The sequence below is a fragment of the Onychostoma macrolepis genome, chromosome 04, assembly GCF_012432095.1.
Source record: "Onychostoma macrolepis isolate SWU-2019 chromosome 04, ASM1243209v1, whole genome shotgun sequence".
In the NCBI taxonomy this organism is placed as follows: domain Eukaryota; kingdom Metazoa; phylum Chordata; class Actinopteri; order Cypriniformes; family Cyprinidae; genus Onychostoma; species Onychostoma macrolepis.
The window spans coordinates 2,513,695-2,657,873 of record NC_081158.1 but is presented as its reverse complement, the minus strand read 5'-3'; the positions used below and the strand labels follow the sequence as shown (position 1 = coordinate 2,657,873).

At 37.6% G+C, this 144,179-nt stretch overlaps 4 protein-coding genes and 1 pseudogene across 4 annotated transcripts; 3 read left to right on the top strand and 2 right to left on the bottom strand.

The window, feature by feature from the left end:
• Positions 1-3,003: 3,003 nt before the first annotated feature.
• Positions 3,004-6,031, top strand: LOC131539213 (uncharacterized). The gene has a single exon (XM_058773611.1). It carries the CDS (start codon positions 5,264-5,266, stop codon positions 6,029-6,031), a length of 768 nt encoding a protein of 255 aa, XP_058629594.1. The 5' UTR covers positions 3,004-5,263.
• Positions 6,032-6,698: 667 nt separating this feature from the next.
• LOC131539212 (platelet glycoprotein Ib alpha chain-like) lies at positions 6,699-7,923 on the bottom strand. Its single transcript, XM_058773610.1, has 3 exons — positions 7,782-7,923; positions 7,103-7,213; positions 6,699-6,958 (listed from the first exon to the last, which is right to left on the bottom strand). Exons 1-3 carry the CDS (start codon positions 7,909-7,911, stop codon positions 6,699-6,701), a joined length of 501 nt encoding a protein of 166 aa, XP_058629593.1. The 5' UTR covers positions 7,912-7,923.
• Positions 7,924-64,384: 56,461 nt separating this feature from the next.
• Positions 64,385-104,500, top strand: LOC131539509 (uncharacterized; annotated as a pseudogene).
• Positions 104,501-108,917: 4,417 nt separating this feature from the next.
• Positions 108,918-111,255, top strand: LOC131539211 (uncharacterized). The gene is made up of 4 exons (XM_058773608.1): positions 108,918-108,925; positions 109,473-109,667; positions 109,905-109,984; positions 110,289-111,255. The coding sequence occupies exons 2-4, from the start codon at positions 109,665-109,667 to the stop codon at positions 111,253-111,255; spliced, it is 1,050 nt and encodes a 349-aa protein (XP_058629591.1). The 5' UTR covers positions 108,918-108,925; positions 109,473-109,664.
• A 463-nt stretch (positions 111,256-111,718) lies between these two features.
• LOC131539210 (uncharacterized) lies at positions 111,719-117,953 on the bottom strand. Its single transcript, XM_058773607.1, has 4 exons — positions 117,920-117,953; positions 112,924-113,050; positions 112,572-112,701; positions 111,719-112,429 (listed from the first exon to the last, which is right to left on the bottom strand). Exons 1-4 carry the CDS (start codon positions 117,951-117,953, stop codon positions 111,719-111,721), a joined length of 1,002 nt encoding a protein of 333 aa, XP_058629590.1.
• Between the last annotated feature and the right edge of the window lie 26,226 nt (positions 117,954-144,179).

Genomic DNA, 144,179 nt, shown 5'->3' with positions numbered 1-144,179 from the left:
AGCATTGAAGATGGGTCGAGGCTGGGTCTTCCAACATGACAATGACCCGAAGCACACAGCCAGGATAACCAAGGAGTGGCTCTGTAAGAAGCATATCAAGGTTCTGGCGTGGCCTAGCCAGTCTCCAGACCTAAACCCAATAGAGAATCTTTGGAGGGAGCTCAAACTCCGTGTTTCTCAGCGACAGGCCAGAAACCTGACTGATCTAGAGAAGAGTGGGCCAAAATCCCTCCTGCAGTGTGTGCAAACCTGGTGAAAAACTACAGGAAACGTTTGACCTCTGTAATTGCAAACAAAGGCTACTGTACCAAATATTAACATTGATTTTCTCAGGTGTTCAAATACTTATTTACAGCTGTATCATACAAATAAATAGTTAAAAATCATACATTGTGATTTCTGGATTTTTTTTTAGATTATGTCTCTCACAGTGGACATGCACCTACGATGACAATTTCAGACCCCTCCATGATTTCTAAGTGGGAGAACTTGCAAAATAGCAGGGTGTTCAAATACTTATTTTCCTCACTGTATATATATATATATATATAGCCTACATGGAAAAAAAAAAAACTGTTCATGTAATTAATTGGTTCTCTAAAAACTACAAAAAATGTATTATTAAAGCCAGTATTTTTTTAACAATGTTGTTTCCACAAATATTACACACACCATAGAATGACACCATATAAATGTAAAAACTATGAGAATTTATTATTGAAAATTTGACATCAACAAATGCATAAAAAACACTTTAGAACCTCTAAGAACTCCCAGGACCTCAGGTTTATCCTAAAAGAGGACAGAAAAAAGGAAAGAGAGATAAAGAGGGGACACATATAGACACAGTTAGTCAGATCTCAGTGAACTCAATGGTAAATGGTAAATTTGGAGCATATACCTTAAGAAGAATTTCTTTGTTTTAGGACTCTTCTTCCATGCCTTCTGTTTATAAACTTCTCAGTTTCTCCATCCAGCACACTGCAGTATTTGCAGAAAAATAAATAAATATATATTTATAAAAAATATACATCAGAATCAGAAAGAGCTTTTATTGCCAAGTATGCTTGCACATACAAACAATTTCTTTTAGTGTCAAAAGCATCCAGATCAGAGACAACAACGGCACACAGACAATAAAAATAAGATGAGAATAAAAAGGCATTTAACTGTTCTGTAGATTTATTTTTGGTACTTAAGTACTTTTAAAAGCAAGTACCTCTGTGCTTTTCCTAAAGTAAAATTCTGTCTTTACAACTTTCACTTGTAATGGAGTAATATTTGACCAGCAGTATCTGTACTTTCACTCAAGTAATGGAGTTGTGTACTTAGTCCGAAATTTCAGACTCTGTGTGCAAAGACCTTAACAGTTAATAATATTTTATTTCAATATTTATTTTAAAATTCCAGTTAAAGTTTTAGTAATTTTGTTGTGCTTATATATATATATATATATATATATATATATATATATATATATAAATATATATATATTTTTCATTAAGCTTAAGTTGTTATTATAGCACTTTAACAAACTTAATTTTGAGCTTAATTTTGTTAAATGTTTAGTTACAATTTGTTGTGCGTTTTAGTCATTTTATTATTTTTTTATATATCTATATAGTTTTAGTGTTTAGTATAAGTTAATGTTTTTTAAGTAATGAATTTGTTTATTTTACTTTATTGTATTTTTAAATGTATTTTATTTATTATTATTATGTTTTGTTTTTGATGTGAAGACAAACTCCTTCATTCTGGCACATTCATACATGACCCTGTCGATCATTCATTCACAATGACTTGGATTGGAGTGATTATAACTTGGCACTATTGAAAGAAAAATAAATATGTATTTAATCATATTTGAGTGATGCATATTAGCAGGTACAGGGTTTATGCAGATTTTATGAAGGTAAAGAAAAATGTAAGATTTAAGGGATAAACTGAATGCAGCATGTCAATATGGTCTCTAAATGCAAATTAATAACACTTAAAAGTTTGAAAATACAACTTTCAACAGATCTTCATTACTTTTTCATTCTTTTAACAAAGTGTGTAACTAAATAACATTTACTGAACCTTCTGATCACACTTCAATAAACCGATGCTCTTCCTCAGTATTTCTGTCTTGTTTTGCAGTGCACTTTATACAAAGTCTTGTTTTCTGAGAAACTGATCAAAATAAAGTGATTTCATGATCAAAACGAACAAATATCTGCCAATGGGCTCAGAAAAATCTCATTAATTCAAAGGGAAAAAACTTCATTTTGTTCAATTTCAAGGAAAACAGGACTTAATATGTGACCCTGGACCACAAAACCAGTCATAAGGGTATTTTTTTTTTTTAGATTATTTTACATTTCACTATTTGACAACAACTATTTGAAAATCTGGGGAAGAAACAGTTCTTGTGCCTGGCTGTCCTGGTATGTGTGTGTGTGTGTGTGTGTGTGTGTCAGTCTGGTATATGTGGCACAAGTTTGCCTATTTAAACATGAAGCTGGTTTTCCTAACTTAGCATAAAGACCAGGTAGGAAGAAAAAGTAATCACAAAAATATTAGAAGAAATGTAGCAGGAACATTACACTATTCACATAATATGTTGTGTAATTAAATAATTAAAATTCACTAACAAACTACAAAATACATAACTTTTAAAACAGATCAGATAATGCAAGCCTGTTAAATAAATAAATAAATAACTGCTGCATGACATATATTTAATGAACCTAAATAAAAAAAAATTGAGAAAATATTTGACAGTCAGCTTAAAAAATATATACTTACAAAGCCAAAGCCTGTGCTGTGCTGTGGAGGCTTTGGGGTGCAGCAGCTACTGACACACAAACAAAGAGGAGCAAAAGAAAAAGCCTCACTCAATATCAGATAATGTTTGTACAAACTGAACATGGCAAATCAAAGATGCAGGATGACTGCTTGACTGATCACTTACAACAATCGGATGCCAATCTGAAAAAAGAAAGAAAAAAAAGAATAAATATTTTCATTTCTGAAAATAATTACTACTTTACTTGAATATGACTTTTATTTCTTCCCTGGTGTATATACACATGCATACATGTTTTACTTTTATAGTAATTATTTGTTATTAAAAAGCAGAAATATTATTATTTTTACTATTATTATCTCATAAGGATAGGCTACATTGGCTTGTGTGAGTCTTCTGTCTCTCGCTCGCTCTACCACACACGCTGAGAGAGAGAGAGAGAGAGAGAGAGCGCGTTCAGTGTGCGTCAGTGTCGCGTGCTCTCACTCAGACAAATCTGTGGGACAACACTGCTCAAGTTAAATGTAAAAATATTAATTGTAAATGGCTACATTTTTTTTTAAACTAACGTTACCTTGACCGACATGAATGTGAAACGAAAGGAGGTTTTCTCAATTCTAGCAGATCTGCGCAAATGACGTCACACAGAACGGCATTAACGGTAATTAACGGTGCTGAAGAGCGGGCCGTACAAAATAAAGACGGAACGGCTCGTTTGAATAGTGAACAGTAGGCTTATGGTACATTTAAATGACAGGCCGTCGATTTTATACTTGTGTACACAAAAAATACTTTACCTCGTGAAAGCTCTCCCGTCAGGCGACGTCCACTCAGAGTCCGGCTGTGCGCGTCACGTGACGACTGCAGCTTATATAACCTCCGGTTCTTTCGCGGGCTTTGCACGTGAGGTGTCAAATAGTTAAAGTTACATTTATATGTATTGATTGATTTTTTTTTTTTTTTTTGCCAGGAAAAATATAACATGAGGTAATGATTGTAGCCTACATCTTAGATTATTTAAAAAAAAATAAAAAATAAAAAATGAAATAAATTACACACGTTTGTTTTTGTGAAAAGTGGGGACATCCCATAGGCGTAATGGTTTTTATACTGTACAAACTGTATGTGCTATTGTCCTACACCAACCCTACACCTAAACCTACCCCTTACAGGAAACTTTCTGCTATTTCAGATTTTCAATACACTCCACTCTGTGTGATTTATAAGCGTTTTGAAAAGTGGGGACATGTCCTGAAAAGTCACCTTCTCCTTGTAATACCTGTCATACCCTTGTCATTATACACATCTATGTCCTGATTTGTCACAAAAATGCAGTAGCCCTTCACTGCAGAACAAAGGCGCATTCTGTAACACGGAGTCAGAGGCAATCGGATCCATTTGCAGTGTTTATTTAAGATCAGTATAACTGTGCGTTCACACCAGACGCAACTTGCGCGAATAAATCGCGCTATTCGCGCGTAGTTGGACGCTTGAACATTTTGAGTTTACTCGCTTCATTCGCGCGTGAAATTCGCTTCATTCGCGCGTGAAATTCGCTTCACAACAGACGCGAATTCGCGTCATGGGAGGGGCTTCTGCCAGGCGGCTCCAGTCTCGTTGAAAAATGGCAGACATGGATTTTATTGAGAGGGTAGCTGCGCTTTATGTGTTATGGAAGGCTGAAAAACGGCGTAGACTCGTTCGGCGCCGTGTCTGGGTCCATCAGATCCTTCAGAGGCGCACCCAGCTTGGTGAGTTTCACCAACTCCTCCAGGAGCTGCGCCTGGATGACGGCCGCTTTCAGCGGTACTTCCGACTGAGCCGGTCCCAGTTTGATGACCTGTTGTCCCGTGTCGGTGGGAGGATTTCCTGCCAGGACACCAACTACAGGCACTCTATTCCACCTGCAGAGCGCCTGTCCATCTGTCTCCGGTCAGTAAACTCTTTAATATTCTGTGTGATTACAAGTAATTAATGAGTGAGAACCTCCACAGACATATAGTCTTCACTTTTCTGAACACACAGTTATCAATACAGCACTTTAATGAAATGGCAATTAACTTTAGTCTACTACAGTCAAAGTGGGTTTTGAATTGTGCAGGTAACTGCTATATTATAATATTGAATAATAGTCTGTTTTTGCAATGTAGCAAGCAAATCAGAGCAAATGCTAAATAAAGGTGAAGTATTAAGGGCATTTTATCAAGCTTGTTGTTGTTTAACTGTAAAAAACTAAAGAGAAATGAAGATGTCACAAACACCAGTATTATAAATTTCTATTTGCTAATATGGAATTGCAGTCTGCATTTATAACAATGTTTATTTTATTTTTTATTTTCTCTCTCTTTCAGATATCTTGCCACTGGAGACTCCTTCCGGACCATCGCCAGCAGCTTCCGTGTTGGTGTCTCCACAGTCTGCAAGGTTGTCCCAGACGTGGTGACCGCAATCTGGGACTGCTTAGTGGAGGAGTTCATGGCTGTGCCCTCCACAGATGAATGGAGGTCCATTGCAGAGGGTTTTGAGAAGAGGTGGAACTTCCCGCTCTGCTGTGGAGCACTGGACGGCAAGCACGTCCTGATAAAGGCACCCCCCAACACCGGATCCCAGTTCCACAACTACAAGGGAACTTTTTCCTTAGTTCTCCTTGCTGTTGTGGATGCAAGATATTGCTTCCGGGTGGTTGATGTCGGGGGATATGGGCGGACGAGCGATGGTGGGACTCTGGCCAATTCAGCCTTTGGCCAGGCACTCCGTGGTGGCACCCTCCATCTGCCACCTGACCGTCCTCTCCCAGGAGCTGACCACAGAGGACCCCAGCCCCATGTCTTTGTGGCAGATGAGGCCTTTCCCCTCAGGAAAAACCTCATGAGGCCATTCCCTGGGCGCATCCTTCCACGAGAGAGACGAGTCTTTAATTACCGTCTCTCCAGAGCCCGGCTGGTGGTGGAGAACGCCTTCGGGATCCTGTCCTCACAGTGGAGGATGTATCACTGCCTCATAGAGGTTCAGCCTGATGTTGTGGAGAGGTGTGTGAAGGCAACATGTGTCCTCCACAACTTCATGAGGAGATCTGCAGAGGCACCTGCTGTGAGGGGGGCGGTACAAGGTGCAGAGGACTCGCTGCAGAGTCTCGGTCGGGTTGCAGCCAATAATTCTGCCAGAGAGGCCATCCGGGTCAGGGACAGCTTCATGGCTCACTTTTCAGCCGAGGGAGCACTCACGTGGCAACCGACCGAATAGTTTTGTTTATTATATCTTGTGCTGTTTATGTCCTTTATGTTTTGCTCTTGTAAATATTCTCATCCTTTTGTCTTTTCTTTTGATTTACACCCTTTATATATTGTAAATAATCACATCTTTTCAACCTCTCTTGTAAATATTGCTATCTTTTTTTCATCCTTAGCTCTTGTACATTTTTCATTATTTTTTGTTCAAGTTTATATTTTTCTTGTTTTCAAATTATAAAATGGAGCCAGCCTCCAAAATGAATCCCTGTCTCGTTGCTGCATTCTCATTACACTATACAACACTGGTCCAATCACAAATAACTTTTTTTAACTATACTATTGTGAGTGTATTTGCAATAGAATATAATTAGAATGAAATTACAAATGTTTGCCATAAGTATTCTAGTCTTAATTTATTTGTTACATAAAAATATTTTTTCTATGTTATGATTTACTATGTTGTGCACAAAGTAACACACCAAAACCTTTGATCATTGTATAGAACATTTATTTATACAAAATAAAATATATAAAAACTATATACAAAGAACATTTACATGCAGGAATAAAAAGGATCTTGCTTGGAAGAGGGAAGAGTGAGGGCCAAAGTGAAGGAGTGGAGAAAGGAGAGAAAGTCTGGTTCATTCCCTGCAGAGATTGCTGCCTCTTTTTTAAAACTTTTATTGAGGCTCCAATTGTTCCAAATTAAGCAGAACTGTGCTGCTTTCGTAAATTAATTTGTGAATTTGAAATTTTACGAAATCTTTTGTCTGAGGCGGCAACTTCTGCAGGGAAGGGACCAGACTCAAGAGGAAGAGCTCATCCTCTGAGCGTGGAGGCGGTGCTGGAGCTTCAGGACGGGTCCGAGTACTTCCAGGAGCTGCCGCCCACCTCCGATGGCTGCTCCTAGGCCTTTTCTGAGCTCTTCTTCTTGGCGGCGCTGTATCAAATGATAACACATTTTGTACAATGAGAAGGCAGAAAAGGAGTAAACTCATTCACAAACCATCAGTGTTGTGTGAGGCCGAGTGCTTACTGTAAATATAATATGCATGTAAACATGGTCATTATTGCCTGTACACACCTGTGGGCACAGTAGCAGCAGATGTTGAAGGGCCGGCAGGGGAAGCAGAAGCAGCAGCAGGTTCTGGCAGAAGGGACCCAGGCTCACTACCATCAAAAGGACCAGTCGGCTCTGTAATGACAATATTAAATATTAATACAACATTACACACACTGCACATTACACCAGTCAGAAAGAAATTACTTTAGACTTTATCAAAAAACAACAACATATATGCCCTGTTGTGTTGCTTCTCTTGTCAACACACCTGTCTCTGACTGCCCTGCTGCTGCTTCTGTCTCGCCCTGGTCCTCGGGTGGTCGTACCCTGCAGCCTGATTCTCCTCATCCCCTCTCCATATTCCGCTTGTCTCCCGTGGGAGACGAAGGGTCGAGGAAAGACAGGACCGCAGAGTACTTCCACTTTTTCCCTGACCCTGCTGCTGACCCACTCCTCTTCTCCGTGTCCTTTCTCCTCTCCTTTAAATAGGTGTCCCTCAGACTCTTCCACTTCTTTCTGCACACTTCCTCTGAATAAACACATCAACTCTTCAGCGGGAAAGTAGTAAAATACGCGATAAGCTCAATTTCCGCCTTTAACTAACTTGTAGTCTCAGTATGTATATGCATGCATGTATATATGTATATATATATATATATATATAGCTCAAATTGAGTAAAGAGCGTTTTTTACAACTTACCAGATTGTCCGACCTCCTCACTCACTTTCCTCCAAGCAAGATCCTTTTTATTCCTGTTTCTGTAATGATACGAAGATGTATCATACAGCTCCGGGAGCCCACAAACAGCTATGATCACTTTGTCCTCCATTGTTGTTTCGGATTCCCGCCGCCGCTATGTCATAATCACGTCACTACTAGAGCAAGCTCCTGATTGGTTAACGCGCGAATTTTCGCCAAAGTTCAGATTTTTCAACTCGCGAATCACGCGTTAAGCGCCAAACGCCCAAAACGCCAATTCGCGCCGCCTCATTCGCGCGAATCGCGTGGTCGCGCCGCCTCATTCGCGCGAACCGCGCCGCAAGATGTCTATTCGCGTCTTTGCATTGACTTAACATGTAAATCACTCGCGCTTAACGCTTCATTCGCGTCTGGTGTGAACGCACCTTAACAAGCAGACAGAGGTCAATCAACAGCGTCTAGGATAACACAGTGAACCAGGATCATAAACGTTTACCAGGCTTGGGTCGGGCAGGCGGCAGGCAAGAATTAGGTCAGAGTCCGAGCAAACAATCAAAGGGCAGGCGGCAGAGAATTCCAAAGGTCAAGGCAGTACAGGATCAAACACGGAAGAACAGTCAAAGTAAAACGCTCAGAAATGTCAGACAGGCTAAACAAGACTTCGCGTTGGTGGAGAGTGTGAGTGTGCCTTATATAATGGGATTGATGGAGAACACCTGGCGGTGATTAGTCCTAGGTACGGGGTGTGTGGGAAATGGAGTCCATACGCGTGTTAGTACTCGGGTGAGGGTGCCCTCCGGTGGTGATCGGAGAGAGCCACAGAGGCCTGGCTTGTGACACATACACACACACACACAAACATATATATATATATATATATATATATATATTGTTACAGTTATTAATAATAAAGTTTCACTCACTGATTTCAGAAGATTTGCTGTGGTACTTTTATTTGGACATAATAAAATCACTATTATAACATCTGAAATCATATTTTGTAAAGTTTACCACTTCTTACTGAGGTATCAGTTTTTGCAATCACACACAGTCAGAAAGTGTCAATTTAGATTAAGGGAACATTTTTAAATTATAAGCAAAGTCCATTTGAGGTCAGCCTAAAAATTAATAGAAATATTAAAATAATAATAAAATTGAATAAATAACTTTGACAGGCAAAAGGTTTACAACTTTAAAGTATTTTGTTTAAAAATATATATTTTTGTAATTTTATAATACAGCCTAATTGATTGATTGTGTGTGTACAGTTTTATTTTTTTATTTTTTTTAATTGTGGGGACCAAATATTCAGATAAGGAGCAAATAAGGAGTAAAACCTGAATTTTTGACATTTTAGGACTGAGACTTCTGGCCCACAGTCGGGCTGAATGTGGCTAAATGTGCCGTTTCTCAACCAGAATCGGGCCAGATCCACAGATCCAAAACCTAGCCAAATCTGGCAACCATTACTGTGCCAGGCCGGACCTGGCTCAATTCTGGCAAGCCGCTGCCAAGTGAGCCGACACTCAGCCGCATTCGGCCTGATTCCGATGCTGAGATGCTGGTGACCAGCATCACCAGCAAGACCAGACTGGTAGACCAGCATCACCTGCAAGAACAGGCTGGTAGACCAGCATCACCAGCAAGACCAGTAGACCAGCATCACCAGCTAGACCATGCTGGGTGACCAGCATCACCAGCAAGACCAGACTGGTAGACCAGCATCACCTGCAAGAACAGGCTGGTAGACCAGCATCACCAGCAAGACCAGTAGACCAGCATCACCAGCAAGACCATGCTGGTAGACCAACATCACCAGCAAGACCAGGCTGGTAGACCAGCATCACCAGCAAGACCAGGCTGGTAGACCAGCAAGACCAGGCTGGTAGACCAGCATCACCAGCAAGACCATGCTGGTAGACCAGCATGGTCTTGCTGGTCCACCAGCTAAACCAGCACCAAACCAGCATATACCAGCATAGACCAGCATAAACCAGCATGGGAATTACGCTGGTCTATGCTGGTTTTTCCAGCAGGGAGGGAAGAGACTCAGGAGGACAAATAATCTGGTACAAATCAAAATTCCACAACCACATCAACACAGTAAAGCAAGGCAAATACTACGCCTGGCTTAAAATCCACAAGGAACTGCTCCCATCCAGAAAAGATATATTCCTATGTGCCATATACATCCCGCCATCAGAGTCCCCCTACTACAGTGAAGACATGTTCTCCACTTTAGAGGAAGAGACAAGCCACTTCCAGGCCCAGGGAAACGTGCTCATCTGCAGGGACCTGAACGCAAGAACAGGACTACAGCCCGACTTTACCGACGCACGAGGGAGCAAATATATCAACAACAAACTGACTGCTATTAATAACACATTCTCCCATATCCACAGAAATAACCATGATCATATAGTAAATAAGAATGGAAAAGTCCTCCTGCAGCTCTGTCGAAGCCTGGGTCTGAATATCATCAATGGTAGGTTACGAGGAGACACTTTAGGGAGATTCACATTTTGCTCACCTCTTGGGAATAGCACAGTTGATTATATGATAACAGACATAGATCCTTCATCTCTCAGATCATTCACTGTTAGAGAACTAACCCCTCTGTCTGATCACAGTCAAATCACTGTGCATCTCAAAAAGACAGAAAATATCATTAACACAAAGCCCAGTAAGCTGCACAACATCAGAAAACCATACAGATGGGCTGAAAACAGCGCTGAAGAATATCAGAAAGCACTTAGCAGCCAAAAAATACAAGCGCTGATAGATAACTTTCTAAATAACACCTATACTCACACTAATGAAGGGGTCAATCTCGCTGTCAGAGATATAAATTACATATTTGAAAAATCAGCAAAACAATCCAAATTGAAAACAAATAATGGAAAAAATCAAATACCCAAAAATGACAAAAATTGGTTTGATAAGGACTGCCAAACTAAGAATTAGCAATCCAAAATGGAGAAATATGGGAAAGTCATTTCCAAACATTGTTTAATAAAGTACAAACAGACGCAAACTGTAAGCAAATTCAAACAATCAACCAATTGGAAAAACTAGAATTAACAATCAAAGATAACCAAAACCCTGTATGCGGATGATCTGGTTCTGCTGTCTCCCACTCAACACGGTTTACAGCAGAACCTGGACCTGCTAGAGCAATACTGACAGACCTGGGCCCTGACAGTCAACCTGAAGAAAACCAAAATTATGATATTTCAAAAAAGATCCAGATCCCAGGGAACACAACACACATTTACATTAGGCACTAACCAGATAACACACACATTACACTACAACTACCTGGGCTTGAAAATCACATCCACTGGAAACTTTAACCATGCTGTGACAGAACTGAGAGATAAAGCACGCAGGGCCTTCTACGCCATAAAACGCCAATGTCCTATAGAAATCCCTATTAGAATCTGGCTGAAAATATTAGAATCAGTAATTGAGCCCATTGCCCTCTATGGCAGTGAGGTGTGGGGTCCACTGACCAATCCAAATCAAGATCTCACCAAATGGGAAAAACATCCAATCGAGACCCTGCATGCAGAACTCTGTAAAACTATATTACACGTGCACCGGCACACAACAAATAACACATGCAGGGCAGAATTAGGCAAATATCCTCTAATCATAAAGACACAAAAAAGGGCAATTAAATTCTGGAAACATCTGAAACTCAGTGACCCCCAATCATATCATTATAAAGCCCTGCAATACCAAGAGACGAGCAAAGAAAGCAACCCCTTCCCTCAGCTGATCCAGAGCTTCAGTCCTGATGCTTCACTAACATCTGCTGATGCTCTGAATCACATCAGAATCAATCAAATTACTGCACAAATCAAACAGAGTTACATCACTCACTGGCAAACACAAACACAACAGCAGAGTAAGATGCAATGCTATTCTGCCCTAAAGAGAGAGTACAGTATGGCAGAGTATCTGTACACAGTGTCAGATCAGAAACTCAGAAGCACGTTGACGAGATACAGACTCAGCGGACACAAGCTGATGATAGAGACAGGCAGACACAGAAAAACATGGCTGCCCCCGGAGCAGAGATTGTGTTCACACTGTGATCTGAATCAGATGGAAACAGAGCTGCACTTCCTCACAGAATGCTCCAAATACACCGACATACGGACAGTGTTCTCTGATAAAATACAGCAGATCCATCCGACATTTAAAACTCTTTCAGACCAGGAGAAACTGCCGTATCTGTTAGGAGAACACAAGAACTGCTGTGTGTTTGCTGCTCAATATGTGTCTGCCTGTCACCACAGAAGAGAAAACACTCAATCTGCCCTGATCTGAAGTTTCCAGCTCATCTAGATTATATTAAACCATATTACTCTGCTATATTACTTAGATGTACATTTTGCTTCTGTAAATTTGTCTAATCCCTGATCTTATTTATTTATTTATTTTTTCTAGTTTATATACTTGCATACATTAGAAATTAATTTTGCATTACATGCTTAATACTTTTTATATATTATTACTATTATTCCTTTTTTTTTTTTTCTCTCTCTTTGTTAATACATATATGCACTATTTGTAAGCAGCTCAGCTGCAATTGCTTTGGCAATACAAATGTATAGTTTTTGTCATGCCAATAAAGCACCCCTTGAATTGAATTGAATTGAGAGAGAGAGAGAAAGACAGACAGACAGACAGACAGAGATAATAAATACACATACCTCAACTGTGAATTGTGAAGTGTTGTGAAGTGAAGTAGTTACAGAATCCCCAGAGCAGTTCTCTATGGCCGTCATGTTGTCATCATCCTTGCATGGAGGCTATAATAAAGTTTTTAAATAAAAAGCAAATAGTTACAAGTCAACACTTATTAGACAAGGTCCCCACTATGCTAAACCTGTGAAGTGTGTGTGTGTATTTAGTACCAAAGGGTTTATATGGCTTTCCTAAAACTACAGGTCCCCACTACGTACATTACACTAGAAACAGTGTGTAAGACTTCTACAAGTCAAGACCAAATATAATAAATTAATAGATAGACAGAGACGCAGACAGACAGAGAGAGATTTTATATATGCGCTCAAATTATTTACATGTGTGTAGTTGACATGTCTCAGAATGGCTGTGTTCACAGTAAATGCTACTCCACACAAACAATTATCATTTATATGTGTGGAGCACATCTCAAACTCTCAACATTTCTGCATGTGAGTCTGAGTTTCATATATTTACCTGGGAAGAGATTAATCAGGGATGATCAGATTTATAAGTTAAATCATTTATAAACCTACACTAACACAGGGCAATGCATAATCTTTCCAAATATTTGGTTCACAGACAATTCATCACAATTACAAAAAAAAGTTAAAACCCTTATACTGAGTTTACATGTCCACATGTTCTTGTTCAAGAAGTAACAGTGGCTGTAGCAATTCTATTGTAAAGAAATGGCCAAATGTTAAAGATCAAGTGGACATTTTAATTAAATGTTTATCCAATATTAAATAAGGATTGGATAATACTTAGGCCGGTTTCACAGACAGGGCTTTCACTAAACCAGGATTAGTACATAGTTCAATTAGTCATTTAAATAATTTTTATGTACATGCTTAGGGAAAAACATTACTGCTGTGCATCTTGAGACAAAACAAAGGCACTGATATATTTTAAGATCAGTCAGTGCAAGTTTCTTTCAGTTGAAACAGCTCAGACTTACATTTTAGTCCAGGACTAGGCTTAAGCCATGCCTGTAAAACTGGGGGATAGTGTACTTAAGTTATGATTATATTGTTTTAAATTATATTATGTATTAACATTTTTGTTCAATAAAACCATATAACTTGCTTGACACTTTATTTGAACCAAATATTATAGCCTCATAGCTATTATATATGTAATTTAAGCCATTTTAAAGGCTTTTGTTCCTTTAGATCAATTTTTATTACCACAAAAATAAAAAGGATATTTGACGTTTCCATGCGGGTATGACATCGTTGACAGGTGATGCAATGACACCGATAGACTGGTTAATATTGCTGATTTCTTTGGTTTTAAACATTCTTGGAAGCATTTGGGATAATGTATGCAGTTCAACAAAATATATAACATTGTTCTAGTGGTTTTGCAATATTTTAATCTAAAAATGCACATATTGTGTCTTTAATTAAAAACTTTCCATTCCCTCTACTGTACAAATTATAAAAGTAGTCAAATTTTGCCAAACCTTTCTCCAAGGCCAGTCACTTCCTCCATAGTCATATGAGAGTTCCTCTCCAGGAATGATATTTCTTGTAGCAAACAGGCACAAACGGGGTTTTCCCTCAATGACAATCCTTTTCATTTTACAATTTGCATGTATGTGATCATCATTTACAAGGCGGCCAAGGGTGCCATCCTCTTGAGTTGCATCAATGCTTCAGGAAACAAAAATGAAAATTTAGCCTAACAAACCATAACAACACAAATTTGGACTTGAACAAAAAGAAAATTGCTCTTTATTTTTTTTAATTGCAATTTTAAAATGTATTGATAAAAAACAATTTTTTACCACCACTTCTTGTTCTGCCAGGTGAAATCAAACATAAAAAAAGTGTCTCGACTGACTTCTCGTCGTAGTTCAGCTTCAATTAAGGTGATAATTTCACCCCTATATTGGATTACAAAATCTCCCTTATTAAAAGGAGCTAAGGCAAACACTCCACGACCTGAAAGAGGGGTAAATACAATTGTTAATACAATCCCTTGTAGACATGTAACTAATACATTTATAGTTAGCCAACTATAAATAACTTTTATGCTTTGTAATAGTTTAACCAGTGTATTCCACACCCTTTGACAATATATCTTCATGTTAACTCTTTCATGACTACTGATTTTTTAAAAGAAATGTATTGATACTATCACAAAGAGCAATTTAAAACTGCTAAAAAATAAGCATTTATGAATGAGCAAATATAATATGACAACTAATCTGATATCTAGTAAATACAATACCCCTCATATTCCAATGGACCCAGATCCCTTACTTATGAAAATAATCATGGTTACTTACTACAGTATTTTTTTACACTTAAAGTTTTTTAAATCCCTTAATATCATATTTAAAAATGTGATAATTGTGAATTTGACACAAATACCAGTTAAAACACGAGCCCTGCTGGCAATACCTAGGTTAGGCCTTTACTATACGATACTGTTAGGCCCTATGCTACATCGTGGTAACAAAAACTAAGAAATCATTCGATGACTTGTTTATTCGTGGCCACAATTTCCTATTTTATTCCCTGGTGTTAATAATTTCATAATTCATTCATGGGAACGACTTCCCAATTCATGGCCATGATATATAACGTATAAGGTTATAGCACCGTAACGGTTAATCACGGATAATTAGCTTTCAGCAATCCAGTCACAACAACATCTATATGTTTTCTACAAACCTACCTTTATAATTGTCTATGTGTTTGGCCTCCAGTGCGTCGGTCTTGTCACTGCAACGGAGAACATAATCTTCCGCTTCTTTTAACGGTTTTATTCTTCTTATTCTTCTCCGTATCATTTTTACAGGTCTTCTCTCATCGCTCCTCCGGTTCCAGTGATCAGAGAGGTCACGCGGTCTCACAATTTCCCGCCACGCCGCAGTTTTAAAAAATTTAATTAGGACACTTTACCATACGCAGTAATAATACGCACAAGTAAACACTTTAAATTATATAATGACGTGCAATTTAAATTCAATAGTATATTCGCCACATTCAAAAATTATGATTCTGATAACAACATTCACGTTAATTAATCTCATTTGAAATCTCCATCACCTATAAAATTCTTAAAAATAATTCGAATTTGTGATGTCTATTTATTTAATTATCTAATATAATATTTACAAGTAGGCTAATTATCTGTAAACGGTGTCTGTTAACGGGATAGTACATTCTTAAAGTTGTTTTTTTGTCATTTGATTTAGTGATTTGCGTATGAGCAGTTGATAATATGTGTATCTTCATACATTACGTCATATGTGTGTGTACAGGTGCAGTTCCGCGGTCAGGCTACAGGGGCGCTGTAGAGCAGCGCTGCCACACACACTCACACACAGAAATCCGGTTTTTGTTCATGGAGGGGATCAAGAAAAAAACTGCACTAGGCATATCAGCAACGCCCCCTGAGCCTATTTCAAGCAAAACATTGTGGGGACCGGGGATTTGGTCCCCACTATGTTTTTGGTCCCCACTATGTGAGTGTGCTAACCTGTTGAGGACCCCACAATGTAATAAAAACAAACACACACACACACATTGTTAAAATCATACGATGGCAGATATAAAGGATCATACCGATTCCATCATACCGGAGTGTAAACGTTACACTAACATCAGGTTAAGTTAGCTAGCGTTAGCACGCTCAGGTAAAAGGATGGCTGTGAAATTATTCGACATAATTCGGAAAATTACACCCATTAAAATTAAGTAGCCTGTGTATAAGATGGTGTATTGACATAAAAACAACAATAGCATGCTAGCTGGTTACTTACCAGGATTTGGAAGTGAATAATTTTGTAATTGCAAATCTCTGGCAGTTGGGCTGTGTGGCAGTTAGGCAGTGAGACGACAGTGAGTGAGAGCGAGCGGTTATGCAGATCTGCTACTTTCTTGTAGTCTTTTTGTAGTCAATTTGTAGTCCATGATGATTATTTAAAAAATCAGCTTCAATATCAGATTAAATTTACCGTTTATAGTATATGCAATTATAGTGTCTGCTGTCATTTTAAACGTGAAATAAATGTAAACATGCTAGGATTTAAATAAATAAAAACACACATGCAAAATACATAGATCTAGGCCTACAACTTTCAAGATGTTGAAAATGAGTCGCATTGATTTACAATGAGTAATAAATATACTTTTTCAGACATTGTTTTGACATAAATTTGACGTCTTATTTCCTGACATCAAATCAACATCGATTTAATGTCAATGATATTGACCTGAGATATAGGGACCAGAAAAAACATGTCAGATTGATACCTTTGTTGGGCCTCTTTACAACCACAAGAAAATTATTACAAAATATAATGAAAATATGCATATTCATGCATGTCATACATGGTGGTCAAAATCTTGACTATTTGTTGATGTCAAATTGACGTCAAGGTGCCCGCTGGGTTCAGAAACGAAGCAAGTAACTGTCTTTATGAATGTGTAATCATGAATCACTGACTCACTAGATTCGTTCAAAAACACACTTCATTCATGAATGAAACACCGCTGTGTTTGCTTTTAGAGACGCGCAGCGGCTCAGCTGTTACTTTATTTAGAACTATTTTCGTTGATGATATAGAACAAAATCATGCAGTACTTGTTTATTTATCTGCTGTATTAAATCAATATCACATTTGCAAACTCCCTTAATAATTATTAAAAGCTGTCACTCTCCTTATCGCGATCTGTGCACAGAAAATGAGAGCGCGCGAGTGAGTTTTCAAGACTCATACATTCCGTCGGAACCTGCGGGGAATGAGTAGAATAATTATTACCGGTGTTACACCAAATTCTGTGACCATCGTATTCTGTGACCCTAGTAGGCGCTGTTGTCACTGTTTGGCTTGAACTGTATCACACAGACGGATTGGGCACGCAAACAGCGCACAGGTTTAAAGCGCCCGTGCACATTGTATGAGCGCGTCAACACAGTCTGGTCGCGTGCGCCGAATGAACTGTTCAAAACAGATTTCTTTACATCAACAAACATACATACATATGTATATATATATATATATATATATATATATATATCGCCTAAGGGAAATTCTTTCCCACAGAAAGACTTTGATGTTCTCCAAATGTTATTTTAAAAATAAGTAAATACACTAAAAACATTTGAAAGTTTTAATATGAACACTACAGCTTTTACAATATTAACTGGCATTTATTTTATTTATTCATTTTCTAAGACTTTTAGTTTTTACATTTGCACTTTAATTTCTATTTTAAAAATTATGGTGTTAAATTGTGGCTTTTGTGCATTGTCTCTCTTCTCTCTGTCCAATTGCTCTCTCTCTCCGTTACTCCAGGTTCCTGCTCATAATTGACTGGAGAAGTGGATTGGCTGCTTCTGCACGCTTGCATCATTTAAAAGTCGCAACCATACAAGACTGAGAGAGCACAGCTGTGTGTGTTGAGAGGATGCAGAGGTGTTAGTGTCCCGTTCCTTTTCAATTGTTGTTTCAAAGCTAGTCGAGATACACATAACACTTTGTTGTTGGCTTTTCTCTCTTTATCTTTTCTGTTGTTACTATTATTATTATTCTATCAGTATTAAAAGGTAAACTGTAAAGAGAGACAATGCTTGTAGTAGAATTCCTTTTTTCCTCTTTATTATTATTATTATTGTATCGATATTAAAAGGTAATGTGTTGATTGCATGCATAAGTACGCGATTGTTTTGTATGAGATGGGCGCCTATTTTTGTTTTGAAGAAATACATTTTTCTTCTGTTTTGGGACAGGGATGACACCTATATTTTAGTTAATTTTTGTTACGGCCCAGTGAAGGAGCAGAGAGGAGCAACACATGTAACAGATGAATAAAAATTCTCCCACAAATTTGTTTGTACAATTACTTATCTGTTTGGTGAAAAAATACAAGGTGACTGTGTGGAATGTTTCTATTGAAATGCTGATTACTCATCAGGCTTATTAAACTAAATAAAAATATCATGAGAATAAACAATGCAGTTGTTTGCAGAATAGCCGATTATGTGTCAACATGCAACAGCAATTATTCTTCATGAAGCTGACATCACACAAGAAGCAATTAAAGCCTTCCCCTTATAAGTTAGAGAATAAATAGAATAAATGCAAATCAAGTGTGTGCTCAGGTGCTCATCATCCACTGATAACTTTAAGGACTAACTTGACTGATGTGCATGGTATATAAGCAGGATTATTTGCAAGTCACAACAATGCATCATGGATTCTAACATGGTAACTTAAGAGGTATCTTCTCGTGGGGGAATATCCCAAAAATGCTGATAAACATCAGCGTTACATCATAAAGAGGAGAGCCTCAAATTTTTGCATGATTGGTAAGGGAATTAGCATAAACTATAAATAAAATAAAATAATTATGTGCAGTGTTTGCTGCCTGTAAATTGGACAATACTTAATAACATTAGATCAGAGTGCTATTAATGGTTTGCCAGTGTGAAACCATTGTAAAACCGTGGCAATAAAGCTACTTGAATCTTCATTTGCTAAGTAATTATACTTGAAACTTCTTTTTCAGTAAAACCAAAAAATAAATAATCCCTAAATAATAAATAAAAAATAAAATAAAGGTACATGGAAGGACAGATAAGTTACCTGAAATGGTTTGATTGTTGTATCAGGAATTTTCAAACCCATAACAATGGGGTCACATATTCTGATGCCCCCTTTAAATAGATTAGTAGCCTGTTTTTGTGACATCAGCTTCATGAACATTGTTAAACATTTGTTGCATACAAAATGCAAAAATAGGTTACTCTGCAAACAACTGGATTGTGTTTATGCTCATGAAATTTTAAATTGGTTTAATAAGCCTGCTGAATAACCAGCATTTCTAAACAAAAATTCCACACTGACACTTTAATTTTTATTTATTGAAGAAGCGGTTAAGAATTTGTACAAACATATTCAATAACATTCAAGAGTATCTACAGGAGCCTGTATAACACTTAAGGCTAAAACATAAGCAGAGGAAATTTTTTAATTAAAAATAAATAAGTAGATTTTTATCCATTTAAAGGTATTAGAAAATTAATGAATAAATACAAATTATTTAATGTAACAGCTGAACTGTTCATATTAGACCAAAAATCTTCCCTGGATGGATTATACAATAGAGGAGGTTTCACATCACCAGAATTAATTGACACGACCAGACTGTGTTGACGCTCATACAATGTGCACGGGCGCTTTAAACCTGTGCGCTGTTTGCGTGCCCAATCCGCCTGTGTGATACAGTTCAAGCCAAACAGTGACAACAGCGCCTACTAGGGTCACAGAATACGATGGTCACAGAATTTGGTGTAACACCCGTAATAGCCGCAATCCCGCCGAAATTCAAGTTCTGCTCTGTGTTCTCTGCTAATAACCCGACTGTGAATCATGTAATCGGCATTACTATGTTGTCAGTGAGAACCTGCAGCCGTGGCGGGGATGATTTTCGGTGTGCCGGCAGAACAACAACAACAATGCGCTACATGTTTATTTTCCCCTCATTTTTCCCCTCAGTTATCCCTAATAACTAATGGAGTGAAGCGGGAACAGAAAACACGGAGTGGACCAAGAGCGGAGTGAATACTGAGCGCTTCGAGAGGAGAGAGGAACGTGGTTTTACTCCACTCCAGGCTTTGATCACATCCCCTCAGCAGGCTGAATACACCTCGTCTTTCCTTAATTTAAGACCTATTCAAACTAAAATTAAGACATTTATTACACTATTTGAGAAATGTAAGCCTATTTACGGCCTTAAAATTATGAAAAGTGAATGTAAGGCATTAAGGACAGGCGGGAACCCTACAATTGACGGAAATCCGTCGTAGACTCTATGCAGTTAACGGAAATCCGTCACAGCGACGGAGAACTTTAATCCCTGAGGACCCCTTTAAGGAAGGTTTTTGTCAAACAAATGAACTGTATTGTAATACCAGCTGTAAAAAAAAAAAGCCACTGCTGAGCAGCAAACAGGTGTTTGAAGCTCCTGGAGTCTCAAGATCCTCTTCATGCAGACTGGCAGTCGTGTGTAGAGCTGCGTTTCAGTCACTGCTAACCAAACCTCACAAAGAGAAACATGCACGGTGGCTGTAGAAACACATTTTCAAACTGTTTAGCACCATGGTATTTATGCAGCATGGGATAGTGTGTTGTCCTGCATGAAAATCATTTTATTTCTGAGAGCACTATTCTTCATTTTATACCACAGCAGAATATGGTCAGTTATGAACCCACATATCTTGCAGAAGTCATTTTTACACCCTAAAATGACCTTACATCTCACTTTCCAATATTCCAACCCAAATCATAACCCACCGCCTCCTTGCTGATGTTGCAGTCTCATTGGAATAGGATGGCCATTCATCAACTATCAGAAATCCATTTATCTGGACCATTCATTGTACTGCAGCATTCGTAAGTGAATAAAACTATTTAAAAACAAGTCTTCATGTGTTTCTACAGCCACTGTGCAGATTTCTCTTTGTGAGGTTTGGTTAGCAGTGACTGAAACGCAGCTCTACACACGACTGCCAGTCTGCATGAAGAGGATCTTGAGACTCCAGGAGCTTCAAACACCTGTTTGCTGCTCAGCAGTGGCTTTTTTTTTACAGCTGGTATTACAATACAGTTCATTTGTTTTGTTTTTTTGTGGTTTAACACAAAGTGCTAAGAAAATGTTAGTACACGTTATCTTTGTCAGCGTGTTCTTATTGCTATCAGACTGAGGAACAAACTTTCACCCGAGCATGTGGATATTGTCACAAATCTGGTTCATGGACTTCCAATTGCCACCAGAGGTCGCCCCTCCATGATATTGACCCTCACACCACACAGACTGTTACACGTCACTCTGGACTGCATTCCCCATCATTCATTGCACTGATTCAGGGTGTCTACAGATATGAACAAGTTAAATTTAAGACTTTTTAAGACCTTTTTAATGCCACCTTATGTAAAATTTAAGACCAAACCTGTGAAGGAAATACACATTATATTACATGCGTAAATGTAATATTTAATGTGTTTTTAAATTTAAAAAGAAAACAAAATATCATCGCTGTCAAAAATGCTATTTATTTATTATGATATACAGAGAACTTTTCATATCTGCAGAAAATATCCCGTACAAAATATCCCCTCAAAAGCTCTGCATCAGCAATATTTTCATCAGTTTTCTATTCAGCTTTTACATATTTAAATCTGCATGTTTTTAATATTTACCCCAGGTTGTTATTTACCTCCATAAAGTCCAATATTTTTTAACCTTATTAAATGTATGCGTCATCTTTCATGTCAAATTCTTACAACTGATGAAGAAATTTAATATACACAACAGGGCTGTTAGCAATCAAATTAAATAATTTGCACTACAAATTTACAACCGCAATAAATAATGTTATGAGATTAATGTTTTAAATACATTTTTTTGAATATACAAATAAGAAATGTTGGTGGAAAAATGCATACTTTTAAACTAACTAAAGCACCAGTAGGTGGCGGTAAGTCACTTATTCATTCAACCGATTCATTCAAAACACTGAATCATTCAGGAACAAACATGTGAGCGCTGCTTGGAGAATGTGCAACACTCCTGATCTTTGTTTGGAACTATTTTCGTGGTGAAATAGAACAAAACAGTCAATATTCTGTCTAAAATATAAGTAACTACTTAACTACTTGTTTCTTGAGCCAAAATCAATGTAACATTTGCAATCATGAAAATATTTAGCAAAATAATCCCCTTGTCATGGTATGTTATCATCATCATCAGAAATACACTATCCATTATCAATCGCTGTTTACGCTGAATGTGATAAAATGTCACTTAAGTTTTAATCAGGCTAAAATCCTCGAGCCATTTTTCAGTAAACTTGCATTAACCCATTTAAAGCAGCTAGGAGGCTTGTCAGCGAGCTGGTGGTATTCGCAGTAACTACAGCGGTGGGGGGATCTTCCGTCTGTCCAATGATTGTAAACAGTCACTGGGTCCGTCAAACTGGTGAAACTTTTGTGGTAATGAGACCGAAGATATTTAAGACCCACTGAATCTGAATGTAAGACATTTTAAGGCCTTTTTTAAGCAAAACTTTATTTTTATACATTTTAAGACTTTTTAAGGACCTGCGGCCACCCTGATATTTAAAAACATGATATTAATCATATTATATAATAAAATACCATTTGTTGTTACTACTGTAAATATATATTTAATTATTATTGGATCTCCTTCAATACTTTCAGAACCTTTACTTATTAAAATGATTTTGTTTCTGTATTTAAATTATTTTTATATATTAACATATTTTAATGACAGTATATTTATTGAACAAAATTTTTTATTTTATTTTTCAAAATAAGCAGAAAATAGTACAAACTATGCTAAAGTGATTGTTTTGAACAAGTATTAACTTAGACATTATTTTAAAAAACAGTATTTTAGCTGAAGTATTTGTATCAATACCGTGTGCCCCGTGTGTGGGGTAAAAGGCCCCTCTTGCCACCTCATACATTTATAAGATTTTTAAACAAAATAAACAACTTGAATGATTTATTTTCACACAAAATATGTTGCTCCATTAATGTTCAATACAACATATATGGTTTTTTTTCTGCAATTCTACATTTTAGGCGCAGTTAATAGCACATTTTTTCTTTAAGGGGGGCCTTTAGCCCCATTGTACCCTATGCTAAAATTGTTGGATGTGGCGCCCCACCAAGAACATTTGCCACCAGCCACCACTGGAAGAATTGTATAAACTTATTAAGTCATCCAAACCAACAACATGTATGTTAGACCCTGTTCCATCTAAGCTGCTAAAAGAGGCGCTTCTAGAAGTCTTAGATCCTCTTCTGACTATTATTAATTCATCATTGTCATTAGGATATGTCCCAAAAACCTTCAAACTGGCTGTTATAATGCCTCTCATTAAAAAAACACACACAACTTGACCCCAAAGAATTAGTTAATTACAGACCGATCTCAAATCTCCCTTTTCTGTCAAAGATACTAGAAAAGGTAATATCCTCACAACTATGTTCCTTCTTAGAGAAAAAATGGTATCTGTGAGGAATTCCAGTCAGGATTTAGTTTAGTTTAGTTTATTTATTTATAAAGCACATTTAAAACAACAGGAGTTGCAACCAAAGTGCTGTACATCAAATATAAAACAAGGTAAAACATACCCAATCAAGACAAACAAAGGGACAAATAAAATTGTACACCCTCAAACAGAATTAAAACATACAGAATAAAAATGGGTTTTCAAAGCGGATTTAAACAAAGAAAGAGAAGGAGAAGATCTAGTGTGGAGGGGAAGACTGGTCGCCTTTCGTTTTAAAATGTGAACGAGGAACCGAAAGAAGAAATTGACTAGATGGCCGAAGAGATCTAGTGGTGGAATGCGGAGTGAGGAGATTACAGATATACTGAGGAGCATAACCATGTAAAGCCTTAAAAACAAAAAGCAAAATCTTAAAATCAACACGAAACTGAACCAGGAGCCAGTGTAGAGAGGCGAGAACCGGGGTAATGTGCTCACGTTTTCTGGTGCCAGTCAATAATCTGGCTGCCGCATTTTGGACCAATTGCAGTCAGTTCAAAGATGATTTAGGCAGACCCAGATAAAGTGAGTTACAGTAATCTAACCTTGACGTTATAAACGCATGAATTACAGTTTGCAGGTCCTTCATAGAAAGCATTTTCTTGATTCTAGCAATTGATCTTAACTGAAAGAAACTGCTTTTCACAACAGTACTAATCTGCTTATCAAAAGACAACACAGGATCAAAGACAACACCAAGGTTTCTAACATGATCACGTACATTTGATGACAGAGGGCCAAGCTGCTTGACAATGCCAGTGGACACAGCTGTTGGACCAAACACCATTATTTCAGTTTTATCATTATTTAACTGTAAACAATTTAAGTCCATCCAGTATTTAATGTCCTGAAGACATGCAAACAGAGTCGACATAGAACAGTAATTGTTTTTAATAGGAAAATAAAGTTGAGTATCATCCTTGTAATGCCAACAAATGATGATTTGATAATTTATGTTTCTGAAAAATATAACCAAGTGGAAGCATATATAAGGAGAAAAGAAGAGGACCCAGAATAGAGCCCTGTGGAACACCGTGGGACATTTTAGCCGAGATGAGAAATAGTTTCCCAGATTCACTGAAAAAGATCTGTCCTTAAGGTAGGAAGCAAACCAACTCAGTACAGATCCCTGAAAACCAACTATTTGATCAAGTCTTTGAAGAAGGATGTCATGATCTATTGTATCAAATGCTGCACTTAAATCAAGCATGATTAAGATACAGCAAGAACCAGAGTCAAGGGAAAGTAAAATATCATTAGTAACCTTCACCAGGGCAGATTCAGTACTATGAAATTCTCTAAACCCAGACTGAAATCTATAAAGTACTCAAGTAAGATGAAATTTGTGAATAAACAACTTTTTCCAAAACTTTTGAGATGAAAGATAATTTAGATATGGGTCTATAATTATTCAGATTATGCTGATCAAGATGATGCTTTTTTAACAGTGGTTGGACTATAGCATGTTTAAAAGAGGCTGGTACAATTCCATTTGTTAAGGAGTTGTTGATAATAGCAGTAACAACTGGACTTAAGGCTGGAAAAACCTCTTTGAAAATCTGCGAAGGCAGAACATCGGAGTGACAAAATGAGGGCTTCATACTAAGAACAATGTCATATAGCTGTGAAGGTGACACGGGTTGAAAATGAGATAGAGAGCTCCGATGAGAAACCATTTCTAGAGGCAAAGAATTTTGAAATGGTATGTTAGACCTGATACCCTCGACTTTATGGATAAAATGTTTTAAAAACTGTTCGCACAAATCAGTAGAGAATTCTAATGAAGCACTAGGAACAGGATTTAAAAAGGCATTAATTGTATTGAAGAGTATCTTCGGCCTATCTGCATTTTGTGCAATTATATCTGACATGTATTTCCCCTGAGCTTCCTTAGCGGCACTCTGATACCGTTTAAGACAATCTCTGAAAATTTCGTATGATATCTGAAGTTTATTTTTCTTCCAACTGCGCTCAGCACGCCTACACTCTTGTCTAATGGCACGAACGGGCCCCTGAAGCCATGGCTGTGCTTTTTTCATCATCTTGGATCTCTGTAACCTTAAGGGAGCAACAGAGTCCAAGGTGGAAGTGCAGGTACTATTAAGAAGTTCAACTAATTCATCAGGATGGACACTAGAGGATAGAACATTCACAGCAGTTGGAATTAGGGTAGATATATACACATCATTGAAGGACTTGGCAGTAGAGGAATTAAAACATCTAAAATAACGAGGAGGATGATAAGATTTAGGCAGAGTACATGACAATACAGAGTCAAAAATAACTGGACAGTGATCAGAGATAACAGCATCACATAAATCCAAATTATTCACAGGAAAACCACGTGAAAACACTAGGTCCAACGTGTGACCCTTCTGATGTGTAGGTCCAGTAACAGATTGTATAAAATTAAGGAGTCCATAAGACATGAAAACTCTTTGACCAGAGGTTTTGAGTGACAACAGACATGAATATTAAAATCACCCACAATTAAGACTATCAGAACGTGATACTAGAGAAGCCAAAAAGTCGGAAAATTCTTGGATGAAGTCCTTATTATATTTCGGAGGTCTGTAAACCAGGGCACAGAGCAAGGACGTGGGAAAATCAACCTTGAACAACTGCACCTCAAAACTATTGAAAATTTCATCAGGCAAGCGTTTGCACTTAAAACAGTTCCTGAAAATTGTTGCAATTCCACCTCCACGGCCAGCAGTTCTAGGAGAGTTAAAAAATGAATAGTCAGGAGGAGAGAGTTCCATCAGTGCTGTAGTATCACCAAGACTAAGCCATGTTTCTGTCATTAATAAAAAATCCAAGTCATGAGTAGCGCAAAAGTCATTTAAGATGAATGATTTAGACCATATCATAGTACTAAGACTGTTATCATTAGAGTTAGAGGGATTTCAGTAAACATTTGATTTTCCATGTTTTAACCTATTTGTGTTCAATCATTAAATTAACCTTAAATCATTAAAAACTCACATAATAAACAAAAATAAACAAATCAGTAAGTGTACATTTATTGTCTGTGTTTTTGTATGTATTGTATTTATTTTTAATAGCAACACTGTTTAAAACAATGTGTCTAGTGCCATTCCCTGAACATTATAAGGTGATGAATTCATTAAAGAATATCTTATTTATTTAATGACATAACATTAGGCCATGGCTGTTTTTCGTGATTTTTGCCTATGTAAAATTAGGTGTCGGCAACAGCTAACAATGTTGATAGAACATTTCAAGGTAATGTTATTGCTAAATTTGACTAATTTGGACAGTCATGCTAAAAGTGTGTTGTTTTAATAAGGGAATTTAAAAATAAAAACTAATTAAGTGTGTAAGAAAGACTGCAGTCTTGTTATTCCTGACAGTGTTTTGATGTAAAGTAAATGGAGTCGAGTGGGGGTCGAAAGTCTGAGTCGACCTGGAATTGAACACCTCTAATCTGACAAAAGCGTTTCTCATATACATACCTGACTTTAATAATAATAATAATAATAATAACAACATCAATCATAATTAATTTATATTGTCATTATACATGCCTCTGTGCTAGCTTTATGGTTTTATAGACAGTATTAATACAAAAAATATTACTGTAGTTTGTTAAACTTAATTTGTGTTTAACCTGCGCCTGGGCCATGCATTCACTACCTATGGCCCTGTAGAGTGGTGGGTCCCCTGGACCGGGATTGAAAAACATTGCTGTAGAGGAGACATCAAAAAATGTGTGCTGTGTGGGGGAACTCCAGTGCCAGAATCAGGAAACACTGATCTAACAGTGTTTTGGCAGTAAGCCAGTTCATATGAAGTCTCCCATTTACCAGAACAGGAAAGTGAAAGTGAAAAGCCTGCTGACAGTTCATCAGTTCTTATAAAGCTTTATATTTACTGAAAAAGAAAACTTAAAGTGAAACCTTCCAAGATAGTTAGTACCTGCTAGAGGAAGTACTTTCCATTTGAATAAGTCTCAGAGCTCACATATCATGCAAACTTTGTTTTTTTGTTTGTTTTTTTAACAGCCCTTCAAATATTGTCTATGACAGTGGGGGGCTTTGGAGTCAAAAAGGTCGAGGACTATGGATTATACAGTGTTTAAGGTTGGATAACTACTCTGCAGGACGGTGTGGACCTGTCTTTTTTTCCTGTTTTGCAAATGAAATAGTTCGAAACAAAGCCTGAGCAGAGCTGTTGTGCGTCTCAGAGCAACACTCATTTAACTTCTTGTCGGTTGAACTGCTGTATAAAATTAAATTTAACATTTGCGATCACACACGAGCTGATTCTTGTATGATATTACATCATAAAAACTTTAAAAAAATAAAAACTCACACAGGGATATTTTTCCTTTAATTTTTTTAATTATAGAGGTATTACTGCATTCTAATAGGCTTCATCATGCAATGAATGCTTTTGGACTCTCAAGACGAGTTTTTGTTTGTTTTTTGCAAAGTCACTGACATGATAATGTCAGCTAGCGTGAATCAGAACGGGTGAATATTTCGTTAATACTGCACTTTAATTGGCCAATCGTCGTTATTTAGTTTATAAATTATTATAAGTAGAGAATATTAATATTTAATTTGCACAGTAATGTTTACATAAAACACAGCATTATTAATCTAAAAGGGATGGTAAGGGGGGATGGTGGTTTTACAGAAGGGATGCTTTTTGTCAAGGTATTTTCTCCTCCACTTTAAGGGGAGGAGCAGCAGTTAGCAGTCAATATAAAATCCAATGCAGAGGCTTTTTGCAACTACAGATGAAGAGCAGATTCAAGAGGAAACCAAAATGACAGATAACAATAAGTCTTTTTTGCCTTCACTTCACCTTACATACTCAAAATATAAACTTTTCTTATATAAATTTAGGTCTTAAATTACATTCAGTATGGATGACGATCATCTTTGTTTTGGCTGCTATGCTTGCCAGTCCTTGTTGAATTAGAGATTTTAAGATCAAATGTAAAAAGTATTAGATTACTCTAACTGAAGAATAAACGCTGCATTTGCTAGTGTAACACAAATAGATTGTTCGGGCTGTAAATATGGGCCCTACATGGGTTTGTCCATGGGTTCCATGTGGGCCCCATCTGAATCTCATATGGGGCCTGACTGGGGCTAATGTGGGGCCCAAATGGGCAACACATACTGTACAAGACCCATATTGGTCCCACTTATGAAGCACATGTGGGATATACTAGGGCCCAGTATGGGTACTGGACTGGCCCCACATAGTGTACATGAGTGTTTTGATTAGGTTTTTTTGTATAAGCATGTATTTTAAGTGTGAAATAATTTTGCCCACATAGATCCCATAAAGGTCCCATATGGTCAAACCTATATGGGACCCACATTGTGAAACACACATGGGACCCACATAAATTGCCCATTTTCAGCCCATGCCCACATGGAACCCATGCTGCCTGGGTATAACCCATATGGGGCCCACATATCAATGTTGGCTGGGAAGTAGGGTATAACTTCATGAAATATTTTAATTGTGAAAGTAAGAAATTGATCAATGGAAAGAACTGTATAGTTACTCTTGCAAGTAGTTTGGCAAAGCCTTGATGTTAAAAGGTATATATTTTCTTAGAATTGTTTAACCTTCTGAGCCATCTAAGTTGATCTTTTCTCTTAAGAGAAAGTCTCTTACAGTTGCTGCAGATATAACCTTGGGCTTCAGTATTTTTTATTATTAAACTACCGCTTTCTCAGCAGTAGTATTTATCATTTGATATCCTTGTAATGTCAACAAATGAGTGCAAATTTCAATCATCTAGAACTCAGGTTGAAGAAAACGAGTCAGAGCTTGAGTAATGACAGCCCGGGACCCAGGACAGGAGGACAGAGACTGCCAGACACAGAGGGAGCTCGCCGTGGAGCAGACTCTGGCACAGGACTAAACCGCAAACAAGAAACAAAAGTCAGTAAAACGGTCTCCTCAAACATAGAGGTCACTAATTCTGCACTGATATCATTCATTAAGAAAAGTTAATGTAACTATTTTTCATTAGCAGCAGTAGCACAAAATACAATGTACATTTTTTAAAATCGTGATATTAACCAATATTCTAATTTAACATTCTTTTTCATTCATTATTTTTCAAGACAAATAGTCATCGGCTGGAATCACCGAAAAAAACAGGGCATTGTCAAGGTGAGTACATTATCAGAACTACTAGACAAGAATATGTTTAAATACAAAATATATTTGAAATATTTTTAAAGTGGAATTTTCTTTAAATGTGATGAATGTCATTAAAGCCAGAGCAATAAAAAAAAAACTTTTAAATGTACTTTTAATTTTTATATGACTTGTTCTCCAGTAAATATAACTAAAACTTGTTAAACATTCACAAAATAACTACTGTGTAGATATTAAGACTGTACAGATTACTAAAACAAATCTACTATATTTGGCAAAAATCATAATTGGGATTAATTATAGACCACATATTGTTTGTATGTTTAATTGAAATATACAATACTGTTCAAAATGTAATAATCACTGTGATTTTAAAGAAATTGAAATATGGCCCCCTGGTTGAGAAAAGTAAAGAAATGCTTAAATATTTTTATTTAAAAAAAAACAACAACAATGTTCTTCAAACTTTCTTAACCCTTTCAGTGGTGAGTTTAAAATATTCTAGCGGTCCCCCCAGAGTGAGTTTTATTAAGGCGACCGTTATTTTAGAATAAACCAATAAATGCCAATTGGTCAGATCGGTGTTGTTTTGAGCAAATGAATTGCATTCCCGCTGAAAAACAAGCGTTCTAAAATGAAAATGCTTGGGAACTAATGTGGTCGGAACCAAAGTTTACAGGACTGCGTTCTGACTGCTCAACTGCGTCATAACTCATTACCATAAAGTTGACCTGACTTCAGCTCTCCTCGACGCCCTCACCGTCCAAGACACGCCACTCTCGCCAGAGCTCACCGCCAGCTCACATTGAAAATGAATGACTTCCGGTCACTTTGACACTCTCGCCGGCGGCGGTGTGAACGCACGTGACACACCGCGGCCACAAAAACACTGTATGACAGATGGATTGCTTTTATTTCATTTTTCTTTTTTTATTTAATATATTCACAAACTTGCTTACCATGTCATGAACAATCTGATGTTCCGATTCACAAATATGTGTAAATGAGTGTGTTTTGATGTTTAAACACCTTTATAAATTATCTTGATCGTGATCTGTAATGTGAGATGGGTGCCACCATGTTTGTTCGCGCCGCAGTTCGGATAGTCCTGTCAGTTTGATTTATAGCATGTGAATTCATCAATTTCTCCTGAAATACATGCAAGTAAGTGGCCGGTGAACTGGGTGAAGAATAGAGTGAACTTTATAGTTACTTACACTATGTGTATCTGATATGAATAAAACACATCAGCAAATTAAATTTGAATGGATTGTTATTGTTGCTTCAATAGACATCTGTGTGTATTTTACAAGCTCTAAATGTATTGTTTAACTAGTACTTATGTGTATTTAAATGTCTGAAACCTAAAATATGCATTATGTGGTTAAGAACACTGCATAGTTGTGATAATATGACAGTCGCAGTACGTCTCTCTCCGGCTCAGCGCCAGTCAGCGCGCGAAACCACCGTTTGAATTTGGCAGTTATGCGACGTCACCGAACGTTCTAAATCCCATATGTGGGACCGTACCGCTCAAAAGGTTAATTTCTTAATTAATTATGTTCATTTTAGTCATATTGCACAGGGCTGTATTCACCTCATTTCTATACTGTATTTATAAATGGAAGTACAAACAACTATTTCTTTTTCCAGCAGAGGTGGAAAGAGGTCAGAAAAAGACAAGTAGACTCTGCCAGTCCACAGTTAAATATAAACAAAAAACATCAAGAGAAAACAAGAGCAGCAAAACCATGGAAGACCACAGCAATGAAAGGGGCTTAAGTGCTGCACAAATAATAAAGAACAATTGGAGCACAATAATAATAAAAGATGGAAAAAATGAAAATCTACCAATGTTTGAACTCCAGCTGGATGAAACATGGCAGAACAGTGATGGATTCTGCAGAAGAAGGACATCTGTCTGTCCCGGAAAGTGTGCTTGGAATGTGCACTTTAATCAGAAATACAGATGGGAGTATGTCAAAGAAATGAGAAAGGAAACTTATCAGGATTTAAAGAAGCGATATGAGGCTGCACATGGACAGGTCATGTCAAAAGAAAAGATCTTTAAAGAACTTGAAAAGGAGCTTCAGGTTGTCCAGGAAATTGTGACTGGACTAATTGAAAAATCTAAAAAGTCCTTGCAGTGGCTGCAAGAAATTGCTCTCAAGCCCAATCCTCTGTCCACCCCTGACTACATTGATCTGATGATTGAGTCTGAGAAACAAGAAGCCAAGCCTGGATTTCAAGATCGCATTCAGTCTTTAATGGAAGTCAGGAAGAAAGCAGAAACCATCAGTAAGGTTTCCACAGGAGAAGCACTTCCAGAGGATTTGAAAGATTACAAACCTGAAACAAGAAAAGATGATTCCTTTAGTGAATCGGCTCTGTTCAGAAAGGGGATGAATTATATGTTGAAGAAAAAGTAACTACGCTTAAAAATACTTTCAGACCTCAAAAATAATAAAAAAAAATGTCTTAATTCTGTGCATGATGTACAAGATACCTGTATTTCAACAGCTCGGTAAATGAAAAGAGAGAAAATTATATATCCAAACCTGATATGTTGTATTAAATGAATTAAACATATTATGTATGATGCAAGAGATCAGATTACATGAGAATGCTGTTTTGGGATTGTGTAATTTTACTTTCATTGATTCCAGTTATTCATTCTGAATGAACAACAAAATAATCATGCAAGTAGTGTTAAACATTCCATATATATATATATATATATTGGTGTATCCAAATTTCAAGTGTAAATGTCCTTCGCTCTCTTTCTGTACAATAAAAGTGTTATAACTTATAATGTTTTTATTAAATTCACATTAAATACAAAGTCAGTCATATTAAAAATATTTTATGGCATGAAACCCATATCTCATACTTAAGTAAAAATATTTTTTTTATGTAGTTAATAGATTACACTATTAGGCTACTTTGCCCATCGCCCATAATATATAAACATGCAAAATGCATTTATAGACTACAGATATTTCATGATATAGCTAACTCGTTTGGGAATATTGTGAATAAAAAGGAAAAAATAAACAAAACATAAGCATATCAGTTATCAGTGCTATCGTGGCTGCTGTGTGTCACATGACAAGCATGACGCCAATGGGCCCAACCAACCACCCCCCACACTCGTGCCCCCTCAAAAATAATGAGTGCATGCTGACAAGTACAGTAGGTAGCTACCAAAATGTCTATTAACCCAGCCACGAGGCCACAACGTTAAAACCCAGGAACATGTGAAACTTGTTCGCAAAATCACCACCAGGTGGCGGAAAGAGACGGTTGACACCATTGCTAAATAAAGCTGTAATTGTCACATTTTCATTTGTAAATTCCATCCGTGTCCCGCCACACAAGCATATTACTGTCAGGTGCACACAGCAGGGAGGAACGAGGAACACGAAGATGAGGATAAACTCAAAACAACAGTCTTTAATTCAAACAAGTCAGGGCAGGTCAGACACACAGGAACACCGGGAGTAACGAGTGGACCAGACCAAAACAAACTCAACAGGCAAGAACTAAATATACATGATAATTAGACACACACAGCTGAACGAAATCATAAATAATCACACTTAACAAGGACAGGAACAGGAAAAACCATATAAGGACACAAGAGGGTGGGAAACACACGACAGAGGACTGACAATTACAATGCAGAAATGGGCATGAATGTATTTTAAATAAAAATACAAAATACTGCGTGGAAAATGTATTTAAATACAGTATTTTGTATTTTGAAAATACACAAAATACATGTGAAATTGGCAATCCAGTGCAGGTATCCCTGAAATCTAAAATTTAAAAAACTGAAAAAAAAAAAAAACCACCAACAAAAAAGAGAAAACATTAGATGTATACAACTGCTTAGAAACTTTCATTTTCTGAACTTATATTTGCATAGATGGGTGAGCATAATCACCTGATTTTGTAAATGTACCAACTTTGGACTAAAATTTAAAAAGCTTACATGTACAAAAAACGAGCCAGCACCAGCATAAATAAATGTAGTACTCTCTTAATAATAAATGAGAGAGACAGAGACAAGAGTTAGTGGTTGCCCAAGCGGTCCTCTTTGTTGTCTTTAATATACATTGTATTTCATTAAGACACTTTGAATCACAGTAGTCATCAACACATATAAATACTTAAATCAAATCACAGTAAACAAATAAATAGATAATAATATATACAGAAATGTTGCAGATCTTCCACACATCTGGATTTACTCATAAATATCTCAGATCAACTACTCAGGTAAGTATTAAAGGTAGTATGCAAACGACTCATATAAACTTCTCTATGAAACGGGTATGAAAATTACACAATTACACAAATGATCAATTTAAACAAATTATTAACACATTAAATCATGTAAACTGTAGTTTGGCATTACATTTTAATAACTTTAACTAGCCTTAATAGTAAATGAGAGAGACAGAGACAAGAGTTAGTGGTTGCCCAAGCGGTCCTCTTTGTTGTCTGAGGATGCGCTGCAGTTGTCACGGTAACTCTACTCTCTCTCAACTGCCACCAGGAATTTGGAAAATGCAGCTGGACTGTCCAGCACAAACTCATTATAACACATTAAAGTAATTTTAATTTAACTTATATACACATGTAAATAGAAATAGACATACCTAAATACATAACAAAATATATACAAATAATTTAATATTGTTATGACACAAACTCCATGCAGCAGGGTGGTCACACTCTCCCCAACAAAATAAAATGTCGTCCCGACATCAAAACACTCAAACCTAAACCAGTCCATATTGTTTCACTTCACACTTGTAAAGGTATCAGGTCAAATAGTTTTCAATACTTATTCTCAATTTTCATTTTTTTTTTTTTTTACATTCAGTACATACATTCAATAATCACTCATCATGTTCCTGTTTTACAGACAGTCCTTGTTAGCTGATTATCAGCTTTTCTGAATTCAAGTTCAATGAGCTAGTGCCCCAAACAACAGTCCCAGAATCAAGGCACTAAGGAATGTTCATTAAGAATCAAGTCCATACAGGAAAAATTCAAGTTCAAGTGCAACAAATACTTCAAGCCGTTCTCCGAGCTTCTTCAATGAAAGTTTCAACTGTAGTTTGTCAGTACAGTTCTGCAGTGCCACCTGAGACCTGGTCAAGTGAAGGTTCATTGGTGTTCTTTAATTTGCTGGATAATAGATAAGTGAGGGCTGAGAATAATGAATCTGCATTGGTACCCAAGAATTCATATTTGGTGTCCATGTGTGTATGGGGTGTGGATTAAAGTCATTTATTGCATTTTGTACACTGTAGCATGTAGGAGTTCCAAAATTTTCATATGTGAACCTCTTTGGTGGTCGTCGTTGTCGGATTCTAGATGGTTCCTCTGCAGGATTCCTCTGTGCAGGTGAGTGATGTTCTGGTTGTTGTCGTTCTTTGACAGGTAAGTGAGGTGAGTGTTGTTCAGGTAAACAGTGTTCTCCAGCAGGTAAGTCAACATGTTCTATTACATCTTGTTCCTGTTCAGCTTGATGTGGCAACACTGTCAACTCGAGCATTTGTTCTGACTGAGCTGATGATTTCTCACTAGTATGTAACAGGTGTGATGTGGTTTCCTTTTCCATCTGATTATGACTATTTGGCTGTGTTCTGAACTGGTAGGGTTCAACTTGCACATAGTACTCTTCATCACTTTCACTGTCATTCTCTGGCTCATGTTCCTCCCTTCTCTCGGCAGGTAAAGCTGTGCTTTTCTGTTGGTGCTTTCTCAGTGTGGCATTTTGAGTCTGTGTGGTAACCTGAGGTAAGTGATCACAGGGGAGAAGATGATTACGATGCAACACTCTCGATCTGCCTTTACCCTGCTCTGGTTTCACTTCATAGATTGGAGTATCTTCAGCAGCCTGGCGAATGACAATGTGGACTTCATCCTCCCAGAAATTTCAAGTTTTCCTGGACCCCTTTTGAGCCAGATTTTTCACAAGAACTCTGCTGCCAGGACATAAACTAGTACATCTCACTTTTGGTCATAATTTCTTTTGTTTCTCTCAGTACACTTCTTTGCATGCTCACTGGCAATCTCATAAGCCTCTTGCATACCCTTTGTCCACCTCTCCACATATTCACTGTGGTCGATGGAACCTTTGTTTGGATTGAGGCCAAACAATGCATCAACTGGAAGCCTTGGAGAGCGACCGAACATGAGGTAGAAAGGTGAGAATCCAGTCACTTCACTTTTAGTACAATTGTAGGCAAACACTAGCTTATTCAGTTCCTCTTTCCAATTCAATTTCTGTTTTTCTGTGAGAGTTTTGAGCATCTGCAGAATGGTCCGATTGAATCTTTCTACTTGTCCATTTCCTTGCGGGTGGTACGGGGTCGTTCTAGAGGCAGTGATGTCGCTGTATTTTTGGAGCTGATCAAAGAGTTGATTTTCGAATTCCCTGCCTTGGTCATGGTGAATTTGCGAGGGAACCCAAACCTCAGGGCAAAATCATTGAACAAACGATCTGCTACAGTTTTTCCAGATTTGAAGTTGTAGCATATGCCTGCACGTATCGAGTGAAATGGTCGATGATCACCAGGATATACTCGTAACCCCTTGCACTTGTCTAAGTGAAGGAAGTCAATGGATACTAACTCAAATGGATGTGTCGTCTTGATGCTCTTGAGGGGTGCCCTAATCTCTCTGCATGGTTTTCTGCTTTATGCATGAACAGGTTCTCAGCACATAGTGTTCAATATCCTTTTTCATGTAAGGCCAGAAAAAGCGATCTCTGATGAGACTGGTTGTGCGGTCAAGACCTTGGTGACCCATCTCATCATGCAGTTCCCTCAAGACGGTACTCTTAAACTGGGCAGGCAACACTAGCTGCATTCGTTGTGATGTTTTGCGGTGCAGTATGCCATACTCGTCCAACACCAGCTTGTCCCACTCACGCATTAGACCTCTAACTGTAGGATTGGCTGACCGCCACTGCTTTGAAGAAGGTCTACTTCCCGACTGTAAGTAGTCTATGATTTCTTTGACATTCGTGTCATCTCTTTGTGCTTGCCGGATCTCCTCTTTTGATAATGATTTGTAGGGTTCATCACCAATCTCCATGCTTGCTGGCGCACACTGACAGACTAACGTAAGGGGTGGATCTGGGTCGTGCTGAACCTCCACAGCTTGTATTGTGGCTCCACACATTCTGATGAAAGCTCCTCTGTAAATTCTCTCATTGCTGTTTCTATATCAACTGGCATTCTGGATAGTGAATCAGCATCCACATTCTCTTTACCTGGGCGATAGTGAATGGTGAAATGGAAATCTGCAAGTTCAGCAACCCATCTGCATCCAGTGGCATTTAACTTTGCAGAGGACAACACATAAGTGAGGGGATTGTTATCACTGTACACGGTGAAGGTAGGTGCATAATATAGGTAGTCTCGAAACTTTTCTGTTATAGCCCATTTGAGGGCTAGAAACTCCAACTTTCCACTGTGCAGGTGGTAATTTCTCTCTGCATTGGTCAATGTTCTTGAACCATAGGCTATCACCCTTAACTTTCCGTTCTGGTTCTGATACAAGACCGCACCTAGACCTTGATTGGATGCATCTGTGTGAAGTACGAATGCTTTTGAAAAGTCTGAAATCCCAATATTGGAGGTTGAACGAGACAATCAATCAGCTTTGACACTGTTTCTTGATGGTACTCTGTCCATTCGATCAGCTTACTGGATGGCACCACGTGACTTTTTCTGTTGGTAACTACTTTGTAGTTTCTTTTCTTTGTGCTCTCATTTTTCTCGTTGCTCTTCAGAAGGTCGTAAAGGGGTTTAGCAATTCGTGAAAAGTCTTTGATGTACTGGCGATAGTAACTCAGTAGACCTAAAATTTTCCGTAGCTCTCCCACAGTGCTTGGTCTTTTCTCTTTAAGTGCTGTTACAGCAACAGTGTCTGCAGGGTCCATTCTACTGCCTTCTGTGGAAACAATTCGGCCTAAGTAGCGAACCTCATTCTTGAATATATCACACTTTCGTGGTTTCAGCTTTACTCCATGGGCTTGTAAACGTAGCAACACTTTTCTCATCGCTTCAAGATGTCCATCAAATGTCTTGCTGAAAACCAGGATGTCATCCAAGTAGGGCACACAAATTTCATCTCTAAGTCCTTCTAAGCACTCTTCCATGAAATGCTGCAGGTGCATTCATGAGGCCAAAGGGAATACGAACCCACTCATATAAGCCCCATGGTGTACTGAATGCTGTCAATGGTCTGCTTTCTGGAGACATAAAACCTTGATGGTAAGCTTTGCCCTGATCTAATACAGAAAACCAGGCATTACCTCCTAAACTGTCTAGAATGTCTTTTACTCTCGGGATAGGCTGGCGATCAGGTAGTGTCTTCCTATTGAGGTCTCTATAGTCAATGCACAACCTAAGGCTGCCATCTTTCTTACGAACACATACGATTGGTGAAGAGTAGGAGAATGGGTTTCTCTATCCAGCCCTGGGCAATCAAATCATGCAGGTAGTCCTTCATTTCCTGATACAGTGGCTTGGGGACTGAAGTGTACATGCGGACAACAGGCGTATTGTCAGTCAGAGAGATACTTAGTTGAAGATCTTTGATGCACCCAATATCGTCATCTGACCTTGAAAATGAATGGCACTCTTCTCGTAGTGGCTGTTTTACTTTATTTTGCCGGTGCAAAGGTAAGTGGCTTACATCAGCAGGTCCCACAATTCTTCACTGTTACTTACATTAGCATTGGTGGTTTTTTGAACCTCGCTGATCATGGCTGTTGTTGCACAATGTGATACTGCAGTTGGTAGTACAGATTTTATTGATTGCATTGTCCCAAGCTCAGTTTTCCCTGCAAGCCTGATATCATGGTCTGTGATGTTCTGTATGCTGATCTTGACCACTGGACGCCTTCCTTTCTGAAGAGTTACTAGGGTTTCCAGAGGTTCCAGACCATCTGTACACTGTGGGTTTACATGTGGTTCAAACAAGAAAACAGTGTCTTGCTTCATATATGGCATTTTAACTTGACACTGTATCTGCATAATTGTGCGTTTTGGTATGTTCACAGGGTCTTTCATTGTTTTCCCCAAATATTCACCCAGACTCTCAGTAGTCACAAGATTAATGAAGGTCTGTATCTTATTTTTCTTCATGCCAGGGAAGGCATACTTGACAATCTTGTGCAAACGTCCTTTACTCACTTCATTCTCTTCACTTGCTTCACTCTGTCTCATCACTTGTTCAATCACATTGTAGCCGATGATTGGTTTGGATAACCTTTGATCTTTTAAGACGAGGACAGGAATGCCTAACTCTTTTACGCTATCAACAGGGGAAGCCAATTTGAAAGTTATCTCTACCCATGCAACATAAGGCATATTGGTTCCATTAGCTGCCACAAGCTGCAAGCCATCTGGAGCTTCTGTTGCCTCAGAAATGTCCTTCAATTTCACTTCAGGTATGTACTTGTCTCTCCATTGTTCATCTACAATACATACTTGAGAACCTGTGTCCCATAACGCCTCAGTTTTGTGTCCTTGTAAGTAGCAGGTTACCAGACATTGTTTGCCGACGAGAGAAGTGACAGGTGAATATTTGTTAACTTGACATGAAGCAGTTAAAATGTGATCAAGTGGAGGCAACTCAGACAACTCTTGTGCTGCTTTCGACGTTGGTGGGACATTTTTGCAGTTCGGGTCACTCCCTGTCCCGTGGAGGCAACCCATTTCCGTTTAAAGGCGTTCTACTTTGAAATCTTGCACCTCTGGTTCTGCAGCCTGCTGAAAAGTGCTCACTGCTACCACAACAATAACAATGGGTGCATAGTTCCTCTGGTCCCCTTTGCTGGCAATAAAAGCACTGTCTTGTTCTTGGGGGACGTGGCTGTCGAAACTGCTGAGGATATTGTGGTATTGGCGATGTTGCTGTATACTGTTGGGGCGCTGAATTAAACTGTGGTGGGCGAGGCTGTGAGGTTGCATATCGTGATGGATGATTCGCATACTGTGTTGACGTTGGATGTAGCAGGGGCTGCTGTAATGGCATTGAACATGGTTGCAGACTGTGAGGCTGTGATGTCATATACTGTTGTTGTGAGTTCTGTTGTGATTTAGGGTGGTGGAGTTGCAGTGGATACTGATGTTGTTCATGCGTTGGGTGACTTATTCCCCATGTTTGGTTTGGCAGCTCTTTATTCCACTCTGCTACTGGCTGGTAACTTTGTGAGAAATCTTGTAGCGGCTGACGAGTCATCGCCATCGCTGGAGCCTTGTTACTGACCGCAAAACACTGAGAAGCAGGTGAGGGCTGTTGGATTGTTTCTTTAATTTGCATTATCTCATTACTTAAGCTTTGCAGTTGCGACATCAGGTCAACTTTTGTCTGTTTTGATTGATATTTTGATTCATTTAACTGTGTGACATGCACAGCAACACTGCGTTCGGACTTCCGTTTGTTTTGTCTTTCTGTCTCATGGGAACATGCAACATTTAATCTCTCCAACAACACTTCATCTGAAATTGTGGGGTCAGACAGGAATGGCTGGAGGTCACTCTGAACATGGTCATTCTGTAAGCCAGTCAACACGGTATGGAGGAACATGTTTTGAACTAAAGCCGGGTCATATTTTAAGCCAGACTCATCTTCTTGTGAAGAGAACAGAATTTTCTGTCTCAGATCAAGAACACGAATGAGAAAGCTTTGTTGCGTTTCTTTAGCACGCTGGGCCTCTGCAGTGAGCTGTTTGTATAGTTCTGTTGCATTTTTCTCTTGATAGTGAGAGCGGAGAATTCTTCTTAATGTTGGAAGTGTGAGGTCTGCTTTGCCTTCAAGATAACTACGCAACTGAAGTCCAGGTGTGATCGCTCGAATGACTGAATCAATAATATCTTGCTCAAGGTAGCTTTTATTTAACCCACTCTCTATTTGACGCGCAAGACTTGAAAATGACAATCTGTCCTTCTGACCTGGCTCACCAATGAGGCCTGAAATTTTAAAGTCTTTGCGCCACAGTGCTGGTGTGATTTGTCCCTGTAATGCAGATGTAGAATCATCACATGCATTGTCAGTCGTTATCTGTCTTCTTGTCATGCTCTGTGACACAGCAGGGCTTATATACATGGCAGACAATGATTCAGATGCATTGCCAAGTTGTCTCAATTGTCTTTGAGCTAAACTTTCTCCTCTTTCAGGTGGTCTTAACCCTGTTCTCAGCTCAGTTCCATTTATATCAGTCATCATCAAATCACTTAATTTCTCATTGATGCTGAGAAGCTCGGCCATGCCTCCATCCTCCAGCTCTTCTAATTCTTTTCTTAAGAGATGATTACTGAGGAGGTTTACTAAAGACAGGCGATTTGTGTTTTCAATGTCCTCTGCAGAGATTTTTAAGAATTGGCAGAGTTCAATGAGCTTTCCTCGTGTTAGTGCACATAGCCGTTCACCTATTTCTTCGTGAAGGCTCTGAAGTGAATCCATCTTTATCTGCAGTGGCTGACAGTATGATGAAAGTGGACGTTTACCTCACTGACTTGACTTTTGCTGCCTCTAGTAGTCACTGTACCTCAGGCGTATGCACAGCTCAATCAGTTTTGCAGTACCACTTCACTCAGCTGCTTCACACTGTTGCTTGTAGGTAAGTATGAATGTTACAGGGTGGGGCTCTGCTGATCAAGAAGATGAACCACCCTATAAATATCCCAGCGGTGCCTCCAAAATTTGTAGTACTCTCTTAATAATAAATGAGAGAGACAGAGACAAGAGTTAGTGGTTGCCCAAGCGGTCCTCTTTGTTGTCTGAGGATGCGCTGCAGTTGTCACGTTAACTCTACTCTCTCTCAACTGCCACCAGGAATTCGGAAAATGCAGCTGGACTGTCCAGTGCAAACTCATTATAACACATTAAAGTAATTTTAATTTAACTTATATACACATGTAAATAGAAATAGACATACCTAAATACATAACAAAATATATACAAATAATTTAATATTGTTATGACACAAACTCCATGCAGCAGGGTGGTCACATAAAGAATAAAGTAATGGTCTGTGTTTAATACAAATGTTAATTAAAATTAAACTAAAATGTTTAATGAATTAAAAAACAAACATATATAAGAGATTATTGTTACATTTTGTGTTATACATATGTTGTCATATTCATGTTTTGTTCTAATGTCACAAGTCATAATCTCAGGTTTACTAGGTTTTACATGATTCTTTGATTCTTTTGTGGGTTTAAGAAGTGTACTTATAAACATTTTCACACAAGTCCTCCAAAACGACCCACAACCTAATCAGTTTATATGTGAAGAAATGTGTTTATTCACAAACAATTTTTAGTGTTTGACAAACTACTCAGCAAATTACTTCCTGTCACCGCTGCTTTCTGATGGTTTCCCTTATGAAAATAACGAAATAAATAAAATTACATTAAAAAAAAAATACTTGGTACAATAGTTAAACCATGGTAACCACAAAGTAACCACGTTTTGCTACACTAACCATTATACAAAATCTGCGATTGTACAAATTGTTAATACACTTTTACTACAGTAAAACCAAGGTTAATTTTCATAAGGGCTGAAAAACAATTACTCTGTGTCGCTCACTTCACAGAATTTTACAATGGTGAGCGAGTCAAGTCACTTTAAGGCAAGTCATTTCACTCGTCAGCCATCTTTGAAAAGCCTCTCGGGCATGCAAGTGCAGCTCCTATCTCTTTTTTTTTCAGGCTAGACCAGCCATTGCTTATGCGTTTCTATAGCAACCAGGACTTCTAACGGCAGCTGCATTGACGTGATGATTTTACAGATTAGCGATTGCCTCTTTTATTTTAAAGCGGGGCTTCCTTCGGTACAGCGTCCATATTGAGCGTTGCATTTTTCCCCATTCAAAACTATACGAGTGACACGTCTTGGGAATTCTAGTCTTTGGTCAAGTATAAAAGCCTTGTCTGTTTAAAGGGGTCATATAATGCAATTCCAAGTTTTCCTTTCTCTTTGGAGTGTTACAAGCTGATTGTGCATAGATAAGATCCCTGAAGTTATAAAGACTAAAGTCTCAAAACCAAAGAGATATTCTTTATAAAAGTTAAGACTCTGCCACGCCCCCTAAAACGGCTCATTCAAACACGACCCCACATGTCTACGTCACGGTGTGGGGAGATTTGCAAAACACCACCCAAATGTATACGCAAAGAAAGGGGCTTGATTTTTATTCTCGCTGTAGTGCTGTTGCTGCCGCGCCATGTCGTGGAGACGCTGTGTTTCGTTGTGAAAGTGAAACTACTAGGTTTGGGCTTCCAAAAGAGGATACGACTAGAAATCAGTGGTTAAGTTGTATTTACAACACTGTTCCAGAACAGTACAACCGAAATATTAGAGTGTGTGTGGCACAATTTACGGAGGACTATTTCCTGAACCTGGCAGAGGCGTAAAAAGACAGTATAAGTCATAATCAGTAATTATGTCCCCACTTGATGCAACAAATGCCTCATTTGTAATGGGTTTTATTGTTTTAGAAAGACCATCACAATACGGTGAGGGGCGTAACATTTCCATCTCGCGCTTGAGGTATTCGGCCAATCACAACGCACCGGATAGCTGGCCAATCAGAGCACACCTCGCTTCTCAGACCGATGAGCTTTGTAAAAATCGACGCGTTTCAGAAAGGCGGGGCATAGAGGAGCAACAATAATGTACAGTATTTGGAAAATAATGTGTTTTTTGAACCACAAACCAAGTAAACACATTGCATTACATCAAATACACAAAATAATGTTCTTTTTAACAACGTAATATGACCCCTTTAAGGAGTAGTGCACGCAGTCAGCAGGTTTGTGGCGCAGAGACAGGAGAGAGTATAAACAAGGATTTAACTAGTCTCGGCCTCAGACGTCACACCCACGGATCATTGGCTGAACGTCTGATGCATAGATATGTATGTGATGTGATCTTGGAAAACCCATCGGATGTCACGCTGGGACGTTTTCAGGAAATTTGAAAAATAGGTTGAATGTCATTTTTTGGTCAAAATTAGGATTTCATTAAATTATTATTCTACAACATCTTGTCTATCATCTCTGAAAATTCACTTGTTTAGTGCAGAAAAATAGTGATTTGTTGCAGCAAGCAGAAATGACTCTTATGTTAAGAACATGCTAACCGAGCCGGACGATTTGGTCAGTCGGTGTCGTGTCACAGCTGGGGGCATGGCGCGGGGACGGAGTCGGCGTGGTGGAAAACAATCCTTTCCCCCTGACTGGAAAAGAATGGTGTTTTTACCGCTCAACAGAGCCAGGTATATCGAAAAACTGAGCTGTATTGGGACGGATTGTCCATACACTATATCACTAGCGTAGCCAGAAATGTTTAAGTGGGTGGACCTACATAAAACTGGGTGGGCCAGGTGTGTAGCTTATGAAAACTGCATGTCAAATTGCCAACAAAAAATACAGCACCAAGGTTCATTACACAGTACTTCTAAAGCATGCATTAACATTAGTAAGTTATGTTAATGTTCATTTCAAAATTTACTAATAGGACATGTACAAATTGGAATTTCTTAATAAAACATTTATTTATATTCAACAGTGTGGGCTCGAAGCATACAGTATATAATGGTGCCATAAGCAATACTAGGCTTTTTGTTTGAGCCAAAACCCATTTGGTTATATGTAAAACATACTTTACAGTGCTATCAAACTCAATTCTTGGAGGGCCACAGCTCTGCACAGTTTTGCTCCAACCCTAATCAAACACACCTGATCCAGCTAATCAAGGTCTTCAGGATTACTAGAAACTTCCAAGTAGGTGTGATTTTGAACTAAACTCTGCAGAGCTGTGGCCCCCCAGGAATAGAGTTTGAGACTACTAACAACTATGTAAAATTGATAACTTATTTAAATTCATGCCAATAGTATTAGGGATTTTAAGAAAAGTTCACTCGTAAAATGTGCAACGTTAAAGGATTAGTTCACTTACAGACAGTATTGGGCACTTTACTTTAAAAAAGTTATTAGTTATAGTTACTAGTTACTTCTCACAAATAGTAACTGAGTTACATCATTATAAAATTAACTAATTACCAGGGAAAGTAACTATTGTGTTACTTTAAAAAAAAAAATTCAAATGTCAAATAACTTTGGATGCCCCAAAGACACTTAGTATCAGTCAGTCAAGCATTATAATATAATATTATGATAATTTAATATTATATGATGATAGAACTTTAGTAATTAGAATAACCAAGTATGAATGCATATTTGTCATCAATATAAAACGCACTAAGGATTAATGAGCTGCTGGGTGAATATTATGCATGAATATTAATCACGTTGTCTGAATTGATTTGCTGAAATCAAAACAGGGAGGATAATAGATGAGCGCCAGCCAATGAGATTGTCGTTTGCGCATAAGTTCCGCCCACTACCAGAGAACCCGGCAGTTCTTAAAAGCTGAAGAATTCCAAAGGAACTCCGTTATTTTGACAGGAAAATACAACAAAGAATATCGTTTACATGTAGCGCGTCAATTCTGCATGTTATGAAAGACTCTCTTGCTCTGTATCTTTCTTTGCGTGCGTGTATGTGAGAGAAAGCGACTCCGAGTCGTGCGCCTTCACACTGTTTATGGCACAGCTACACTGTGCATCCATTCAGATGAACTGAAAAATTTAATTTATATTAATATAATATGGTAACGCCACATTTTATTGTCAGTAACGGTAACGGCGTTGTAACAGGGGAAACAGCAAATTGTTTGATTACTCGTTACTGAAAAAAATAACGCCGTTAGTAACGCCATTTATTTATAACGCCGTTATTCCCATCACTGCTTACAGAATGAAAATTCTGTCATCATTTACTCACCCTCCACTTGTTCCAAATCTGTATGAGTTTCTTTCTTCTGTTGAAGACAAAAGAAGATATTTCGCAAAATGTTGGGATCCGAACAGTTGATGAGCACCATTGACTTCCATAGTATTTTTTTCTACTATGGAAGTCATTGGTGCTCATAAACTGTTTGGATCCCAACATTTTGCGAAATATCTTCTTTGTCGTCTTTTGTTTGGAACAAGTGGAGGGTGAGTAAATGATGACAGAATTTTCATTCTGTAAGTGAACTAATCCTTTAACATATGTACATGTTGGTGGCAAGGAGGCAGAACACTGTACAGGTGGTAGTAATACAGGCAGCAGAGGTGGTACGTCAGGCAGAAGAGGCGGGGTGATAGGGTGTGCATCATCAGTAGAGCAGCACTGAAGTAAATCTGCAACATATGGACAGACAATCAACAGCTGGTACAGTCAGAATGCAACAATCAGTTCTTGTGTAAAAAAGTTGTATTTTGAAAATGCCAATGTATTTTGATCTAAGGATCCAATTAAACTATGGCACATTTATTAAGGTTACTGTTGTTATTCAAATTTAAAACATTTATTGCACCCTTACTTTAAGATTCAATCCCTGTTGTACATAATACTGCCAGACATGTTCATTAATGCCCCGCAAACATATACAATGCGGTCAATTATTGCCTCTGTTCTGTTGTCTCTTTCGTCCTTCATGCTATTCACCAGGCGCAGAGGAAGTGGGCCATCCAGAATGTGGTATCGGTTCTTCAAGGTACCTATCTCTCTCTCTCTGCAGAGAACATGTATATCTGTTACACCTCCATTATTACTTAATACCCAATAAAACTATAAACAAGCAACATAATACCTAATGTCTGATTTTTTAAGCCTGTATTAAATGGAGAACCGACTACTGACTTAATAATGAAAGTGAAAAGTGAAAATGAAGTGACATATGGCCAAGTATGGTGACCCATACTCGGAATTTGTGCTCTGCATTTAACCCATCCAACGTGCACACACACAGCAGTGAACACACACACACCGTGAACACACACCCGGAGCAGTGGGCAGCCATTTATGCTACGGCGCCCGGGGAGCAGTTGGGGGTTCGGTGCCTTGCTCAAGGGCACCTCAGTCGTGGTATTCACGCTGGACATTCACTCCCTCCACCTACAATCCCTGCCGGCCCGAGACTCGAACTCGCAACCTTTGGATTACAAGTCCAACTCTCTAGTCAAGTCAAGTCAAGTCACTTTTATTTATATAGCGCTTTTACAATACAGATTGTGTCAAAGCACTTAACAGTATCAAATTGGAGGATAGAGTGTCAGTAATGTATAATGATAAGATTAAACACTCAATTTTCAGTTAAAGGCATTTCATTATTGAATTCAGAGATGTCATTGTCTAGCTCAGTTTAGTTTAAATAGTATCTGTGCAATCAAATCGGCGATAATCGCTAGAAATTAAGTGTCCCCAACTGAGCAAGCCAGAGGCGACAGCGGCAAGGAACCAAAACTCCCTCTGTGACAGAATGGAGAAAAAAAAAACCTTGGGAGAAACCAGGCTCAGTCGGGGGGCCAGTTCTCCTCTGACCAGACGAAACCCGCAGTTCAAAAGTTTATATTTCTATTTTAATTTTGTTGCAATTTCTAACAATAGTAGTATTATGTAGTTAGGTATTTTATTATAACCATTAGGCCACGACTTCCCCTTTATAATATTTTCATAATGATTTTTTTTCTTCACAAACCTTGTCTGTGGTGTTAAACACCCCTGGCCAAATGCCCCCAGAGGGCATCACTTCCCACTTTGATAATTACTGTAGTTACCATGTTCTGAACATCACATCCTTGCTTTTTCCCTTTAATCTATCTAGGTGGTTGAATACACATATTTGGACTTTATATCTAAAAATGTCTTCATCTTAGCACCAGCAAGCTTGTTAGCTAGACAGTTAGCATCAGCTAACAATATTTACTTATTTTCAGTATGGTTATGATTATGAATAAACATTATATCTGTCTACTCGGCTAGTTGATCTAAACAATATAACAATTTATACTGTTGATAAACAATATAAAAACAGATGTCACATGGGGCTAAATGCATAGCATTTTAATAAAACTGCTAACGTTACAGCAGCGGGGAATATGAACGTGCATGAGTTATTTTATTTAATCTGTGTTATTTTAATGTTTCGTTTTTTGACCTAAAACATAGAGACACTGATGTTGATCTGTCTGCATTCAAGCATTTCAGTGGGATTAAATAGATCACCCTTACAGCAGATTTAGTTCACAAACAACTGACAGTTTTGACCTAAATATATTTTCAGTTACAATAATTAATCCTAAAATTCGACATTAGTAACTTACTTTTCAGAGCATCAGTCGCGCGCTCACGAGACCTCCGGGTTGTTGTGAGTTCAGTTCACTGGAGACTCGCTCTAAACGATTCATTTGAATCAGTGAGTTGTCGACTCGAGAACAGCTGCAATCGGATCATTCCAATAGGCAGATCTTTTGTGAAAGTCATTGTTTACGTTTGTCGCGTTGCATCATGGGAATCGTGTGGCAGGAAACACCGCTAGATACCTGTAATTTGATTGTTTTGCACGTTTGGATGAGGATTTAGAGAAGAGGATGGTTCACTCTTGCTGTGTGGTCGATTATGCGGCTCGTTGGGGCCTGATAAAAGTTTTTCAATTCCCTCCGAAAAGGATCGCGAAAAACGAAAGAAAAGGTTGCATGCAATTAGGCGATTGAACCTGGACGCTCCGAAGAAAGCCTGGATTCCTGCAGCTTCTGATCAAGTTTGTGAGGCTCATTTTGTTCATGGTATTTATGTATTTATAGAAGATTGAAAAAAATAAAAAATAAAACCGAGTCAAATCAACCGAGTCATATGTTTTCGTGTTCTGATTCAGGTGTCCCAAACCGCGATCCACAGCACCCAGACGATGTCTGTAAGATCGGCCCAACTTTACAAGAAACAAAATAATCATAGGCCTCCAGACTTTTGAAAGCCTTTAATCTTTCATGAGTGAAGGGTCCAGGGGTTTCTATTAAATAAGAATAACGTTAAATGTCTCCCCAGCAGATTGGTGGCCAAGACACCGGCGAGTCGGACCAACGTTTTTTGTCATCCCAGATCTCATATGGGCTTTGAATAACTTCAATTTTGTCACCAATACAAATTTTGAGCTTCTCTCCAAACCTCCTCCGGTCTTCAGATGTTAAAGTGCTTATATATTGTGGATTTCGCCCGCTAACTCTCTTGAAAGTGCTCGTCGCGTCTTTACAGCCCGCCATACTGTTTGTTTTGTTGCCACACAACCACTCGCGCATGCGTACAAAGATGTCAACAAAGATCCTCCTATTCGTGAATGAATCGTTTGTTGCGATTTGCGAACCGATTCAACAGGTTCATTGAAAAGAATCAGTTTGTTCATGAATCAGACGCCGCGTCTGCGTCTCGGAGCATGTGATGTATTATAAGGAGTAACGATATGTTTTATGAAATGTAGTGAAGTAAAAAGTACGATCTTATGCTTTGGAATGCAGTGAAGTAAAAGTAAAAGTTACTCAAAATAAAACTACTCCAGTAAAGTACAGATACTTTAAAAATTTACTTAAGTACAGTAACGAAGTAAAGGTACTTCGTTACTGACCACCACTGAAGGACACTACACAGACATATTCCTTTAAAACACATGGGAATAGAGCTAAATACAACATGGGGACCACATGACTATAAAAGTTTTCATTAAAAACAGGCAGTTAAACCTAACATTTATAGTAATTATCCTATGAAAAGATCTTAAAAGTGTACAGTACTTAACACAACATTTAGAGTTAAACTCTGACCTGATCTCCAGCTTGGTGGTACCTCGAGGACAGGAAATCAGAGTTTCTCACAATCTGAACATCTGATGCTCTCCCGCCCCAGCCTTTGGAGAGGTACGTAATTGCGCCAGATGGGTGACATGCAATGAAGTACTTTACTATAGTCCAGTTTTTGTATCTGGAGTAAGTGACTGCTCTGTGGGGAGAATTATTACTATTGACCAGTGGGGATTTCTTCAAGACTGCTCAGCTTCCCCTATAATGTCAGAAAATTAATGGTAAAATATGTACTATTGTGTTAACATTTTATTGACTAAAAATGCGTTAGAACACGTTCATCTCGAAGACGAGTTCGTTCAGAATCAGCTTCATACAGCAGGTCGACTCGATTTCCTTCTCATACATCCCTGTAGCTTCAGTGTATTTCTCTGTTCCCAGAACATTCACTAATGTTCTTTAAAAGTTGTGTTAATGTTAGTACAAAACGTTATTAACATAATGTTTTTGGAACGTTCTTATAACGTTGTTAACATTCTTGTAACGTTGATAGAAAACGTTCTTAGAACAACGTTCTTGGAACGCGTCTTTAGGACGTGATTTGTACTTAATGAACGTTCTCATAACGTTGATAGAAAACGTTCTTAAATCAACGTTCTTGGAACGTCTTTAGGACGTCATTTGTACTTCATGGACATTCTTATAATGTTGAGAGAAAACGTTCTTAGAACAATGTTCTTGTAACGTCTTTAGGACGTGATTTGTACTTAATGAACGTTCTCATAATGTTGAGAGAAAACGTTCTTAAATCAATGTTCTTGGAACGTCTTTAGGACGTGATTTGTACTTCATGGACGTTCTTATAATGCTGATAGAAAACGTTCTTAAATCAACGTTCTTGGAAACACTGATGTCTAAATCATTCCTAGGCTACATATTGGCCACATAGTGAAGAGTGAGGGAGTTAAGAACAAGATAATCATACTGATTAAAAAGATTGTTTTGCTGTGAAGTACAGAGTTTGCCTGGAGACGCAATAAAATAAACATTTTTCACAGCGGTCATCGCAAGCTGTCCATTATTGCTGTAGCAACAAGCAATATTATAAAACAGTATCCCAAATGCAGAAACAAACAAAAAAACATGTGAAAACATTCAGTATTAGGCAAATGGAACTGGGGTCCTGGAACTGATGCCCTAACAATTTTGTTTTGAACAATTCTTGCTAAAATCAAAGAGGGCTTTATAAAGCCTTAAACGCAAATTGATTTAACAGCGTATAAATGTATAGAAAAATCTGTCCTACCGACTCTGTTGTCTTTTCAAAGCAGCAATTCTGTTATTAATATAAAACTTAATAGCAGACCACTCTCTGTTTTTCAGTGCCTGAGGTTCGGCCAGCAGGCATGAGACACAGTCCATCTTCCCAGGCACTCGACAGCTGCGTATGAAATGCATCATATGCTTTTCAACCGCTCCAACCTCTTCTTCCGACCACTTCCTTTTGACACTGACTTTTGAGCCTAATAAAAAAAATAAAATAAATGTAATTCCTGAAATACAAGGCAAATCAGTCAAAGCCAGAGAAAAGAAAGACGCATTAAAATATTGTTACATAACGCTAATAATACTCAGTTTTTGAGAGCGCCATGTCTCAAAAGGGCTCAAGATACTGTATATATCTATAAATGTGATGCATCTACAGCAAGTTAGTTCAGCAACAACTTACTGAAGTCTAAATCATACCTACATATTAGGACCGTGGTGAATACGGAGTCTTGAGCTACACACACACACACACACACACACACACACACACACACTGATGTCTAAGTCATACCTACATATTAGGACCATGGTGAATACGGAGGAGTCTTGAGCTACACACACACACACACACTGATGTCTAAATCATACCTACATATTAGGACCATGGTGAATACAGAGTCTTGAGCCACACACACACACCCACACACACACACACACAGATGTCTAAATCATACCTACATATTAGGACCATGGTGAATACAGAGTCTTGAGCCACACACACACACACACACACACACACACACACACACTGATGTCTAAATCATACCTACATATTAGGACCATGGTGAATACAGAGTCTTGAGCCACACACACACACACACACACTGATGTCTAAATCATACCTACATATTAGGACCATGGTGAATACAGAGTCTTGAGCTACTTATTACAAAATATATATTTTTAGTGTGTTTACTAAAAAATAAATAAAAATAAAAAACCGCGGTCGCGTAACATCAGCCCGTCCAATCACAGCTGAGCTTCACTCAAGGAGTCACGAAAAGAAAAAGGTAAGCATTTCAAGCTTCTTTATTCCTATTTAAAGCACTTTTGAAAGTTTGATTTGTTGTATCTTATTTTTTTGAAGATTAACCAGCTCAGCAACACTAATGTATTAGCTAGCAAAGAGGAACTAACATGCCATTACATCAAATTTATCAACGGCAATTGTTAAATATGCAGTGTTTTACACCACAGTTCGTCAGTGGGGGGAAAAAAAAGAAAACGTTTTTTGTGCTTTTTCAGTCAGACACAGACAAACAAGCCCGGTGATTTTTGTCTTTTAAACCAGAAAGACGTCTGACAGATCTAACCGACACTCGCGCCACAGAAACTAAAGCAACAGGTAAGACAAACCCACCCATTCATTATATTACAATAGTTTTAAACTTTGTCGAAGCAGATCATAAATAACGATTAACACAATTAGAATTACATGGATATGCTAGATGAAACTAAGTTTATTAATGCAGCCAAAGCTAAGTTAAAGTGGCTCAAGGAGCGTTTATGATGGCTGTTTTGCAAACGTTATTTACCATTTCAGACTGATATTTGCTCCTCACGTTTTTTTTATTTGAAACTCATACTTGCATATGTTTTTGAAATTAATGTTTTCAGAGCAAAGGCAGCGTGGAGTGCTGGGATGTCAAAGTCAACAAGATGGCTGCAATACTACGGGCCTAAAGTGAAGCAAGTTGAATTAATTGATGGGTTTTAGTGTTATGCGAGATGTAAACCACCACTTTATGAAAGGTTATTTAAGTATATTTCTTCATTTTTGGATTAATTGCTATTTTTGCAAATCTAGCAGCACAAATGGGTCTTCTGAAGCAGTACAATATTTTAGACTGAAATTTAAATCATTGATCAGCTTATCCATACACAGCCCAGACAAATACTGGTTCTTTCACACTAGAGGGTGACACGGGAGTGCATTTTGAAACCTCTCCCGTCCCACTCCCACAAAAAAAATCCCGTCCCGTCCCAATCCCACGAAAAACTGGGGAAAATCCGTCCGCCCACTCCCGGAAGAATTACTCCCATTCCCTCCCACTCCGTTTTTTTTTTTTTATACATTTTTTTTTGGCCGAAATCTGTCAGTTACAGTAAAAATATAGTACAGATCACAGCGTGCCCACCTTAGTTGAATAAAAACCCAAAATGTATTTTTTTTTGTTATTATATTGAACTGAAAGCCAGTTTATGCACAGTGTAGGCTACATTGCACACATTAAATTTTATGTAAATCATCCATGCTAACACAAACGTTTTCTATTTGAATTTTGTTTTTTTTTCATTTGAAAGTAGACATTTCACTCTCTATAGATATATTTTTCAAAGACGGGTTTCGAAGTTTCTCGCTCAAAGACCTAAAGCGCACCCTGTTTGCTTTAAAGCGCAACGTTCGTTGTTATTCTGAGTGTACACAAATAAATGAGTCTTTACAGATTCGAAAGATGTATTAGGCTATTTTTATCTGTATGACCAAAAATTACGGAGATTTTAAGAGCAAGTGAGCGCACCGGCGCCTCCATCTGTCCTGCAGCGAGCGCGCTATTCAGCTCCACTCTCCACACAAACACTTCAACAGCGCACATTTCTCGAGGTTAACATCATATTGAGCAGCCATGTAAAGTTGCTACTACATATATCTTTCAGATGAAAAGCCATATTTGAGGTCGATGAACAGTGGCGGCTCCAGGATTTTTTTGTTGGGGGTGCTAAGGGGGGCTTAAAGGAACACTCCACTTTTTGGAAATAGGCTCATTCTCCAACTCCCCAGAGTTAATAAGTTGAGTTTTACCGCTTTTTGAATCCATTCAGCCGATCTCGGATCTGGCAATAGCACTTTAGCATAGCTTAGCATAGATCATTGAATCCTATTAGACCAGTAGCATCGCGTTCAAAAATGACCAAAGAGTTTCGATAGTTTTCCTATTTAAAACTTGACTCTTCTGTAGTTATATCGTGTACTAAGACCGCGGAAAATGAAAAGTTGCGATTTTCTAGTCCGATTTTGCTAGAACTATACTCTCATTCTGGCGTAATAATCAAGGAACTTTGCTGCGGCAGCAGGCGCAGTGATGCGCGGCGCCTGAAAGTAGTCCCCAGTCAGGTACCCAGTTATAATATAGCTGGGGACTACTTTCAGGCGCTGCGTATCACTGCGCCTGCTGCCGCAGCAAAGTTCCTTGATTATTACGCCGGACTGGGAGTATAGTAAGTATAGTTCTAAAATAATCGCTAGAAATTAAGTGTCCCCAACTGAGCAAGCCAGAGGTGACAGCGGCAAGAAACCAAAACTCCCTCTGTGACAGAATGGAGAAAAAAACCTTGGGAGAAACCAGGCTCAGTCGGGGGCCCAGTTCTCCTCTGACCAGACGAAACCCGCAGTTCAAAAGTTTATATTTCTATTTTAATTTTGTTGCAATTTCTAACAATAGTAGTATTATGTAGTTAGGTATTTTATTATATTTTAGTTATTTATTTATTTATTTTTTAGTTTTATTGTATTTAATCGAGGTTTTCACTGGGGATATGTCTCTGGGGATCATCTGGGTGTCCTGGTCTCCGCTGACGATCAGGGCTGTAGACATCATCTCTTGGTGCTGATCCACCATCTGACCGGATACGGACTGAGAAACAGACTAGGAAAGAAACAGACAAATATTAGCGTAGATGCCATTCAACTTACGATGTAACGAGTACATTGTGTGTTATGGGGAGTGTTCCCGGTTCCGGTTGATCTAATTAATGCAGCCTAACAATCCTTTAACGGATTTGAATAATAGAAGCGTATTAATGTGTTATGTGTAAGCCAGGCTAAAGAGATGGGTCTTTAATCTAGATTTAAACTGACAGAGTGTGTCTGCCTCCCGAACAGTGTTAGGTAGACTGTTCCAGAGTTTGGGTGCTAAATAGGAATAGGATCTTTTTTGTAAAGGAATAGGAGTTTTGAGAACGCAGCGGACGTGGAGGACTATAATGCGATAAGAGCTCGCTCAAGTACTGAGGAGCTAAACCATTCAGGGCTTTATAAGTAATTAACATGATTTTAAAATCTATCCGATGTTTGATAAGGAGCCAGTGCAGTGTTGACAGAACCGGGCTAATATGGTCATATTTCCTGGTTCTAGTAAGGACTCTAGCTGCTGCATTTTGGACTAACTGTAGTTTGTTGATCAAGCGTGCAGAACAACCACCCAATAAAGCATTACAATAGTCTAACCTTGAGGTCATAAACGCATGAATTAACATTTCTGCATTTGACGTTGAGAGCATTGGTCGCAATTTAGATATGCTTTTGAGATGAAAAAATGCAGTTTTACAGATGCTAGAAACATGGCTTTCAAATGACAGATTGCTATCGAACAGCACACCTAGGTTCCTGACTGATGAAGAAGAATTGACAGAGCAGCCGTCAAGTGTTAGATAATGTTCTAGGTTATTACATGCAGGGTTTAATTATGTAGGTGTAGGTGATACATGTAGGTGATAATTAACACCTCTGTTTTTTCAGAATTTAGCAGTAAAAAATTACTCGTCATCCAGTTTTTTATATCGACTATGCATTCCGTTAGTTTCTCAATTTGGTGTGTTTCACCGGGCCGCGAAGAAATATAGAGCTGAGTATCATCAGCATAACAGTGAAAGCTAACACCATGTCTCCTGATAATATCTCCCAAGGGTAACATATAAAGCGTGAAAAGTAACGGCCCTAGTACTGAGCCTTGAGGTACTCCATACTGCACTTGTGATCGATATGATACCTCTTCATTCACTGCTACGAACTGATGGCGGTCAGATAAGTACGATTTGAACCATGCTAAGGCACTTCCACTAATGCCAACAAAGTTTTGTAGTCTATTCAAAAGAATGTTGTGGTCGATAGTGTCGAGCATGGCGCTAAGATCCAGTAGAACTAATAAAGAGATACAACCACGATCAGATGATAGAAGCAGGTCATTTGTAACTCTAATGAGAGCAGTCTCAGTACTATGATACGATCTAAATCCTGACTGGAATTCCTCACAGATATCATTTTTCTCTAGGAAGGAATATAATTGTGAGGATACTACCTTTCTAGTATCTTTGACAGAAAAGGAGATTTGAGATCGGTCTGTAATTAACTAGATCTTTGGGGTCAAGTTGTGGTTTTTAATGAGAGGCTTAATAACAGCCAATTTGAAGGTTTTGGGGACATATCCTAATGACAATGATGAATTAATAATAGCCAAAAGAGGATCTATGACTTCTGGAAGCAGCTCTTTTAGTAGTTTAGATGGAATCGGGTCTAACATACATGTTGTTGTTTTAGATGATTTAACAAGTTTATACAATTCTTCCTCTCCCACAGTAGAGAATGAATGAAATTGTTCCTCAGGGGATCTATAGTGTGCTATCTGATGCGATACTGTAGCTGACGGTTGCAGGGATACAATTTTATCTCTGATAGTATCGATCTTGGAAGTGAAGTAGTTCATAAAGTCATTACTGCTATGCTCTTGGGAAATGCCAACACCTGTTGATGCTTGATTTTTCGTTAATTTAGTTACTGTATTGAATAAATACCGAGGGTTATGTTTGTGTTCTTCTAGAAGAGACGAAAAGTAATCAGATCTAGCAGTTTTTAATGCTTTTCTGTAGGATAGGGTACTTTCCCGCCAAGCTAAACAAAATACCTCTAATTTAGTTTTCCTCCAGCTGCGCTCCATTTTCCGGGCTGCTCTCTTTAGGGCACGAGTGTGCTCATTATACCACGGTGTTGGACTCTTATCCTTAACCTTCCTTAAGCGTAAAGGAGCAACCGCATCTAAAGTGCTAGAAAAGAGAGAGTCGATAGTTCCTGTTACATCATCAAGTTGTTCTGAGCTATTGGATATGCTGAGGAACTGAGATAAGTCAGGAAGATTATTTATAAAGCAGTCTTTTGTGGTAGAAGTGATGGTTCTACCATATTTGTAACAAGGAGTTGCCTTTACAGCTTTAGCTATATGGAATATACAGGAGACTAGATAATGATCTGAGATATCATCGCTCTGCTGCAAAATTTCAACGCCACTGACATCAATTCCATGTGACAGTATTAAATCTAGAGTATGATTTCGACAATGAGTAGGTCCTGACACGTGTTGTTTAACACCAATAGAGTTTAGAATGTCTATAAATGCTGATCCCAACGAATCTCTTTCATTATCAACATGGATATTAAAATCACCAACGATTAGGACTTTATCTGCAGTCAGCACTAACTCCGATAGAAGATCAGAAAATTCTTTAATAAAGTCTGTATGGTGCCCTGGTGGCCTGTATACAGTAGCCAGTACAAACATCACAGGGGATTTATCATTAACACTTGTTTCTTTGGATAACGTTATATGAAGCACCATTACTTCGAACGAATTATACTTGAAACCCGACCTCTGAGAGATACTGAAAATATTTCTATAAATTGTAGCAACACCTCCCCCTTTACCTTTTGGACGCGGTTCATGTTTGTAACAGTAATCTTGGGGTGTAGACTCGTTTAAAGTAATGTAATCATCTTGTTTTAGCCAGGTTTCTGTCAGACAAAGCACATCTAGTTTATGGTGAGTGAACATATCATTTACAAAAAGTGCTTTTGAAGAAAGGAATCTAATATTCAATAAGCCAAGCTTTATCATGGCTTTATCTGTATTATATCGGTTTCTTATTTGTTGAACATCAATTAAATTGTTACTATTACTTTGGTTTGGATGTTTTCTGTATTTTCTAGTTCGGGGAACAGACACGCAAGTAAAAGACCGAACATGCATTAAACCTTCGACCAGGCCGCTGGATTCCGTTGATTGGACTAACGGATGGATCCTTACATGCACAAAATTAAAAAATGAAAGCATATTTTTTTCAGAATAGCAAACAATGGTCACGGATTGAAAGATTCTAAGTGTAAATAAAAAAATTAATAACTCATTTGAAAAAAAAAGCATAAATCAAAACTTTAAACATTTAAAATTATATTGCACAAAACTGAAATATTAATGCAAAATTATCCAACTTTCACAAAATCATGTTTTCCTTGGATATATTTCTCTGTTTTTTGTGCTCTGACATTTTCTGCTCATTTTTATTTTTTGTATGCTTATGCTGTTTTTCCTTTTGATCGTTTCCACATTCTGCGCTTGCTTTCCCAAATGTTGCGGTTAGAGTTTCATGTAAATCAGTGCGGGCTCAAGCGTCATCATTGGTCCACTAGTTATTAGGGTTGGGTACCGAACTCGGTACTTTTAAGGGTACGGACCGAATTGCGTCGGTACTACCGAGTATCGATTCACATGAAATCATTCGGTACCAAATTTGGTACCTGAGAACGCATTTGGGCGCATACGAGAGAGACAGAGAGAGAGAGACCCTGTGACTTGTCACCCTGCAACTCTTTAAAACACAACACAGAGGGCAAACCGAAATGTTCTGAAGTGTGCTTACATTTCTAGGGTCATATGGTTTCCGCGAAAACGCGGACAGGATGGCGGAGTCCATTCATATAAACGGAATTTACTCTATAACGCGGAATGCCACGGAATTCGGCAAGTTTTGGATGAATAAAAGAATGTCTGTCACTTAATTCGAATCGCGATATGAACTAGTGTATGTGAATATTAAAACGCAAAAAGACGGTTTAAATATGAATCCTGCATGTTCCGTTAGCCTCGGTATGTATGAATGGCGGAGACGCGGTTTTGTTTAATAAACAAATACTGAAGCACACGTGAACTCGCGGTGATTTTCGTCCTCTGCACTACATGAACACATGAACTTACAGGCTGTGAGTCACTTCATGAGAATTTTACCGTTTCATTTGAGAAAACTAGCATCATATCATACTGTATACACACAGAAACTTCACGCAACCTGTCAAAATAAAAGTGCGGTTTAACATGTAACAGAAATATATTAAACTTGTATTACTTTTGTACAGTATAATGTACGTCTTTATATATTCCATTTACTGACAAATTTAAATAAAACAATTAAATTATAAAAATAATTATTACAACCACATTAACGACTTAATTGTAGAAAAAATACAATTATTATTATAACTTTTTTAAAGGTATATTCACATAATTTTTCTACCATGTATTCATTTTAACAGTAAACCTCTGTTTGTTTGCCAAAAAAATAAAAGGGTTTCATTTTGATTTGATTAGAAATAAATAAATGTTTCATGCCTTCATTTGATTATCAGAAAAAAAATAAAACACAAGAATTTCTGGAAGAAAAAAAAGAAAAACAATTGTTGGGTCCAATTGTTCAAAATGTTGAAATTGAGAGTTTTGGACTTATTTTTTCACTGAAATAAATGTTTTTGTTATTACACAGAGAGTAAAGTACCGAAAAAAGGTACCGTTGGGTACCGGTACCGAATTTCAGATACCGGTACCGGTACCGTACCGGTTCAAATGTGAACGGTACCCAACCCTACTAGTTATTGATTATAGTTCCTCCTCAGCCAATCAGTCGAAGAGGGGCGGTGACGTCACTCCAGTGCGCCTCATTAGCTGCCGATGCTCAGCGTTCACGTGTACAGGTGAAAATGGATAATTATCAGCTGGAGTAGCATCTTTCCATACAAGACACTGTTATATGTGTCTGTCTGTCACTGCTGTATGCCTACCTGGCGATCCGTTAATGTTAAATTTGTAAATTGATAAATTAATTATAAATGAATGTAGCATTTTTGCATTGACTAGGCTAGATTTGACTACTGATCAGTGAAAACGGCAGTGTTACAGAGGAGACGGCTACAGAGGCCAGGTGGATTTGATTCATTTGGATATTGTGTTTATTTACATATAATTGCATAACACGGTCATATTAATGTCATGAATGTATAAAGTTTGAATATAGCAACAATATTGTGACGGGTCGCTAGGCATACAGCAGTGACAGATGGACACACATAACAGTGTCCTGTATGGAAAGATGCTACTCCAGCTGATAATTATCCATTTTCACCTGTACACGTGAACGCTGAGCATCGGCAGCTAATGAGGCGCACTGGAGTGACGTCACCGCCCCTCTTCGACTGATTGGCTGAGGAGGAGCTGTCAATCAAGAACTAGTGGACCAATGATGAGGCTTAAACCCACCCTGATTTACATGAAACTCTAACCGCAACATTTGGGAAAGCAAGCACAGAATGTGGAAACAAGCAAAAGGAAAAACAGCATAAGCATACAAAAAATACAAATGAGCAGAAAATGTCTGAGAGCACAAAAAACAGAGAAATATAACCAAGGAAAACATGATTGTGTGCAAGTTGGATAATTTTGCATTAATATTTCAGTTTTGTGCAATATGATTTTAAATGTTGAACATTTTGATTTATGCTTATTTTTTTTAAACGTGTTATTAAATTTGAGTTGCGCTTATCTTTCGATCCATGACCATTGTTCGCTATTCTGAAAAAAAAAAAAGCGCTTTCATTTTTAAATTGTGCAATATATTTTTACTTGTGTTTTTAAATTTTGGTTTCATGTATTTATTTTTATTTTATTTTTTTATCCGTGACCACAATACTTTATTATGGGATCATTTTTCCATCTAGTGTTTTGTTTTTATACCATCATTTACTCACTCTTTGTTGTTTTTTAAGTTGTTTTAAACTTGAATGAGATTTTTTTTTTCTTCTGCTGAATATAAGTTATTTTGAAGAACGTGGGTAACCAAACATTTGCTGTCCTCAGTGACTTCCATAGTATTTTTTCCTACTATCAAAGTCAATGTGGACCAGCAACTGTTCAGTTACTCACATTCTTCAAAATATCTTACTTTGTGTTCAGCACAAGAAAGAAATTAATACAGGTTTGGGACAACATGAGTGAGTAAATAATGACAAATTCAATTTTAGGGTTGACCATCTCTTTAATGACATTCAGCAGTATGCTTCGTACTGTCCCTTTAAGAATGGCACACATCTATAGGGCTCAACGTTAAGGATTTTTTCTACTTGCCCTGCCAACATATTCACTGGCCCTGCCACAAAAAATAAAATAGTTGCTGTGTTATGTTATCTTGTATTCCAATAAATAAGCTTATGACTCCAATATTTTAGATACCAATTCAATTTTACAATTCTCGATTTCAATTTTGATACCACAGCAGGGCTTGCAAATTTTAAATCCCTGGTAGTCCTTCGGGCAGGTACTTTTTTTTTTTTTTAAATATAGAAAATCAGATAAGTCTAAATGTCAATCAGAAACATTTTCAACACAAATATCAATGAAATAATTTTATTTCACTATTTACAGGGTATCTGCAAAAAAAAAATTATCAATTTAAGGCACTTTATAAACCTTTTTAAGAGCTGCACAAGTAAATGAACACTGTATGAATGGCAATGATAATAATAACAATGACAATGTCTATGGAAACATTTTAAGCCATAAAATGACTTACAGTTTAGATTAAAGTTTTCACACAAAAAAATAATGGCATTTCAGCTTTTAAACCATTTTTATGAAAAGGAACAAGTCAAACATATTATTATATTAATTTAAAACAAATATTACTGTCTTAATTGTTTAGATTTTTAGAAGGCTCATTAACTTTTCACATTTACAACCATATTTGCTGCATAAAAACATGGGTCAATATTCGCATTGATCTGAACGTAAGAGACACACTGGAAATGCAAATTCACTCTCTGCCACGAGGTGGCGCTTTAGGAGCAAATATAGCGGCTTCACCGGTAATGGCTGTACACAAAGCAGCACCGCGCTCATAAATGCTGCTTTATCATTACTTTTATTTTCTTTGCAAACAAAGTATTCTCGTAGCTTCGTAAAATTACGGTTGAACCACTGCTGTCGCATGGATTATTTTACCGATGTCCTTGCTATGTTTCTTAGCCTTGATCTTGTAAGGATCCTCGCCGTCTATGGGAGGGTCAAGAGAGCACTCGGGTTTTGTGAGAAACATTATTATCTGGTCTGATGAACCTCAATTCAAAGCATCATGTTTGAAGGAAACCATAAATACTCTGCTCATCATCTGCAGAGTACCATCCCAAAAGTAAAGTGTGCTGGTAGCAGCCTCATGCTGTGGGGCTGTTCTTCAGCGGCAGGGACTGAGAGTAGAAGAAAAGTTCATATTGAGATGGCCTTAATGAAAACCCAGTCCAGAGTATTCAGAACCTCAGACTGGGCAGAAGGTTCACCTTCCAACAGGACAATGAACCTAAGCACACCACAAGAGTGGCTTATAGACAACTCTGTGAATGTCCTTGAGTGGCCCAGCCACAGCCTGGGATTGAACAAAATATTTTTGGAAAAACATGAAAACGTGCATCTGCCCCAATCCAGCCTGACAGAGCTTGAGCGGTGAAGAGATGAGGAGAAGAATGGCAGATAATTGCCAAAGCTTGTCACATCGAACAAATAAGACTTGAGGCTGTAAAGGTGCTTCAGCTAAATATTTGGCAATTATATATAACATGGATAATTATGCAATGTACTCATTTCAGTTTTTTTTTCTTTTTAATAAGTTTACAAAGTTGTGACAATTCTGTTTTTGCTTTCCCACATGGAAAGAACCTATATGAGGATATATGCGCATATATGAAACCTATATGCAGTATATATGCACATATATGATAATTTATATGCTGCATATATGCGTATATATGCCACATATAGGCAAAATTGAGGTGCATATATGTGCATATACAGGTCATATAGGTCTCCTGTATTGCTTCTTTATATCCACATATAAGCCCTATATGTACATACAAGATATGTCTCCTATATAGCTCATGGCAGGATCTGGTCATTTTGTAGCTCATATCTCACTTTGGCAACTGTCATACATGATGCCTAGCTCATATTTTCTATTATCAAGGCAATAACTATAAGAACTAACAAAAAAAAAAAAATGCAAAAAACTTATGTATATGCGAACACGTGAAATTGGTATCACATGTAATTGGCATGTTATGGAATTTAACTATGGCAAATAAGTGAGAGGAAATGGAAAGCTATGATGTCTACATGTTTTCCTGAAACATTTACAAGGTCAATTCTTTCTAGTATGAAGATAGTGGAAAAGAAGGAAATGTATAACAAAATGGTTTGTCGTTTTTTTATTTTGTCAATCAAGCCTTTTTTCCAATTTCAAGTCACTTCCAGATTCACATTACAGCTCATACACATCCACACATTCACCGTTACATCCACCAAATGCAATGCTGGTTTTCTGTATTGTCTTAATGCAGTTTCTAGATGAATATGGCTGAAAGGTCATTACAGTCTAAACGTAGCAAAAATAAATAAATAAAATAATCCATAGAACATACATTCACGTAATCATCATCATCATCATCATCATCATCATCCATATCTATTGCTTTTCTTTAATTGCGTCTTATTTCCTTAACGTTATTTATACTGGCAAGCATTTCTCCACTCCGATCGGCCGCTACACCGTCGCGTAGTTTGTGACGTCATCCACATGCGGCGTAGTTTGTGACGTCATCCGCATGCGGCATTCGCGCCGAAAGATAGCGGCCGGGAGTAAAAATGGCGATATCAGCATTGGATATCCGCTATGTCCTACTTGAATGGACTGAGGGTGAGGATAGAGGGGCCCATAGTATTTTGGCTCTCGACTGTGTCCGGAATTTTTCAGTTAAAGATTTTCTTGAAAGGACTGATAAAACCGAGAAGCTGGTGGAATGGCGAAAAGGCCGCAAACCCTGGCCGGTGACCTCCCCATTATTGCTCAAAAGGTAACTTCCTCTGATTTTCGTTGCTTTTTTAATTGTTTCTCAAGCAGAGCTGTAGAGGCATGTGATGTTGGGCTGATTGATAGTGTTAATTATTTGATGTATTTGCACTTTAATTTATTGAAGAGAATAACTATATTTTTCTTCTATGAACAAGACTGGAAGGACTCCTGTGGAGGATCTAGATTCCTCCTCGACTTTTGGAGAAATGCATCTGGTGAGTATTTTTCTCCCTTGCATTTTTATTTATTTATTTAGTTGTTACTCAAACAGAGCTATATGGATTTTTATGATGTTTGGCTGATTACTTTTGCATGTAACTTTAATTTATTGACATGTTTAATGTTTTCCAAGCCCCCCTGTAAATAAGAATCTATAGTGGCTTGCTTGGATGAATAAAAATTGTTGAAGAGTTTAACTATGTTTTTCTTCTCTAACAAGACTGCAGCAACAGCTGAGACCTCAGCGAAAACACAGGTGTGCTTAAACCGTGTGCTTTGTAGGAGCCAATTAGTGTTATAAGTGACAATCATCCTTTCCTCCTGCCCCCCTTCGCTCCTCTCCACCCACTGTCTTTTCTCCTTCCCTACTCTCCATCCAACCTCCTCCTTTCCCCCCACCCTGTCCTCCTCCTCCTCTCCTTTAATAACGTTTAGGGCAATGATTAATTTGTTTCATATCTTTATCATTAATCTGCATTTATACATAAAAATCTATTAACTATTGGGAAGATAAGCATAAGAATCAATATGAAACATGGAAAAAGTTTCTAAAAGTTGCCAATAAATTAATATTGTGATGTGAAATTATTTTTCAGATTGAAGTTATAAAGGGCTGTGGGGTGTTTTGCCAGGCAGAAGCGTGGAGAGCAGCCCGCCTTGCCACCTCTGCTACTGCCATGGTGCAGAATCTGCTGCTGGGCACCTTCGACTTGGAGACTTTGCTGAAAAGCAACCTGAATGGTACAAAACATGTTCCTAATCTCTTCTGTCCTTGAAAAAAAAACAAGTCAGTCATATTCTGTGGAATAAATTATGTTTGTGTGCGGTTTGATACCATCGCTTTTTTACTTGGCATTTTTGTATTTCCTTGCACCTCAAGAAAATGTGATGTGTATATAAAAAAACTATTGCTTTCTCCACCTTCATTTTACCCCCCTTTCATAATAATTTTGAAATATTACTTTAAGGTGGGAAGCCAACCAGAGGGGATGGGGAGCAGCTTGACCAAATTAAAAAGGCAGCCATTATTGGTGAGTAAATGCATAATGCGTTGAGAAGGGAAAACAAAACTGTACAAAGTGTACCAAAATGTACACAGCTGCAGACAAAAGCATGAAGTTGTCGTAGATTTGAGGCTGCAGAACACCGTTCAGCACAACTGGACCAGTGTATAACAAGAACTGACGTAGTTCTGTTGCTTTCCACTTACATCGATCTGCCAGTGCCTGAGGCCTTCGAGCAAACTCACTTGGAATGTAACTTCTTAGTGCAAGAAGTTTATCTGACACCATGGAAGCTTGAATGGATGATATGCGACAGTGCAAGGGACCAATGGTGCTGATCCACAAGTCTAAGAGACGCCGCATTACACCCAGACAAACCAGGTGCATGTAATCATGAGGGAAACAAGTCACAATGTCAATGCCAATGTCTGTAAGAGGTGAGTGCTGGATATGGTGTTCTTCATCAGTTGCTTGCCTAAAACTATCATCAGTTCTGCGCTTTGCATTCACCTCAGGAAATGTCATTCGATTTGATTTCCAGACACCTGTTTGGTGACACTTGTCACATCCATGATATGCAGTGTGTGACTTCACACCTCTGATGAAGGCTTGGGCAGGGGTATCGCACACAACAGAAACAACATTCAAAAAGAAAGTTTTCTGCTTGAACAGAAAACATCTGAACATCTCTCAACATTTTCAGCTCCTGAACCAGATCATGAAAATAATCAGCCAAAGAATTTGGCTTTGAAGTACCACAAGAGTCCAATTAACACTGGTGTCTTAGTGTGACCTTGCAGCAAACCAAGAATTGGCCAAAACTGTGTAGTAGTACTCTAGTCCATCAAAATTCAACTGTAGTTTGAAAACATGTTTGTCTTCCACAGTATGCCAAACTTTATCAAGGATTTTCCAAAAAGAATTTAGAATTCCACAATAATGGAACACACCACCAGCCATACTGCTAATGCTGTAGCTTGTTTTTGTTTTCAGCAACGTTCTTCCATCCTTAGGCAGAGAGGAATGATGGACTTTGAGGTTGGTAAGAAGTGCTGACAAAGCAATTAGTGAAATTCCAAATTCAATTGCCCAATCTACTAGTGAACTCTGCAAATCACTATCTCTCTGACTACAAGGTTCTTGAAGATCAGACAGGTCCTCAACAGAAGCTGCAGTCTCTTCATGTACTTCCTTATCCTCAACATCCTCCTCAATATTCTGGTGGTCACTTTCTTCATCACTAATTTCCATGTCTGATTCCCCCGAACCATCAACACAACCACTTAACTCCAAATTGTCCTCCACCTCCTCCTCCCTATGTTGCTCATTGTCAATCAATTCACTGACTAGTCTTAGTGCCCTTCTTCTGGAATTGCTCCTATCACTGTACTTCCAAACCTCATCCATACCGTGACTTTAATGAAGCCTTTTTTTCTTTCTCCTAAAAAACAAAACAAAAAAAAAACAGATGATTAAAATGTTTTAATAGACTATAATGAAAATGAAATACCAGAAAAAGAGAAGTTTTTTTCAGTCTGTTTGCATTATTAAAAACAAAACAAAAAAAGTCCATAACCATGAAACGATTAGCAGTTTGATGATTAATTAAAACCACTAACTATCATTAAAACCATTAATCAAATTTGAACTACTCAAAATAAATAATGCTAGATGTAATCCATAATGAAGTACCGTTTATACACGCAAGTATGGCTGAACAATTAATTGAAAAGTAATCAAAACTGAGATTCAGATGTATATTTCATCTTATCACTTTGAGCCAAACAAAGCTGCTCACTGTTGCTCTTTTACCAAAGACGGCCAAAACAAAACGGAGCACAGTCACATTGAAGTTACCGAATGAACTGTGAATGTTTTTAAAAGACAGAGAGAGAGAGAGAGAGAGAGAGACTGCCATGCGGCCAGTAGCATGTGCCTCCACAGAGCAGATGTGTCAATGACACAAGTGTTTACAAATGCTACACGACTTAAAAATGAAGATGGAATAAATTAACTAACACCTTGTTAATGTTTTGCGAAGGAATACAATTTATATATATATATTTTTTAAATAAAACATAACCAAAATAATTGTTCATTAATCATAACCGAGATAAAACATTTAATTATTCGAGATGCTGATTTTGGCCATAATCGTCCAGCCCTACATGAAACGCTGCTTTTTTCATGGAGGTTACCAGGAAACCTCTCTGTGTACAGTTATTGTCAGGCCAAAAATTGAATCTAACTTCATTGTAGTTATAAATTTTACATGGATGAAGAAAAACAATCTTATGTGAATTCTACACATTAAACAAAACTGATAATAATCATCTATGGAGCAAACAAAATATCTATAATTATTATTTTTTGAACACTATGCTAGATAAAATGTTAGTCATGTTGTTATTCAAATATCACTGCAAATCTGTATGACTGTTTCCGAAGTCTGTGGAAGACTGCAGCGTCCACCCACTTTTTCGACAGAGGTTCCTGTAGTTTTTTCATTCACCTCTCCTCATTGAAGATTTGTTGCTTAAAGCATTATAAGCCATGCATTTATCATAACAACCAGCTACAACATATACAATATTCGATCTGAAATAAAAAATATTTGAAAATTTGTCAAAAAGACAAAAGTACCAGACTATGTGTTACTACCAACTGGGTAAATAAAACTACAATCCCATGAAGCACTGCTAGTGACAATTGCGCCTTTTGGCCGACTTTGCTCTGATAGGCCAATTTCGCATTTCCGGTTTTTGAAATCTGCGCCCTGGGTAAAGTTTTTCACACAAAAAAAATAAATAAATAAAAAATAAATTATAATAATACATTTAATTTTCTACCTATGTGTATTAAAGTCTACACCCCAACCCTAAACCTACCCCTTACAGTAGTTATTGTTATAAAATGAGACAAAAATTACGCTGTATTGATGTGCGCATGCCCAGTAGTATTAGCTGTATCCCTTAGGCTTAACCAAGCTGTTCGGGACTCAAAGACATTGTAAGGATTAAATATCATTAAAATATTTAAACTGTCTTGGTGGTTTATTTGTGAGACTACAAAGTTTAAATTAATCGCTAAATTTAAGACCTAATTCGGCACTTAAATTGGCTATATCTGTTTGGTGTGGCTCTGCATTTTCACACTCCTTTAAAAACAGTGTTTTTAGCAATGGGAAACCATCAGCTGACACTGATCCACTGATTCATGAGGAAGCTGCTCACCAGTCAGCAGCCAATGTCGGCCCAGATCCGCCCACATCTGGCTCGCATGGATTTCACTCAGGGCCAGATGTGGGCCGGATCTGAGCCAACACTATGTTGCTGTCTGGGAATTTGTATGTGTTTCTGGAGATATCTATCATAAATGGCAACACGTTGTCATCTCTCAAAGATATTTAATCTCTTTCAATCAATTAGTAATCATCTTAATATATATTAACAAACCCATTAGTACTGTTGCTGTTGCACATTTCAGTTATTACGACTGTGATTAAATAATGTGTTATTGAAAATAAATTATGTCTTGTTTCATTTTATTCTGTCAGATTAGCTATATTGAATGCAGGATTTAATCATATCTGTCATAGAAATGACAGAGTGGAAAAAGGGAAAGTCCACTGGTGTACATTCATGGCATAAAAAACCTTATGATTTAGCAAAATTTGCAGGAAAATCAAATTACATTGATTTTCATAATTCAAATAATGAAATCTTCATTGGTGGCTGGATTGACTTGAAGGCATTAGACACAGGATGCAAACAGGAAGATGAAAATGTCTTTGTGTATTAAAACATTGGGATTTTACTCAAAAATATTTGAAATGGATTGTAAATGTGGGTCAAGATCGGCCATAATTATGTGGCCCACATATCTATATTTGACATCTGGGCCAAATACTACATTTGACATCTGGCCCATGTCTTGTGTGCCGTCTTAAACCCGGTACCATCTCTGCCGAACCCGGGCTATGTTTGGCCCACATGCTGTATGCCAGTGCCGGATGAATGCCAGATGCATGCCAAATCTGGGCCAAATTTGTTTGCTGACTGGGGTGTTGATTCTATGACGTCGTTTCAACCAACCGAAAATCAACGTCGATTCAATGTTAGGTAAGTCAACCAATTGCGTCGATTTGCCGTTAGATTTGAATGGAGCGCCTGACGTCGGATCAACACCCCGATGAGCAGAATGATGCCGGATCGACGTCGGAGATCAACGTCGTTTCGACGCCACGAGAAACATCGATTCTACGTTGATTCGATGTCAGTTTGCTATCTGGGTGAGTGTGAGCGGCACAGCAAAAATAGACTCGACGCCGAAACCATCGCTGCAGCGCTGCTCACGCGACGCTCCTGCTTGACGCTCACGTGCTGCTCCTGCTCCCGATGTGAATGCACTCATTTGTTAACATGGGCGCCGAAAAAAATACGCGCTGCTCACGCTTGCGGTGTGAAATAATAAAACGTTAAATATTTTAATCACTTACATGCAAACTTGGGTTAGCCATTTCAGAAGAATATCCATCCATCAAAAACACAGGTCAAACGAAATCCTTGTAAATAAAGATGACGAAAAAACACTTAAAATACAGTTACTGCTACATTAACCTATAATAACACATAGTAAATCATTGTTTTACACATTAATGAGGGACAAAAAAATACACTGATTATTTAGAATGAACCAATTAAGGAGATAGCACATTTAGATTTGTTAATGATCCTGTTAAAAGCTATATCTTTAATGGAAATTAGAAAGAAAACTTACCTCTTTACTGTCTGCCATCGTCCAATTTCAATTCTCCCGGCTTTCTGTCTCGTCAGCAGAAGGCTAACAACAGCCAATCAACAGCCAGGCAGACGACGAGCAGCCAATCAATACAGGATTTGGCTAGCAGCCAATAGCATTTGTCAACACAACAAGCATACGTTTAGGCCCCGCGCCCTGACTGTGAAAAATTCCTGGGCGAAGGGTTCAACTTGCGCGTGTAGAAATTACTCGCGCGTGTAGATTCTGCTCGCGGTTTTGTTATTTTGTGCGCGCAGTACTGTAATTCGCTTGCGGGCTGTGTTCATGCGCTTGCGCAGTTTTGTCCCACTTTTAACGCCATATTATGCTTGCGGTGTGAAACTGGCGTAATGTTCCGTACACAACGACGTTTTTGGCGCCGATCGCTAAATAAATACTTCCAGGTCGTACACAAACGATATATCTGTCTCGTCTTCATTGTTTCAGCGTTTAAATAAATACTATTTTGCTTGCTACCGAGGCAGATAACATACCTAGCTAACGTCAGCTATAGTTTCCTCCCTCACATTACTTAACAGAGCGGGGAATAGCAGACTATAGCTACGTTTCTGCGATTTAGTACAATACATTTAGCTGGTATCACGTATATAATTTTAAGCCTCTGGCCATTGTTTACATCTGTTAAAAAAAAATGGACTTTGGTGGTTTATATGCTACGCGCGTGTTTGGCATGCATATGATACGCAGTTTTCATGTGATACGCATCTACACCACAACCCTAATCCTACCCATCACGTAGCATAGACACGCCAAAGTCCATCTTTCGTTTTTATTCAGCGTACTATTTATACACACTTTCATGAGATCAGGTTGGAAAAATAACTCAATATGATACTCGCTAGGCGGCTTTGGATGTGACTGTGAACGCTCAGCCTTGAAACCGCCTCTGGAGCGCGCGAGTACAGATTGGTTTAAAAAGACGTGCAAATTATACATTTTTGTGACAATGCAACAATGACCCGATTAAGCAAGTAACAATTCTGTCAGCTGTCTCGAAATGCGAGCGAAAGTCTTGGATCAGCGACAGCATGCAGCAGCTCGTTGTATTGCAGACGAGATGCGCTAATGTGAAGCCGCTTTGAGAGAGTGAAAGAGAGAAGACGCGGTCCAGCTGAATCACTCACGCTGTTTTCAAATGACTGATTTAATCTGCTAGTTTGTGTGGATTTATTTACACATATAACCTACTTGCTATATAATAAATGTTATATGAAATGAATAAATGTTTGCAGGAATTCATTATAAACTTGAAAGCAGCGGGAATGAGTAAAACTATGTGATATACACACAATCCCCCACAAAATTCTGGACAGGATTAATTATAACTATTACAGAGATTTGTGAAATAAAATTCCATTATTTTTATTTTTTCCAGGCCTGGAAATTGCTGTTTCAAAATGTCATGGCTTTTTCGGGTTTTTCATGAACGAACCCTAATAGAAGCAACTGATGCACGCTGTTAATCACTTAAACTGGCCCACCAAAGCAATCGGCTGAATGCTCTGTTACTTCTCCCTCCTCTAATCACATGCCGGATCCGTCACCCCGCTTTGTTCCGGGACCTCGAAATTTACAAATTAAGCACTGCACACATAATATGTGATTAAAGCATGATAGTCTAATGTGTGGGTTACATACATAATATGGAGTTATGCATAGAAATGATTAATTGCTCATAAGTCCTTTTAAGGTGATTTTAGGTGCACATGGAAAAGAAAGTCTCTGTGAACAAAGGAATTTCAGTCTGGTCTGTCTCTTCTATGTGTGGGGGAAAAGTCAATCTAAGGAAGCTTGTGATTTCTATCATGGAACACATGTGATGGCCATCTCTTTGACCATCAGTCTTTATTACTTGCCCCAAATTTGACAGTCTTCTTCCTGAGTTGGACTTATCAATACGTGTTCCTTTTGTTTTAATGTTGCAAGCTGTTCTGGAAGAGGCTTGTTGGTTGGGCTTGCTCCAGACTCATGGCGCTAAGGATCTGATTTATGACGTCCTGTTGTGTTATCCAGGGCCTCTCTGTGGAATTTGGTTCTTTGGGTTGTTCAACACCAATCCGATCGAATCTTAATTTGTTCCTGTGGCTCAGTGGTAGAGCACTGTGTTAGCAGCACAAAAAAACCTGCTAAATGCATAAATGTAAATGTAATTTGTCTGATTCGCTCTGATATCCTACACATATATTCAGTATTGTTGAGTGTGGTCATAGAATGAGTAAACATATTGATGGTCACAATAGTGAACCATGGGATAACAGTGAACTTAGGTATACAATATACAATATACAATATAAATCTAATTGCAGTTGATAGTGAAAATTACACTAAAATGTTGCAATGACAAAATATTGCACTAAATTAAAAGATCAAATGTTACAAAAAATTTTAAATATTGATGTGGTATTACTGGTAGCACTAATACAAAAATTTGATGTTATATTTTACAAAAAAGTAACGATTTTGAAATACGTTGATGGTTGTATTTTTTTTTTTGTCTTTTATCTCAGTGTTCCTATCAATGTTGTATAAGGTTTTTTTTTTAATGCATAATAATAACCGTAGAATGTGATCAAACTGTTTAAAATAGCTGAGCTGAGATATATAACAATTTTTATGACTGCAGAAATATGTGATTTCAGTACTCTCCATATCCCACGCAATTGTGACCGACCATAAAACACAATTTTTCCACACACTTTTCCAAAAATAATTGAAAAAATAATTATTGATTATTTCAAAGGGTTACTAATGACACATCATTTGGATATTTTCTTGTCTGGGAAAAATGTGGGATTAAACCGATTAACCTCAGTTGCCTCTGTAATAATCCTGTGAGATATGTCTGTTAGCGAAAGGACAATCGCGCTTGGGCTTTAGTACAAGGCAACTGTGAGTAGTGTGAGTATGCCCTTAGAATATACAGTATATATTTTAAATTTATATCTTTATTATTAGCATTATAATTATCTTTGTCTTGGGATACACACACACAGAACGCTGCTTATCGCTCATTTATCCATGTTTCTTTATCGCTCTGACGTGTCAATAGCTCCTGCCCACTAAAAGCTCCACAGATGTATTTGCATACCACGATGATATATAAACGTTATAGAAAAAGTTAAATCGATTTACACTTTATATAATCGCCGACATTTATATTGTCATATCGCCATAGCAAAATGATTAAAGTTTAATGAACACATTTAGCTAGTTGATAAAACCAAAATCTGACCCCAAAAAAACCTATAACAAGACTGACTACTGCTAATGCTATGTTCCCCTTGCTAGTGCTCTTTTTTACCTGCTGGGACAGGAATGCTTTTTTCCCACAAAAGCAAGATGACCTTGTTTTAATGTTAAAGTCATGCACATAGTAGTGCAATAACCATTTCAAACATTTTGTATGGTTTATACACAGCAAAACAGCATGTATTTGACTGAAAATCCAGAATTATCAACAAGCTAACTCACTGTGAATGATGATATAGTTGTCAACAAATGGGATGCTACATTTGATTAAAAATTAAATATCTTAAATATCTACGATTTTGGCTTCAATAAGATTTTCCCAGGAAACCTGGCGTCCCCCACAATTCCTATTCTTTCCAACAGCAAAGCACAAAATGTGACAAGCTTGTAATCAGGACTTCTGAAATTGGAAGTAGGAAATTTTGATAGCGCACGAAGGCAGTATTATTCCTTGTTTTCTTACAGGAATCCAGAAAATTTCATTACCCAATTCTAGATGGAGTCATACAGCTGCAGCTCACATGAATGAAAGTGGCACGTCTGAACTAGTTGATACAGGAAACCAGCAGTCTAATAAAGAGGTTGATTGGCAAAAAGTATTTTATGTATTTTGAAAATACAAAAATACTCAGATTAAATGTATTTAAAGGTATTTAAATACATTTCAAAGGTATTTAAATACAGAATACAAAATAGTATTTTGTATTTCAAATACGTATTTGAATGCATGTATATGAAATACTGCCCATCCCTGCCTGTATCCCACATCAATAGTAGCAAAAGTGTTTTGCAATACAATGTGAACACAATAAGTAAATTGTACTTATTTTTTTGATGTAAGTACATAAAGATTAAGGCCACTTAATATAAAGTGGGGGACCACGACGTCTGTTCTACATCAATCAGATTTCTTGCAGCCGTATGAACATCTGATTAACCTCTTTTAATGAGCGGATCACAGCTGTTCTAAATTATTTACGTCTTAAATACATAGGCTAGGTGCTGTTCTAACAGTTGGCAGGGATGCCTCTGCGATGTATTGCAGATGAGCAAACGCCCTAAAATATACATCTGCCAGACGAAAAAGATGGCATTGCACAGACGTCTCTGCGACATGTGTGTGCTATCTGGGTTACTGTTGTTTGCAGTTTTGTGGGATATCACAGCTGGTCTTGACTACTGCATTCCTGGATGTGTGAAGCTTGGTAAAAGGTCCTTGCTGCTTTTGTAGCTTAGCTAGCAAAGCCTCAGATGTCCGTGCCCAGTCTGCATCCATCAAATTCTTGTATTTCACTGCATGTTTAGTCTCGTAATGGCAATTCAAATTGTAATCCTTAAACACAGCTCTCCACAAGCTAAGCACATAGCTCTGGGGATTGCCATTGGGACTACTTTTCATCTTTTAATTCATTATTGTTACTAAAATGTTCATTACCCTGCACATTTTGGTTTTATAGTTCTATAATCTTTTTCCATTTGCCACCAAATGTTTATGTTTTGGTTTGGGGGTAGGTTAAGGGGTCTAAAACTCTAAATTGTTTATTGATAAAAAGATAATGATATAATATCTTTATGATGTAAAAGATTTATAAATAATTTACCTTTTTTTAGCTGTAAATACAATATTATATTTTAAACGTCATAATACGTCCAAATTGTGCATTTCACCATCAATCAAAACAAACAAAAATGTATGTTTTGTGCCTGTAAATGTTATGTAGTAATACCTACAGTACGTATAAACGGAGACCACTTCTAACACAACTTCAATGTTCAGCAGCATTCCTGACAATGAACCTTTCATTTTAACTGACTGAATAACAAAGCAGATGAGAGTTCAGATGACTGTCATTCTTCTCATTCTCACATCTCTTCCTGGTAGAAGTGAAAGAAATTTCAGAGATGCTGTTCAACACAACACTTCAGAGGAAGAAAAAGACAGACGTAAAAACACTGAGGTGAGTGTTTCATCTTTCTTTAGTTGTTTTCATGTATGACTGTCATCTTAAGATGTGTCATTGGTAACATTAATTGGTTAATGCTGTGCTGATTTCACTTTAATGATTTTATTTAAAGCTCTTTGTGTTGTGATCAAACAGATAATCAAGTGCGTCTAAATCACAGAAAGCTGTTCATTCTGATACAGTTGTCACATGGTGTGAAATCACTGTTTCTCATTTTACTGTTTATTAGTGAGTCTGTGATTCTCAAACAGTATTTCCTATCATGTAATCATTTTTATCAGACAGTGCTGACTTAATACTGTGTCTATATGGTAAACTCTGTAACAGACTCATACAATGAAACGGCAGCTTTTCAACTTTTTAACATGCTTAAGTTCACTGTAAGTGTTGAACACAACATAGGTATGTAAATTTAAAAACTCTAGGGCTGAATAGCTTTCTGTCATAATTATGATAATAAAATTATTTATAATGAATTCACACATAATATGTGCTTTCATGCATGTACTGAAAACCTCTGAAGTAAAGTAACCCTGAAACATGATTCTGGAAACCCCTCCAGCTGAAAACAGTTTTAGTCAAACCGGTTTCATTTGTTTTCCTGAAATGGTCCTGGTTTAACTGGTTCTGAAGATGAACCTCTGCAGTGGTTTCAAAGTCACCAATTATGAATTATTACAGCAAATAATTTATCGCCCCCCACAAATAAAGTAAATAGAAGTATCAGAAGCAGTAAGAGTATCATGGCTCATTTCTACTCATTAAGATATTTCACTATGTTGAGCTGCTGTACTTCACAATGAAAAACAGTACCCATAAAGATATGTAATATGACGTATATGTCCCTATATCACGAGTGCTGTGTCATATATGTTGTCTTATAAGACAATATAATATTATTACATACATATACAGTACATCCTCAGGATATGAAATTATAAGTTCATACCATATATTAAATACCCACATTAAAATTATTTGAAATAATATTCATATGATGACTTTTTATATTGTAATCCATGTTAAGACTATATATGTGTAATTTACATATTCAAGTTTATTTAAATAACAAGTATGCTAATATTTGGTGTTAGTGCTGCTTGAAAGTTTGTGAACCAGTTCTATATTTCTGCATAACATCATCAAATTTTCACGCAAGTCCTGAAAGTTGACTAAGAGACTCCAATCAAACAAATGAGATGAAAATATATACTTTGTCATTTACTTTATTTACATTATAAGAAATCATCTAAAACCGCAGATAAACAAAACCCATGACATACCACAACATGTCATTCTGAAGTTCTGATTCTGATGATTATAAATCAAGCAGAATTATTATTATTATTTTAGAAAATATAAAAATGGCAGTAGTTTTGTTTGAGGTGTAGGGTTCGGATAAGTTAATCACATGTGGTCAGATCATTATTTTGGCAAATCATTACTTTTGAATTAATCGCTAAAATAAGAAAAACTGCCCTGTTCTACCTCACAAACTAGCTCATATTTACGTAGGACAGTGGATTTCACAACTTCATAATCAAAGAGACTGTTGTACTGGCAAAGCAGAACAAACTTCCTGCCTTTCCTGTTAGACTACACTGTGAAAGCAACACCCACATGCCCTTAGGGCATTTCAGTTTTGCAATCACACACTCAAACATTTGGTCATATGATTTTGACGATAGGGAAAACACAGATGGAATCGTGGAAACTATAAAAATAGGAATTTACTGGATAAATAAACGTAGGGCTGTACACTTAATCAAACAGCAATATGGATTAGTGTCTGTTGACATTAAAGCACAAAAAGACTGCTAAAATATCAAGTCTGCGTGTTCTACACATACTCAAGCACGTGATGCTCATCTCCTGTCTTACTGTATAAGACAATGACATGTGAACTTCATCTCCAGAGCTGCTCTGAGACTCACTTCACCAGCATTTTGCTATTTTATTTGATAAAACTATCTGGAGATACACACAGAAACTCAAAGCAGGGTGTCCGCGGGTCCTTAAAAAGTCTTAAATGGGTCATCGGATGCAAAATTCACTTTTCAAGTTGTTTGAACATAAACGTGTGTTGGAAGTGTGTGTACACATCCATCCTATAATGATAAAAATCCACCCAGTGTTTTTTTAAAAATCCCTATTTTAAAATCCCCTTTCTCAAATCAAGCTGTTCTGAGATTCCTGTCAGAATGACGTAGTTCTGTACAAAAAGAACAGCAGTATGTTAGCCTAGTTTTTTTGCTTGCATAGTTCGTATGTAGCATTGCTTGTAAAGGGTGTAATTTGTATAATAGAATAAAATGTGGTTCGCGCAATCATGTAGCCATAATGTCCATAATAGCCTATACATCGGACATTGTCATAAGTTTATAAGTACGGTGACCATATTTTAGTTTTCCAAAAAGAGGACAGTAGGGGGCGGGGTTCGTGGGCAGGGCTTCACCTAACAGTATATGTAGCAAGGGTTTTTTTTTGTTTGTTTGATTATTTTGATTTTGTAATAAATAAAAAGAAAACAAGTTGATAGAATAGAAAAAGAATAGGGAATGCTAGTGTTAGAGGGTCATTTTTAAATAAAAATAAAAATAAAACAAGTCAATAGAACAGAAAAATAATAGATAATGCTAGTGTTAGAAGGTCATTATTTATAATAAATAAAAAGAAAATAAGAAAGAATAGAGAATGCTAGTGTTAGAGGCTCTTTTTTCTTTATAAATAAAACAAGTAGTTAGAATAGAAATAGAATAGAGAGTGCTAGAGTTAGAGGGTCAAATTAAGATGAAAGAGATGTGTTTTCAGGCGTTTCTTGAAAATATTAAGGACTCAGCTGCTTGGATTGAGTTGGGCAGGTCTTTCCACCAGGAGGGAACAGTTCATGTAAATGTCAATGAAAGTTTTATCATAGGTAGAATGCAAAATGTTTCAATACAAGCGTTTCAGTCAAATGTAATGTATGCAATATTTCAAACCTTTAACCCACTTGGGAAAATCAACCCATGGCAACAGTTTAAAAGTAGCCCAAATCTGTGGAAAAAGCGCAGAGTCAGGAGTCAGATTTGACTGATCACAGGTTGAGAATAAGGAGAGATGACTGACAAGACCATGCTGGAGTATTTGCTGCTCAACAGATCCTGAGCTCATTGACAAATATCTGATCTTGTAAGATGTGCTCCCTTTACACAGAGTGCGTGTGATCGCGGAATCGAAAGTGAACACCGCATACAGATAGCGGCTCCCTGATGCGCCAAAATTATATACAATATTAGAATGTTTAAAGGAGTGGACACGAAAATCGCGGGAGCAGGCGGCAATGGTCAGAAATTCAGCAAGAGTGGGATTAAGAAAACAACCGAATCCCGGACATTTAGGGCGATTAAGAAATCCTGGCCGGACACATTTTTGTAGGTCCAAAAAGAGGACATGTCCCGGATGATGTCCAGGGAAAAGAGGACGTACGGTCACCCTGTTATAAGGCTGTGAAGTAACAGAGCCTCTTTATTTGAACAACCATTCAGATGTGAACTAGACTGGGGAATTAGTTTTTGGATCTTGGGTGTCGAAACAGACATGGTACACATGGTTACAGCCAGTGTTCGAAAACTATTCACTATTTTGGGAGCGCTTTAGGTTACAGACATTACTTTTCATGAAGCATGTTTTAATTTTAACTGTAAACAGCTATTGTGCAGTACTTTGTTTGCCAAAAAGTTAATTTATACAATTATGAAATGTATAAATTTTGATTCAATTACATTTTAAAAACAATAAAATTAAATTGCTAATGTTTTATGCTTTATTTTGATTACCACTGTTTTTGATAAGAAATTTGTATTAAATCTGCAGTCCGTAACTCTTTTTGTTCAAAATTCAGAATTTATGTACTAAGCAAGTATCCATTGAATCCATTTTCTGAACTGTTTTTGGCTTATCCTGAATCACTACAGTACACCTATAAGTTTTTATGTTCTGATTATTTTAGACTGGTTCTGGTAGGAACCGCCATGGAGTAGCCCAGTACCTGCATGACTCGTCATAAACATAAATAGAGAGAAGTGGCTCCGGCTACAATGTTCTTCCACAAGACGCATGCAGTTCTGTTTATTAACTGCTAGAGCAGTAAAAGTTACAGACCACAGCTTTAAATAATAAATCCAGAAAAAAATAAAATATTACACAGGCAGGGCAAGGCAAGTTTATTTATATTGCACAATTCATACACAATGGTAATTCAAAGTGCTTTACATAAAATAAATTTAAAAATAATAACAATAAAAGCAAGGAATTAAAATTAAGATGATTTAAAAATGATTTAAAATTAAGTAAAATTGTTAAGAATAAAAGATGATAATACATAATGCAATCAGTTCAGTTCAACATAGCATAGTGCTCATTCAGTAAATGCACAGCTGATTAAAGTGTCATGAAACCCCCGTTTCAGCACTGGTCTTTCACACCTTAGAACTAAAAAACACTCCAGAAATGGGCGTGTAAAACTGAGGAAAAGTGGGAGTGTAGAGGGTGGGAAGAGGGAGAAAACAACCAATAAACACAAAACTACAACACACTCATTATACAGACAGATGAATATTAAAATATATTAAAAACAGAAAGAATAAAGGAATATTCCTATTTGAATTTTCGGTCTATGTCATTGTTTGCTGTGTATCACAATAATCCGTTATGTCATCGCGTTCATGATCAGATGTACCGCTGTATCAGCGCCCTTATTAGCGCATATTTCATTTGAAGAATGCGTGCTCCACATGTTGTTACATATTAAATATTGTTACAGTCATGTTGACAGACACCACTCCAAATTAATGCATACGTCACTTTCGTGACATAGGTTTAACTTTGCTCCAAAAATGAAAAAATAACCACTTTTCCCTTAATAATAGACATAGTGGATGTAAGGCAAACAGTGATAATTTAGCTTAGAGGTAATCATTTATGATTTTTTAGGGAATTTGGACAGAATCACTGTTTTATGGCTGATCACCGAGTCAGCTAGCGATTCATTGAACAAGCCGTATAACATCAAATCTGCACGGGATATTAAAATCCAAAATATAGTGAAAACACTATTAAATAGCACAGTAACAAGATCGGCAGATTAAGACATTAACTTGTAAGCACAAAACACAAGATACTTCTCTTTTCAATATAAATAAGACTTATTGGATAAATCTAAGACATATGAACTAATCTATCACATGAACACATGCATTCACACAAGTCATACACATTGCAGAAAGAGAGAAAGTGAGGAAAGGATGAGTTTAAGAATGAAAATGTGAAATCCCAAGTTTATAGCAATATTTGCAATTGCATAGCAACCATCAATCACTTAATTAACCCTCACATTGAGTTTCTCAATGAGGCTAAAATTTATATTAAATGCAAATTCAGCTAGAATCTTGAGTTGTATTACTTGCGTTGCTTGTCTAGGGGATTCCCTCGTTGAAGTTGTTGCAGAAAGGGGGTTTCCCAAGGTTGCTGATTGGTTGGAAGTTCAATAGTCGCTGAAGTGATGTCTTGGGCGTTGGCTGACGAATGGTTTCGGAGTCAGTTGCTAGTTGAAGTTTGAAGCGGGTGCAGTCGGAGCTGGACTTTGCGGAAAACTTAACTTAGAACCCAAAACTCTCAACGGAAGGAAAATAAACTAAAGTAAAAGAATAAAAGGGTGTAACGAGACTAGGTGGTTTTTCTTCTCATCGTGGTTAGGTAGCAGCTGGCGTGCAGGCCGAAGCACGCTGGAACAACGCTCAAAGAACGCAAAAGGTGATGACAAAATGCATGGCTAAAAGCCGACAAGGCAAAAAGCTAGAAGCTAAAAGCATGGTTTGATTGTGTCCTGAGTTTTTAATCTCGGCTTTTGGACACATCCCAAATGGTGTCTTGACCAATTAGATACTGCCTTAGCTTGTTTTTGCTCTGTTTCTCCTCCCAATAAATAAATCAACATGTTATCTTGTCAGTCACATGGTCTGAACATTCCCGCTCTTGAAGAGTATAACTTTGGACATGATTTATATAACCAGAATATGATACATTTGACAAAGTATTGATTGGAAGAAACATTTCAAGCTAGAATTTTAACACCCATTTTGGTTAGTTTGACCAATAACAAGGCTCATAGTTTCAGCGGGAAAGTGTTTCTTTGTCCCACTTGACACCTCATTTGCATGTTTTACGACTGATCTGGAGACTGGTGTAATTTTCCCCACAGTACAGTAAAAATAGTGTGATGCATTTCATGATCACATAGTGTACATCATTGTGTGAGGAATAAAGAGCAGATCATTTTTGATATCAAGAAAGAGACATCTAAAAGGTATTCAACCAGAGATACATTCATATACCTGAATATGAGTGTTTAGGGCTTACTGATACGAATAACGAGTGATAACTAGGCTAATATAATAAGGAAACATTCAAACAACACATGCATATACCAGATACATTTGTAACTGATTAATTATGGTCTAAATAAAGAAAATGCCTCTATGTGTGCGTTATGTATCTTGTAATCGTGGGGGTAGTCCACAGGCCTGGTACCCTTCTGTGGAATGTGTTTGAAGCTTGATGGAGACACCCCAGAGGCGACCTGTATTAGCATCCTTTTGATAGTGATAAAGACCATCTGCAATTTAGCACCCATATAAATGTAAACGTGAGGCCAGGTCAGTAATTTATATGCAAATGTCAAGAGGCTAAAGGTTTTTTTTTAAAACAAAGTGTAATCAGCCATCACTGATCCTAAACAGACGTTACAAAAAAAGAGAATGCTTTCCACTCAAGACAGTTGAAGAAGTTGTGAGTAAAATGCCAAAAGCAAAAGTTTTCTCAGTGTTAGACGCTAATCATGGATTTTGGCAAATCCAGTTAGATGAAGAAAGTTCCAAGCTTTGCACTTTCAATACACCTTTCGGAAGGTACTGTTTCAAGAGGTTACCTTTTGGAGTATCTTCAGCTCCAGAAGTCTTCCAGAAGTGCATAGCTCAAAGGCTTGAAGACCTGGAAGGAGTTGTAAATATCATGGATGATATACTCGTATGGGGAGAAAATGTGGAACAGCTTGATGCAAGGCTTAGGAAGCTTCTGGAGAAAGTAAAAAGTATCAATTTGAAATTAAATCGGGAAAAGTGCAAGATCAGAATGGATGAAATAAAGTACACCGGGCATGTACTAAGTGGAGAAAGTCTGAAGCCAGACCAAGACAAGATCAAAGCAATTTTGGAGATGCCCAAACCACAACACAAATCTGCTTTAATGAGGTTTCTTGGCATGGTTCAATACCTCGCAAAGTTTGTTCCAAACTTGTCTGAGACCAGTGCGCCGCTGAGGAAATTTCCTGAAAGTGGAGTGGAGTGGCACTGGGAAACACAGCAAAAGAGTTTTGAGGCACTTAAGTCACAGCTGAGCAATGCCCCAGTTCTCAGATTCTTTGATGTCAACAAGGACGTGACTCTTTCTGTTGATGCTAGCTCGGAGGGTTTAGGAGCTGTTATCCTGCAGGAAGAGCATCCTGTAGCATATGGTTCGCGATCGCTGACTGACTGTCAGAAAAGGTATGCTCAGATTGAAAAAGAGCTTTTAGCCATCGTGTATGGATGTGAAAAATTCAGCCAGTACCTTTATGGGAAGACCGTAAGAGTACAGTCAGACCACAAGCCACTGGAGACAGTGTTCAAAAATCCTCTTCATAAAGCCCCACCACGTCTGCAGAGGATGTTGCTACTTTAGCAGATAAAGAACTGCAGATGGTGATGGCAGTAGTCAAAACAGGATGGCCTACACAAATCAGAAGTGTGCCGCCTGCAATAAGGAAGTACTAGACCTTCAAGGAAGAACTGATCCTCTCAGAAGGACTGTTGTTCAAAAATACAAGACTGGTAGTGCCGCAAAGCCTGCAAGCAGAAATGCTGGAGAAAATTCATGAAGCTAATTTAGGAGTGGTGAAGTGCAAAGAGAGAGCGAGAGATGTACTGTTCTGGCTTGGAATGGGAAAACAAATTGAAGATATGGTGTCAAAGTGTGCTGTGTGCAATACCTTCAGAAGGAATGACACCAAAGAACCTCTCGTCAGTCATGACTTACCAGACAGAGCGTGGGCAAAGATAGGAGTAGACCTCTTTCACTTCAACCAAGCAGACTACGTGCTATGTGTGGACTACTTCTCGAAATTTCCTGAAATTGCAAAATTAACACAGACAACACGCCAACATGTGATAACGGCATTGAAGTCGATTTTCGCAAGACATGGCATTCCGGACGAATTTGTCTCAGATAACGGACCAGAGTTTGTGAGTGCCCAATTTAGAAACTTCAGGGATAAATGGGAGTTCAGACACTCAACTTCAAGCCCCAGATATCCTCAGTCGAACGGTCAAAGTGAAAGAGCTATACAGACCATTAGGAATCTGCTCAAGAAAGCGCAAGAAAGTCATGGAGACCCGTACATTGCTCTTCTTGAGTACAGGAATACGCCACTTGGAGAAGTGAAGTTGTCTCCTGCACAACTGCTCATGGGCCGGAGACTGAAAGCTAGATTGCCAACAGCGAGTAAATTGTTACAACCACAGCTGCATAAAGGGGTTCAGAAAAGCCTAATAGACAGACAGCTAAAGCAAAAGCTCTACTATGATCGAGGTTCAAGAGACCTACCTGCTCTGAAGGAAGGAGAAAAGGTGAGATTGAGAGCTGATAGTCACTGGCAGCCAGCTGTTGTGGTGGAAAAGCATTAAAAGCCAAGGTCATACCTGGTTCAAACGCAGGATGGAGAAATTTACAGAAGAAATCGAAAACACCTGCTCAAGACGAAAGAAACAAGAATTCACACATTCAGGATATATTTGATCCAGCGATAAATGACTGTGTCCCAGATGTGGTGTCTGCAATGCCAGTGTCACTGCCAATAACAACACCTGGACTGTTGTCTTCAACACCTGAAGTTGTTGCAGAAGAGACTGTAAAAGTGGCACGTTCTGGCAGAGTGGTTAGGCCACCAAAACGTTATTAGTGCTAAAGTTCTAAGGACTGCAGTAAAGTAATTTTTTGAGAGTTTAACACCTGTTATTTGTTTTGGTGACATTGAGTTCAAAATTTAAAGTTGGTTGCAAAACCAAAGGTTTGAAAGAAGTTTATTGTAGTGTATAAATATTGTTCTTTGAAAAAAAAAGGAAGATGTGATGTATGCTGGTTCTTACCACTGAGTGGTGCCCTGTTTTCAAATATCCTGTGGAGTCCGAGAACAGAACATGATCAGAATAAGAAACACAGTCGGTGTGAACAGTTCTTGTGTTGTGTCTTTAATAATATCTTTGGACTCTTAATCTAGTAAGCCTAAACTGCTAACAAGAGTTACCAACAGATATCACAACTTTAAAATCAATCCTAAATGTAACTGGAAGCCAGTGTAAGGACCTGAGGACTGGTGTGATATGCTCTGATTTTCTGGTTCTAGTCAGAATCCTGGCAGCAGCGTTCTGGATGAGCTGCAGCTGTCTAATGGTCTTCTTTGGAAGGCCGGTGAGGAGACCATTACAATAATCCACCCTGCTGGTGATAAAGGCACGAACAAGTTTCTCCAAGTCTTGACTGGAAACAAAACATCTAATTCTTGCAATGTTTTTGAGATGATAGTATGCTGATTTAGTTACTGCTTTGACATGACTACTAAAACTAAGGTCTGTCTCCAGAATCACCCCAAGATTTTTGACTTGATTTTTAGTTGTTTGACCCCTAGAGTCAAGGTATGCATTCACCTTGATAACTTCATCTTTGTTTCCAAATGCAATGACTTCAGTTTCTCCTTGTTTAACTAAAGAAAGTTTTGGCACATCCAACTGTTAATGTCATCAATGCATTGGCAGAGGGAGTCAATATATTACACTTACATAACCCTTCCTTTCTGAGTATGACCTGAACCACTTGAACAGGAAAAATAAATAAATAAAACACACAGGAAAGATAAATAAAACAGAATTTGGGGGAAAATAAAATGGATTTCATAGGGCTCAAAAAATGTGAATACTTTTTGTTCAACTTTTAATAAACTGTTTTTAAATTGTATACATTTCATTGTTTCTATTCATTACACTTGCATTGATGAATAAATTTAATTTAACTATTTTAACAGAATTTAGAAATATATATTAAAAAAATGGAATCCAGAAAAATTGAAATGAAAACAAACAAACAAAAAAGGTCTGATAAGCACTGCACTAAACAGCTTAAAAATATGGTCCCACTTTATATTGTGTCCATAATACCTGTGAACCTACATGGGATCTAGATGTGTACGTAGCATGTAACCAGAGTGTGTGTACACATTGGTACATAGTGTCTACAGCTCTAATACTGGTGTAATTACACACATGTAACAACCCACTGAATAGAATGTGTAAGTATTATGTTTAACAGGACATTGGTAGCAACACTTTTTTTCACTTCAGAAAGTACACATGTAACAAGAATTATGTAACTACATTTTGTAACGACAAAATGTACTCACACAAGTTTTTACACTTCCACACACAGTCTTAATAATACACTTTAAATTCAGTGGAGATGGCTTTACATATAAATTGTGGTTGGTGTCCAGAATTTTACATTTTCTATTAAGTGGTCAGTTCCTGCAGTGTTACCATGTTCTTGTTACACGTGTACTTCCTGAAGTGAAAAAGTGTTGTTACCAATGTCCTGTTACACATTTGTACTTACACATTATATTCAGTGGGTTGTTACATGTGTGTAGTTACACCAGTATTAGAGCTGTAGATACTATGTACCAATGTGTACATACACTGTGGTTACATGCAACGTACACATCTAGTTACCATGTAAGTTCACAGGTATTAGGGACCAAAAATTGGAACAGATATTAAAACCCCAGATATTAAATTTGGGGGCAGTCGTAGGCCAAATGGTTAGAGAGTTGGACCCGAAGGTTGCGGGTTTGAGTTTCAGGTCAGGCAGGAATTGTCGGTAGGGGGAGTGAACGACCAGCTCTCTCCTATACCCTCAATACCACGACTGAGGTGAGACCCTTGAGCGTGTTTGTTTGTTTACCGCTCACTGCTATGTGCACTTGGATGGGTTAAATGCAGAGCACAAATTCTGAGTATGGGTCACCTTCACGTCACGTCACTTCACTTTGCTTCAAAACTCTAGGCTTCATACACTTGCTGACTTTGTAAACAACTACAAAGTAATTGGCCATCATACACTAAACTAGGGCTTCTCAATCATGTCCTGCTCTTTTTGTTCCTCTTTCCTTTAGTGATTGTGCTTGTTAATGGCAGGAGTTCATCACTAATGCTCAATCATCACTCAACTGATGACTTAATGATCAACAATGTTACATTGTAGTGTGGATTATATAAATAGAGGATTTTGTTGTGTGCCACTTTTTAAGGCAAAATAATGTGAATGTTTACTCATTTTAAAATGTCATCTATCTAAAGGAAAATGAACAAGCAAAAGAAGATGATCAACTGAAGACGAAAGAAAGACACAGACGAGAATTAGAATGTCATCATGTTCAGCAAAGGTGAGAAAACTACACTCATAGCAAGACTTCTGTCTACAAAAGCAACTACATAAACTACACCAATATTTTACAGTTATGGGATCTTTTAAGTCACAAAGGCAGATGAATGTGATTTACTTGAAAGTACAATTAAAAACATGTTAAACCAAGAGCTTCCCCAAATGTTGTAATTAACAGTCACCTGTATGATTTCACATGAGTCTCTTCAGACTAATAACTGAACTATGCAAGCGCTTCTAACTTCTGATTGCGTAGGGCACGCACCAGTGAGAAATGACAAATGTGGGAGCGCAGAGGAGAGCGCAAAACAAAACACTGGTCACAAATTAGAAGTACAAAACAAGAATTTGTAAAGAAAAATGAGACCGGTTTTTCTTTGCTAAATAATGGAAACTTTGCCACCTTTTGGCGAGACAAAATACAATAGAACCCATTAGAATCAGTGATGCTGTCTACACTGGATGCAGCGCGACACAAAAGATCAAATGATTTTTAATGGTCGCATCCAGTGTATACACACTTTAGCTGTTGTGGCACGGTGTGTTAAGTGCTAAATGGGCAAACATTTCAAATCTCAAGAGCCATCACCAGTCGCTATTTGCAAGAGGCAGTTGATGCTAGCGATGACCCTCTTGCTTGGTGGCAGAACAGTGAAGCAAGATACCCTCTCTTGGCCACGGTTGCTTAAAATGCATTTGTGCAACAAGCACACGATCTGAACGCGTAGGCTGTTCAGTACGGCTGGAAACATTGTAACACCAACAAGGTACTCCCTTAAACAGACATTGTCAGCATGTTAGTTTTTCTGTCAAAGAATCTGTATAGAAAAGCCAAGGTAGGCTTAAAGCATTTATGTTTACATTACGTTTGTTCTAATTGTTATCAGGCTAACACAGATTTTCCAGCATGTGATTGAAGCTGTTACAAATTTGTGTCAATGAATGTTTGTTTAATATTTAACTTTCTTATTTAGGCTACTTTCTAATTTAACTATATTATTTCTGTGATAGCCTATTTATTTTAGTGTTTTGTAGGCTGCGTTTTGCTGTGTTCATTGACGGAAGTGCTCAAATAAACATACACATTTGTTAAAGGGATACTCTACCCCAAAATGCTAATTTTGTTATTAATCACTTACCCCATGTTGTTCCAAACCCGTAAAAGCTTAATTCGTCTTCGGAAACACAATTTAAGATATTTTGGGTGAAAACCAGGAGGCTTGTGACTGTCCCATTGATTGCCCAGTAAATTACACTGTCAAGGCCCAGAAAAGTATGAAAAACATCGTCAGAATAGTCCATCTGCCATCAGTGGTTCAATCTGAATTTAATGATGCGACGAGAATACTTTTTGTGTGCAAAGAAAATAAAAATAAGCGCCATTTTAGAGATTATCCACTGGACGCAAACTGCGTACACTCTTCTGTATCAGCCGCTTCACAAGGATGTGCTGTTTTCGTTCAAATCAAACTGTAAATACACGTAGAATAGCGCATGTGTTGTGGCTGATACAGAAGAGCGTACGCAGTTTTTGACTTTTGACGCATCTGACTTTTTGTGTGCAAAGAAAACAAAAATAACTTTATTCAACAATTCTTCTCCTCCTCATCCCGTCTGCTGCGCTGTGCTGCCATTGTGAAGAGAGCATCACAACGTATACATGTGCTCTCCTCTGCTCATAAAAAAGGCAGAGCGCACACGTGTTCAGCGTAAGCAGCAGTACCATGCACATGCTATGTTTACATGCAGAGGACAGCATGCGTATGTGTTGTGATACTCTGGTTTTTGCATTTTGAATCAAATGCAACGTGAAATGCTTTTGTTTCAGCAGGAGTTCTCGGTGATCCTGCTTCCAGGAGAAGAAACAGCATAGAGAGGAACCCCCCTATGTGTAAGTGTTTATAGATGTACAGATGCATCCTGAAATGATGAATGAATGAGGAAATTGTGAAAAATTAAAAATGACAAATTCAAATCACTGATGGTGCTTCTGAAATTAGTGGTGGTGCTTTAACCTTAATGCACATTTATTTTTACATATATTTTGCTACGGTTATCACTACGTCAATCACTGAAGTTTTGAGAGTGAGTCCTGCATTTTACATGAGGATGTCTTTCCCTAAACTTTGCGGTGTGTAAATGGTCATTGGTCCTCTTCTCAGTATTGGTCATTGTATGGAGTGAAAACAGTATCAAATCCTCTCACAAATGCACGCGAGAGATCCACACTCGCGCACAAAATCCACAAATGCACGCAAAGGATCCACAGGGCAAGCCACAATGCCTGTTAAAACAAAAAGATGTTTTTTTTCTTTCTTTCTTTTTTTTTCTTGTTTTCTTTTTTATGTACAGCATCACATAGTTATTTTATGCATTTAAATGGTTTCATTTTTGTTTGTATTTTACAAATAAAAATAAATATATAAATAAATAAAAATAGGCATCTTTTCTAGTATAAGTGCACTGTGTTCAAACTTGTGCATTAAATTACAAAAAAAAAAAAAAAAACAGCATGCACCTTATATTGTGATCTCAAATTGCACAATATTTTAGTACATGCATTTGAGAGACGTTCTTTAATGTGATGCAGTACATACATGAATGCACTAATCGCCTTTTTGGTCATTTCATGCAGGCCCGGATTGGCCATCGGGAGCGCAGTGTTTTGGTTTTATCATATCCCCATTTCGTTTGTGCAAAAAAAAGATTGGAACATCGACATAATCATATTGCTTATATAGGCTATGTGCATGCATGTTAGGATAATAACAAAGCAGAGGAAATGTAACTGTACAGAAAAAGGCTAGCATTTTACCTTTTCTTTTTTTTTTTATTCGTCAGAATCTTACCTATATTGTTTTCAAGGCATACAGCAAGTATAGCCGATATGTAAAGAAGCAAAACAAGCGCGTTCATATGGGAAATCAGTCGTACAGCCACTGCTCAGTTCAGCTGATACGGCTTACACCAGTTCACCGGTTAATGAATCACTAAAAATAAAGCATTTCCTGTTATTTGGAAAGGGTAGTTTCTCCAACATTTAAAAGACAGACTAATACACAACAAATGAAAAGAAGAGAAAGGAATATGATCGGACCTCGGACTCGAACTCTTGTCACTAAAAGCAACATCGTATGGCCGCAAACCACGGCACTACAGAAACGTGATACTTGCAGCATACAGCTCACTGCATTTCACAAACATAAAGGATCATAAAATTGTACAATTTGTGCACATAAGACAAAGAAGAAGAAGATACACGTGTAACTAATGAAAAAAAATCTAAATATCACATGATAAAATTCCAAATATTGGTCGCAATATTGTTGGGAAAACAAATCAGGGTTCTTAAAGTGGATCACCATTCAGATCGACATTCTACTACACACGTCTGACCGCCGACTTCATTCACTCCATGGGTAAAGTGTACAGATAGGCTTGTGTGCATTTGTGAGTTAAGGCCGCGGAATGACAGTCTCGAAAGAATACAAAAGCACATATTTATAGACATTCTTAAGGCAGAACACTAATTCAAAGGACTGGCGATTTGTTGTGCATGAAATAATGGGTACAGATACAGTATTTGAGGATCATTCTGTGAGCAAAGAAACAATGCACTTGCCTTTGCCTGGATTCCCGTGTGCGCGTGTGGATCTCTCACGTGCAGGTGTGGATCTCTCACATGCATTTGTGGGAGCATTTGATACTGTTTTCACTCCATATCATTGATCAGTTTCATACAAATGAAAAACCCTTTTATTGTTAATGGATATAAAGTACTGGGCCCGTATTTATCAAGCCTCTAAGAATTACTCTCAAGAACACTGCTAAGAATTGACTTAAGTGTAAAAAAATTCTTGGTTCAAAGCTGCGGTTAAAAGTTAGTTATCAATCATCTTGTCACGAATCTGGTCTGCACTTCCGTCCATTCACCACCAGAGGTCACTCGCTCACCACATGGACTTTCACACCACACACCACATGGACTCCATTTCCCATCATCCAACACTGATCACAGCTGTCACCAATCACTCATTGCACTAATCACACGCACACCTGATCCCACGCACATACTGATCACACACGCTTTATAAGCCTTGGACTTTCTCTGCCTCTCGGCCGAGTATTGAATGCGTTTACCGCTCCCCAAGCCGTAGCAACTCTACAGAGCCCGTGTTTCCTGGATTAACCCTTTCTGTGTCATTCCGTGTTTCTGTTCTGTTCCTGTATTGTCCTGTGTTTTTCACTCCCCTAGTGTCAGCTGCTTTACGGAACGTTTGTTATTTTCTAGTCTGTGTTCCCTGTATTTACCCCTGTCTATCTGTTCGGACACTGTTTGCACCCCATTCTAGCCCGTGTTCCCTGGATTATCTCTCTGCCTGGCCCCTTCGGATACTGTTCGCTGTCGACCGACCTTTGCTTGCTCTAGGATTACTCTTTGTCTTGTCTCTACCATACCTGTTTGCCATTGTTTCGACCCTGCCTGTACGACCACGTCTCTGCCTAATAAAAACTTGCACATGGATCCGCACGTCTCACTTCTCGTCAGCCCCGTTACACATCTCAGTCGTAATTTAAGCGAAGTGTAGGACTAAATCTTAAGTGTCAGTCTTAGAGATGATTTACGACACTTTGTTGTGCCACAAACGGGATTTTGGATGACGACATATGCATGGACCAATCACATTTACATTTACATTTATGCATTTAGCAGATACTTTTATCCAAAGCGACTTACAGGCTATACATTTAAAAAAAAATTTTTATCACTGAATAGATTTCCTTAATTAAGAATATTCTTGGATAAATTCACATTGAATGGTTAAATTCCTAATTGAAGTTTACATTCAACATATATTTGACAATAAAGAATTTTCAAGAGAATACATTATGGCAAGGAAACAAAGCATTATCAGAACTGATAATGCCGATAGACAATAGTAGTGTATCGACGATAGTCAAAGATATCACCTGTTGCTGATGCCTTTGACGACAGCAAGACAATTATTATTATTATTATTATTATTATCCATCAAAAATATTGGCGCCTATCTTTAGTAATGCAGCACGGAGAGCCGCTTCAGAAACTAGTGGCCGCGATCAGCTCCGGTGGCTGTGTCAGAGCCGTAACGCACTGCAGACTTGTGCAGTGTATGATGAATAAATCTCTTACCCCTTATTTACAGTGTAGATCGTGTAATACTCGCGCTAGACTCAGTGCTAAGTCAGTTATGATGTTCTTTGGTAATGTAAATGTTCTTTGCTCGTTTTGAATAACTGAGGAAATGTAACCGTTTCAAGAACATTCACAACCACTTGTCAACACGGGCGTCTATTTTTGTTGTCTCTTTTTATTTATTTTTGTTGATTGATTGATTGATTGTGAAACCTTGGCTTGTGCCAGGGTTGCCACACTATTTGGAGCAAAAAAGAAATTCAAAGCTGATGTGTGAGATGACTGCACTGGCTACGTGCTTTGAACAATCACTCTGTCTGCATACAGTGCACACATACTATGCTGATGAGAAAATTTATGTCATAAGAACTGTATACAGACCCTAGGCCAGCGGTTACCAACCAATCTCCTGGAGCCCCGCAACTCTGCACATTTTGCCTCCTTAATGTCTCCTTAATCAAACACACATGATTCAGATCTTCAGTTCATTAATAAAGACTCCAAGGCCTGAAATGGGTGTCAGACTAAGCAAACATGCAAAATGTGCAGTGTTGGGGAGCATACATGTAAGAACCAAAGTATATCTTAGGCTTAAGACACATATTGCAGTTCCTTTAGGATATTTGAGACATCTCTAAATGGTCCCTAGATGTTCTTCAGAGGGTTGCTTCAGGTTTGTAAGTAAATGGGGCCTCATGGTCTTTTCATTTTTACAATCACAGTTTACATTGTGACATATTGTAACATATCGTGTGCTGTGTGTTTCAGTGAGTGATTTGAGGATCGTTCTTCTGGGTAGGAGTGTATCAGTAACCAGCCGAGTGGGAAACTTCATCTTAGGAAGAGCAGCGTTTGAGACTGAAGCTCCTCCAGCTGATGTAGAGCAGTACAGCGAGAGAGTCAGAGGAAAACACATGACTGTCATCAACACTCCTCTCCTGCTCAACCCAGACCTCACACAACGTCACACCACACAAGGATTGAGAGAGTGTGTGTCTCTGTCTGCTCCAGGACCCCATGTGATCGTTCTAGTCCTCAAACCTGATGAGTGTTCAAGAGAAGAGAAAGTGTGCATGGAAATAGTGCTCAACTCTTTCTCTGACACTGTTTTTGAACACACCATGGTGCTCACAACACAAGAGCCAGAAAGTGCTGAGCCAAATGAAGTGAATGATGTTATAAAGGAAATCATTAAAAACTGCTGTAACAGACACTACAGACTGGAAAGAAACAGCACTCCTGCTGATCTTATAGCGACATTTGAGGAAATTGTTCAAAGGAATGATGGATGTCACTTGATTTGTAACAAATATTTATATTTTGCTGTAGAAGCCACAGAACAAGGTGAGTGAACAAAATGTTTTACTTGTAATTACACATTTTATTCTGCAGTCACATCATATTGAATCAAGTTATCAGCATGTGTGTGTGTGTGTGTGTGTAAACACTAGAGGTTAATAGTGGTTATTCCTTATAAAAACTCCTTGGGCCACCCTGGCCAATAACTGATTAATCGACTCATAGTTTTTATAATGTATACTGAATGAAAACAAACATAACACTTTATATTTTTGTAATAAAATAGTGCTGAACTTTATTACAAAAATATAAGAAAAAGACAAAGAAAAAAAAAGTGTACTTTTTAAATTAAAGTGATAGTTCACCCAAAAATGAAAATTCTGTCATTAATTACTCACCCTCATGTCTTTCTAAACCCGTAAGACCTGCGTTCATCACAAATTAAGATATTTCTGATAAAATCTGAGAGCTCTCTGACCCTCCGTAGACAGCAAGGGTCCTACCATGTTCAAGTTCAGAAAGGTACCAAGAACATCGACTAAATAGTCCATGTGACATCAGGGGTTCAAACATAATTTTATGAAGCTATGAGAATTTTTGTTGAATTTGAATATTTTTTGCTGCACTTGAATATGTGCAGATCAAAGCACACGCATGTGTCATGGTACTCTCCAAAATGGCGCTATGGTGACCCGGAGGAGAGGAGTTGTTGAATGAAGTTGTTATTTTATTTTTATTTTTTTGCATACAAAAAGTATTCTCGTAGCTTCATAAAATTACGGTTGAACCACTGATGTCACATGGATTATTTTAATGATGTCCTTGGTATCTTTCTGGACCCTGAACGTGGTAGTTCCCTTGCTGTCTAAGCAGGGTCAGAGAGCTCTTGGATTTAATAAAAAATATCTTAATTTGTGTTCTGAAGATGAATGAAGGTCTTACGGGTTTGGAATGAGATGAAGGTGAGTAATTAATAACATAATTTTTTTTGGGTGAACTGTCCGTTTAAATAAATATTAATCTATTTAAAGCACACTAACTTTATGAAAGCCACAGAAAGACAAACTTTTAGCCAAAAAATTATCAAAATGCCAACTTTTATTAAATCAACTAAAAGTAGACATAAACTGTCTCAAGATCTAAGCAAAGGGTGATTAAACAACTCCATTACCATCTTCACTTGTTACAAACCAGTTTGCCTTTTTTTTTTTTTTTTCAGACATCTACAAAAGCTTGTATTGAGAATTAACAGAGGTTTAACTGTAATGTTGATGCTTATTGAAAGTAATAGTTAAGTGGTTTAATAGTTTATTTGAACTTCTTTTTAGACTGAGGCAGATTCAGACAGTGATTTCAGAGGGCCAGTATAAGTATAAGGGTATAGTATAAGGCAGGACTAGTCAACTGGCGGCCCGCGGGCCAAATCCGGTGTTGTGCCCAATTCTGACCCCTGCCAGATTATTACCCCCCTAGCATTGGTAGGTTTAGGGTTAGGTGTAGGGGAGGGGTTAGGATTAGGCAATCAGATAGTGATTTCAACAAGAGGGGTAATCATTTTGCAGGGGGTCGAAAATGGGCACAACACCAGCCTGCCAATCTTCTTCATATAGCCCGAGTGAGAAGTATGTGTAAGTCGCATATATGCCTTGAATTGTTGTCCACAAGGTGGCAACACTGGCCCGGGCCATCCGAAAAAGAAAAGAAAGAGACGCAACAACAACAATCTACTGAGACCGCAACATCAATAGACGGCAGCGTTGACAAGCGTTTATGAGGGAGATATGAGATATTCACAACTTATTCACAACTCTAGTTTAACCGAGTATAAAGACAGTGTTATCGATCATAACTTCTGCCGAGAAATAGCGCAAACCCTGGATGAAAATTATCATCAAATGAAGTATAGTTTGAAAGGCTGCGCGTTGTTCACATCCGCTGAGATGCTTCAGACAGACTGCCAGTAGCGCTTCAACTGACAAAACACACACTATTATGTCAAAATTTGTGGTTTTGGCCAGTTACCTCATAAACGTAGTCTTAACTGAGTTATAAAGTCTTAAATGACCGTAAAGAGTTTGGAGAAAATCATATATGTGTCAGATCCATGTCTGGTTTTTAAAGAGACAGCACTGCTTTTAAAGTGAAACTTGCTGAAGTCTGTCATTGATGTAAATCAAAGAACAAAAGAAAAAGAGAAATCACTCGACTGCTCTAGTCGCTGATTAACATTTGTAGTTTGAATAAAAATGTACCTATATAGTTTATGCATATACAATTTATAGTTTATGTGAAGATTGTTCTAAAATCACTTAAATTAAAAATTGTTATATATTGTAAATATATTTCAGAGCCTATCAAATGTTAAAAAAATAATGGCTTTCAATTATACTGTATTGCTGAATAGATATAATTAATAGGTAAAATTGAGGGAAAATGCATTTAATAGAGACACCAGTAGCAGTACTGGTATCAACTCTTCATTAATAATAGGCTACTTAGTAAAAAGATGCCATTAAAGACATATTTAAAATCTACTATCTTTATGTTGTTTCTACATTAATTTGGAGTTTCAATGTGAAATTATGACGATATAAATATATGATTAATCATGATTAATTACAGAAAAATGTGTGATTAATTAATTCTTTTTTTTTAATTGATTGACAGACAGCACTCTGTTAACCTTTTATAGATCTTGGTGTTGGTAATATTAGTTCATTTTACTGCTGAATATGCGTTTCAATTTAATTTCAAATGTTATAGCCCCTACCTAATTCTGGCTTAACAGGGTGTCTGTGAAACCAGACCCTTGTGTTCTTATAGGATTTCTACTATAGGATAGACAAGGTCTGCTAGGAGCAGGAAAATCACCTACTAGTTTCTTTTTATTAATAATGATTTTGTTCTTTGCAAAGTCACAGTAAAGATTTAGATCATCTTTAGATTACAAATGTCTGGTATACCTGTAATTTAATAATTTCTGGAATTTTTTAGAAAACAGCTTAATATTCAACCTGTATAACATACTTTACTTTTTAAAATATGTAATGACTATGTTATGAACATTAGGCTTTTTCACACAAAATGTATGAAGTTATGTCTAGTACCACCATGCATAGTTTAATGATACTGTATTAATAACAATAACTATAGTAACTAATAACTGGATGTTCAAAGTATTATTTCATTTTTCTTTTAACCAGCAGAGGTGGGAAAAGGTCAGAAAAAGACAATTAGACAGTGCCAGTCTGCTGTTAACAACAATCAAAAAATGTCAAGAGAAAACACAAGCAGCAAAACCATGGAAACAGACCACAGCAATGGAAAGGCCTCAAGTGTTGTACATAATATAAAGAACAACTGGAGCAGAATAATAGAAGATGGAAGCAATGAAAACCTACCCATGTTTAAACTCCACCTGGATGAAACATGGCAGAACAGTGATGGATTCTGCAGAAGAAGCACATTTGTAAAAGACACCACAAAACCAAACAAGACCATTATGATGATCGGAGACACAGGTGCAGGAAAAACCACTTTAATTAACAGCATGATCAACTACATTCTGGGAGTGCAATGGATAGACGACTTCCGGTTTGTGCTGATAGATGAATGGAAGCAGACATCAGAGATCACAGCGTATCAGATTAATCACATGGATGGTTTCCACACTGAATATTCTCTGACTATTGTGGACACACCAGGCTTCGGTGACACCAGAGGAATTTCACATGACCAGAAAATCACAAAACAGATTCGGGATTTCTTTTCTGCCCGAGGAGGATCGACTGCATTGATGCCGTGTGTTTTGTAGTACAGGCTTCACTTGCCCGTCTGACACACACACAGAAATACATCTTTGACTCCATTCTTTCCATATTTGGGAAGGATATCGCTGAAAACATCCTTGTGATGGTCACTTTTGCAGATGGGAAAACACCTCCTGTTCTCGAGGCCATCAAAGTCTCTGAGGTGCCCTGTTCTACCAACGAGTCTGGAGAACCACTTCACTTCAAGTTCAACAACTCTGCTGTGTTTGCTAGCAATAATAAATCTGAAGAGGATGATGACTCTGATTGTGAAAACTTTGACCAAATGTTCTGGAGGTTGGGATTTTCTAGCATGAAGAAATTCTTCACATCTCTTAACAAGATGGAAACCAAGAGCTTGTCTCTGACACGGGAGGTCCTAAAAGAGCGGCAACAGCTAGAAGTGCTTGTGGAAGGCCTCCAGCCCCAAATCAATGCTGGTCTGACAAAACTAGGTGAAATCAGGAAAACAAGAGCTGCTCTGGAGCAGCACCAGGCTGAAATGGATGCAAACAAGGATTTTGAATATGAATTAGAAGTGACTGTCCCAAAACAGATCGAAATCAAAACAGGCTACTACGTAAACAACTGCCAGATTTGTCACTTCACATGTCATGATACATGCACTAGTGCAGATGACAGTGATAAATATAAGTGCTCTGTTTTTAAAGATGGAGTGTGTCAAGTCTGTCCAGGAAAGTGTGCCTGGAATGTGCACTTTACTCAGAAATACAAATGGACTTATGTCACAGAAAAGAGAAAAGAAACCTATCAGGATTTAAAGAAGCGATTTGAAGATGCATATGGACAGGTCATGTCAAAAGAAAAGATCTTTGAAGAGCATGAAAAGGATCTAATGGTTGTCCAGGATATTGTGACCTGTCTGACTGAACAATCTCAAAAGTCCTTGGAGCGGCTGCAGGAAATTGCTCTCAAGCCCAATCCTCTGTCCACCCCTGACTACATTGATCTGATGATTGAGTCTGAGACACAAGAAGCCAAGCCTGGATTTAAAGATCGCATTCAGTCTTTACTGGACGTCAGGAAGAAGGCAGCGATCATCAGTAAAGTTTCTACAGGAGGGGCGCTTACAGAGGATTGGAAAGAATACAAATCTGAAACAAGAAAAAAATCAAGCAGCTTATGATCCTAGAGTCTTGTTCAGGTGAAGAGGATGAATAATGTTGGGAAAAAAGCATATATGAAACAAATCTGTAATGTATTTGAGTAAAACTTTAACTCTTTATCTACAGTTAGTATAACTATAAACAAAAAATTGGGTTTTGTGTTAAGATGCTCTGCATGCATTTGCATGGTATTTAAAATACTTTCATACTTTAGAAAATCATACATCCAAACATGATATGTTATATTGAATGAATTGAATATGTTATTTATGATACAACTGATCAGATTTCATGAGAATACAGTTCTGGGATTTTACTTCTAGTTATTCATTCTGCATGATCAAGAAAAACATGGAAGTAAAGAATTCTAACATAAGACCAGCGGGCCCCTGGTGGCAGAGTCGGCGGCCCTCCGGCGGATGCCGCCCACCCGCGGTTCACTGGCGTTTTGCTCATCGTTATTCCAGCAGACCGGTTTATAATTACTGTTTGCTGGCGGCCCACGGTCGGTCCATGGGTCATATTAATCTTTTCACACATCATCCATCTAATATAACTGGATACTGATTGGTTATTTTATGCAATAATGAATCAAGTACACAACTCTTAATAACCATTGTAAATTTATTAATAATATTGATTAACATACGTTAAAACCATAAACATTTTAGACTATATGTTGAAATATTTGACAAAACCACATTGAATATCTGTAACAATAAATTAGGTTTATGTGTATATTATTTAAATAACTTTAAATATTATATATATATATATATATATATATATAGTGTATATAAGAAATCTGGGACTTATCGTTAGCAGGATAGATATATACAGAGATAGACATTTATAAATAAATATAAATAAATTATAGCATTTAATAAATATAATATTCCATAAATATAACATTTTGAATAAATATTAATATATTAAGATAAATATAAACATTTACATTACAAAATCATTTGAGCTTCAGTATTATACAACAAACTGTGTAACACATCCTGGAGTTATTATTAACAAGATACAGATATTATACTTTAATATACAATACACACACACATATATATTCAGTATTATTTCTGTACTATACTATAAATAAACAATCATTTAAGCCTCTTTTGCCTGCCGTCCTCTCGATCAGCAGATCCCTTTAAAAGCTTCGAAACCATTTCTTGGAGGCTCCCTTCTGCTGTCTCTTTTGTAGCGGGGTTCTTTCTTATCGCTCCTGAAATAACAGAATCATCAGTCATCATTTTGTTCATCATCAGCAACTAGTTTGTTAGCAACTAGAAAAAGTATTTTATTGAACATCATGACTACATTGATTTGATCAAATATACAGTAAAAAGTATATTATGAAATATTTTTACAGTTTAAAATAATGATTTTCTATTTTAATACATTTTAAAATCTAATTTCTGAATGTGATGTCAAAGCTAAATTTTCAGCATCATTACTACAGTTCTCAGTGTCAAATGACCCTTCAAAATCATTCTAAAATGCTGAATTATCATCAATGTTTTTATATTAATATTAACATTAATATTTTTGGAACCTGTGGTACTTTTGGGGGATTTTTTGATAAATAAACAGTTATAAGGAATAGCATTTATTTGTAAGAAACTTAACTTGTAATAAACAGTTTGGAATCTAGGTCTAAAGACTTTTCTTTAGCATGGCTATATTAAATTGACAAAATGACAGTAAAGACTCTTATATAATTTTTTTAAAAAGGTCCCACTTTATATTAGGTGGCCTTAACTACTGTGTACTTACATTTAAATTAATCATTTGGTACAATGCACTTATTGTGTACATACATATTTTTACATTGTACTTATATTTTTTAAAATACCTAAATGTAATTGCATCTGTAATTAATTTCTGTAATTATTTATAATTACACTGTTGACCCATCCCTTACACATTAACCCACCCTTAAACCTACCCAGACCACCAAACCTGTCCCTAACCTCACCCGTATCCCACCGCAAAAGTGTTTTCCAATACAATATGAACACAATAAGTACATTGTACTTATTTTTGATGTAAGTACTTAGTAGTTAAGGCCACCTAATATAAAGTGTGACCAAAAAAAAAAACACATATATTTTTTATATTTTGAATGAATGCTGTTCTCTTTTTTTTTTTTTCATTTGTGTTCATCAAAACAAGAAATGAATGAATTACAAGCTATTTTTAAAAGGTCTGTCATTTTTCACCAGGAAAACCAAAGGTGTTACAGGGTTTTCAACACAGCATAAAGGTTAAGGCATTCATGAATACAATCATCTACATTGGATTTTTTTCTAAAAGGTGTGTTGAAGCCAATGGTTAAACTTGTTTCAAGGTCAGGTTTTTTGTTTTTTTTTTGCCAGAAAGTTAATGATAATTATAACTTAATAACTAAAGATAATAACTTACTGTGAACAATGTCTTTCAGTGCTAGCTGCCTGAAGGAGATCTTCTGTCCCAAGCCTGGACAGGTCATTAGAAAAAATGCAGGTGTGGTGAAATGCAGTTAGTGTGGGGGGTTTGCCGCTGTTTGGTTGATCACGCCCCCTAGGTAATTGTGTGTTATTGCATCCTAGTTATGGGAATGTATATAAAGGGGGAGGCAAAATAGAAGGGTGTTACGTCATACTCAGCTGATCGTACTTTCGGCGTTGCGTTGCGTTGCGTTGCACGAGGGGTATGTATTGGCATTTTTTCATCTAGGTTGTAGACTTTTTAATAGTGATTTTTAACTGTTGTTGTTTGATATTAGTAATCCCTGCGACGCTGGCATTTGGTTCGGGCGCATGTTGCACCCGTATTTGGGAAATCGCCGGTCCTCTGCTGTTGCGTTTCTCTGTATTTGAGAAACGCGGGTGCCGTCTGCTTGAGTGATTGCCGCTGCCTGTATGTGATCTATTGAAGTAGGGGCTGTTGGATAGATGATGTGGCTCCCATTATCCGGTATGTATGTACAACCCACTCTCCAGCCCGCATAAAAGGGTATTAGTTTGGGTTGTAACTTTTTCTGTGTCCTAGGTATTTAAATCATCCTGTGAGCGTGCCTGCTTTTGTGCTCCCGGTGCTGCGCGGCCTATAGCAGGGACTACGGCATGGCTTGAAATTTCAACGCTGCTGTTTTGCTTCTATAAATTGTTAATCCAGTTGTTTCTCCTTAATATTGTATTATGTTGGCCTTTGTTGATTTTGTTTTGCTTTAATGCATGCTTTGCATGCAAGTTTTTTTGGTTAATTATTTGGTTTGCATTCAATTAGTTGTTTTGCATTTGTTTTCTTTGCAGTCAATTTATTTGATTGGCTGCATTTGTTAACTTGTTTTGTTTGAATGGATGTTTGGATGTAATTATTTTGTTTGCATTTAAGGTTGTTATAGTATTCATGTTTGTTTTGTAGTTAATCATTTGGTTTGGTATTTAATAATTTTTTTCCTTTGTTTTGTGGCAACAAGTCTGCGTTTTGGCGTTTGCTGTGCTTTAATTGTCTGTCTGATTTTCTTTCTTTTGTTGTATTTGGGGGGAGCAGGGGCTTGGAGAAGGCAGGCTGGCTGTTCCCGTGCAGAAATATCCCTCTTTTCCAAAGTGGTGTGGCTTTGCAGTGAATTTCCTTGGGTGTAAGTGTGGTCTTGTACACGTGTGGGTTTTCAGTAGTACGGGCTCTATTGAAGCCCGGTGTCTAGCCGCCTCCCTATTGCGAAGCTCCTGCTCTTCTGGCTTTTTGTTGTTTTGTATGATTTTCACGGCAGTTCTTGTATCTGCTGAGTATAGTTTTCCCTTTTTCCTTATTGAATAAGATTCATTTTAATTGAGAAATTGTTTAATAAAGATTTGTTATTTTTTATACAAGGCATTCACGTCTCTGGGTCATTTTGTGAGAGGGGGTGAACCTGTGGGTTTTCCCGGGTGTTAATTTCCCGGGTGGCGTAGTCATGATTGTGTGATTTAGTAGCAAAGTTTCAATGTTTAGTAATTCTTTTAACCCTTTGTAATCTTACATCGCCACTCGTCACACAGGCAAGCATCCTCCTCACAGAGTCTTTTATCGTCTTCCCCCCCCTTTTACAGCCAAAAACCTAACCTGTAAAACAAACTGGCCATAGTTAGTGATCTTTGTAGACTTAAAGCGTGTACAAAATAAAACAATCTCTATTTTGATTCATCCCATAGACAGAGCCCGAAATATGACAGCACCATATAATATATTAAGTGTCACTATTTTAAAGTCTGTAGGTCTTCATTTATAAACACTGTGCATGCACAAATATACACAAAAGACCAAAAATACTATTGCAGCATCCAGGTTTTCCCCTACTTACTGTATCTATAGCACTATATGTTACGTGGGTACTGATGACTCAATTTCCCATGACATTGCTACATACTAGCATTTATCACCACTGATATTTATAAACAAAAGGCAGAGACATTGCTAAACACTGAGAAATAAATAAATGGCCTATTCTGTTACACATCCCCACAACGCGGCTCAACCAATCAGAATCAAGGAACGGAACTATCTGTTTTATAATAACTGATTGATACTTGAACCAACCTTATTTTTTTTATTTTTTTTTCAGCAAAATGCTTATTTACACTAACTTGAGTCAAATTCTTTCTCAATAGTTCTGTTGTGTTCAAGTGAATTATTTCTTAGGTAGCAATATTTTTACTTAAGGATTTTTCAGTACTCTTTTCATCACTGCCAGTTAAACCAAAATTTGGTTTTAGCACATAAGTGGTTTTATAATTCTAAAAACTTGTGTGCATATAACATCTTTCTTGCATGTATGAACACTTTGTACGCCAAAAGCATACTTTACACAAGTATATTCCTGTGTTTACGTCCCTGAGGTTGAGTAAGGGATAATGTACAGAATAAAGTCTTATACAACAGCTTTGTGTCAGACTGCTTTGTTATCTTATGATCCATTACAGTGTACAAAACAATCGTTGCAAAATGGCAGCAGTGTTTGTATGATACAAGAGTGTGTCAGCAATACCAGGATGACATATTTAAATAATTGTACACATAATATTGAATTGAGTTTTAATATTTTATTTGCTAACAAAACGCAAAGCTTCCACCAAGAAAAAAACTGTTCTTAGCGAGCGTATAGCACTGACTTCTGTCATATGAGCCTGTGTTATTAGCTTTTACCAGTTGTTATCAGGGAATAACAATGTGGTGATTGACCAATCAGAATCAAGCATTCCACAGCGCCATGTAATAATGGTATATAATGTGTTTCATGTTTAATATCATGTTCTTGCCAAATTACCAATTTCTCCCGTAGCTCAACATCATCAGAAAGCCGACGTTCAAGCTCCTCTAGCATCAGCCTGTTCTTCAGAGGCAGAGCTATGTCCTCATGATACGCTTTGGTCAACTGCATTAGTAGGTTTTGGGTTACGGTGGTCTGATGCTGCAGTTCTCTGACATCCTCCGCCAATTTCCTCAGGTGCTGAAGAATCAACCTATGAAAATCTTAAACATCACATTGGACTTTGGAGTGAATAACAATATAAAAACCATTACAAAAACAGTTTTGAGAAATGAAATTCACTATTTTATGTTACAATTACCTTCAGATTGTCGACCAGCAGGGCCAAGTGATAGGGAGGATTGAGCTATATGGGGGACAGAAATTTGTTAAATTATTCATTTAATATTATTTATTAAAATTTATCTTTTTCAGGGGTGTCCAGTCTAGCTCCTGGAGGGCCACTGTACCACAAAGTTCAGATCCAACTTCAATCAAACACACTTGAAACAGCTAATCAAGGTCTTCAAAAAATTCATTGTCGCTCCAGGAGCAGGACTGGACTCCCCTGATCTAAGTTTTAAATACAAGAGCTGCACAATTGATCAAAATAAAATAAAAATTATGAAATGGCTAAGTGTAATTATCAAGTCATCAAAGGATGTTTTTAATTAAATGTATTGTCTGATGCACTGTTCATTTACATGTGTGCAGCTCATAATCTGAATAGCTCAGTTGACAATAAATGGTCCAACTCCATCTCTGCATATGCTGTCATTCTGAGTTCCTTACAGAAGTTGATTTATACTATTACACCTATCTTATTTACTGAAACATTAGGATGACAGTTCCAGTATTTCGTAACCGACGGTATGATTCAATCATTGTATAAAAGTTTGTGGACATCTCCTTATGGTTTCCTACCCCAGTGAAAGCAAATATTGATGTTATTTCACACAATCACTTTCTACAGACATTTAAAGACGTCCTTTTTAATCTGGTCTTGATGTACTTGCACTAAACCCAGACCTGAACCTAAGTGATTCTGCACTGCTCATTCAATTTTAATGGTAGTAGAATATAGCAAATATATCAAATAAAAAATTTTTAAAAAACTTTTCTCCTATTAATATGTTGTTAAATAAGAGATTACTCAATTTAAGTGTATTGATCATTTGGTAATAAAAACAATATTTTTATTTAATAAAAAAGATAAGTTTGTCCATGTCCCTTGAATGGTTGTCCACCCTGTCATATTGGGGAATCCGCCCCTTTAAGAAAAGGCCATCCCCTGTCTCTTCAGTGGCGGGAATTGCAATGGCTGAGGTGATAGCTGTCACAGTTTGTTGTAAGCTAATATTCTAATTGAAGCTCAAAATGTCTACCCTGTCAGCCACTTAGACTCGATAGAGTGGACATAAACATGACAGGGTGGACATAGCATTCATTTGTAGTAAATATTGCTAAAAACTAAAATGAATGGGGGGGGGGGGGGCATATATCAATTTGATTGAGGATGTAATTATATTATTTATTATTATTATATTATTTTTTATATAACCCTGTTTAGGAAGGAGACATAATACCTTTCAGAAAATATAATTTGCATCTTAATTTTGCAATGAAAACGTCTTTAAGCCTGAAAGATTAAAGCAGTTGTAAAAGCTTGAAGTTTGAAAATTTAGATAGATAGGCAAGATATATGTTGATAACATTTCTGGCATGATTAGCAATTTTCTAGCATGTTTGTAGCATGGTAAGCATGTTGTTAGCATGGTTAGCATATTAATTAGCATGTTTCTATCACAATTAACATGTTGCTAGCATGATTAGCATAAAGTTAGCATGTTGCTAGCATGATTAGCACATTACTAGCATGTTGTCAGCATGATCAGCAAGTAGCTTGTCAGTGATCTACGGCTCTGTGTATTAAATGCCGCTTCATCTGAAAGCAGGTGATGGAGATTTACCACTAATCACGGAACCGGCTTTACTGACGAGATGCGCACGATCATCGCGTTCGATATATCGCCCAGCCCTTATTCATAACATTTCAAACTTCAAAACATCAACATCACAACTTTCAAAACATCCATAGAACTGCAGCACAAGCCTGTTAATTTTCCATCTGTTTCACAGCTGCAAATATTTAGATCACCTCTCAAGAATAAAACAAAGGTATGTGAACAAAATGCAAGTTTTGGGCATTTGCAATCCATATTAAGCACAATATTTCAATCATAAACAGTGTGACAAAACATTGTAAAACACTTAAAGTGCCATATTAAAAGATCAAATTCAGCAATCACCATATTAATGACGCATAATTTACATAGAAAAAAATGTAGCCTATTAGTAGCTAATAGTGAATGTTGAAATGAACACACTCTAACAAGGAACGATACTTCTACAGTTTGCATTAATGCTACGAATGGACTCTTATTGTTAAATGTTACCATTTAATTTCAACAGTCATGCTTAAAGATGGCCATTTTTAAATATCTACACAAGGCCATAGCATTAAAATTACATACATATGGATATTGTATGTGTACTAACACACTTTATTTGCTTCTATTTTTTAACACTTGATGATTATCTAATCAAAAAAAAAAAAGGTTAGTCAGACACCAGGCAAAAGCACAGCGCTGCGTCTAGGAGAGCACAGAGATATCACACACACACACACACACACACCAGACGCTTTGCGTTCAAATCAAGTGGCGGTCTAAAACAATTTATTTTATCACCAAACGGACATAAGTTTGCTTCAAGAATGAACAATGTGGCATAAATGAGTTTGAAGTTCGGTGTTTAAAAAAACAGAGCAAGCAGAAAGAGAAAGCGCGATCTACTACAGCTCTCTATATGAAGCATACAGACTTTATTAGAGCCACAGAAAGGATTCTGCGGCAGGATTTTCTGTCGGCTGTATTTAAATGCGCGTCTGGAGTTTCCCGCTCTGTGCAGCGCGCAGTGTCACGTGTCAAAATAAACAACACGTGCTGTCAGTGATTTCCGCCTCTAGAGGCCGCTCTCGTACTGTATAATGCCAGCGGACCCTTCTCAGCCACTCCAGCAACGGTTGCAAACCGGAAAACTATCGGCATGGATGGCCCCCTGATGACATCATAATATGCAAATTGGCTGTGTATATTTACACCCCACATAGGTCATGCCCAACATTTTTCTCATTTACAGTAGATCTCTATCTTTAAGCCCTTTCAAGCCACAAGCTTTTGAAATCTTGATGTCAAAATCCAGCATTTTTACAAAAAAAAAAAAACAACAACTGGCGCCTAAAGGGACTCTAAAGAAAAGGACTCTGACAGCAAGATAATATAATTTCACTTACCTGGCCTATCACTTGAAGCATTTACATTTAGTAATTTATATCCAAAGTGACTTACAAATGAGGACAATAGAAGCAATCAAAACCAACAAAAGAGCAACAACATGAAAGTGCTATTACAAGTCTTGGTTAGCCTAACGCATTACACATAGAAAGGTTTTTTTTTTTTTTTAAGAAACAAGTAGGAATGGAATAGAAAAAGAAAGCTAGTGTTAGTTTTACAAGAAAAGCTAGCTGTTAGAGAATAAATATGCAATTGATAGAGGGTCAAATGTGTGTGTGTGTGTGTGTGTGTTTTTATAAAAATAAGACAGATCAAATAAAATTAGAACAGAGAATGCTAGAGTTAGAGGGTCAAATAAAGATGGAACAGCAACATGAAGCAACATACATCCCTTCTTAAAAGTCTGTGTTGTGCCATTTAATGAAGCTGACTGCTGTAGCCTATATCCAGTGTAGGCGTTACCCTTTATTTTTAATTTGTATATACACTGTTTGAATGACAGCTTGGTAAATCTGTTGGCGATCAAATATTCAATATCGGTACTCATCATAAGTAACTTTATCAGCAAGACGTTCAAACTAATATCACATAATTTACGTCTCTATAATGATTGGCTTATATACCAGAAGGGAGGTTTCTTTTCTCAACACTCCTCAGCGCTGAAAGTAAACACTCAATGCTGAGTGGCTTTTTATTTATTTTTTTTACCAACAGAGGCACAAGAGCTCAGCGCTCCCCCAGTAGCCCCTCACTGCAGAACAAAGATCCAGGGGCGGGGTTGGATCCACATCTAGGGGTGGAGATGGTAGGCTCAGGGTGGAGACGGGTAGGTTTAGGTCTATGTAAGGTGGGAGGATCTTGTGTTCTGTAGTGAGGACCATCTCGCCTCCCCCTCCCCTTCTCTATCACTTAGCGGTTGTATTTACTTTAGCATATTCGGCACATTCGCATTTCGCGATAGAAAAGCGGCACTTTCCAACTTCAGTAGCATCTAATAATATTACAGCTGTGAAATTATGAACAAAAAAATACACATTTTGAGACATGAACTGAAATTAATTGTGAATTTTATAAACATTAAATTGTCATCGTCCTCCCATTTTTCACCTCAAAATTTTGGAGAGGCTGTGCCTCCCTTGCCTCCCCTGACGAGCCGCAACTGGTACAACCATAGATATGTATAGGTAGATTCCCTATTATATAGATGGCGGACGCGTCTGCGTGCTTAGAGCGGTCGAATGGGGAATCTACCCATACATATCTATGGGTACAATAACGAGCAAGGATACGCAGAGAGAATGTGGGCAGCCACGCCACCGTTTTCAAAAGTCTCTGTTTTGGTCCGTTTGCACTGAAACGCAACCTCCTGAGTTTTCAAACTAAAACGGGGTCCGCAGCGTTTTCAAAAGTCTCTGTTTTCGATCTTGAAAATGCCGGAGTAGAGTAAACGATAGGCATAACCGTAGCAAAAGTTATGCGTTTTAAAACAAAAACGCAGTTAGTGTAAACGGGGCCTTAGTGTTATGTTAGAACAGGGCTGTGGGGCCTGTGTCCTGCAGAGTTTAGCTCCAGCCCTAATTAAACACACCTGAAGCAGCTAATCAAGCTCTTATCGGCACACTAGAGACTTCCATGCAGGTGTGTTGTGGCAAGTTGGAGCTAAACTCTCCAGGACCGAGTTTGGACAGCCGTGTTAGAATCATTATTATACTCTTATACCGTTTGTTCTTTAATATTTTGAATTGTATTTAGCTTTATTTTTTGTTTTCATTTAAATGTTAAGTTTTGAAATTTTGTTGTATGCATTTGTCATTTTTATTTAATTTCTTCATTTTTTAAATGTGTGTGTGTGTGTGTATAGTATTTATAAAGTTTTAGCTTTTAGTTTTGGATCCGTTTTAGTCGTTTTAATACTACAATTGATTGCTTCTATTGTCCTCATTTGTAAGTCGCTTTGGATAAAAGCATCTGCTAATTGACTAAATGAAATGCTGTTAGCATTATTAACAAGTTACTAGCATGTTGCTAGCATGTTGTCAACATGATTACCATGATAAGTATGTTACTAGCATGATTCTAGTTGCTAGGCTTGGTTAGTAAAATAGATAGATAAGAAATATTAGATATAATGGAAGCTAAAATAAGTTTGAATGGATTAGAAATAGTATATAGAGTGGCATTTTAATGGATTCGATGCACGACTACTTCCGCGTTTCGTGTCAGTTACTCCGCAACTTCCGGTGCTGCGGCGGAAGCAGTTTTTCTCTACCGTTTCAATGAGCGCTCTCAGCATGGCATTTTACACTCGCTGCTTGCAAGAACTTCCACGGATTACAGTGAACGATGTCAATCGAATTATAAGATTTAGCATCGGTCACTCCTTCGAGTAAAAAGGAGAAGGGCTTCAAACTGTATATTTCGACATATATCGACAACTTTGAAGGTACGTATTCTCAAGCTAACAAGCTAACGTTAGCTAGCTTCGTTTGTGACAGTGCATACTCTTGTTTACTTAACCTTTTAAGATCTTCTGTTTTATAATTTCGCTAATGATATTATGTTAATACGATCTGTATGACCCTTTAAAGCTATGTCATTTTTTCAGTCTCTGAAAAGGATCAGGTGACAGGAGAGATCAGCGTGAGGGCGACTTGTTTCAGATCTACGAGGAAGACAGAGAAGCCATAGTTTGAGAGTAGGGAGACAAAACTAGAGAAATAAAGGATGGATTTATTGTTCATATTTTAAAATGTTTAAATTTTCTAAACTTTTTTTTTAAATTAAATTTCTATTAATTTATACAGTAAGTTTAGAAATGCAGACATAAGTCTATTCAGTAAATAAAGTTAGCACTTTAAAAGAAAGATACAGATTTTGAAAGATTGTTATATATATAGATATATTTATTTACAGTATATAGATAAATAGATAGATATTTGTTTCATTTGGGGCCATCCATTTACTATGTCATGGTTTAATTATCTTTACAGATTACATTAAAGGACTCCAAACCTGTCATACTGTCCCAGTGTAGCTGTTCCTGTGTTGCTGGCACAGCACTGTGCAACCATATTGTTGCACTATTGTACCAGACTGCACATTACTCTCAGCTTGGCATCAGTGCAGTTCCTCCAGTTCGCAGCTGTACTGAAACTGAGCAGAGCTGGCACAAACCACGAACAATGGTAAGTTTAAGTGAATTTTCTAAACTTTTTAGAATAAATTATATTAAATGATTGCTTTCCTAACATCATTCCTGGAGGCACACAGACCTTGTTTTAAATTCAATTCATTGCTCTTTAAAAGACCTAAAACTTGTGTGTCAGATTAGTGAGATGTCCAAGACATGCACTGTTGGTGGGCCTCCAGGAACAAGTCTGGCAAACACTGGTTCATACTAAAGTGACTATTGGTATTCCTAGGGAGTCCGGCCAGGTCCTGTCAGTGGGATGGTGGTTATATCTGCACGACCTAAAGAAAGGAAACTCGCAGATGGCTTAAGGTGCACAGTGCAATCAGTTACTTACTTAATGTAGAAGTATAATATGGGATTGTTTAGGATTGTTTACTATATGGACAAAGAGAGAGTTCACAAAGTCATGGCATTTACTCGCTCTCATGTCATTCCAAACCCATATTACTTTTAACACAAAAACATATATTAGGCAGCATGACTGTTTCAGTCACTATTCACTTTCATTGCATCTTTTTTCTCCATACAATTAAAGAATGGTAACTGAGTCTATAAAAATGTGCAACTTATTTTTCATACTATTTTTATTATTTTTTACTAATTTTCATTTCAGGAGTACCTTGTATAAAGGTGTTTCCAGCGACTTGCCTGACCTCTCAGTCCTGCAAGTGGCAGAGGTGTATAAGGACTTTACCAGCACTACAGCCCCTTTAGTCACCACAATGGGGATGTCCAGTGATGATTGGATGGTGGATTCTGCTTTCGGTAAAGTTCAGGCTGGGAGTGTTCTGTCATACCAACAGCCAGCAGCAACAACACGCAACGTTACTCCCCATCAAGATGCCCCACCACCACCACCTCTGCCTCTAGATGGTTACAACCTTGACCCATCTGTGTGCTTATTTGTACATAGCAAACATGAACTACTGCACATGAAGTCACTGGCAGTAACTCTGGAAACGGCACACAAGATTCAGGATGCCACCAAAGACCAAAGTGCTTCGATGGATTGGCACTCCGTTAGAAAGCCACGAGTAACATCGTCCCGATTTGGAGAGGTTTGCCATGTACGGGGGCAGAGCTCTGCTGAACACTTGGCTGAAAGAATCCACAAGGGAACTCACCAGACAGCAGACATGAAGAGAGGCCTTGAACTGGAATCTGCAGCGGTGGAGGAATACTGTCTGTTGCGTGGAGTGAACTTCTACGCTTGTGGATTCTTAATTCACCCAGATGCACCTTGGCTTGGCTCCTCTCCTGATGGTATCGTTTACGACCCCACAGAGCACCAGGTTTTTGGCCTTTTGGAGATAAAGTGCCCAAATCTAAAGAGTTATGTTGACTGCCCTTACCTGAAGCTGCAGAATGGCACACCAGAGCTAAAACAACAGCATGCTTATTACTGGCAAGTGCCAGGTCAGATGCTGATCTCGGGATTGGACTGGTGTGATTTTGTTGTGTACGCACAGGATGACATGATGATACAGCGCATCTACAAAGACTGTAGAATGTTTAAAACTATTAGAGAGAGGGCTGACCATTTCTTTTTTTATTTCTACCTGCCAAGATCCTTAATGTAAAAGAAAAAAAAAAAGAAATTCAAGTTGATTTACATTGTAAAAAAGTTATTTACAAATTTTCAGAAACACTGCATCAAAGTTATTTATAAATAACTGATAGTGTTTCTGTAAACATGTAAATATATTTACATGTTTACAGAAATGCTGTATCAAAGTTATTTATTTACATATTTTCAGAAACACTATCAAAGTTATTTATATTTACGTTTACAGAAATGCTGTATCAAAGTTATTTATTTACACATTTTCAGAAACACTATCAAAGTTATTTATATTTACATGTTTACAGAAATGCTGTATCAAAGTTATTTATTTACAGACACATTATTAAAATTGTTTACATTTAATCAACATATTTATATTCTCTACAAATAAATTCAAATTGTTCCGTCCCCTACAGCAAGTGTCTTGTCTAGTCTTTAATCCTTTGCCCATGCTTTTACCAAGGGGCCGTTCTGGTAGTTCACAAGGAGGCAAACAACAGTGTATAGCTGGTTGATGCTCCCTGTGATGGAAAGAGGATGACTGTATCAAACAGCTTGTGTTGTTTCACCCTGCGGATGAGACGCTCAACATGGACCCTCAGTCGAGCAATGGATTGAGTTTCCTTTACCTCATCAGCCGACATCTGTTCTCTTTTTGACAGGTAAGCAGGTCTGTAGACTTTGCATGGCACACAGTCGTCCACGAGAAAACCTTTGTCGACCATAATAGCCATGTCAGGTTTCAGCAGAGACACAATCCCAGACTGCTTGAGAAGCTCCTTGTCACTGATGGATCCTGCATACAGGGATGACACAAAGGTGACTGCGCCATGTGGTGCCATGCCAATTAACCCCTTGAAGGTGCAGTGGGATTTATAAGAGGAGAACACTTCACTTTGAAGCAGGAGAGAGGATGGAGTTTGGCACCGCAGCTCTGTGCAGTCGATCACCACTTGTGTGTCTGGATAGTCCTGGAACTCCTTTGGCATGTGAGCCTTGACCACCTCCTTAGACATCCAGATGCGCACTGATCCAAGAACGGTATAAAGAAAATTTGCCCAGGTTGTTATAATTCGACTCACGGTGGACTGATGAATATCAAATCTGTGAGCCAGATCCCTTTGTGTCAGACCAACTGAGAGATGAACCATGAAGAGAAAAAACTCATCTATGGGCTGCAGGCATTGACCCTGTTAAAATAAATGTAAAACTTTTTATATGCGTGTTTATACATGGAGAAAGTAGCATTTGCAGCATTTAAATTTTGTTTTAATGTACTGTATAATATACAAAATTAGAAAGGAATGATAAATGAAAAAAATATATAATTACAGATGCATTGCCTGATGCTCCACCTTCACTCCTAGTTGTAGCTGCCCTTGCTCTGGTCACACGAACCATGTTGTGGGATGCAGGTTCAATGAGTCTCCAGAACGCCATCAAGTGATTGTACGTCACAAACCTACATAAGATGTGGGACATGTTTGAGATAATACACATCACAAAATGACCAACAGTTTTATCTTACTTTTAGATTGTATTGTAGCTTACTTGTATAGTATACAGGTTTACTGACATGTAAATAAAATATCTACATGGACATACTGTATTATGCAAAGACCAGAAAATTATAATACAGCATCCTAACAATGATATAATATTATTTATAAGTTTTAAATCTTACCTAGTGTAGAACCGTATGTCATCGTCTGATGCAGCAAATCTGCCCAAGCAAAATCTGTGACGGACAGACAGTTCTTCCACCTGTTTCCTCAGTTGTTCCACTTCCTTTCGGAGATCTTCAGTCTGATCTAAAGACAGATCGACAGCCGCAGGAACGGAAATGATCAATAATCATGCTCCTCATGCTGGAGGTCCACAGGCACAGGATCTTCGTTCAGTGGAGGAAACTTCTCTCCTCTGCCATGCCCGGTGCGCCTTGGTGCTGAAGTGGAGTAGTTGTTCCACTCAAACAAAGTGGGCACTGCACCTTTCTTCAGTAGCCGGCGTCCTGTGGGAGTCGATGGCTCGATCAAATCATCACTCTTGAAGTGACGACTGCAGACTCTTGTGTTAGGAGTGATATTAAAATCCTCACGTCGGATATAGTGAATCCATTTTTTACTTGTTTCCTTGTCCAAAGGGAAAGTATGGAAACTAACCACCGAATTAAACCTTGAGGATGTGTCACATAACGGGACACAGCAATACATAGACGTTGCACCTTCACGCCGAAGGCACCAAACTTCTTGAACTCATTAATAAAATGTTATATTTTAATATAATATACTAAAATGTTGTTACTACAGTTAATAAAATATATAATATAAAATAATTACTTGTAATCGCTAGATAATCGAAAATTTGACAGAAAGACCGCGCTATTACCACAGCTTGCTATCAGAGAACGCTAAACCGGAAGCTCGCCTACAACTGAGATTTTAGCGGAAACACGTAGGCGGTGGGCCGTGCATAGAGTCCATTGGTTTGCTTCACTAACGTTGAAACAATGTTGATTTCAGTTGGTAAACCTACATTATACAATAAACTTTTTCTGCTCCTTTTAGAAATCTCACATACTTCATAGATAAATTAGCCTGTATTATGTAATAATTTATTAATAATCTACTAAACACATCACATTCAGTCATAATTTCTTTATTATTTATACAAAACAGCTTGAAAACAGTTACAAATACATGATTAGCACAAACCATATAACATTTGCATTTACAATCAAATACACACAAAGAGGTATTAAGTAAATTATAGGCAAATTTAAATAGTGTCAAGTTACAAATAAAAAAATATCATGTTATTTTATACCTAACCCACAATTGTAATATCAGTCATACACAAAATTAATTTTTAATTGCTTTTTATACATGTAATATCACTCCATAATTACAGTTTCTTTAAAGTTGTGCAGCATTTGGGGGGTACTTTTTTAATTATTTGCATCAAAAATATTATATTTTGTATATTTTAATATAAAATGACAACATTTTATGTAAAATGTACATTTCTAATCTTCATTAATGTAAATAACATGTAAAATATGCCATCTGCTATTTAGTGGACGATTTCTGTCACATCATATAGGTCTATTTTAAACAAAAACAGACGTGAAAAAAGTGCTTTAAGTTTTTATCTAAATGTTGAAGCTGCTAAATTTTGCTTTTGCTAGTATATTAGTCTATTATCTCAATCATAGCAGTTTATGAAGTGACTCGCAGAATGTTTCAGCAGATTGACTCCTGTAATTGGGTGAATACGGTTGTCACTATTCCACTTGTGAATGGATTATACAGAGCGTGCATTATAGTCGATAGCCAGTCAATATTCGGATTATATATTTTTTTTCTAAGCACATTTTACTAATTCCAAACCACAAACATACACACAGGAGCATTTGAAAGAAGTCAATTTCAGCAGGTATCTAAAATGAGTCAATACTACTTTTACTACTTACTACTCACACTTTTAAAAACTCTGGATCTACACAAATCACGCAAATGATCTATTTTAGATTCAAAATTACAATTTTCACTTAAAGGTGATAAGTTTGCATCCCTGAATATTCAGTTGTTTATGTCCCTTTTTTATATTTGCATACAGTACATGTCTATTGTGTCTAGAATTATTGTAGCAAAACTGAGCACCTGCGACCGTGGAATTTGTATTTGTAGAGAATATTTCAGTAAAGTCATCAAGAAAATGTTTTAGGAATCGCAAACTTGTATTTTGTTTCTTTCTCTCTCAAACCAACAAAACCTTCTCAAAATCTTCACTGCAGGTGCATAAATCCTATTCTACAAATCACAAATTACAAAATTCACAGGCCGTTATACCAGATTTATGCAGGGCTATATTTCATTTTTCCAGAATTTAACTGTGGTATTTGTAGATAAGTTCATGTTGCAATGACCTGCCCATCTCAATTCAAGCAGCTTTAGCTTTGAGTCTTTAGCCATTTTCATCTTTTTCATCAACACCTGACCAATTAATGCTATCACTTACCTATTCTATTCAGTTCAATTCTATTCAGTTTGATCGAATTTCAAATTCTAATCAAGCGTGCAAGTGGAATCTCACATTCTGATATGTCATGTGAGATCTCACATAAAAGTTCAACTTTACAGTTGTGGTCAGAATTATTGGCACCCTTAGTTAATATGATCGAAGAAGTCTGTAAAAATAAATCTGTACTGTTTAAAATGCCACAGATCTGCCTGGAAGAGGATGTGTGTCTATATTGTCTATATGCAAGGTGAGGAGGATGGTTTGAGTGGCCAAAGACTCTCCAAAGATCTCTTGTCAGGTGAGCTCCAAACTCACCAAGCGTTATAGGAGAGACTCGGAGCTGTTATTGTGGCAAAAGGAGATTGCAAAAAGTACTGAATAAAAGGGTGCCATCAACTGCGGCCAATGTGTATTAGAGAAAAAAAAAATTACTCCTAATGAGCTTCCCCATCCACTTTTTGATCTTTTATTAAAAAGGATTGACAATGCAGATTTATTTTTACAGACTTTTGTTTATATTTACCAAGGGTGCCAATAGTTCTGACTATGACTGTATATATGCAAATGTGCAAAATTTGTTCATGACTTCACATTTTTGATTTGGGTGTGTGAATGTGTTTTGCCCCACATTCACATAAGTGAATTAATTTGTGATTTGTAGAATATGATTTGAATCTCAGAATTTGAAATGTAACTGTTGTGTTGTGTTTGTTAGAGAGAAAGAGTAAAAAAACATTTGGAACTACTAAATAAAACAACAACAAAAAAACCTTTTCTCTGTGACTGTACATTTACTACCTGTAATACACACGTGTGACTATTCTTTACACCTACACATTCCACTGTCACAGGTGCTCAGTTTTGCTATAATACCTTAGACAGGGGTACTCAACAGGTGGCCCGTCTGCATTAATTTTGTGGCCTGCGTCATGCTGAAGATTAATGTATTTTTATTACAGGTTGCGCTCAAAATATTAGGCAGTTTGATTTTTTTATAAATGAAATGTAACCTATACAATCACAGTAGTAAAAGCTGCTCGATCTCTAAGCGCTGTAACTAACCACGCGCGGTACGCCCCAAACAACTTAAAAGAGAAGCGTTGTCCAACAAAAGAGGACAACATGATTTTACTCCACAACATCAGTTGAGTGTTTGAAATAACTTCATTTTGTGAGCTGATGTGCGGTTTTTGTCACAGAACGAGGAAGATGATATATTCTATACGGTAGGGCTGGGAATCTTCAGGCGCTTCACGATCCGATCCGATCCGATTCTGGGAGTCACGATCCGATTCCAAAACGATTCTTGATCTACATTTTTTCCCCAATTAATCTTTACAACTTTACATCTTAACCAAAATTGCAGTTTCTATGCTTTTTGTTTATAGTTGGAATCTCTGTGTGTCAGTACTGCCATCTTAAAAATAAGGGTGTGAATCTTCACTGGTTTCACGATTCAATTCAATTACGATTATCATTATCAACTTAATATCACGATGCGTCACATTCTCAGTTTTCAATATTACTGCACACGGCTACATTTTCATATCAATTTTATTTTGTTCAAAATTTACTTTATTTTTTTTTTTTATTATTATATAAGCAGGCTACTTTCAAAAAAAATTACGGTAACACTTTCTTTGAAACCCATATTTATAATACATTATAAGGATATTCTTAAGGCATTATAATGAATGCATAATGCATTATAAAAAACCTTATAATATGTTATATTGTCTTATAAATAATCATAATAACAATTACAATACATTATAATGCTTATGCATTTGTGGTTATAACTTTTAAGATGAATGATTATTTATAACAATGAACACCATATTAAATCTACTTTTACATTTATAATGGACTATATATCTTGACATTATTTAAGATCTACGTAGTATCTTACTGCAGTACATCTTGTAAGTGGTTAGGTGTGGAGTTTTATTTGAGTGTTCCCTGTGAGGCTAATATTAATTTTAATGTGAGCTAATTAATAATTTCAACTGAAAAAAAAATGCAGTGTTTATTTGTTAGGTTACATTTTATTTTGATGGTCCCCTTAGTCTATTGACTATAAGCAGCTTTGCAACTACATGTCAACTAACTCTCATTAGAGTATTAGTAGGCTTAGGTTAAGGTTAGGGTCGGTAGAATGTTGATGTACTTGCAAAGTTACTTATAGTCAGTTTGTCTGTTGGGGAATCATCAAAAGAAAGTGTTAGCATATATTTAGCAGACATACTACTAATACTCTAATGACTGCTAGTTAATGCACAGATTTATTTCAATATAGCAGATGTTTTGTTCTGCTCTGAAAACATAACTGACTGTGTGTACATCAATTTCGTATAAAAATATTCGAAAATGCAAGTGAGTAGTTGTATCCTATACTGTCCATCAATAATGATTTATGACCATGATTTATGACCGGATTTATGACCACCCTGTCAGCGTTGATTGACAGGTTGTCATATGTCAAATGTATACATGGGTAGATTTCTGACCTGATTTATGGGTATATGACCCCTCTGTCACGTCACCGGGGGTCCTGTCAGCCCTGACTGACAAGACAGTAGGTTTTTGTAAATCAAAAGATCTAAACAGATGACATTTGTTGGATTTATGAGTGAATTTACGATATTTTTATCACTCACCTGGTGCCATGGGGTTTTTATGGCGTTCCTTCATGGTCTGTTTTTCACACCTAAAGACCCTGCCTACATCCTGAAATGCTGTTTTAAATAGTGTGGTTGGAATATAGTAATTTAAACACAGAAGGCATTCTGAACGTTCCTGCTACAATGGCTGCCGCTGCTCCAAAAACTCCTAAATCCGTTAGAAGAGGCCTTGCTGATATGAGAAAGGAGCTGACATTTGCACCAAGAAAAAAACAAGGAGTTAGTTTGACAAAGTTTCTTCATGACGATGTGAATATGATGACCACTGATTTCCCTATGTCTGGTGATCGTGTCGGTAGATATGTGTTTGACAAATTAATGCGCGTTGTGAAGCTCTACGCTACAGATATCGAAGATAATTTTACAACGCGGGAACCCTGTCTGATTTTCCCGGCAAAAGACTGGTGGTTATTCTACAACTACGTCTGGAGAGATTTGAATGACTGCGGTGATGATCCTTTATACATTGCAGAGTGGAACGGTATAGTTCCAGACACAAGATTTCGTGTGGTTGCTGATCACAGTAAAAAATTACCGGATGACTGTGTTTACATTTTCTGCTGCAACGACAAGACAAAGATCCGTGAGCGCGTGTGGCCTATTCCTGAAGCAGAACACTACATGCACTATGACATGAAGTTTTTGTTTCAGTGGAAAGATGTTCATATAATCGACAATGTTTTTACATGTATTGACAAGATGTTCAGATGGTGTGATATGTACGATCGCTACAGCTCTGTAAAGGTGAAATTGTTCCACCCTGAGCAGGGCGTTCCCGAGACCCCAAACCGTCTCTTATCTCCACCCACATATTACAGCCATTAAAAAAGTCTGCAGATCGGAACGCTCACTACATTCATTTCCACCATGTCTCAAGAAACCACGTCTGGCTGCTGCTATAGCAACACCCCTGAAACCCTGCCTGCAATGCCTGATGACAATGCTACACCTGTGGAGACCCTCCCACAAACCTCCAACAACGACTGGTTGGATAAATTCTGCATGGAGCTGGGGTATCAAGTCAAGTCAAGTCAAGTCACCTTTATTTATATAGCGCTTTTACAATACAGATTGTGTCAAAGCACTTAACAGTATCAAATTGGAGGATAGAGTGTCAGTAATGTATAATGATAAGATTAAACACTCAAATTTCAATTAAAGGCATTTCATTATTGAATTCAGAGATGTCATTGTCTAGCTCAGTTTAGTTTAAATAGTATCTGTGCAATCAAATCGGCGATAATCGCTAGAAATTAAGTGTCCCCAACTGAGCAAGCCAGAGGCGACAGCGGCAAGGAACCAAAACTCCTTCTGAGACAGAATGGAGAAAAAAAAAACCTTGGGAGAAACCAGGCTCAGTCGGGGGGCCAGTTCTCCTCTGACCAGACGAAACCCGCAGTTCAAAAGTTTATATTTCTATTTTAATTTTGTTGCAATTTCTAACAATAGTAGTATTATGTAGTTAGGTATTTTATTATGTTTTAGTTATTTTGTTATTTTGGTTGATATATCTGGGGATATAGCTCTGGGGGTCATCTGGGTGTCCTGGTCTCCGCTGACGATCAGGGCTGTAGACATCATCTCTTGGTGCTGATCCACCATCTGATCGGATACGGACTGAGAAACAGACTAGGAAAGAAACAGACAAATATTAGCGTAGATGCCATTCAACTTACGATGTAACGAGTACATCGTGTGTTATGGGGAGTGTTCCCGGTTCCGGTTGATCTAATTAATGCAGCCTAACAATCCTTTAACGGATTTGAATAATAGAAGCGTATTAATGTGTTATGTGTAAGCCAGGCTAAAGAGATGGGTCTTTAATCTAGATTTAAACTGACAGAGTGTGTCTGCCTCCCGAACAGTGTTAGGTAGACTGTTCCAGAGTTTGGGTGCTAAGTAGGAATAGGATCTGCCGCCCGCAGTCGATTTTGATATTCTAGGTATTATCAAACGGCCAGAGTTTTGAGAACGCAGCGGACGTGGAGGACTATAATGCGATAAGAGCTCGCTCAAGTACTGAGGAGCTAAACCATTCAGGGCTTTATAAGTAATTAACAAGATTTTAAAATCTATCCGATGCTTGATAGGGAGCCAGTGCAGTGTTGACAGAACCGGGCTAATATGGTCATATTTCCTGGTTCTAGTAAGGACTCTAGCTGCTGCATTTTGGACTAACTGTAGTTTGTTGATCAAGCGTGCAGAACAACCACCCAATAAAGCATTACAATAGTCTAACCTTGAGGTCATAAACGCATGAATTAACATTTCTGCATTTGACGTTGAGAGCATTGGTCGCAATTTAGATATGCTTTTGAGATGAAAAAATGCAGTTTTACAGATGCTAGAAACATGGCTTTCAAATGACAGATTGCTATCGAACAGCACACCTAGGTTCCTGACTGATGAAGAAGAATTGACAGAGCAGCCGTCAAGTGTTAGATAATGTTCTAGGTTATTACATGTGGGGTTTTTAGGTCCGATAATTAACACCTCTGTTTTTCAGAATTTAGCAGTAAAAATTACTCGTCATCCAGTTTTTATATCGACTATGCATTCCGTTAGTTTCTCAATTTGGTGTGTTTCACCGGGCGAAGAAATATAGAGCTGAGTATCATCAGCATAACAGTGAAAGCTAACACCATGTCTCCTGATAATATCTCCCAAGGGTAACATATAGAGCGTGAAAAGTAACGGCCCTAGTACTGAGCCTTGAGGTACTCCATACTGCACTTGTGATCGATATGATACCTCTTCATTCACTGCTACGAACTGATGGCGGTCAGATAAGTACGATTTGAACCATGCTAAGGCGCTTCCACTAATGCCAACAAAGTTTTCTAGTCTATTCAAAAGAATGTTGTGGTTGATAGTGTCGAACGCAGCGCTAAGATCCAGTAGAACTAATAAAGAGATACAACCACGATCAGATGATAGAAGCAGGTCATTTGTAACTCTAATGAGAGCAGTCTCAGTACTATGATACGATCTAAATCCTGACTGGAATTCCTCACAGATATCATTTTTCTCTAGTATCACAACCTGACCTTTCTTGCAACGCCATACGGCAGTAACGGTGCGATAGCTGGAGCTGCGGCCTGTGCCGGCCTTGATGACACCGATGGATGTATCCGTACTGACGCATTCAAAATCATAAAAGCAACTATTGTGGTCATACTGGAGCATCTTATCAACAAAAAGCTTAAGGAACTCTGCCTTGGTTGTGCCGTGGATCATCCTAGTCAGCTTAGACACTCATGTTTGTTTGAACCCAGCGCCTATTTCTTTGACGCATACTTTGAGGAACTATCACGTAATCTGGTAAAACCTGAGCTTAAACACATCATAGCTCAAGCACTGAACCGATTCGGTTTAAGGATTAATCCACACAGAATCCAGGGTTCGGTGGATGCTATATTGTGTGAGCTACGTGACGAGGTTTACATTGTGGAGAAGCTTCGTGAGGTCAGAGAAAAAGTTGTGGATGTTACCAGTGAACAGATTGTCTATGACGCAGTGGACAGCTGGAAGGGCAACACACACACTGGACAAGTATAACATTACCATGGGGAACGGATGGTGTGTTAATGTTCTGACAAAATGTATATTTAGACAACGTATTAGATGTGAAATGACCAACTTACTGTACAAGATCATTGATGACAATCCTGATGTGTCCTTAGCAGTAAAAGGATGCGCTGTTGATGCCAAACGTTTTACAAACCTCAAGAAACAAATGGCTGTTGTAAGAGCCATGTCAAATGACTGGACTGATGTTATGCGTATGTGTATTAACTCCAGTGAGACGACTTCTGTAACTATCATAAAAATACTAGACCTGATGACTGAATGTGGTAGTAACATTAGAATTGCAGACATTTTATGTATGTGTACATACGTAACAGACCTGTGTACGGCATTGATGTCAAGAAATGATCAGACTAATGTTTGTGAGATTATTGAAACTCTGATTGACTATGTGATAGAGAAAAAAATTGTAATGTGTGTGAAGTTTCTTCAGTACATTGATGATGTTTGAAAACTGCTCTTTTCTTCCTGAAATGCTTTTTTGATAAATAAAAAACAATTCACTTTAACCCCCGGTGTTATTCTTTTCTAGACTCCGAAGTGACAATATGTCCGAGCAGGCACTCAAAAAAATTTACTATACCCCTTCTAACCCAGGGGCTCTAGGAGGTAAAAAACGATTAAAAGATGCCGTTTTAAAGGAAACAGGTGTTCGCTTAAGCGATAAACAGATTTCAGACTGGCTAGCTGGCGAGGACGCATACACACTACACAGGACAGCGCCGCTAAAATACAAAAGGAACAGAGTTTTTGTCTATGGTATTGACATGCAGTTCCAGGCAGATCTGGTTGATATGTCAGCATATGCTAAGGAAAACGATAACAACCACTTTCTGTTGACATGCATAGATCTCTTCAGTAAATATGCATGGACACGTGTGTTAAAAAACAAGAGTGGGGTGGAGGTGGCTAAGGCTTTTGAATCCATATTGAAAGAGGGCAGAGTACCACAGAAATTACAAACCGATAAAGGAAAAGAGTTTTTTAACAAGCATTTCCAAAACATAACAAAAAAGCACAATAATATCTTACATTTTGCTACAGACACAGACTTAAAAGCTAGCATTATAGAACGCTTCCACCGCACCTACAAAGCTAAAATGTTTAGGTATTTAACAGCTACAAACTCCAGACGGTACGTCGACATACTTCAAGATCTCGCGGATGGATACAATGCGAGCTATCATAGAAGCATCAAGATGAGACCGATTGATGTTTGCAAAGAAAACGTATCTACGGTGCTACATAACCTATACGGAGCTAGGGGTACACACAGCGTCAACGTTATTTTTAAGTATAAGGTTGGTGACACAGTTAGAATCTCTAAAGTTAGGGGTCCGTTTGCAAAAGGGTATGAGAAAAACTACACAGAAGAATTTTTCACAGTAAAAACATGTATCCCACGAGATCCTCCTGTCTATAGACTCCGTGATTATGATGGAGATGTTATCGATGGGGTTTTTTACGAGGCTGAATTGCAAAAAATATCAGTGAGTAAGAACAAAACGTTTAAAATAGAAAAAATTCTGGACAGGAGACGAGAAGGTCGATCAACAAAGGTTCTGGTTCAGTGGCTAGGATGGCCTTCAAAATTCAACACATGGCTGAATGAGAAAGACGTGGTAGATGTGCAGAGGCCATAAAATGAAAGCACGCATAGGTGTGTACGCATTAATTTAAAAAAACAACCATGTCTGAGGGTGGATTTTACCTGACGCTCCCATGCAACGCATCGTTAGCCGTTTATCCAGAAAATATTATTTCTAGTTATAGAACCATGCTGGCAAGAACTATAAACCTAAAAGGTGAATGGGAGGTAGGATTGATTGAATTTGAATATCCAAAATCATGGTACACATTTCCAGAGGAAGATGGAGCGTATATTGTTAAAAGGGCTCAAAACACACCAGAAGATGATGATGGACATAATCGCTGAACATTATGCTGTTGGCGAAGGGATTAAGATTCACATCAACAATGGAAGTCGAACCATATCAAAGCTATGCAACACATTAAAGACTGGTTATTATGAGGATGTTCTTTTTCTGATTAGAGAAATAAACACAACTTTACCTCCTGGGACGACCCTCGGATATGATCATGTAAAAAACAGAGTCTTTCTAAAGGCCCCTCCAAAGATGTCACTGACGTTTTATGGGAAGTTAGCTGTTATATTAGGGTTAAACCCCGGCGTAGCTATAGAATCTCCAGACCAAGCTAATGAAGTCTATGGTGGTGGGATCACAACTGTGACGTATGCCCCACATCAGGCGGACATAAATGGGGGTTTCTACAGTTTGTATATATACACAGATATCATAGAATATCAATCAGTTGGTGATGCGCACGTCCCGCTACTGAGATGTGTACATATAGATGCAGAGAATAATAAGATTGTCAGTGTTAGATACGATAAGGCACATTACGTACCGGTCAATAAAACAACCATTACAGATATAACCGTAGAGGTAAAAGACGATCAGAATCAAAACGTGCGTTTCACTTACGGGAAGGTGAGTGCTAAGTTACACTTCAGACCTGTGAAACAAGGTGTTTTTTAAAAATAAAATAATGCCGTATTCCAACACTTACAAAATGGATCCTGAGCGATACATAGCCTATTATCAAAATCAGGCCGGTAATGGTCTACCCGGTTATGCTGGGGGCAGCGTTATGTACGGGTCCGGTTTGGGTGGTTTATTCCGTGGTCTCTTTCGAATGGCCGTACCGCTACTAAAACGTGGATTCAGCATCGCTAGGCCTCATCTTAAATCAGCTGCAAAAAACATACTAAGTGATGTTAGCCATACATTAACACACTCCTTTAACAACAATAACACTCAAGACGGTTCAGGACTAATGGTGATGTCTCGCAAAAGAATGTCTAGGCCTCCAGGAACCAGGAGGAGTGGTCAAACGCAGAAGAAAAGAAAACGTACACCTAAGAAGACCTCAGTCATAAAACGCAAGCGCAAGGAGACAGCAAAACGTGTTACAACAGCAAAGTCAAAGAGATCTGTCAAAACAATATTCTAGATCATGGCTTTACTACACAACATGTCGGAAGAATGTATTAAATCAGAACTCGACCTGTTCACAGTGCCTCTGACACAAACTGCTATTGAAAAAAATACCTATATAGAGGTGCCACCATTATCAGCGATTTCAGACACAGCACCTTTGGAGTTTTTTATTGCCGGGACCGGCGAGGATTATATTGATCTGAACAATACATTGTTATTTTTGAGGGTCAAAATCACTAACCCCGATGGTACCGATATTGCCGACGGGGCCCCAGTGGGGCTTATCAACTATGCAGGAGCAACAATATTTTCACAAGTTGATGTGTCGTTGGGGGATCGTTTGATATCACAGAGCACAAACACACATGCTTATCGCTGTCTTATCGAGTGTCTTCTTAATTATGATAAACATACCCTGGAAACACTTTTCTCCGCCGGATTGTTCTATAAAGATACAGCAGGGCACATGGATGCAGCAGATCCAGCTGGTGGCAACCACGGTCTAACCAAGAGAGCTGCTTTTACCAATGCCAGTAACGTTGTCGAGCTACTCGCACCCGTGCACAGTGATATCTTCTTTCAAGAAAAACTCATGCTTTGTGGCATTGACATTAAAATACGCATGACAAGAGGTAAAGACGAATTCTGTTTGATGAGGAGCGGGGGTGTTTCCTATAAGCTAAACATTATGTCAGCCTCACTATTTGTGAAAAAAGTGAGTGTCTCACCAGCCGTGAGATTGGGGCACGCACAAGCACTGCTGTCAACCACAGCCAAATATCCGATTGATCGTGTGTGTGTGAAAAACTTTTCAATTCCTTCGGGGTCACGAGTCTGTAATCAAGAAAACTTATTCTTAGGAACTCTACCAAAATCTATTGTTCTAGCCATGGTTGATAATGATGCCTTTACAGGATCCTATAATAAAAACCCGTTCGCGTTTAAAAATTACGATTTAGAATTTTTATCTATTTATCTGGACGGACAACAATTCCCTGCAAAACCTCTGCAGCCTGATTACGGGGGTGGTTCTGCAGTGCGTGAATTCTACCAATTAGCGCTGGCTTCTGGAAAACATCTCAAAAACCAAGCTCTATCTATTGACAGAGAGGACTTTTTGCATGGTTACACCCTCTATGCGTTCAATCTTATGCCAGACGAAGGTTGCGGACAGCACGTATCGCTTATCAAATCTGGGGAATATTAGACTCGAAGCACGCTTCAGACAGCCTCTACCCCATACAATTAACCTTATCGTCTATTCTATTTTTGACTGCGTCATTGAAGTGTCGAACCGACGTCAGATCTTGGTTGATTACTATTAATAAAATAATAATGAACACGGTCCAGCTCACGTCAATCATGGATAAGATTTCATGCAACACCCATTTCCTCGGTGTGCTCCCTTGCGACTATTTACCTCAAACACCTTTAAGAAAATTGCCATCATCAGTTATTTTTAATACACATGCTTCAAATATGCCTGGCCAACATTGGCTTGCCATTTACATAAACAAGGAAGGCGTAGGATATTTCTTTGACAGCTTTGGAAATAAACACGATGACATCCGTTTTCCACCAATAATCAACGCTTTTCTAAAACTAAATTGTAGAGTGGTACAATATTCCACAGTGCAAGTCCAGGATTTTTCATCAGACACTTGTGGCCAACATTGTGTGTTTTTTCTTTATCACATGGCAAAGGACCGTGATTATGATTATGTGTTGAAGCTATATAGTGATGATTTTATAAAAAATGACAAACGTGTGTCTGTTTTTGTAAAAAAACTAAAACGATCTCAATGTAATGAAAATGTTTTTAAGTGTGTTCAATGTGTGCAGACGGGTGAAATGTTTATGTCTTATGTTTAATATTTCTCAATAAAAACAAAATAAAAATAAAATTTATTTTATGACTTTATTATACACAACACATATGGCATTACATACAACGTTGTTAATAACAAGGTCAATAACTCAGTCAAAATAAAAAATAATGAGAACATGAGAACACTTTGTAAAGAAATTAGAGATTAAAAACTTAACCACTTGCTCTGGTCAAGAGTGGGTGATTTGAATATCCCATCTTCAGGATATTTAGATTGTTTTGTTGGGGTACTTGGGTCTACTCTCTGTTTTTTACTTTTTTTAGAAGATTTGGTTATTGGAGGTGTTGATTTAATTTTAAAAGAGTTAATCGTATGTCTAACATAGTGATTTGGGACCATTGAATACGGCATGTTTAATGTGGCAAACGCCTCCAGAAACTCACTCCATCCAATAGGCCTCCGGTCATCAAGAATCTTTTGCGGTGCCATGACACTTTTAACTAAATCCAGCATGTGTGAACCGGGGACAGCTCTGCCTTTAAACACAAACTCACCCGAATCGGTCCAAGAAGCGATGTCTTTGGATTTAGACATTTTATCCAAAACGTAGCGAACGTTTTTTGCATTCCTCTGTGGAACATTCTTCAAAACATCATCCACAACAACATCTAAAGCATCTTGGATGCTCACACCCGTAGTCGTCGCTGGTTCTTCTTTATCAGCATGGTTGGATGATGGAAGCGTCAATGTTAATGTGTTTGTCTCCCTGTCCGCTAGTTTAGCTAATGTTAAAAATCTCTGCAACACAGATGTGTACATCTTTGCCTTTTCATGCGGCTCCAGATCACCCCTGTGCAGTATATCTCTAATGGTCGTATCAAGATCATTCTCTGCAACCTGGTGTATAGACTCACGTGGGGTACCAGTCTTTAGCTTATCCAGCTGTCTCTGCGAAACCAGGTACATTCTTTCAGTGTGTTCCAGCCCCGCCATTATTTATTAGATGCAATCAAACTGGTTATAAAAGGGACAGCCACGCTTAAAAGAGGGAGAAGGAACCCACCCTGTTGGTTAATCAACCGTCTCTTTCTTCTGACTCCAACTTTTTTATCAGCAACAAATTTGATTTCAGTTTTTCTTCTTTTCAGTTTCTGGTGTTGCTGATGAGTGAGTGGGATATTACCACGGAGAACATTAAGAGCTAATTCACACAAACATAAAACGAACTCGTCTGTGGCAGCCTGTAAAATAACACGTCGTTGTTTTGGCGTTGCTTTTAATAACAGCTTTAAAAGAGAGTGGTTTCTTAAAAGTCTCGCAGACATCTTTTTCCCCCGAACCAGCAAAAAAAAAACAGTCACTTTCTTTTTTTTTTCTGGAGGTATACAACCGGGTGTTGTGAAAGTAGTGCAGTTCTGAGACGATACTGTTCAGGGGTCTTTGCTTTATAATCAATCAAAAGGTACCCGTATGGGGGATGGGTCGCATCTTCATAGCTTTCCATAAAAAATTTTGTATTTTTTGGGTACATTTGCTGGGCTAGAATACCTGCTTGGGCTGAGTCTCTTGAATTCTTGAAGAGAACGAGATAATTTGTGTTCAAACTAATCGTTCTGCTGGATTTACCTTGAAAAAATAAATTCTGTAGAATGTAGATAACATTTAAATTTTTATGATGTACATAGACTGTGAAAAGTCTCTCGATCTCCTTGTTACTGGATGCTTCACGCATTAAAATCATCAATTAAAACCAGATTTGTTTTATTGACTGGAAACAAAACATCATCATCCAGAGTTTGTGGGATTCCATCAATAAATTTAATATTATTATTATACAACTTCAACAAATCATCATACAAAGGTTGCCATACAGAATAAATGAAAACAATATTGTCAATTTTTTTAGAAATCAGCTTTCCAGCATTTTGCAACAGCATTTTTACAAAAAATGTTTGCCACTATTACTTGGCCCAGATATAACCATGGAAAATGGACATTGAAATCTATTGTCAAACCCCTCTGTGTCTCGTACACCTCCACCAAAAACGTTGTCAGAACCCATACGGAATCGTGGTAAAGTCAGGGAGCAAAACCCGTTTGTCATACACAACATCTTATGGTACAGTTTGAACGAGTTCGTCCTGCCTCCGTACAACGCTTCGCGAGGTTTCAATCTCTCTGGATGTTTGTAGGTGGACATAAACGCAATCACGTCAGCATCCGATTGTTTAGCACGGTTCCAGTGACACTCTGACATACATTCTGTTTGTAAACTGTACGCATTCTGCAAAATTTCAATCTTGTCATCAAACTGTCTTTTGAGAAGACCGTAAGGCACTTTTAATAACGGGTTTAAATCATTCGGGTCGTAACAATGCTCGCAGCCATGGAAAAAACAACCTGAAAATTCTAACGCTTTTTTAACGGTGCCATCGATATAAAAACCATCCACATAATACTTACCGAATGACACCTCACCGTGATTTAGTGCGTGTTGAACATCTACGCCGCGTGATTTTCCGATATATTCAAGCCATTCAATTGAGATGTTTGAATATGTTTTGTTCTGTCTGATGTACGCGTTGTTGCGTGTCAATGCTATTGTGTCTTTTGGGAGGTAGTGCGTTTTATAGATGGCCATACAAGTGGATGCCAGAGTGGTGTAATTAAACGGATCCAGTCCTGCACACAGAATGAATTCATCACGGTACTTCAGGCATACCTCCTTTAGCAGCATGACATCATTTTTTCCATACATAGCGAGTTCTTTTTTAAAATCAAACACTTTGTCGGAGACAGTACTGTACCACTCATCAAACTCTGTTCTATCTTTGTTTGACATAGAAGCATATCCGTAAAAATCTCTGGCAGGGTATGGTCCTACATACGATTCATTTTCGACGCGGTTGAATTTATGTGGGAAATATCCCTTCTCAGCATTGGTCAGATTAAATGCAGCAGGCGTGTTGGCTAGGCGCATGGGAATAAAACTGTAACTATCGATAAACCTCTGCTTGAATGCATCGTCGTACATTAAGATTAGACGACAGCCTTGCATTGTAATTTTAGGGGCAATCCCCATCTTAGTGAAGTATTCCAAAAGAATGAAATTGTCAAATCCGGACGCATTATGTGCAATCCATGTGAAATTACGATAACGAGGCCGTCTGAACTTCTTAATGAGTCGATTCACACAATCAGAACCTTCGGCTACGAATTCTTCACCATCAAATGTGATCGCGCATACAAAATTAGCGACATGTCTCCCGTTTTCATAACGAGTTTCAAAATCATAAAAAATATAACGCTCGGACGGTTTCTCCGCCTTAACCGGCTGGATAAAACACTGATGCATACCATCGGTAACCAAACTCTCACCACACTGGGGACACCTATCTGCTGGACATCTGTGTGGTTTGGGGGTGGTACCGCTGACGTGGTAACGTCTATTACATTTACAACAATATTTGGTAACATCACATTGTGCAAATTGCTGACCTGGAGGTGGCTTTTTATGCATCTCAAAACAATAGTCTGATCTGCAGTAACGTAGACAATCCGCACAATGTTTTGTTTTTTTGGGGTAAAGATGACATTCAGATACATTACAAACATCACAGGTGTATCGGCATCTGTGATCTCTCCTGTTGGTAAAGCCTCTGTAACAATACTCGCACACGTATGGTGCGCCAATAAAGGCTCGTAGATTTTTAATCATAAAATAATGGTTGTCGTGTAGGTACAAAAACACTGTTTTAAGGTGCGGCACGTCTGTGTTTGTATATTTTTCCAACACCCCGGCATTCGTTCTATAGAATACCACTATTTTAATATTCAACATACGTTCAAACTGTGCAATATCATTAAGTGATATCATATGTTGATCTGTGTATCCACCAGCCTTCTGCAGTGCTGATGCTACAGACTCTAGCTCTGTGTGTGGTTTCTGAGGGTTTAGAAAGTGTGCCATGCAGATTGCAAAACAAAGATTGTTTTCCTCTGTGATGTTTAAGGGCATGAACAGATTAAGTCTGTTTCTAGCAATCACTTCATCATGGGCGAGCGTTTGTATTTTTCGACGAGCACCACCGTGTTTACTTCTTGCTATAGACACTCTTAAATTTAAACTCTCATCAAACTGCACATCAGAGTTGCTCTGCATGATTTTTTCAAGATCGTTGATAAAGAGATCGACGCTGTAATCATCTTTAGCTGACAAGAGTGTGTTAACATCTGATGTCAGGCTAGCGCCCCTCAGGTTGATGTTAATTAAACTACCATCTCCACCTAATAATCTGGAAAACGCCACTATTTCAGAAAATATGTCATGTAAAAACACTGTGTAGTCTGCTAGATCTGTAGAAGATATTTCCCTGAGATTTATAATTCTATGGATTTCCAATCCATTGAACCGGGCTCTGGGTATTATTGTGTATCCAGCCACATTACCACCTTCTCTTACAAGTGATTCTATTTCATTATGTGTGAGGCCCATACTTGGGTCGGTAAGGTCGAGTGTGTGATGTGACAGGATACCTACCCCCTCCCCGGACTGTTGCGAATTTACAAATCGTTCGAAAATGGGGTATAGACGCGTTTCTGCAACCTCTCCGGACTGTTGAGAATTTACAGAGTGTTCAAAGTCTAAAAATGGTTCTGGAGGAGAATCTGGCACCTCCCCCGGCTGTTGTGAATTTACAAATTGTTCAAAGTCGAAAAATGGTTCTGGAGGAGAATCTGATGTCTCACATGTCTGTTCAAAATTAAAAATTGGTTCTGGAGGGGGTTCCGACCTTGATCGCACTTCGTTTATTAATTTTAACAATCTAGCGGATTTGTTTTTTTTCATCTCATCAACAGTCTGAATGAGCCGGAGCAGATTTTCTGTAGTGTTTTGTTGAGGTTGGAAATTGCCATGATCATCCCTACTACATCTTAACGGAGGACCCTGTTCATCGTCACATAACTCCCGACGACGTTTTGCAGCCATTTTTAACCCTAATTTATTTCAAAACATTCACAGCATAAAACCCTCAATGAAAGTGATGAATTGGACAGCAGAAAAAATCTAATCATAAAACCACACTTGCGACTAAAACAATACACGCTTAGGAAAAAAATGGGTAAAGAAAATTGGACTCACCAATATCTCTACTTAAACAGGTCCAGAAGTTCATTTAAAAGAGTCACAATCATTTCCTGATTGTGGGCTGTTTGTTCATGCCCGCCATCATGCCGTTTTTGCAACGCAGTTGTTTGTTTAAGGATGATCCCATGTTTCTGTAGCGTTGTTGTCACAGTCTGATTAAAACGTGCCTGCTCCTCCCGGGCCCTCTGGTGGTCATCTATAATTCTTTTTTGGTTCTTGACAACAGTGTTCAGAAGGTTCAGAATGTCCTTGTTTGCATCATTCTGCAGTTGGTTCTTGTATTCCTCCTGGTTCGAAGGGAGCGTGTCTGCACCCCCGTCTGAATCTGCAGCGTTTTCAACGGCCTGGGGTTGTTGATTTAAGGCCTCCTCACGATCCACATTAGACACGTTGTTCATATCACAGTCGTCCCATGCTTGAACAAAATGTTCGTTCCAGATTACTGTGTCTTCTGATGGGTGCACAATAATAATAATAATAATTATTATTATTATTCTTACAATAATAATAATAATGATATTTTCATTTTGAGTCCTCTGTACTCACCAGTTGATTGTCTTGGACGTTTTCGCTCAGCGTTGTTAGGTATCACACTATGGTTGCGGGGTCTTGCAGTCTTTTGTGCCCGAGCTTGAACCGGCGCTGGATGATGCTTCTTGCCTCCTAACACCCACACCAGAACCACCATTAGCAAATGATTGCGGCTGTGGCAGTGGTACGGCGTTAGCAAAACTCCTCGCACGACCTAGAGTCAAAGAATATGAATAATATATTATTATTTTAAGGCTAGAATAATATATTATTATTTTAAGGCTACGGTACAGATATATTATAGCTAATGTCTGTAATTAATACATACCCTGCAGTGTCCTATTAGTAGATCGATGCACCGGAGCATGAACCTGCGCTGTCACAAGCAGATTCCGTCCTAACTGTTGCCCCTCTCCAGCCCTGTTTGTTGCGTCACGTGGGTAACGGTTGACAAGCCGTCTTAAACACGCTAGAACAAACACAAAAAGTTATTTTTTTAATTCTTTTTTTTCACAACGTAATAAACTTTTATAAATCTAGACGCTGATTAAAAAACACACAGAGTGACCCTCTGTTTTCAGTTTGACTCTCTCGCTTCAGATAGAGTGCTAATCTGACGGTCCTCCCCTGTTTGTGTGAATAACGCAACGGAAACATCCATAAACACAACACAACACAACACTTAATTTCCGTGGTTTACAAACCCTTAAACACTCTGGTGCAAGTACGATTTCTTTAGTTTTATGACATAATAGAAATTATTAATAAACTTACCGTGCGGTGGCGCGTTGTCAGGCCTAATCTCACTCGCCTCAGACGCGGTGCTGGGCTGCCGAGGTACCGCTGTCGGCGAGAATAATAAGAGTAAGAAACGATCATAAACACATATACACCATTGTATATATATATATATATATATATATATATTTTTTTTTTCTTTCAAATAAATAAATAAAGATATAGAATAGATGAATCATACCGCCTGTATTCAGTGCTATGATCTCATTCACAATTGTCTCATAACCGTCGTCGTTCTGCATACAGAACATCACATTGCCTGTTAAGTAACGTAAGGAACTCGTACCATGATCACAAATAAACAAATTTGATTTAAACAACGAATGTTAATTAAAAATAGACTTACCATTAGGAGAGCCAGACATTTTCCCCTCAAAAATGTTGTCCTGATTTAAGTCGTAGAAACAGTTTAGCTGATGAAGAAAGCGTCAGGCCTGTGATGGTGTTTTGGAATAGCGTTGATGCAAAAACAGACTCGCGTAGCATTTTGTATACACGGCGAACTGCACCCGCGAAAAAGGGGCGTGTCATGTGTAACCATACCCCCCCACTTCTTAACATTAATGATTAATTTTATTCATTTCAGATAACATTAAATTATTAAATTAAATCATCTTTCTAGGCTAGGAACAAATTGGTGTCTAGACAATAACATATGGCATACAGATCAAGCAAACTTTGATCCTCTTAAGGTGTCAGTACACACCCATTACTCAGTCATTTTTTCCAGAACCAGGAAGATCGCCCACGTCTAGACGTTAACATATAAATACAGATCAAACAAACATAAGGTGGCAATACACATCCTTTGCTCAGCCAATTTTCCACAATCAAGAAGACCCCCAACACCTCAAGGCTGTCCCATTAGCTACAGGCCATGAAGGAACGCCATAAAAACCCCATGGCACCAGGTGAGTGATAAAAATATCGTAAATTCACTCATAAATCCAACAAATGTCATCTGTTTAGATCTTTTGATTTACAAACCCCTACTGTCTTGTCAGTCAGGGCTGACAGGACCCCCGGTGACGTGACAGAGGGGTCATATACCCATAAATCAGGTCAGAAATCTACCCATGTATACATTTGACATAGGACAACCTGTCGATCAACGCTGACAGGGTGGTCATAAATCCGGTCATAAATCATGGTTATAAATCATTATTGATGGACAGTGTAGGATACAACTACTCAAGTGCATTTAACCGCAGCCGCAATCGAGCTTCAGGACAAACAAACACAAAGCGCACGTGAAAGTCTGTCTCACAGCACAAATTCTGTGCAATGAAGGATTATAAATATTATGAAAATACCAAAGATGGCTGGAAGAACACAGTTAAACCATATCGCGTCAGATGTTTGTTGTCGATACTGTTGGATATTTAAATAAATAGTCAGATCGCAAACAGATTCAATCACCCACGCAATCTTGTTCATAAATGACAGGATTCATATGTCTATTAAAGCCTTAAATCACAATGTAACGTTCAAATCTGCGTTCGCGCTGATCCAGAGAGAGCTTACTAATGTGAAACATCTTTACAAAGTCTTTTGTATCGTTATACAGAAGCGATCAAAATTGAAGGATCTTCACTTTCAAAAAGGTGATTTATTCTAATAAAGATTGTATCAATTACAACATAACGCCAGCAGGTGGAGACAAGTGACTTAAACTGAGATTCCTTCAAAAAACATTGATTCATTCAGGATATGAAACAAGTGAAGTTTTCATGAGCAAGTCATGAAATTATGAGTCATGAATCATTTGTTTCACTTTATCAGTTCGTTGAATATTGTATTCTATAAATAGACAGCAGCAATTTTTTTTCTAGAAACTCTAGTAAATTACATTTTTCAGAATCATGGTGGGAGAATAGTGATATCTATTTTAAAAATATAAATATGAAAAATAATACTACTTCTTCCTAAAGTACTTTGTGAACTATGTTTGCTCAAGAATGTTTTTAGTTTTAGCATTTTGAGTTTGTTCAATAGGCTACTCTGTTCAATATAGCAAAACAAACTTTTAATCCAATTTTTTGTTCCAGATTTTTACTCTTTAAAAAATAAAAATAATTATAATTATATATATATATAATATTTATTTCATGCTCAGTCTTATTTTAAATAGGACAAGGACAAGCAAGACTTAGATAAGTAATAAACTGTATTTCTAAATCAGTAAATCTGCAAATATTGTCTTAAATAAAGTCTGATGATGCAAATTGTAATTTGTGGTTTATATTATATTATAGCAAGATGTAGTTTAAATGCGGCCCGCTTGGCCTCTGAACTTGAGTACCCCTGCCTTAGAACATAATACCAATAATACTATGGTAGTAGTCAGCCATCTATGCAAAAGCAGAGGTCAGTGTGGTGTACTGTAGATACAGCTGTCCAGGACAACATCTTATGTACTGATGTCTTCAACTGGGAATCCAGAAAACCTGCAATAAAAACAGTACAGTTCAAAATCCATCATAAATAACCAATATAATAGGACCGCCCAATCCTGTTCCTGGAGATCTACTCACCTGCAGAATTCTAACCCTGATCCAACACACCCGTCTGTAATTGTCAAACTGCTTTCATTGATGCGCTGTGAGGTAGATTTGTTGACAAGTTCCTCCCTAAAAGTACATTGATAAAACAGTTTTTTCATGGTGGATAATTTAATGAAGTCGTTCGCTAAATAATATTAGCATTGCTAACAGGCAGGACCTTATGAGAAAGGCATGTAACAGCTTTTTAGGTTAGTTTACAGGCATTTACATTTGCATCATAAATACATACTCAGTCCCAAAGTGCTCCTTAGTAAATGTGGTAAAAAGATTTCTAAACTGATTAATAATTAGTATATAAAAAATGAATAGAATAGAATAGAATAGAATAGAGAAAAGGGAGAAACACAGCTAAACCCTCCATCTAAATCTTCTCAAACAAGTCAAAGAAGTATTAGTTCCTGTTCAAAAGTTATAGTACACAGGAAAAAGAAATGAGACATACAATCACCCCCTAAACCTTTTGCATTATCTGGCAGAGTTTTGCTTACTAATAAATGTGACCTGTGCTGGCAAAATGAGTCGGAATGCACACGAGCTAATTTCGAGTTACAGGCAAAAGAAGTGAAAGATGTTGATTTTGGTCGAATTTGAGTTTTTCACAAAAATGAGTTCATTAAGCCCTCTTCTAGCGATCCCAATGCTCTAAATAGTATTTAAACATCTAAATATATCTTTATTTGCATGATTTCTGAGAGGAGTACCTTTTCTCCGCTCGCATCTCGCACTGACTGTCATCCGAAGCTTAACGGCGCTTCTGACGGCTTGCGATCCCGATAAATATACACACATACACGGAATTACAGTATTTAAGTATTCATGCAAAAATAATCTGTTATGTCTTAAGTGAACGTTTGGGGAAATGTTGGGTAAAAACATCAGATGTGTGACATTATATCCGTGCAGTAGGTCTAATATTCAGGCCGTCTGTCTCAATGCTAATCTAATAATAAAAGAAAAGAGGGAATCACTCGCTGCTCTTGATTAAACTGCTTTTGTAATCAATTCATTCATAATAAACACACTAAAGTGATTTTTACATTTGATTATTTGTTTTACTTACTTGAATGCTTTTTTTAGATGTAAAATGAAAAAAGTAATACATTACTTGTTTCTTTCCTGTGTGTGTGTGTGTGTATATATATATATCTTTTTTTTTTTGCATTGGTTCATATTAATAACAACAAAGATAAAATTAAAAAAAAATAGCTATTTTGTGATTATTAATCTAGTAATGATTATTAAGAAAAGAATTGGGAGGAAAGAATTAATGTTGGTGATTTTGCTTTGGAACCTTCAGAAAACTTTAAATCAGTTTTTCTCAAAATGCTTTATCGATTGGATTAAACTACTTCATTTAGTGAGTATACCATGACTGACAACATGTGGTTTGATATCTTGCAGCAGACATTCTGCAAAATGCATTTTTCATGAAAACTGTAACTGGTGTTACGGTCACTGGTGTCACCTTCTTTATGGGTAACACCAGTGAAGATCAGTTTATGTTTATGTTCTTTTACTAACTGCTTTCACTAATTGCTAAACGTAACAATTTAGTCTCATCTATTAATTATAGTTGAAGAATAAGTATCTTTGGTCTAATGTATGTCACTGGTGATTCATTGTGTCACTGGTGTTACCGTGTTTTTTTTCTGTCACATTACATAAAATGTGTCACGTGGCACGATAATAATTTTACATCCATTGAATTCTGCTTCACTCAAGAGTTAAGATTTTAAGGATTGCATCATTACTTGTTTATAACTGTTTTTCCCAAAAATATTTTCATTGTTATAACAAATACATGGTTGTGCAAATGTACTAACATCATTCAATCACACTTTTAACAAACCTGATTAAAATAAATAAAACAATCTCCTTATTTGTTGCATTATCATTGTTTTTCTGTAACTGACTACATGTGCTGAAATAAATCGAGAAATAATATTTCATAAAAACCTCTAAAATTGACAAAGAAGGGAACACCAGTGACAATTTTTTGTGGTCAATGTGGTCTTTAAATAAATCTACAAAAAATATTAAAAAAATCATTAAGCTGTCATTTATGTGTATTCATAATGTAAAAAGATAATCTAATAATGTGGTCTAAGTTTAAATGTTAAAAAAAGAAATACATTTTAAGACATCTTGCCAAAAGTACCAAAAGTCCATGTTTCTGTAGAATGACCCAAATATGAATGTAACCTGTGCTGAGTTGTATTTTTGTGTGAATGTTTTAACAGTGTAAAGTTTGTTTGTTTGTTTATTTTTATCAGGATTTTTTTTAAAGGAAATTCTTAATTTTATTCAGCAAGGATGCATTAAATTAATAAAAAATGAGTGTAAAGTTTTCTGTTTCAACTAATGCTGTTCTTTTGAAATTTCTATTCATCTAAGAATCCTGGAAAAAAAAAAAAAAACACAACAATATTGTGCAGCACAACTATTTTCAAGATTGATAATAATCAGAAATGTTTCTTGAGCGGCAAATCAGCATATTAGAATGATTTCTGAAGGATCATGTGACTCTAAGACTGGAGTAATGATGCTGAAAATTTGATCACAGAAATAAATTACATTTTACAATATATTCACACAGAGAACAGATATTTTAAATTGTAATACTACTGTTTTTTTTGTTATCTGAATTTTTTAATAAATTCAGGCTTGGTGAGCATAACAGACTTCTTTTCAAAAACAAAGTATTTTACTGAATTTTGAACATTAGTGCATGTTTGAGGTTAACTTACCAACCATATGGTTCATTGTGCCTGGGAGATGTTGTCCGACAGCAGGTCCGCTCTGAGTCTGGGGTGCAGGCCATCAACATGGAAGAATGTAGGAACATAAGAAGCAATTTGTCAAAGAGCCAACAATATTTAGTATACAATGCCAGCCAGGTTTATTACAAGGAACCAAGCTAGAGCAGGTGAAATGTAGAAAAGAGAAAGAAGAATATACAGAAAATATTTTTTTAACATAACATAATTTGCTTCTAGGTTTACTTATTTAATTGCTCATACTTCTTACTTGTGGATGTCAAAGCCCTCTTAAAATGTTAAGAAGCTTCACTTGTGTTCCTTACTTCTCCGTCTCGGCTCCCTTCAGAAATTGTGAAATCTTGGAGCCTCCCATCTTGCTGTGCTTTTGTTTTTCTTCTGAAATCACAGAACAGTTTTTTATCAATATTTCTTTACCATGAGAGATCAAAATACGTTTGAATTAGATTCAGTTAATTGTCCCGCTGATGTAAGTGACGTCACCAATTAACGGTACAGTGTAGGCTATATGTTTAGGTTAAATAAAGGAGCCTATTTCCAATCACCCACTGAAAAATTACCAGCTAAACTTTTACAGAACTGTCAAAACCTCTCATCTACACATAAAGATGTAAATAAAATCCCAAACATTCAAAAATAGCTCAGTCTACGGAGTTAGCCTAATGTTAACGTTACGTCCTCTGAAAACGGCTAAGATGCTAACGGACTTGTTCGAAGACACTAAACCATTTCTATGAACTAATTTCACCAGAAACAAGTCGAATACAAGCAAGAGAGGTGTTAGGAATAGCTGTATTTAATATTTGTGAGATTTTAGGGACTAAACTTACCGAAAACAGTAAAAACAGCAGCGAGAAACAGAGCTTCCTGCTTGTCAGTCTTTGTGTTGCCGCTCCGTTTCCATGGCAACTCCCTCCGCTCCATTGTTTGAACGCGGCTCGAACGTTCAGCACGCACGCATTAAAACACGTCACAGTCACGCAGAATTTACATAAATAATCATATAAAATTAGAACATTACATAAATAAATAACTTAAATCTATACATTTAATTTATATAAATGTAGTTCTATGACACCCTGCACGTTATTGTCGGATAAAGCAGCACTTTTATATATATTTATTTTTTAATGAACACTCAACCACCTTATTTTATTAGAAAGCCTGCTTGCATGTAGACCAGGGGTGGGCAATTAATTTCCCCAAGGGTCCAAGAGAAACTTGGGCAGTTAAGAGGGCCAGATTAATACACCTAACTATTCTTTATAATAAATAAATAACAAAAAAATAAACAGTAAATTAATGAAAATGTGAAGCACAATATTTTATGAACGTTCACAAAAACAGTGAAATTGAAATTGTGCTTTTTTTTTTGGCAGTGTTTCAAAAACTTGCATCACAACTTTGGACAAAAAAAGCAAGTACCTGTATTTCAAAGACCAGCATCACATTCCAGCGTTATTGACGTGACATTCGCAGTCAAAACATAAATTCTCATATAAATATGCTATTCATTAGACCTGTGTTGAACATCTCTTTATATTTTTTAAATTTCCGAAAATAGAGTCCAGACTTCAAAAAAGAATCAGTCTATAAACGTGTTTTATTTTATTTATTTATATACGAGTTTTTGGGGAGATAACATAGGCTATTTTGTACGATTTACAATGCACAAGCCATAAGCAGCAATATCTTCCAGATGTAGAAATGTTGTCTATTCCTTTTTGTGTGTGTGTGCGTTTCAGTGGGAAAATCAATGTAGCCTAGTCAACGTGATCTTACGGACATGACAGTTCTAAGAGCGGAGACGGGTAGCTATTTAATAGAGCTGCCCCCAACAACTTAAGATACAAAACAGGAAAATATGCTGATTATATCTTACAAATATTTATGTAAATGCTATAAATAGCCTAGAGCTGCGAATAAAACTGCAGTTTCACGTTTTGCGTCTGCATAACAAAGTAAATCATTTTTAACATGCAATTATATGAAATAAAACCAAACAAGAGGTGTAATGAAGAAAAATAAGGAAAAAGAAATTCATTTTTATAACTTATAGGTATAGCCTATATATGCCAGCGGTGTAAAAAATGACTGCAGAAAAAAATAACAAAACATTCGACAAAGCTCGAGTTAAAATGTTTTGTCATTCATTGTTTAAAACTTTAATCTTCCGCTAATATTTAGAGAGACGGAATAATGAATAAAAATCAATTTTAGTTACCCGGGTACAGTTACAGGCCTGTTCCACTCTGTGAGAGTGCAGGCGCAGATCTCCAATTCCTCTGATCAATTTTCAACCTGTACCAGACGTTATGATTTCGATCAGATGCATCGGTTGTGTCGGTCGATAAGCCAACGTGGTTTCGACGTTGAATCGATGTTTTATTTTCGACGTAATAACGTTCTGATGTACCGACCAAATAACGAACGTTGATTCAACATCGAAATTTGATTGACGATCGATACTGACCGTTACAACCAAAAATCGATGTTGATTCTATGTCAGTTTGCTATCTGGGATGTGTTTGCACACAAGCCGCGATTAAGTCAGCTGACTCCACTGTCACGTGACCCTGTCTCTCTCTCTGTCTCTCTCTCTCTCTCACACACACACACACACACACACACACACACGACGCGCAACTCCGCATTTGAACAGTCAATAGCAAATATTTAAACTAATAACAAAACATACAGTCGCTGATTCAGAAGCGCCAGATTGTCATAGCAAAGTCAGAATTACTCACCTTGGTTCACAAAACGGTCGTCCATAAAATGCGTTGTGATAACATCTGGGTTGTGCTGTTCTGTTGTAAGTAATCTTAATGATTCCTAAATGCATCTACTTCCGGAAGACCAAATAAAGTGCTTTTGCTTTCGCCTAGAAACACAGCTTCTCCCTGACACGGCTGCATCAACACTACTGTGGTTACTGAAACCACACCTTCTTTCTTTACGTGAACATTTGGGCGGCTTTACAAAAATATTTCCACATCATGACTTAGACGTGTGGGGGCGTGTTTGAATGAGCCGTTTTAGGGGGGCATGGCAGAGTCTTAACTTTGATAAAGAATATCTCTTTGGCAGGGACATGCAGAGAGTTCCTCAGGGGCAGGGGCTCAAATGTAAAAAGGGGCAATATGAGGGGAATAAAATTATAGGTCAAAAGTTTGGATACTTTACTATTTTATATTTTTATATTAAGAAGTCACTTATAGTCATCAAGCCTGCATTTATTTGATCAAAATTTTAATATACTGTGACCACCCTGCTGCGTAGAGTTTGTGTCATAAAAATATTAAATTATTTGTATATATTTTGTTATGTATTTAGGTATGTCTATTTCTATTTACATGTGTATATAAGTTTAATTGAAATTACTTTAATGTGTTATGAGTTTGCACTGGACAGTCCAGCTGCATTTTCCGAATTCCTGGTGGCAGTTGAGAGAGAGTAGAGTTACCGTGACAACTGCAGCGCATCCTCAGACAACAAAGAGGACCGCTTGGGCAACCACTAACTCTTGTCTCTGTCCCTCTCATTTATTATTAAGGTTAGTTAAAGTTATTAAAATGTAATGCCAAACTACAGTTTACATGCTTTAATGTGTTAATAATTTTTTTAAATTGATCATTTGTTTAATTGTGTAATTTTCATACCCGTTTCATAGAGAAGTTTATCTGAGTCGTTTGCGTACTACCTTTAATACTTACCGGAGTAGTTGATCTGAAATATTTATGAGTAAATCCAGATGTGTGGAAGATCTGCAACATTTCTGTATATATTATTATCTATTTATTTGTTTACTGTGATTTGATTTAAGTATTTATATGTGTTGATGACTACTGTGATTCAGAGTGTCTTAACCCATACAGAAATGTAATATGTCAATATATGTAAATTACATATATAATGTTAGTGCCCATGTATGTCTGCTGCCTATATGAGAATTTATGCAAAATTCATATATGTAAAACACAGACATATATGAAATATGCTTCTAATATGATGACACCATGTACTTTCACTTATATTAGTGGCACAACTATGTTTTTTATACAGCCTGCACATATATTTGTACTCATTCCACAGAACACACAATTCAGTCTTTTCAAATACAAACTTTAATGCATTTTTTTTCAGCACAGACTTGACAACTACACACTTTTCAAGTAAAAACTTTAACTTCATTTAACTTCAACTTCAGACTTTTATTTTTAAAGCCTTTTCAAAGCGCTCACTTTTTTCCCCTCAGTATTTCATTTCAAAATATTCCCAAACTCACTCACTGGGGAAACACTCATTTTTGATGAACATTTTTCCTGGACATTGCCAGGCTTAGCTCTGCCATCTTCCCATTCAGGGCTGTTCCGATCTGGCCAGCCGAAACGGAGTGCTTTGACATAACTGCATCTGAGAAGGTAGATTTTAAAGAAAAAAGTTTTAGGTATAAAGCAGACAAAACACTGGTGAATAAATGTATCACCAAGATTAAAAAAAAATTCTTTATTGCAGTTTCTTCTAGTGCAAGTCAGTAAAATTGAGTGACAAAGTATGTGAGTATGCAAGTAAGACCACACTTACACTGCAATCAGTGTGTAAGCATGGCGGACAGTTTTGCACCAATTTAATTTGCAGGCGAGATAGGGTCATAGTGCCAAACACCACCCACCACCACCTCTCATCGAAACTAACTTTTTGTTTTTTGGAACGCCGAATGTGAATTTGAACATATACAAATAAAATCTTGTCAGTCCAGTAGCTGATTTGACTGAGTCTAGGCTCACAACACTTTAAATACAGACCTGTGGCAGATGATGTCAAATAGCAAAATCATAACTTACCCATTATAGCTTTTAATTTAATTTCATCCAGGGCGCTTCTTCTCTCCCCATCTCCCCCCTTTGTCACCTTGGATTCCCCTCCTGAGGGAAAAAAGTTGTTTTTCAGTATGAAAAATAACCAGTATATATAGTTTACGTTTTCATTATCAGCAGCATGACAATCAAAATGGTTGAAAACAGACACATACACACCGTCGGTCCATTTACATGCACAGCTTAAATGGTAAATGGACTGCCAAATGGTACCTCTACCACCTGCGCCACCATCGCCCCTTTAATCAAATTATTACTAATAATCAGGCTAAGACCTGAATTCCAGTATAAGGCACGTAACACAAATCCTATTAAAATATTATGTATAGGTTCCACTGGAAGAAGGGGCAGAAGGCAGACGACATGGCACGCAGGGTTCCTCCAGTCCAACTTCAGTTCGATTGGCGTATACATGCACAAGTTATTTGACTTTCAATTGCATTATCTGGGTGTCTTAATCGGAATATGAGTAGTCCAGTTTGGTTTGATTTCAATCAGTTCAGTAAGGTAGTTCTTGAGCCAGAGGGTTGGTCGCTACCATTTAAGGGCAGTAAGGCACATTGTGATTCCTGGAGTGGTAGCGTAGTGGTTAAGGAACCTGGCTAGCATGCTTATAGCCTTAAAATTGTTCTTTCAAAAAATATGTGCTCATTTATGTGTAATTACTTCCACCTACTAATCAAAGTATTCTCGTAAGTGTAGAATTTGCTATTCAGAATACAATAAGTCCAACTATAAGTCGCGCGAATGGCTGAATCCATGTTGCGCCTCCATCTTTGAAATACAATCGCCAACGAGGGACATTCCTGGGAATTCAAGCTCCGCCTTTCGCGTGATTAGCGACGATTTTAAAAGGGACGTCGAAGTTGCCCGCTTTCTTCTCGACAGGTAATTCAGCCTATTCGTGTAAATCTATACAGTCTATGGTATAAATTTGAAGTTTTATAGTTGCTTGGCTAACTATAGCATGGTTGTGCATAACGCTAGAACGATGTCTAGGATACTTTCCCTTGCGTCGATGAAAAAGAATTGTATAGGCTACGTTGTAACATAAATCTGTGTGCTATGACGGATCACAGGCAAAGGACACTCTAAAT

Excerpts from the sequence above, each read along its gene's own strand:
- LOC131539213 (XM_058773611.1), top strand. The coding sequence starts at position 5,264 with ATGGCTGTGCCCTCCACAGATGAATGGAGGTCCATTGCAGAGGGTTTT.
- LOC131539212 (XM_058773610.1), bottom strand. The coding sequence starts at position 7,911 with ATGGAGGACAAAGTGATCATAGCTGTTTGTGGGCTCCCGGAGCTGTAT. Across the intron at positions 7,214-7,781 it reads TGAGGAGGTCGGACAATCTG|AGCCGACTGGTCCTTTTGAT; the intron begins GTAAGTTGTAAA and ends TTGTCATTACAG. Across the intron at positions 6,959-7,102 it reads TGCTGCTACTGTGCCCACAG|CGCCGCCAAGAAGAAGAGCT; the intron begins GTGTGTACAGGC and ends CATTTGATACAG.
- LOC131539211 (XM_058773608.1), top strand. Across the intron at positions 109,985-110,288 it reads AAACTCGCAGATGGCTTAAG|GAGTACCTTGTATAAAGGTG; the intron begins GTGCACAGTGCA and ends TTTTCATTTCAG.
- LOC131539210 (XM_058773607.1), bottom strand. The coding sequence starts at position 117,953 with ATGAAGGAACGCCATAAAAACCCCATGGCACCAG. Across the intron at positions 113,051-117,919 it reads TAAAAACCCCATGGCACCAG|ATCAGACTGAAGATCTCCGA; the intron begins GTGAGTGATAAA and ends ATCTGTCTTTAG. Across the intron at positions 112,430-112,571 it reads GAGCATCAGGCAATGCATCT|GGTCAATGCCTGCAGCCCAT; the intron begins GTAATTATATAT and ends TTATTTTAACAG.